General features: G+C 42.7%; 1 protein-coding gene and 1 pseudogene across 3 annotated transcripts; both read right to left on the reverse strand.

Moving 5' to 3' along the window:
* Nucleotides 1–1,939: 1,939 nt before the first annotated feature.
* Nucleotides 1,940–93,581, reverse strand: Scn10a (sodium voltage-gated channel alpha subunit 10). Of its 3 annotated transcripts, none has more exons than XM_026401589.2 (27): nt 93,312–93,581; nt 91,349–91,467; nt 88,344–88,424; nt 68,645–68,773; nt 68,006–68,097; nt 65,608–65,799; nt 65,071–65,137; nt 60,552–60,693; nt 60,221–60,418; nt 59,101–59,271; nt 55,435–55,713; nt 52,675–52,786; nt 44,305–44,543; nt 41,041–41,214; nt 32,764–33,123; nt 30,837–31,286; nt 29,340–29,477; nt 27,516–27,639; nt 26,219–26,373; nt 23,085–23,258; nt 19,032–19,154; nt 17,449–17,733; nt 16,132–16,185; nt 14,936–15,073; nt 12,920–13,024; nt 7,200–7,470; nt 1,940–3,156 (listed from the first exon to the last, which is right to left on the reverse strand). In XM_026401589.2, the coding sequence occupies exons 1-27, from the start codon at nt 93,579–93,581 to the stop codon at nt 1,940–1,942; spliced, it is 5,859 nt and encodes a 1,952-aa protein (XP_026257374.2). The 3 variants fall into 3 exon arrangements, with proteins under 3 accessions (XP_026257374.2, XP_026257372.2, XP_026257373.2); XM_026401587.2 differs by having other exon boundaries at nt 29,340–29,480; XM_026401588.2 differs by having other exon boundaries at nt 12,920–13,020; nt 14,932–15,073; nt 29,340–29,480.
* A 21,506-nt stretch (nt 93,582–115,087) lies between these two features.
* LOC113191778 (heme oxygenase 1 pseudogene) lies at nt 115,088–115,946 on the reverse strand (annotated as a pseudogene).
* Between the last annotated feature and the right edge of the window lie 28,233 nt (nt 115,947–144,179).

Raw genomic sequence — 144,179 nt, forward strand, 5'->3', positions numbered from 1 at the left:
CCTACACCAAAGGGCAAAAGATGTGATAAGTATGCCTTTGAGAATAGTATTATCTACTTAGTAAAACTAGTCTGATGGCTGAATACATTTAATGATTGCAGCTAACACTATAAAAATAAACCAGTCCCCAAGCTCTCTGTCTTCCCAGCTGTCTTACAAACACATGAGCTATTATCATTTCAGTTGATGTTTTAAGTGACCACATGGGATTGAGATGCTGAAGAAGCTGTAGGGTCAGTACCTGGGCATCCTGGTTCACTGACATTAGGGAGGAAGGGCCATTTGATTGAAATTGTCTTTCACATACAAACCTCATACCAGAGGATAGCTGTTTTGGGATGCTAATCCAGCACCATCTTGTTTTGTATATGTAGGTGTTGGCAACCTCCAACAAGCAACTTGATAGCCTTTAGCTTCTAATGGGTCAACTGTGAGGAAAAAGTAAACCCCAGAAAATTTGCTTTCAAGAGGCATATCCGATGGATCAACCTCTATGCTTTGTAATTGTACCAATGGAAAATTTCATAAAATGATCAAATATATGTCCAATTAATTGACCTGATCTTTGTGATTGTGGCTGTGAATATCCCAAGTGTTAATACAAGACAAGATCACAGCTGTTGTTAAGGTTCATTATGTCCTATGTACTCACATGAACTCTTTGTTGTCCTTCATCTGCCTGTCATAAATATATACCCTTACTAAATAACTCTTACTCCATTCACTGCATAATTCCAATTCATCTCTTGGGACTTAACTCCTATTTTATCTCATGTCTGCCATATAATAGGACTTTAATAACATTTGCAGATGAATAAAAAGAACTACTGGCCATATCTTTTATTTACCAGATCATCTTTCTCAAAATGTCCCTTTTCTTTTGGTTATACTAATTATGAAGTACTAGTTCCAAGGAAATATAAATACCTTCCTTCTTAAAATCTGATATGAGACATAAAAAGGCTCTGGAATGTATCCAAAAGCTGCCTTGGTAGCCTCATAGTAGAAAGATCTGACCATGGGAATAGAGAGTGTTTTCCCATCTCAAGGGGACAGAGCACCACTGAATTATACAACACAATATTCAAAGGCTGTGCAAAACTAAATGTTTCCCACTCCCACTGATTTTTATATACAGGAAAAAGGTTCATAGGGGAAAGAACATAGCTCTGGTCAGCCAGGCAATTGATGGAAGAGTTAAGAATAGAACCAGACCCTCTAGATTCCAGGACAGTGCTCCCTCCTGAGGCCCCCAGCCTCAAACTCATACTACAAAATATCGGGATCCCTGAAAGTGAGGGAAAAATGACTTATAATACATGTCAGTATCACATTAAGAAATCAATCAAGAAAAAGTGATGATTTAACATATGACATCAGTCTTGACATACTTTTAAAAATATTAGTTTTAATGGAGATCTCAAAGGTATTTCATGGCATAGACCACAGGTGTTAGTCTGGGTTGGAGAAGTTGTCCAGCAGCTCTCAACATGCAATCATGCAAAAATCCTAAATAACTGCACATCTCTATGTGGTATTTGCAGGAAGACAACCTTAGACCTTCAGCAGTGCCCTTGCCATATCTTTGAAAGTTCTGGTCCTGAGAAATTTGTCTAGGTAGATAAAATCCCTGGTCACAACTAAAATAAATAGACCAGTGACATTTTCCTGAAAGTAAGAGAACCCCATCATTGGATATTGAAATTCAGAAGTGATATTGAAATTCAGAAGTGAAGTCAAAGTAGAGATACTCTTGGCTTCTGACTATGGTTGTATGGAGACATTTTCAAAGGTAGGTACCAGCTACATTCCCTGCCCAGTTCTGACATTGTGACCAGTGACATGCATTGGTGAGGCTGTAGCTGGGGGCCATCTGTAGTGGGAAAGTTATGGCAGCCAAGGAACACATCAGAGCTGGACATGCCCAGCTGGAGTATCCTCACTCAGGGTCAGGTGCAGTCACCTCCTTACTGGTGGCTTCATCTTCATTTTGCATTGAGCTGGATGTGCTCATGTTGACTCTATCACTGAGGCCTCTAGTGACGCTGTCATAGGATGGCGGGAAAGATGTGGCAGATGCAGTTTCAAATTTGTCTGGAAGGACACAGTTCTCATTTGCCATAAATTCCACAAAGCCTTCATCTGGGTGTGACAAAGCCTCCTCTTCAGTCCTGGGCACTCCAGAGGGGTTGGAGAGTGTCAAGGAGCGATATAGCACATAACTCCGATAGGCTTTTTGTATGACAGTGGCTGAGATGTCTTCTTGTTTCCACCGGAGGGTGGTTGCTATTGGCTCATAGGATGCTTTTGAAAGATTAGTTGCCATAAACTTCTCCTCCATGTTTGCCTTTAGTGAATCCAACTCTCCAGATTCTCCCAGCACGTTCTTGGTGAAGGCAAAGAGGATGTCCAAACAGTGGATCTTATCTCCAGGGACCAAGGGCATGTCCATCTGGATTAATATTTTCTGATTGGGTTTTGGGATTCTCAAGGGGCCTGAGAGAGTGTCTGCAAAGTCTGAGAGGGCAGAAAAGGTAATGAACTGGGTGGCTTCTGGGTCGAATTTCTCCCAGGTCTCATAGAACATGTCGAAATCGTCCTCACTCAGGGGCTCTGTGCTCTCCTCTGTGGCTACATTGAAGTTCTCCAGAATCACTGCGATGTACATGTTGACCACGATGAGGAAGGAGATGATGATGTAGGTGGTGAAGAAGACGATGCCCACGGCCGGGTTCCCACAGTCTCCTCTCGTGCCATTGCCATTGGGCAGATTGGGGTCGCAGTAGGGGGGCTCTGTGTTGAGGATGGGGCTGAGGAGGCCATCCCAGCCAGCTGACGTGGTGATCTGGAAGAGGCACAGCATGCTGTTGGCGAAGGTCTGGAAGTTGAACATGTCATCGATCCCGGCCTCCCACTTGACGTAAGCAAAGCTGGACATGCCGAAGATGGAGTAGATGAACATGACGAGGAAGAGCAGCAGCCCGATGTTGAAGAGGGCAGGCAGGGACATCATGAGGGCAAAGAGCAGCGTGCGGATCCCCTTGGCCGCTCGGATCAGTCTGAGGATGCGACCGATTCGGGCCAGGCGGATGACTCGGAAGAGGGTTGGAGAGAAGTAATTTTCTAGTGATGTAAGAATCGCAGAAAACACTAGACCTTTGAAAGAGGGAGGAAATTATCTAATGAGTATCTCCACCACGAGCCCTGACCAAGTTGGATGTAAGCACATTCCCTCATCTCTTCTCAGTATGAACTTCCTCTCGGTTATCCACATTCGAGGACTCTGGGCCCCGTGAACCCGGCAGTAAATGTTCACTGCCTTAATCCTCCCTTCATCAAGTTGATCTAACCCTTCTCACCATGTTCTTATCTTTTTCTCTACTTAGAACAACCTCTTTAAAGTCAGCCTCCAAGGTCGACACCCCATCCTCTGCAGTATTGTGCACTATGCCCACAATACTGTATTTCCAATATGACACAGACCTGCTCTCCTCTGAGTTTTCAGCTTTGGCCATCCTCATTCCTCCTTCTCGGTCCTGTGCTGTGGGAAGGCTGGGACCCCCTGTGATTCATCTCCTTATATCCTGCTGTGAAAATTGACTCAGTTCCTGGCACATGGTCCCATAGATAATTGTATGGAGCCTGAGGTTAATTATAAGGGGGAGCAGGAGTTGGGCAACTTGCTGACAGCTAAAGCAGAATGGCTTTGAATGCCCAGCTGTCTGCATAATGGTTTTAATTTCTTTCTTTCACTTCCAGCTGTGCTTGAACTCTATGAGAACCTAAGGATGGGCTTTTTAGGGTCAGCTACTGCCCCCAACCCTAACTATGAGAAAGGTTGAAAGGATGATGAATATATATGTCCCCTTACATGATCTTGAACATGATCTTGAACATTTTTTAAGCTTGGGTAATTGGGACCAAAGACCTCCACTGGGAATCAAGCAAGGCCTTTAGGGTAAGAGGATTCAAAGGAGGTAGAATCAATTTCTCACTCCTCACAGGATTCCCTTGACCCTCTTCCCTGCTATCCTTTGTTGTATGCAGACGGGTGGCCATGATATTGTGTTGAAGGAAACTGGAGGGAACTTAGGAAATCATGATAATTCTGGATTAGAAAAACTTTGCAAAAACTCTTACAGTCCAGTTTAACTGGGGCATTTTTAAAATATAGGTATATTATGTGTCTATATAATCTATTAAAAATTTCTGCCAGACAACTGTCTACATCATAGTTTTAATTTTTCCAGTACCTTATTTCAGGGTAGAATGAGTCCTCATACTTACAACAGTTTGACACTCAGTATGTGTCTTTATGGTGGGAAGGAAGAAAGGGAGGCAGGAATGAGGACAGAAAAGTTAACAGGTAGATTCTTCACTTGTCTTTTAAGTTCTCGGAGAGATTTCTTCCTAAGGAGCTGCTGTGTTGGCCTCAGAAACTGGTAGCTTAAGGTGCCCTCTTCATAGAACTAAGTATGGTAGGTGTATTTTATTTCTAAATTACTGATATGGGAAGTTACATAAGCAAGCTCCTTTCTCTAATATAAAAGCAAAATGGACTTTCAAATATCTCACTTCAGAAGGCCAACAAAACAAAACAAAACAACAATAACAACAAAAACCCCAAACAACCACCAACAAAACTCCTGTTATTCTAAGTGAGATAAGCCTGAGATGTTATTTAAGAGTATTTAGCAATCAACTACTAACTAAGTAATGTGGGAGAAATTTTTGGAGGCAATGGATATGTTTATGGCATTGATTGTGGTAATGGTCTCATGGGTATATATTTACCTGCAGATGTTTTAGATTATATACATTAAGTATATGTGGCTTTTTTGTATGTCAACAGTACTCAATAAAATGCTTTTGAAGAAACAGCAGCAATAGAAAAACAAAACAAAACAAAAATGAATTTAAACCCTCCAAACAAATAAATGCAAACCAAGGCTATATTTCTGCACCAGGGTGGGAAGATTGATGAAATGCTGCCAAGCTGTGTTTAGATGCTATTAGCTCTTGAGGGTAAATCAATGGAAAATTAAGTCTACAGCTATGCCCTGACATGAAAAGCAAGCAGGTCAGAATATAACTGATTGGGATATACTTAAAATGACAAGGGAAGCTGGGGAACTGGGATTTGGCTTTTATAGCATCAAACTCTGGCTAAACCACAAGAAATCCAGGGATAGTCTCTTGGATGTGGGTGAGAAGCAGCTAGTTTATTAGAGGAACTTAGCCTTGATATTTATCCAAAAGAAATGAAGTCAGCATAGTATGAATATACATGCATGCCCATATTTATAGGAATGCCATTCACAATAATCAAGTTATAAAACCAGCATAGATGCCTGTCAATGAATGAATGGATACAGAAAACATGCAAAAGATGCACAATGGAGTTTTAGGCAGCCATAAAGAAGAAAGCAATTAAGTCATTTGCAGCAAAATCGATGGGACTGGAGAATATCATGTTAAGTGAGATAAGGCAAAATCAAAGTCAAAGGTCATATGTTTTTTCCCTCATATATGGAAGAGAGAAAAAAAAAGAGGAGAAAAGAGAGATTTTCATCTCAGAAGGGAATAGAGGTTGGGGATTGGCAGGAGGATACAGTGAAAGGAACCAGGGGGTAAACAGGAGGTAATGGGCAATAAAATTGACCAAATTATATGTTATGTGCATATACAAATATACCACAGTGAATCCTACTATTATGAATACTTGTAAAGCATCAATAAAAAATAAAAGAACTTAGCCCAGTCAAAATTCAGCTCCATTCCTTACAAGCTCTGTGAATTTGTGTAACTTTCTTAATCTCTGAAGCTCAATTTTAAATGTTTCAAATGAGGACAAAAATATCTTTTTTATAGGGTTGCTCTGAAGGTTCATGGAGCCCAGCCCAGTGCTGAAGACTCAGTAGGTAGCTGTTGTGGCTCTCTCCCCACATTAGCTTCTTACTCTACCAATTTTCTCTGGATACCGTTGGGTCCCAAAATACTGGGTCTTTCATTCAGTGGTCCCTAGACTGGACCTTTGCAGCATTGATCTCTTGAAATTGATCACTTGACTTTTCTGACACTCATATTCTCTAAGAGGATAATTACATATAGATTTGATTTCAGACCCTCAATTTAAGAATCTTCTTTGAGGACTTAAAATCAGCCTACTACAGTGACACAACCACATCAACGTTTATAGCAGCTCAATTCACAATAGCTAAACAATGGACCCAACCTAGATGCCCTTCAACAGATGGATGGATAAAGAAAATGTGATATATATACACAATGGAATATCAGCCTTAAAGAAGAATGAAATTATGGCATTTGCAGGTAAATGGATGGAACTAGAGAACATCATGCTAAGTGAATTAAGCCAATCCCCCCAAAACAAAGGCTGAATGTTTTCTCTGATAAGTGGATACTGATCCATAGTGGGGGGTGGGTAAGGGAAGAGTGAAAGAACTTTGGATTGTGCAGATGGGAGTAAGGGGAGGGGTGAGGCAGTGAGGATGGGAAGGACAGTAGAATGAGACAGGCATTATTACCCTATATACATGTATGATTACCCTACTGGTGTGACTGCATCATGCACAGCCAGAGGAATGAGAAGTTGTGCTCCATTTGTGTACAAGGTGTTAAAATGCATTCTACTGTCATGTGTAACTAATTTGAACAAATTTAAAAAAAAGAAAGAAAAAACAAACAAACAAACAAGCAACATCAACAACAAAAAGAATGTCCTTTGAAGGATCTCCTTCTAGTCTTTCCCCACTTTGCTGGCAACCCACTTCCTTTCCCGGAAAGTATTTTACAAATCACTTCACATAACACCCTCCACCCCAACTGCTTTGAAAACTATAATGGTAAGTCCCATTGGAAACTTCATCGTCTTAAGACTTAGGTGCTCAGGAGGAGTGATTATTTCCTTAAGGTTCTGGCAATGGGCTGTGCACATAGTAGGTGACTGCAAACATTTTACCATAGTATGGAGAATACCAATGGGGCCCTTCATTGTCCTGAGAAAGCATCCTAGGGGAATTTCAAATCTGCTGCTCTTGGAAGGCTGCATGAACCGGGCTTTTCTAACACACGACACCTATTTGAAAAATTAGTTGGTTGTCCTCTTGGTTTTAAAAGAGCAGCCAAAACATTCCCAAGCCGAGCTGGGCTTCCCTATCACGTGGCCGTACACTTACTCCCGATGGAGAGGATCACGACAATGAAGTCAAACACATTCCAACCGTTGGTGAAATAGTATTGCCTCAAGGCGAACATCTTCAAGACGCACTCGCCCGTGAAGACAGCCACGAAGAACTGATTGATTTTGCCGAGGATTTTGGTCTTTTCTTCGCTCTGCTCATCTGTCTCCACCATCATGGTGATCATGTTGAGGCAAATGAGGACCATTATGGCAATGTCAAAGGCTTGCCTGGTCACGACATCAAAGATGAATCCCTGGTACCTGTTCTGAGGAAACCAAAGGTGGTGGCATCAGGACCTTTGTCCCCACATAAATCAAACATCGGGACGGCCTGACTTTTCCAGACATGAGTTTTAAAAGTCTGTCACCTTTGTCCCATTCACATTCCACCTCCAAACAGAAGCCACCTCCTGTTCACAGTCTCACCTTTAGTTGATTCCACCTCACTGCCCTGTTCTAGTCCTCATCACCCTCCCAGATGTCCACCATCACCAGGTACCTCTTTTGTCCTCACCCACGATCTTCCCTCCCTTTGGAATGCTCTTCTAATGTCCCCTCTTGCTATCTCAAACCCAATACAGATTAAGCCATCTCTCCTAAGCCCCACTTCCTCCAGGGAGTTTTGCTTTCTCACGTTACACCTGTCTCTTTGGCTTCCAGAGCCTTTGCAATCAGTCTTGAGCTAGGATTTCACATAGGCCTCTCTTCTCTACCAGACAATGAGCTCTTGGAGGACAGGGGCCACGCTTACTCAAACCTATGCTCCTGTAGTACCCCGTGCATAGCAACAGTTCAAGAACTGCTTGTGAGATTGTTGATTGGAGCTGCTCTGCTAAGTACAAAGTCAACTGCAATGGTTTGACCCACTCCTTGAAATGTTCCCTGAAGAGAACATTCTTAGGGTTTGTCAGATGTCTAAGCAAATGCAAGTGCAGGGCATGGGGTCAGGTTTCAGTCGTTTGCATTCTTGGAGGAAGGCAGAGTGGCCGGGGTAACCAGTAGATGATTTATATCCAGTTATCTTTATGATGGTTTTTAGAAAGTTCCTAGTGTGGCCCTCTCTACTTCCTGTTGGTGTTAACATTAATGCTCTGGGAGTTCTTGGCCCTCTCTCATTCTCCACCCCTCCCCTTTACCCAAGTCCTTCTCCTGACCTCTGTGGTGCTCACAGTCCTCAATCCACAAACACCATCTCCCACTCAAAGGCAGTCATCCACCCCACCCCACGTGCCCCAGGGTAGGGCTCAGGCCTGGGGTCTTCCTTGTTCCCCACGGTTCCTTCTAGACCTTTGCTCTTCCTGTGTCTTGTAGAAGCCCTTCCTCCCTTGAAGCTCTGTCATCTAGCTGGTCCACCTTTACCTCTTCAAGACTACCACTTACCCACCTCCTGCTCCCCCTGCTCCATTCCTAATAAATCAAGCTCTTGGCCATCCTTGCCCACTCTGGGCTATTATCCTAGGCATCTTTAATGTCCATGTAAATGACTCTTACTCTTTCGGTTCCTTGGACAATCTCTAATGATTTGGTTTTTCTTAACCTAAAACAAAATCCTCCTGAGCTTCACACTCCAGGTCTCTCCTCACATGAACAACTGAAGTTTTTGAAACTGTCTCCCACTCACTCCAACAGAGCTTTGGCCCTCTGCCTGCCACCAAAATGGTTCTCACTAAGATCACCAATAACCTTCATAATGTTCAATGCAAGGACAGTTATTTGGCATTGCTCATGTCCCCTGCTCTGGGAAGCTCCCCTTTCTTAGTTTCCATCCATGCCTTACCCTCTTGGTTCTTGCCCTTCACATGGCTCTGTTTCAGTCTCCTTGACCAAATGAAGATATTAGCTCCATCAAGACTCAGTCCTAGACATCCTTTGCCTTTCACCCCATCCTCCCTGGGTTATCTCTTCAGCCTTGTGAATTATCTTATATGTGATTTTTCCTAATTATTCACCTTGGTCACAGACTCGTAATTTCCTGCGAGGGCAGGAAATTTGTCCATCTTTCTCACTGTTCTGCTCCTACTGTCTGCATAGTGCTTTGCATAAAATAAATTGGTGAATAAATGGAAGACAGAATGGACAGCTCCACCTCATGAGCTTTGATTAAATTTAATTCTATGCAGTGGGCGCTTACAGAATGGGTCCTATGTGCTGGGTTCTACGTAAGTGGCCAGGAGGCAGGAGGAGAAGACCATGTCATAGTCTTGCCAGGAAGCTTCAAGGAGCTTCTTTTTTTTTTTTTTTTTTTTTATTGGTCGTTCATAACATTACATAGTTCTTAATACATCATATTACACGGTTTGATTCAAGTGGATTATGAACTCCCGCTTTTACCCCGTATACAAATTGCTGTATCACATCAGTTACCCTTCCATTGATTGACATATTGCCTTTCTAGTGTCTGATGTATTCTGCTGTCTGTCCTATTGTCTACTATCCCCCCTCCCCTCCCCTCCCCAAGCAGGCTGGGGTGGGCAGTGCTATGATGAGGCTTCTGCCTCAAGGCAGGGTGGGTTGCTGTCCTGCTGTTTAGAGCAAAGAATCTGACCCAAGTGGGCCCAGCTCCATGAATAATGGCTGGCTGGCTCATATCTTTCCTGGGGTGGAAGGATAATTTCTGAGTCACTAACCCTTTATTTCATCACTGAAAATGGTTAAAAAAAAAAAAAGAAAGTAAGAAAAATAGAGGCCCATTCATGGTTTCATGATTTCTAATTAAACAAAGCAGGCAATAGTATCTATAAATGTCTAGGCATCAGGTTTGCCCTGGATATCCCAACTTTAGGGAATGCAGCAGCTTTTGGTTGACCCTGGTTTGGCCTGAGGGCAGAGATCACATCTTTGTGACTCAGTGCTCTCAGAGATGATAAAGTGGTGGGTGATTGATGATGTGATATTCTAGAAACTATTGTGTCCCAATGAAGTAGAGCACATGAAACCTGCTTTTAGTGAGTTGTGTAGCAGGGAATGTTATAGAATAAAATATACTGTTTGGTGGAACCCTTAGCTGTTGCTATGAGGAAACAGGGTTGAGACCCTGGGCTTTGCCAGAGGTGGGGAGTTGTGTGTGTGTGTGCATGTGCATGGTGGGGAGGTGCCTATTTGGTGTCAGTTTAACACTGCCATGAAACCTGGGGTGCAGAATTCCTCTGCCAAGGCTCTGCTTATCTAACCAGCTTTCCCTGTTGGGGCTCCCAAGAGAGAGAAGGGAATGAAAGCCGGGCCTGAGAAGGTGGATTCTCAGGAATGGGAATGCCTTGTTTTTCTTGGGTTTCTTTCTTGGTTCTAGACTTTAAGAAGCGTAGCTGATCAGGCTGGGTAGGGAGTGCCGTGATGCTGCCTGCCATCTGGATACCAGACAGGAGTTAGGACGGGCCAGCGCCTATGGGCTGTGGAGAGTTTTCATATACAGTTGCTGCTCGAACCCTGCTCTGCTGGTTTCCCTAAGATTTCAAAATTTAAATGTTCCAGCCTTGCCTCAGCCTTGATGGTCTATGGAACAAAGGAAACAGTGTTTTTACCTGCTTAGGCCATGTTATTAAGAAGAGAGCCATGTTCCTGCATTAAGGGTAGCATGGTGTTGGTGCCTCTCCCTGAAAATAGGTGGAGAATCTCAGGAACAGAGTTGGGCTCTGAGATTCCATCCCTCACCCCCATTTGCAGGGCCTCCCCTACTGGAGGAATTGGAGAGCTTTGGTTGTGGCTTAATTAAGGGAAAAGATGAGCAGCCTGCAGTCTCACTTGTGTGTTATATTGCTTGGAACTCCAGCATCAGGTTCAGACCTTTGTATTTAGATGTCCTATCTAGGGTTCCTTTTTTGAAATGCAGCATACCCTATCCCAGGGACAAGGACAGGAAGAGGCCAGGGGTAGCCTGTGGGGTTAATTGATAAGAGGAGAGAAGCTGGGATGTTGATTGGTTGATTGGTAGTGTGTAAGGGAAATGCTTCAAGCTTTCAAGATTTTGCCAAAGGTTTCCCTAGCACAGGACTCTGAGGTTTCAATGTGAATTCAGCCTGAATCTGGCCACAAAGAAAGGATAGCAGAGACTCAGCCGCTTGCTTCTCACTAAGTCTCAGGATCGTCTTCCTAGAGCCCTTGACTTGAGTCTCCTTGGCTGGGCTCAGTCTTTTCATTTACATCTTTTAATTTTGAGCCTCTTCTTGCCCATTGGACTTCTTGACAGAGGGACACTCAGTGAACCTTGCACACTTTTATTCAGGCTCCTTCAAGCCCAGTTATCTTGATTTTATGAAAGATCTGGGAGAAATTCTCTACCCCTACAGAGGTTCTGAATCTCCTACCGCGCCCTATTACAATATTTCTTAGCAGAATCTAAATAGTAATAATTTTATGACCACTATTTCCAAATAAAGTGTGTCAAAAGTCATAACTTGCCAGGCGTGGTGGTGCGAGCTGTAATCCCTGCAGTTTGGGAGGCTGAGGCAGAAGGATTGAAAGTTCAAAGCCAACCTCAGCAACTTAGTGAGGCCCTAAGCAACTCAGTGAGACACTGTCTCTAATAAGATATAAAAAGGGCTGGGGATGTGGCTCAGTGGTTAAGTGCCTTTAGGTTCAGTCTCCAGTATAAAAAAAAAATTCATAACTTTTTAAAAAAAATCTTGTAAATGTTTTTGAGACTTTGTGTTCACCAAATTTGGAGGCACTCATGTAAGTACCATTACTTGATTTAGAAATCCTAATGCCTTGGCCAACAAAATGAATGTCTTTTAACTTCCCAGTTCCTTTAGGGAAAGACCTGTTTCTTTATTGAAGGTCCTTTGGCTTTGCCCTTGCGTGGGGAAAGGGTTAATAATGAGATTGTGTCGTAGGAAGTACCTGTAGTTTTCTTCATAAATGCTGTATCTAAGCCACAGAAAGGTTACACAAAAGGACAAGAGCCAATTCCATTCACTGCAGTGGATGGCTCAGAAATTCTTTGAAGAGGTTTATCTGTAATTCCTGAAGTATCAACATCTTCATTCCCAAACCTGTTCATCCACTCCCAACAGGGCTGCCATCCTGGGGCCACCCAGAGTTTTGCTATTTCCATCTTCCGGAGAGGACTGAGAAGAATTTAGGTGATACCATGTATAGTTTGGGTGCCGCTTGTATGTAACAGAGGAATAAAAGGACACGTCTTTTGAGGTCTTTAGGAAAAAAGGAATCAAAGTAGAGTCTGGTTCTAATTTTTCACCAATCTTTAAATTTCAGAATGGGATATTTTTTTTTTAGTTCCTGTTGGGCCACTAGACTATGACCATGTCTGTATCCTGGGGGGTGGATTTTGGCTATTTCCTCTCCAGTTTACCTATAGGCATGAGGTGGAATGTAAGATGAGTCTGGAGATCCATTACAATCTAGATCATGATGTATAACCACCCAGATGTTTCAACTCTGGAGTCTAATCATCCTTGTTATCATTCAGCCTAATCTGTTTCCAAACCTGTGCTTGAATCCTAAAATTGCTGGGGAACTCAGTGCTTCCGCGAACAGGTCTGTTTGTAGCCTCTTTAGGAGTTATTTTCACTCCCAAAGAACAGAGTTTCTTCTTCTAAACTTGTCATTCTTGGGGCCTAGGTACCCTCATCACCCTCATCACCCTCATCTCTAAACACAGTCCAGATCTCCTCTACAGACAGTACTGTTCAGGCCTCTCCCAGCCCAGGCACAGCAGTACTCATAAACACACCACGAGAGGGAAGCTGTGTGGCTCACCAGGGGCCGTGGGATGGGCTTCTGGGGCTTCTTGGAGCCCAACTTCTTCATGGCATTGTAGTATTTCTTCTGTTCCTCTGTCATGAAGATGTCCTGGCCCCCTAAGTGAAGGAGGGAGACATACTATTGTTATTAAAGTAACAGGATCCCTCTAGGAAACCAAAGTCAGAGCATTCTATATGAGAACCTTCTCCACTTCACGGTAGAAAGACAGGCCCAGCCTAGAATCAAGGAGAGTCTTGTCTGGACGCCACAACCAAAGACAGAGTGGTAGGACGGAGCTCATCTTAGACTTCCTGCCTGGGTTTCTGAAGCCAAGCTTGTTTCTGTTCTCCAGAAACACAGAGATGCTGCGTGGACAGGGGGTGGGGAGAGCTTGGGAACAGGACCCAAGAAGAATTAAAATGCTGGTTTAATTCTGAGCCTTCATTTCGTTTCAGTCAAACTCAGAGGACTTCTAGAGTCAGTCTCTGCTGGGGGCAAGAATTTCTAAGTGCTTCTGGAGCAAAGATTGAGGACACAGGGCCTCAAGCCCTTTCTTGAGAGGAGTGGCTGAGGATAGTTCATACCTTGTCCTTGGGTTCCTGGTCTTTAAGGGACCTTGAATGGTTTTTTCCAGAGCCTCCGGAGTAGCACTGCCCCTGCTGTTAGAGTGTCACATATGGTATTGATTGACTCTGTCTCCCTCCGTGAAGACTGAGTGTTAATTTTCTTTAGGGATCCTCTGGACCACCGTCATTCAATTCCTCACCTTTCAATTCCTATTATAATCTGAAAGCCCACAGCATGCCTGTGTAAATGAGTCTGCAAATGCTGAGAAATTGGGCTGATATCTATGGGATAGGAGAGGAAATATCAAAAGGCTTCTTGGGAAGAACATCTTGGTGAGGCCGGGACAGGGGCTGGGGCAGTGAGTAGGTGAGCACTGGGTGGGGTCAGACTGAGACTTCTGGGCAAGGAGTCTGTGGTTGAAGTTCTTATCCCAATCTGATCATTGGCTTATCTCACTCTATCACATAACATGGCTAGTTCTGTTCTCTGGACCTCAGTTTCCTAGGACCCTGAGCGAGGATTTTCTGTAGGTGGGATGCCTGCCCCAGTGGATATACATTCTAAATTATAATAGTAACACTTAGTATCTAGTGCCCACTGGTTGTTCAGTTCTTAACTAGATGCTCTTTGTATATGGTTTTATTTTCTTCTCATCACACTCCTGATAAATATTATTAACTCCATTAAATAGGTAAGAAAACTGAGACCCAGGGAGGTATATGATATTTCCAATATCACCTATTCAGCTGGTGACTGAATCAGGAACACATATCTGGGCATATGTAATGCCAAAGGCTATTCTGTGCTATGTGACTCAACCATGTGACCTCTTTTCTCTTTGGATCTCAGTTTATACAAATCTAAAATGGTGCCACATCTAACTCAGGGGTATGGAGTGTCCTTAACGAAAGGATAGCATGAAAGCATTTTATGCCTTCAATACTCTTATATTTTACTATATTATAAATGCAACAGTTTCCTATTAATCTGAGTCAAGATCCTTCCTCCCCATCCCAAGGATGATTGGAATTCTGCCCAAATCTGGGTCTTGGCCCTTCCCAAGTTTTCCTGACTTAGTCCTCTGTGAGTCAGAGCCCCCAACAGAGCAGCAAATATTGGATCCTATTCCTTCCCTGTAGATGTTTCCCAAGGTGTCACCTGTGACAGTCTCAGCACACTTGGTTCCAGCTGGGAAGACTGAGGTCATTTTGAGAAGGAGAATGGGGACCTAGGGAGGGGCATTTTTGACATGGGGTGCATTCCTTGTAGCAGCAGCAGCCCCAGGCACTAGATAGGGGTGAGGCCCACAACCAGGGGGCAAAGGTCAACTTGATGTTAAGTGCCAAAATTAGGTTCTGGGTTAGGCATAGAGGCCTATGAGTAGCGTTGACTTCCGCCATGAGGTCAGGTCAGGCCAGGGGGCAGCAAGTATAAGATTCCCAGAAACAATGGAGCTCCACATATCTTTTTTTTCTGTTGATTGAAGTTGTCAATTATGACCCCAACAAAGAGATTCAGTGTGAAGAAGCCACCAAAAATGATGAAGATGACGAAGTACAAGTACATGTACACGTTGTCCTCCCACTTGGGCTGACTGTCGACCTGTGACCAGACAAGAGGGAATAGGAGAAAGAGGTTGGGTGTCTTAGCTTAGGTTGACCCTAAAAGTCAACCCTGGGACAAGAACCTGAGAGCAGGTAATTTTCCCAGGAAGCAGGACTGAGGGAATTGGGGAGAATAAGCAGAAAGTGAAGAAAAGTTAATGAAGCAGGTGTTGTTAGGCAGACCATCATTGTGGGTAACTGATGCTCAATCCTGTTGGGGCCCCCTGAAGACTGTGTAGAACATACCTCAGAATGGAACCACCAAAGGACAGGGAAGATGGAATATTTATTTATGACTCCCCAAGCTTATCAGTGAGGGTTGTGCCTAGGGATGTTAAATCCCCCGTCCTTGGGGGACAGGCTGCTGAGCACAGAACATGGGTCAGGGCATCACTGGGTCTGTATCTCCCAGGGCTGTACCTTTGGTATGCCTGGCATACCAAAGGTACTTGGTTATCATTTGTTGACTATTATGGATAAATGGTGGAATGAGTGAACTCGTGGGTAAATACATGACAAATGTATAAGCAATTGTATCAAAACTTGAGTGAAAAGGGGACTGAAACACTGAAGAAAGTCTTGAGACAGAGAATCAGAAAGGCAGAATGCAAGCGAACTCGGAAGTGGGCTGAGGGAACACGGGTCAGGGCATCACTGAGTCTGTCCACTAGCATCTCCCCCACCTCCCAATGCACTTGAGATTCTGTCTTATTCCTTCAATGTCCCTTTTTTCTAGCCATTGCCCTGGTTCCTATTCCTGTCTAGGAGTGGCCTCCCATATACCATCCTTCAGAGATTACCTGGTGCTCTCCTGGTGAGTACAAGAAGAGTATGAGAGACCTGGGAGTGTACATGGGAGGGGAATGGGCTTGGTGGGCTTAAACACAACCCAGAAGGCCAGCTGGACACTACTGCAGGGAGGGACAGTGTGAGGCTGATGGATGACCACACCTCTTCTGACACCAATGCCATTTTTGTTTCATTTCAAATACAGACCGACATGGACACGATGCTCAGAGGGGAAGGCTGTAGATACAATGAATTGATGAGACTCACCTCTCGGGAATCAACAGCCGCATACATGATGTCCATCCAGCCTTTAAAAGTTGCCTGGAAACAAGGAGCAGAGGCCACTCAGTGCCTGCCAATCTATCTGCACTGGACCCCCCTGCCAGGACATGGTGGCCCAGTGAAAGAGCAGGATGCTTAGGAGGCTTGAGGAAGAAAGGGTTTGGGCAGAAAGTGAGAAAGGAAAGAGTCCTTTGGGTGACTTGACCAATCTTATAAGATGATTTAAAGTAATCCACATGTGGCTATTTCAGAATAGAGTGGCATCAAAGACATGGAACCTTCTAGAGTTTGGCATAATTGGCTATCTGGATGCTGTAGTGCCATCTGCTAAGACTGCACTGTGCTCTGGATCAGGCTACCTGTCTTGGGGCTGCCATTTTCTCAATCACTTTCCCACCAATGCACATGACATAAGAATGGGATATAGCCACCTCTGGAATATCAGGAAGTTGGGAGTAGAAGACCTCCACATTTTTGTCTCCAGTTTTATTGTTCTTGAGATCTTGAAATTTGGCCTGCCTTTTAACATATGCTGGTCATGAAAGACATCTCAGGTCTTGCACTCCTAGGCCTTTCATAGCGTTAGATGGACTATTCCTATTCATGCATTTGTCTGTTTTTCTCATATAGCCTTGGTGCCTGAAACCAGTTCTGACTGTATCTCTCAGGGCTGTATCTTTGGTATGCCTGGCATACCAAAGCTACTTGGTTATCATTTGTTGACTATTATGAATAAATGGTGGAATGGGTGAACTCGTGGGTAAATACATGACAAATGTATAAGCAATTGTATCAAAACTTGAGTGAAAAGGGGACTGAATAAATAAGTGGATGAAAGCGAGGGATGAAGGAATAAATAGAAAGAAAGCATGAATGTGTTTGACTGTCATTATGACAATATCATATATCATAGTAAGAAACTTAATTAGACATGATTTATTACCATCTAGGAGACAATATAAAGTAGAAGACTGAGCACGTGGCTATACAATGGTCATTTTGTATAGGTAGTGTGTTCTAAGTAATCCCTTGACATAACCCCATGGGGGTCCCTTCCCTTTATTCTATGCTCTTAACCTAGACTTGTCTAACTGCACCACTGTAAGATGGCACTCATTGGTAATGTCTTCTAGCTTAACGGGTATCATTTGTGTAGTCTATAGGAATGAAGAATGACCTCAGCCCACACTTAGTGATATCCCTAGCAATATCTCTATATAGCATCTTCTGGAAGATTCCAGACTTTCCTCACTTGTTGGGCATCCAAAGAAAGAGAAATGGTTGATCTCATAGTTGACTCACCACCTGAAGAAGTGCGAGGTAACCCATTGCAACATTGTCAAAGTTGACTTTCACGTTGACCCAGAAAAAGTTGTCACTGTTGTTTTGATTCCGACAATCAGAAACATTATTCACAATTGACCAATGCACAAGAGAAAAGTCTTTGTTGGTATTGTTGATGCACCTCCAAAACTTCCCTGCGAAGAGGTTCACGCCCATGATGCTGAAGATGAGCCAGAAGATGAGGCAGACGAGGAGGACATTCATGATGGATGGGATGGCGCCCACCAAGGCATCGACCACCACCTGGTGGGAAATAGAAAAGGACCTGGGACACTGCAAATGCCCCTCCCTACTGGGTCCCATTTCCTTCTATACTCATTCAAGCTACTTCATGAGCCACTGGCCTTTGGAAACAGCAAGAGATGTGTGTTAATTAGTGCAATAATTCACACTCAGAAGATTAAGAGACATTGGGCAGCTGAAGATGGATTTAGATCTTGTTCCCCTAACCTCACTGGGGGAAGGTTTCAGTATCTTTCCTTAGGACTGAGAATATGGATCATTTTATAAGCATAAGCATACTCACTTAGAGGTACAAGTATATCTGTTGTATTCATACATGCAGGCTTTTCAAACCTTACTTTATTATCCTCAATTTCTGCATTTTAGAGAATTCGTACAAACATCAGTGAAACTAAATCTATATTCACCAACTCACTCATTTGAAAATCAGAAAACAAGAGACTGGGTACAAGCTGGGCACAGTGGTGCATGCCTGTCACCCCAATGGCTCGGGAGGCCGAGGTAGGAGGATTGTGAGTTCAAAGCCAGTCTCAGCAAAAACAAGGCCCTAAGCAACTCAGTGAGACCCTGTCTCTAAATAAAATACAAAATAGGGCTGGTGATGTGGCTCAGTGGTCAAGTGTCTCTGAGTTCAATCCCTGGTACAAAAAAAAAAAAAAAGGAATCTGGGTACAAATTAAAATAAAATTCTATTTCAATCTGTAGTTCCTAGTATTTGTAAAGATATAAATTACTTTTAAAAATCCAAGTTAATTTTTGAGCCAATGGTGGAGAAAGGGCAAGGTGGAGGCTGATAATAATAGATAGGGGAAGGGTGGATGGAAGGGAGTAATTCACAGGACGTGGAGACTGTGTTAGGTTGGAGAGAAGGTGCGTTCCAGTGCGTGGCGGCTGAGCGGCTGAATCGAAGAGGTCACTCTATTTAATTGGACCACCAGAGAAAAGACTCATTCGTCAGGGAAAGGTGGAGAGCTTGGGATGTTCTGGAGATGTTGTCAATAAGAACAAGAGGCAGAGTTGGGAGACTGAGATAATAGATGCTGTGGAGCCTTGAGACAAGATCACTGCACAATGGGAGTGAATCCTGGTGGGTGTGATATCTATGAATGAGAAGGAAAGAGGTTCTCACACAGGGTTTTGGGGAGGACCTGGAAAGTTGGGACATGCAGTATCACCAAAGTGGGAGCAGGAAGGGAAGATGCAGAACTGACCTTTGGAGGTGGGGGTCAGTGGTATGAAGGCATGGGTAAGGGTTACCAAGTAAAAGTTTATAAGAGAAGTTCTGAGATAGGTCTTACCCGCATGCCTTCGAAACGCGACAGAGCCCGCAGTGGTCGCAGGGCACGGAGAGTCCGAAGGGCTTTGATGGATTCCATATCAGAATATTCCAGGATCTTCGCTATGAGGCTCGTCAGTGAGATCTGAGTGCAGGCAGAGAGCAAAAGCATCACACTAGGGTTCCAAGAGGGCAACCTGGTGGAAGAAGACAGGAAATCTCTGCCCAGCCTCCCATTTCCTGCTCTGTCTAAGCCACTGTCCTGGCTCCGACCTTATTCTGTATAGCAGTGAGAGGTAGAGAAAGAGCCCAGTCCCTCCTCATTTAGAGAAAATTTTACTCCTTACTTACTTGGACCTGTGAATAACAAAAACACATTCTCCCACATTGCTACACAGGTGGTCAAACTTTCTCTCCTTTCTAGTGTCAGGTAGACCCCCAAACCTTGACATTTGGATTGACTTTCAGGGATTTGGAGAGATGATGCCCCTTCATGGTGGCAATGCTTATAGTTTATTTTGAGGGATATAAAATGAGTCTTAATTGTATTTGCTCAGAAAAAATGCACTGGAAAGAGTCCTGTTCTGGGTGGGATGCAGATCCCTCTTTTCCTTTTCTTTTCTTTAGTGGTGGTGTGGGTCTTGAACCCAGGGCCTTGTACATGCTAGGCAAGCACTTTACCGACCGAGCTATATCCCCAGCCCACCTCAAGGTCCCTCTTGATCCCCAATTTTTTGTGACCTGCTAGTCCAGGATACTTTTGCCCTTTGTAAAATGAGGACGACAGACTAAAAGAATCCTACAGTACTTACAGCTCTGCAGTTCTCAACAAGAACGAATGGCAGGGGGTCTAGCTTCAATAGATGTCTGGGATGTAATGACTGAGTTGTGAACCCCTGTTGGTCTGTCAGCTATAAGGTTTTTTTTTTTTTTAATGATAACCCAAGGACTTCAAAGGACACAAACTGACATGGAAAAAATGGTTACCCCTTCTAGGAATTTTGAAGGTGCTAGGGAGATACTCTGTGTACAGGCTCAAGCCTGCAGGGGGCTGTGACCTAATCCTGTGCTTATTCTGGTAGCCAGGTAGGGTTGTACACAATAATTCTAGAAAGCAAAGGGTTGACGCTTGGGTTCTTGAGCCTTAAATAATACCCATTCTATGAATAGGTGGCTCATTTCACTAGGACAAAGAACTGGAATGGAAAGGGGCCTCTTGTTTCATTACAGAAACATCCAGACACTACCAGGTAGCACCCAGCTGCCTGGCTGGTTGAGAGAGATGGGAGGTTTGGGGCCAGTTCCATGTTAGCCCTAGTGAGTCTTTTGCTCATCTTTCTGGGAAGCCTGGATCCTGTTGAACATTTACAGCTGGGGCACACAGGGGCTGCTACCTCTCCTGCAAATCCCACCCACTCATCCCAGCTCTCTTCCCACTGCTCAGGCCACCAGCCTCCCAACTGGTCTCTAAGCCCCAGTATTTTGTCCATCTCATTCATACTCTATTGCCAATCTGATTATGATCACATCTCTCCTATAGGCTCGACCTTTATTGGTCCTTTATCACCCTTAGGGAAAGTTTCTGTCTCCTTAGCCTATGTTACATGACTACAACCTACTCTTCTAGTCATATTTCACCGATATATCCTACCCAAATCAAATTGTTCCCCCAACCACCCTTGTGTCTGTGCCTTTGTTCAAAAGCATCCTTTAGCTAGGATGGGCCTTGTCCAGTAACTCTGCACCTCTCTGCTCCTGCTCATGTGCATGCCTCATATATAATGCCATCTCCTGTATGAAACCTTCACAGCCGCCCCACCTCCCGAGTGAAAGAAAGTTCATGTTCCTGTATCCTGAAGACACTAACTGTCCCCAACAGTGTCCACCACATCCCCATCTTAATACACTAATTTCCTTATGTGTGTCTTAATCTGTTGAAAGACTAAAGCGTAAACTCCTGGAGGTGGGGAGTATTTATCTCTTGCTTTTATTCCTCTATGAGCACTTTGTATAACAATCTTGTATTTGGTAGATTTGAATAAACACTTGATAAATAGATGAAAAGGTCGAATTGTGTTGGGATGGATGAAAGGAATAAAAGAAGAGAGGAAGAACATCTGAGTGGAAAGCCGAAAGGCAATTGGATAGAAAGATGGATTCAAGATTACAAAGACAGATTTGGTAGTCAGTCAATGGAAGGATGATTTGGTAGTCAATGGAAGGATGGAAGATAGAAATCAAAGGAGAAAGGAAAAAGTATGGAAGCAGGGAAGAGTAGAAGAATGGATGGCTGAAGAATGGATGTAAAATGACTGATGGATGAGTGGAAAGAGGCAGAGTTAGAGAGAATGGATGAATGGGAGAAATCAGTAGATGATATGAAGGTTGATTGCATGGATAGTATAAAGGAGATAAATGGACATGAGTGGATGAATATGGATGGATAGAAGGAAGGAAGGGGAAGAGATGAATGAACAGTGAAACACAGGAAGGACAGTTGGATGGGTTGAAGAATAGAAAGGTGGAAGAATGGGTGGAAGAATGAAAGGATGCTTGGGTGAAAGATGCATGAATAGGTGAATAGAAAGCTAGATGACTGGATATTTGGATAGAAGGGCGAATCAAAAGAGAGAAAGATATAAGGGTTGAGGATCGATGGATGAATGGATAGAAGAAAAGAAGAATGGGAATGGATGCTAGAAGGAAAAGACTGGTGGAGAAGGACACATGGAGGAAATAAAGACAAATGAATGTTTTGGAGGAGGGAATAAAAAAGGGTGAATATTTGATAGATGAAAGGAGGAATGTAAGGGAGGAAGGGCAGATGGTTAGAAGAAAGTTCTGTAGGAAGATGGATGGAATTAGGGGGTGACCATTTAAGGTGATTAGGAATGAAACTAGTGAGATCTACATAGGTAAGAGTTACTACACCCCTGAAAGGGTGGGATCAGAATAAACATTTTCCTTTCATGTATGAATAACTATTTTATATGCACAAATTAGCACCCATGACTCAGATTTTTAGACCTCGCAGCTAGTCCCTGTGGTGCAGGAGCCAGATGATGCTAGCACATTGGCATCAGGAAAGAAGAGAGAAGAGAGTCGTATGCGCTGGCCTGCTGTGGAGGACCTGCCAACATGGGAGGCTGGACAGAATGTTCTGTACTGAACTCCATCCAGTTTTAGGAGGCAAGCACCACATACAGACACATTTCCTGACACCTCCAATGTGTAGACCTTGATGCTGGTGTCTGCTGGTTGGGGGAGGCTGAGATAAACAGCACTATGCCTCACCCTGCTTACAGGAACCCTCAGCTATGTGGCAAAGCCAAGAGTGGAGAGAGGGTAGGGGGAAGGAGGGAGGGAGGGAGAGAGATAGGGAAAAATGTATTGGTTAAGATACAGGAGAGGTGACTCCAAGGAACCACAAGTCTAATGTATGTGTGGGAAGCACATGGTAAATTCCCTAATGCAGAGGTTAGTGGTCACAGGTTACTGGGAATCTGAACACATGAGCTCTGGATCATCACCTCTCCAAAGGGATCCTCTTTCCTTTCCAATGGGAGGAGCCAATGGGATCAACTCAGTGGTTTCCAATCATAGTGGCCCTTTGGAAATGCCCAGAAGATTTTAAATAATACTGATACCTGGACCCCACCCCAAATTAGAAAGATCAGAATCTCTGGAGTAGTAGTGTATGGCTACTGTATTTTTAAGAGTTCCCCAGGTGATTCAAAAGTAGCTAGGGATGGAGACCATGGAGCTAGCAGGCAGGCAGATTCTCTGTGCTCCCTAGGGTCCAGAGCCCTGGCAGTGGATGCAGGGTCTTAAGACCCTGGATAGCCCCTGAGTCATCTTGCTTTGGATATAAAAATGCAGTAGTCTTTCTGGTTGGAGGTCTAAGAACTGAGGGGCTCACTGGAGGGTCACCTTTGTGTTGGAGCTTACCACTCACAGGTATTCTCGGACTCTATTGGGTATTTAAAGATTTTCTTTGGGATTCCTCTGCCCTAGCTGTCGTCATTAGTCAGAGGTGAGAACCCCAAGCCCCACGTGTTCCCACTGAGCCACTCACATTCACAATGAGGAAGTCCAGCCAGCACCAGGCGTTGGTGAAGTACTTCTTGAAGCCATAGGCCACCCACTTGAGCAGCATCTCAAACACAAAGATAAAGGTGAACACCCTGTCAGAGTATTCCAGCAAAGCCTTCACCTTGGGCTTCTGGTCCAGGTAATAATCTTCAAAGGCCTGGAGGGAAAGGAAGAGAGGGACAGACTGCACAGGAGCCCAGGCAGACAGGAAAGGACCCTGCCAGCCCTGCTCACAGTCCCTGGGAGCAGTATCATTTTCTTGCCTCTGTTCCTGGGAGGGGAGGTGGATTCTGGAGGAGGCATTGTGAGATATAAACCAAGACTTCCTCAGCCAACAGGGACATGAAGCCCTGCTGATGCTTTGCAGGGTTGTTGAATGCAAGTGAGAAAGGAAACCTTCTCGAATAAGATTTTGGAAGCGAACCAAAGGGATGCTAACAGTAACTTGGTTTAAAAATAAAAGCATCAAAGGATGTTCGCAGGCAGTTCACACACAAAAAAAATGAGAGTAAGAAATGCCAACAAACTTCTGGAAAAAAAAAAGCGTTTTATCTCACTGGTAATCAAGGAAATGGAAATTAAAAGAAGATGCCATATTGTTCTTTTATCAGACTGGTGGAGATCAAAAAGAATGGAGGGGAGACCCCAGCACTGGTGTGTGACTGGTGGGAAGGAAAACAAAAATAGTTTTGGGGAAGCCAAATTGGAAACATGACTCCAAGGTTTTAGAAACCAAGTAATTCTTCCTTCAAGGACTTGTCCTAAGGGCACAAATGCCATTAGGACCCTCTTTATGAGCCAGCACCCCACTCACCAGCACTGGGAGTGACTTTGTTGGGCCCACCTTGGGGACTACTTTGCGGATTAGATATCTCTTCTCTACCCAGGGCAGCCAATGAGGATTGACATGTAGGTTTATCAGGTCATCCCCTTTGTTTCAAGGGCAGGGCTTCCTGTGGGAAATTCATGGCTGAATTTCAATTTCTCTTGGCTTCTTTCTTTGCTCATTTACTCCCCTCATGGACTTTATCTGAGAGTACCCCAATAAACTGCCAGCACAGGAAAATTGCTTGGGGTTCTGAATCTAGGACCCAACCTGACAGGCAATCATTGATATCTCCAAGGCGGTGCATATGGCTACGTGATGCTTATTAGAAGTAAACACAGGGGTTGGTTGAATAAATATGGCACATTTCTCTAATAGAATATGTTGTAGTCGTTAAGTGAGATAGTATGAGAACAATTCCTAAGAAAATTTCCTGGGAAATCACAGACTCACAGATGTGATTTTAATTTTATAATATGTATTATGTATTCTGTGCATAAGAGAGATGGGAAGGAGATATACCAAAATGTTTTCAAAGTAAGCTTCACTTTGAGTGATAGGAACATGGGTAATTTTTTCCTTTTGACTTTTGCTATAATTTCCAACTTGGTTTCTCTCTCTGTCTCTCTCTTTTTTTTTTGCATTTTACTTTGTCAGATGAAAACTCATGTTATATTTTAAAAAGTACTCCAAGTAAAAGCATAAAGACTAAATTTGGTGCAAGCCTGTTTGGCCCCATGGGGAAGGAGATGGGGAGTGAAGGGAAGCTGCTGGGGTGGGGTGGGCTGGGGCAGAGCAGCTGTTGCAGGATCTGAGTCCCTGCTGGAAATGGGGAGGGTGACAGCTGGGGTATGAGGAAGAGCAAGGGAGAATGGAAAAAAATGGAGAGAAATCAGCATTATCATTTTATCCAGGAGATCAGAAGGGAGAGAAGGGAAGGTGTGGAGAAAGCCCTGTCTCACCTCCTCCAGCTCCTGCAATGTGGCCTCAGCATGCTTGCAGCCCAAGTGGACAGTTGGCATCCTGTCCCATCAAGATGGCAATTTCAGAAACTGCCACCTTCTGCAATTGCCATGACAGCAGGCCAGTCCTCTTACCGAGACTCTCCCCCCTTGGCTTTGTGCCATCCCTGCTGGGTCCTCTTCCACCTCTTAGGGTGGAGCCTCGTCCCTGCGGCTGCTCTATCTCAACGTTGAAGCCACACTGAGCAGCTCAGATGCCCTACATGGGAAGTCTGGCATTGAAGTCCAGTGCTCAGATATTCAGTAGATTATTTTCAGGGCATCAATGATAGAGGAAGAACAAGACAAGTGAAAATGCTTCGAGCTGTGGAATCAAGAGAGTGGGTCTCTAGTCCCAGATCTTGAACTAGTTATCTGGGTCTCCATGCAGTTTCCTTCATGTCTTTGGGCTTCAACTTCCTCACCTATAAAATATGTACAATTGGGGATGACCAGTCCCTTCTGGTGTTTTTATCATCTATCTTGTTCTGTTGAGATGAGCACTAGAGATTGAACCCTGAGAGAGAAAGGATCCTCCTTCTTGTCTGACAAAGCCTGGCATTCAGTCCAGGGCTTCAGGAGTGTCTTGAACTCTGAGCTTTTATCCCTGAGGCCTTGCGGGTCAGTATGCAATGGTTCATGGATGATAGTATCAGCCTCATTTGAGAGCGTGTTGTAAATACAGGCTCTCAGGCCCTGCCACCAATCTTCCAAAGCAGAACCTGCATTCTAGCTAGCTTCCCGGGTGATTCAGTTTTGAGAAGCACTGCCATAGCAATTTCCTGTTTTGAGGGATGAATAGTAGCATTTGCAAGTGGTTTGATAAGATAAGAAGGATGGTCTCTGTAGGCCTTCAGGGAAAGCCAATATATTTGGGGAGGTCAGAGGGAGGGAAATCAGGGATATGGGACTCAGTTGAGGGCAAAATTAGGTTTTGTTACTGCCAAGTTGGGTGAGCTTGGAAAAGTCCCCCAAACCTTTGTTTCTCCATCCATAAAGTGTGTGTGTGTGTGTGTGTGTGTGTGTGTGTATGTGGTAGGGAGCATGCGCTCACTGTTTACAATGTAATTTTGTAGCAGCCAGGCTGAGCAGGCCATGTTGTGGACCATCTAGAACCTTCCATCCCCTGCTGTTGAGAGGAACATTGACCTGCAACTCTCCTTCTCCTGCTTCAGGCTGAGAACTTTAAGGCCAGGATTGAGAGGAGCCCACTGATGCAGCTCCAGGGCTGTTAGATTGCAAGGATCCCATATGGAGAGCTTAGGGGCAAGGACCCCTACTTCCCCTTACCAGAGACCCACTGCTAAGCAGGATCATGAAGATGATGAAGCTCTCAAACCAGCTGTGCTCCACGATGCGGTAGCAGGTCTTACGCAGCTGCCAGCCCATGTCCCACGGGAACTTGGTGGCATCCACTTTGCAGCAGGGACAGTGTCGCATGCAGCCTGTGGAGAGAGGTGCCTCATAGTGAGTGATATTCCACTGGGATCACTTCTGCTCCAGCTCTGTAGAGAAACCACTCTTCTGGGAAACCCACTCAATGCACCTTTGGAAAAGAATCCTCTTCCGGAATAAGAGAGAAGGGGTCCCTTCCAGGTGGTCCTTCAATTCAGCCCTTTAGGTGATTCTCTCGAATTTTGTGGTCTAGCCCACTCTGATGTCCTCCTCAACCATCTTCCTTCTTATAGATGATACCAGTGGTCCCTATCTTTATGCTCAATCATCCCTGATGAACCAATGAGCATGGATCTGGTGGTGTCTGATGGACTATGCTCCGAGCCCACACTAAACTAAGTGGCCACTGCCTGGCTAGGTTGTGACCTATCCTAGCCCAGGGTCAAGTGGTACAAGAAACTCAATGAACATGATTTTTGTCCTAGCCCTCAACTTCTACTTCTTTAAAGTTATTGAGGCCACAATAACTGTCATAGTGTGAACTATTTGTTTATTCATTCATTGCACAAATATTGAGAATGTCATATGACTCTGTTTTAAACATGAGGGAAAAGATGAATAAGTGACAGGCTGTGCCTTTAAGGGCCCTCAACCCCTCAGCTTGTGGGGTCTCACTCTCCCTACAGCCATCCAGGGATGCGGTTCTGGTGATGGTGTGTGAAAGTGGAAATTTACGGATTTGCCAGAGGTTGGCAGGGACTTAAAAATCCCCAGTATGAAAAATGAAGTGATACAAAAGACGGAGGGAAACAGATATGTTGTGGCCATCCTCTGGGTCTTTTATGTCCCCAATCAAGAGTTAAGGTAGTAACGGTTCTGGTAGTATCCACCTATTCTCTTTTCAATCTCAAGAAGGCTGGCTTATAACTCAGGGAGGTGTTCTCAAGGGAGAAGAGAGAGACTCAGCTCCTGTCCTGTGTCCATCTGATGTGGCATGAGGGGCAGTGAGTCATGTCATTTGTATCTGACACTGAAGCCCTTGAGCCTGGGATGAGGCTGTGGGGGGCCCAGTTTCTGTGGCCCCTGTGGACCCCAAGCCAAGGCCCTGGACGCAGAGGTGCCTAGTGAATATGCACCTGGGTTCTGGCCTTAATGAACGGCAGCATGAGGAGGCCCTGAGCTGTCCCTTTACCTTCTGTGAAGCAGTCCTCTGGTTCTTCCAGGTCATCTGCCAGCTCAGGGATCTTCTTCAGCATCTCCTCGGGGTCTGGGCAGTCCACCGTGCTGCCCTCTGAGGAGCTTGTATCGTCCACTTCCTGCAGGGAAGAGGGCCAGGGTCGTGAGCTCAGTTCTCTGAGGGACCCACACGCAGTGTGGCCCCCACAGGGCCAACTGGCCGAGATCCCCAGAGGTGCAGGGCGAGCCCCTCAGGGCCCAGGTCCTGCCGCCCTGGGCCTGACCGGCATCCTGCCTGCATTTGGTGCCTCAGCAGCTGAGGCCCGGAACTCTGCTGCTCCCTGTGGAGCCCCCAGGCTTAGCTCAGCGAAGCTGTAAACTTCCAGGCCCTGATGGAGTGCTGGCGATGGCCCGAGACACCATAATTACACCCATAAAGACTCTCAGCTTTCACTGGGCTTGAATATTTAATCGGGGAGCAAGGCTGAGGGGCCTGCTGCCCTCCTGGCAGCTCTGGCCCTATAATGTCTCCCATGAATTCAATTAGGAGCTGAAGCTGCTCTCCTATGAGTAAACCTGATAGCTTGGCTAATGGACCCAAATGGTGGGGTGGGTCCCCATCTGTCGCCTGTCAGGCCCCTCCCTGCCTGGCCAGGGTCCTAGACAAGAAAACAAAAACAAAACAAAACAAAACAAAATAAAACCAACACTCAGAGGTTGTGTACTGAAAACATCAAAGAGGGAAAACTCACAGAGTCCTTGGAATGCTTAGAAGGGAATGTGACAGCCAGGTGTAGAATGTGACAATCTTCCCCACTGGGGGTCCATCTGGCTTGTGTTCACCCACTGCCCCCAAATCCCATCTCAGCCCTCTCTCTTATCTTACCTGCTAGGGTCAGCCTTGCCCAAGGCATGCAGCCAGCAGCTGACAGGCCTCGTGCTGGAGGGCTTGATAACTTTGGGGTGATTTATGTCTGGCTTATCTTTGCCTAGCCCGGTGCCTGTCACACAGTCCACACTCAGGGGCTAGGTGTCACGTTAAATTCTCTAATTCGTTAACCCGGGTAGTGAAGATGCTAAACCTTGAGAGGCACCTCTTTCCCGGTGGATTGTTTTCTTCCAAGATTTGTAAGCCACATTGCAAAGTTTATTTTTAGCTCCTAGAGGACATTCCTAAACCTGAGTCTTCTTCCCCGCTCGCTCCGTCCCTGTAAGGCTGTCACTTCACCACTCACCGGCAGATAGCCTCTCTCCAGCACCGATCTGCTTTTGGCTAGGAGAAAAAAAATAATGTGGACAAAAGAAAGTGGGGGAGCCTCGCAGGGGAGAAAGACTTCCCCATCCACGAGCACCTCTAACTTTTATCTGCTGCCTCTGAAAGGTATTTGATTCTCTTTGTGCAATGTCTTTTGTTTCCCTTTCTCTTAGCTGTCATTTTCTGGGCACTTACTCCATTTCAGGCAGGAGCTAAACACTTGACAAGCAGCGTCTCATTTAAGCCTCAAAATAATCCTGCCAAGGAGGCATCACCCACTTCCCAATGAAGAAACAGGCTCAGAGAGGTTGAAGAGTGGCCCTAAACCCCCAGCTAGTGGGGGTCTCACTCTTTTCTCACTCTCCCTTCAGCCTCCAGGGGTGAGGTTCTGGTGATGGCGTGTGAAAGCTGAAATTTACGGATTTGCCAGAGGTTGGCAAGGGACTTAAAAAATTCCCAGTATGAAAAATAGAGTCACAAGGTGGAGTGTGGTCTGGAATACCCTCCCCCAGCCCCATCTTCCACTGGTCCACCCGTCAGTACAGAGCTGGCTATCTGGACTCTCCAGGAAGCTCACATACCTACCTCTGCAGGAACCTGAGGAGCAGCTGTGTCTTTCCACTGCTCACCCACATATGGAGTTAGGTCCTCAGAGGAGATACCAGAGCCTGGGCTCCTAGGTGCCAGGTGGTCCTCATACCTCCCGACTTGCTGCAGCTGCTCCTGCTAGTGAGAAAGAGTCCCAACTGGGTACTTGAGTCAGGTTCAGCTGAACACTTCCAAATTTGAAAAGATCTTGCACACCACAGGCTGACAGAACTAAGGACTTCGTACATGCAACTGACACACATCCATCCATATGTATGTACATTTGTGTGAAATGAGCTCAGACGCTATAGCCAGATAGATCTGCATTTCACGCCTAGTTCCATTGCTTAGAAGCTGTGTGAGGGTAGGCAAATTATTTAACCTCTCTCATCTTCTTTTTTCTCCCTTTGCAAAATTGAAAGGCAGGATCTACATCATTCCATTATTTTGACAACTAAATATGTTAATGCTTACAGAATACTCTGTAGGAAGTGCTTGGCTCGACAGATGTCAGCCATGACCATTAGTGCTTGTGCAGAAGTCAGACGGCTGGTGGACTTGGCCAAGTGGACCCCTCCAAAGAACCCCAACGTAACTGAACATGCCTCTTGGTGGCAGACAGAGTTCACGTCCTTTACTCTGGGGATGGTGACGCCCTGCCCCTCGGCTGTCACCCAGACAAAGGCATGTAAAAAATGGCAGCTGATAACAGCAGCTGCTGGAGCGCCAAAGAAGTGACAGCTGTAGGGTAAGAAGGCTATGGGAGAGCTGCAGACTCAAAGCACAGCTGTCTGAGGCCACTTAGTGTCCTGGCCAGCAGCCCTCTATGTCCCTAGGGCCCCCACAGGGATCCTGGCCCTCCCACACTGTGCCAGAGGACGTGTCCCGAGTCAGTGAGAAGAGGTTAATAGGGTTGATGCAGCAGCTTGAGGTAGTAAAGCACTGTGCAAAAAAAGTATAGACTCTCAAAGGTTTAAATGTGCCTTCAATTTTTTGATGCTGAAAGGAGTGTCATTTCCCGATGACATCACTTGTCAGGAAAATCTCCTCAAATGAGTCACCTAATAATCAGGACTTCTTAGGGTGCTGGTGAAGCTTAGATGAGCCTGCTCTTGGAAAACATCCTGTTATTGGAGGAATATCATTAGTGTCTCATGTACAAAGTCTGAGCCAGGCAGAGTGAAGTGGCAGCCGTGTGACAGAAAATGCCCAAGCACCTCAGAGTAGCCTGGGATTCATCTGTGGCCCTGCCCGGACATTCGGACCCTTTCCTCCAGGCCCTGCTGATGGGTCACCTCCTCTGGAGAACTTGGCGTGGTTTTAGCTTCTGTATGTCAAGGTCTCCTATGCCTGACTCGCCAGGGGCTCCCTCAAGGCTGGGCCAGCCCTGATGCTGGAAAGCCTAGGTACCTTCATTTCCCGTCTGTCCTTTGTCACTCTTACCCCGAGGCCCCTCCCTACCTTGTGAGGATGTCTCCCAGGGAGCACTCTTACCTGTACTTTGGGGAGCACTTCCTGGCAGGAGCTCTGAGCATCCTGTTCACCATCATCCTCCAAGTCATCGAGATCAGATTCACCCTCAGCAATGGGCACAGAGACCCACACGTTAGGATTGGTGATGAAGTCACCGTGGTCCTCCCTGGGGTCTCTGAGAGCTGGCAGCCCTCCAGGGCTCCTCATAGAAGTAGCATCGGCAACAATGTGGTTCTCGGCTTTGGAGATAGAGATGGAGGGTTTCATCCACAGCGGGGGCTCTGTCTTGGGCCAGCGGGGCAGGCAGGGCCTGCTGAAGAAGCCGTGAAGTGCCTGCTTGGTGCGACGGCCAAAAGCCTGGATCCGTGCCAGGGCCACCTGCAGGTTGTTCACTTCCCCGTCATCCTCTGGGGCAGTGAGGTTGTCGGCACTGAAAGAGTTCAGCAGCAGGGCGATGAACAGGTTGAGCACCTGGAGAAAAGGAATGGAAGGGAAGACGGCTCCATCAAGCCACCTGATGGGCAGCAGGATGGTAGGACCACCACAGCTTGACCTCTCTCTCCTTATGTACCCCAGGATGCCTTGTTTCTTGGGAGAATGAGCTGCTGAGGGGATGTCCCAGGGTAACCTGACACAGGAGGACAAAGCTTGGAAGGACATTCTCCACCACAGTGGAGGATCACCCTGCTGAGCAAAGGGACACTTAGAGACAATACAGAGAAGCAGGCAGGGGCTTGCCCTTGGTCACCCACATCTGTTGAAGCCCTGCTTTCTGTTCCCCACTCTGGAATCTCAGGCACATCTTGTTGTTTCTGACTTTATGTTCTTCTGTGAGCAGGGAGTTGGAGCTCCCTAATTTTCAGAGTAGATGTGAAGATAGGAGAGATGTCAAAGTGCTCAGAGAGACAAACTTTCTGCATGAGGGGTAGGTGTTCTCATAGCTCTGCAAGGATGGTGAGTGAGCTGAGCCTGGGAGAAAGGAGTTTCAGGCTGGCCCAATTCAGCGATGCAGGCAGAAAACATCTCTGGCTCGGGGACCAGGCTGGGAAAGATTTGGGGGGTCTGGATATGTTCTTTCATCTCTTTGTTGAGCTTTCTCCTGTCTGTAAAGCCTTACACAAAAGGAATCCAAAATGGCGGACTTCCATGGCAATAGGAACATGGCTCTTGGAAGACCATGTCCTCCCTTGCTCAGTCCTCCCCCCACAAAAAACCTAGGGCTAGTCAGTTGCTCACAACTAGAGTGGGTGGTGCCAACTGAGGGCAAGGAGCCAGGCTGGGATGGAGAAGGGGTGTTGTTACTAATTGGCAGGAAGGCCTGCAAGAGGGATTCCCCCAAAACCTGGGAATAGATTTGAAAAACTATGATCTGCTAGACATGGTCCAATTTTTACTCTCTCCTCTTGTGCCCTGGCTCTTTCCTCTTCTTTCTTGAAGAAATGTATCCTCTGAGCACCCCCAGATTGCGGGGGAGGGGATTTTTCCTTCAACAATGAATAGCTACCGTTTATTGAGTTCCCAGACACTGCACTCCATAATTTGCATATGTCATCTCCTGTCATTTAATTTTCCCAGCAAGCCCATGAGTAAGCACTGTTTTTTTTTTTTCCTCTTTTGATTTTTAAGGAAATCAGAGCTCAGGGAGAATTATTAGATCTCTTGCTCTGGGTGGCCCAGCTAGTAAACGGTGGTGGGAAATTTTCCCACAGGATTTTCCTTCCTTGTTCTATGTGCTTGTCCTTACATGTCAGTTGCTCCCTGAGGCATACTTCTTATTGCATGTCCCACATGGCTTTGAAAAGTTTTAAGACTTCTCAACCAGGGGGGACAATGTAGGCATAAAAATGCACAAGGTCAAGCAAGGTCAAACAAGTTTTTTTTTTTTTTTTTGGAATGACCCAGAAACCTCCTTCCTTGCCCATGATGTGGGACCCCAGTGGGGACTCACCACCAGGTTTCCCAGCACCATGACCGTCAAGAAGAGGATGAGGCATATGGATTTCTGGCTGACTTCCATGCAGGCCCACATGTTCTCGATCCACTCTCCACAGAGGATCCGGAAGACAATGAGGAAGGAATGGAAGAAGTCATGCATGTGCCAGCGAGGCCACTCGTCCCCTGGTACAGCGATAACAGAACGGTGATCCCCGTAGTCTTCCCCGAGCAGCTGCTTGCCAACCAGAGCGAAGATGAAGACAATGATGGCGAGGATGATGGTCAGGTTCCCCAGTGCCCCCACCGAGTTCCCGATGATCTTGATGAGCGTGTTCAAGGTGGGCCAGGACTTGGCCAGCTTGAAGACCCGCAGCTGGGGAGAAGCAGAGACTGTCAGGCCCTGGCAGCTCTTCGTCACCTCTCATCTAGTCTTGGCTGGAAACCAAAGTTCTGAGAAAAGCGCGAGGCAGCTCATCCCATAAGTTGGGGTGCTCCCTGAAAGTTGCTTTCAGAGACTTCTTTTTATAAATTACTCAAAAAATACCATCAGCCATCTATGGTCCCTAAGTATCAATGTGCTTCACTGACTGTCAATCAGGGTCTTATACTGTGGAGGGAGTCTCATGATCTTTGTTCTATTAGCCACAGGCCTGATCCCTCCCGAATGTCACTTGCAAATAATGGGAGTCATTGGGTTCTGATTGATAGAATGGAAATGGAGACAAAAGGAACACATGTTATGTTCAGGCATAGCTATAAATTTTCCTGCACTTTCTCTTCCCCTTTCATGGTCCACAGAGGCTACCTGTTTAAAGCCATGATATCATAAAATGGGATACTCCTGAATCCCTGAGTTACTTTCTTGGAGTAAACACGCTCAGGAAAGCTTCCCAGCCAGTATTGGATGTGCTGTGAGACATCGACTTCTGATGCTATCTCACAGACTTAGGGGTTGTCACTGGAGCTAGCTGTATTTATTTTGAGCAAGGTAGAAATTGGTATGATGAAAAGAGAGGTATTGCCATTTCAAAAACATCGACTGTGTGGCACTGGCCTATGATCATGTGGTGGACAATGAGGAAACAGATGTAGGAAGACTTGGAAAGTGTTGATCTGTGTGATTCACTGGCAAAAATATTCTTTGCAATATTTCTGGGGTAGATCATGTGCCTCATGATCCAGCAGCCCCAGGAGAAGGATTGGCAAAAACCTTAGTATTGTGCGTCGCTTGTAATTTGGTTTTACCAAATATTACAAGAAAGAGATGAGGAATCCAGGAAATATTTGGTTGATTTACAAGAAATGAAGGGAAATAGAGTCCAGAATTTTAGGTCCTTGAATATACAGTGCTTCTAGGTCCCAAACAATAAGGATTAAGTTTCAAAGTGTTGAAGACCTGTCAAAATTTCCGATGAAATGAAGAAACTCTCAGCAAAGATTGCATTAATGTGTAGCCATTAATGTTTTTTTTTTTCTTTTGAGAGAGAAAGACACGAGGACAAGAAAGCAAAGAAGTTAGGCAGAATTGGGGACTATGTCAAATAAGGTGCTTTGAGTGTGTAGCAATAAGAGGTCTGAAGCCATTTACATTTTTGAAGAAATTGTATTGCATAATGATCCCTGACTGAAAAGCTTTTGACTGTTTAAAAATTAAGGCAAACCTTGGCCTCCCATGTTTCCACAAGCAGGAAGAACTTTGCAGACTGTAAAGGCCATCTTGAGAGGCAGCAGAGTCAGTTCCTGAAGGAGTGCTAGCTATAGATACCTGATTTGCATCAGGCTATGAAATGACTAAGAGATAAACCTTTATGAGATTCAGCTACTGAGTTTTGGGGATTACTTATACAACAGTTAGCATTATTTGTCACTGATTAATGACAAAGTTTTTGGTCCTGGGTTTATTCCCATATTAGGCATGCACTCTACCACTGAGTTATATCTCCATCTCCCTAATTTTTTTTAAAGAAGATAAAGTTAAAAAACTTAGTGCAATAATAAGCTGAGAAAGGATAATTGGAATGAAAAATTTTCTGGAGGAAAGTGGAGAGACTTTAGCTAACTTTTGACTTTGACTAATTTAACTGCTTATGCTGTAGTTTCTAAGGTAACTACTCAAAGAATAAACACTGAGTATTTAGTTTTCAAGTCAGTAAAGGGGAAAATAAGGCAAGCAAAAATATAAAAATATACAATCTAAAATAAATCAAGAAGTGTGTGTGTGTGTGTGTGTGTGTGTGTGTGTGTGTGTGGTTGTAGGGGATGGGTGGGAGATTGATCCATCTAATGATAAACGTATAATCAAATATGTCAGTATTTACACTAAAACAGGTAGACTAAATGCTTTGGTTAAAAGACAAAGACTGGACTGTCAGAAATGAATAAGAACACAAATTCTGTCTCTATGCTATTGGCATATAAATACACGATTGTCATATAAAGACTATAAGTAGAAGTAGGATAAAAACATATTGGGCAGATTCTAAATTAAAAGAAAGAAGAGTTATGTAATTAATATTAGGCAAAGTCATTTTTAAAGGCAAAAACATATATAAAGATAAAGAAGGTCAATTTTAATAATATAAGTTTCACTTTACTGGGAAGACATAACAACTTAAAATATGTATGCACTTAATAGTGCAGACTCAAGGCAAAGCCAGATGAGAAACAGACCTGCTATAATCATAGTGGGAGATATTTTTATACACCACCTTCTCTGTAATTGCTAGAACAAGCAGTAGACAATAACAACCAGGGATATAGAATATACTGCACAATAAAATTTCTCTACCCAATGGATATATACAGGGCATTGTACCCTACAGCTAACAGGAAGACACATTTTATTCAAGTACATAAGGAACATTTTTAATATGCTGAGCCAAAGAGAAATTATCAATAAATTCCAAAGCATTAAAATCATACCACATATGTTTCTCCAACTATAATACAATTAAGCTGGAACTCAATAACATAAAGATAACTAGAAAAACCACATATGTTTTGAAATTGAGAATCATACTTCTAATTAACCTTTGAGTCAAAGAATAAATCAAAGTTGAAATTAGGAAATATTTAGAGCCAAACAAGAAGGAAAATTCTACATGTGAAAGCAGTTCTTAGAAGGAAAGTGAAGTCTTAAATATATTGGAAAGGAAAATGGACTGAAAATTGCATCTTAAGAAGTTGGAAAAGAACAAAATATGTAGCATTGAGGATGTAATTAAGATAAGATGCAGGATTAATTGAAATAGGAAAACATCAATGATGTAGAGAGAATCAACAAGATAAAAGCTGGTTCTTTGAGAAAACTAATTAAATTGATGATCTTTGGCAGGACTAATGAAAGGATGAGAGGAAACACGAGTCACTATTATTAAGAAAAAGGTGGCAGAGGTAGAGTTGACAGAGATCCTTGAAACACAGCAGGGGCTGTACAAGTCTAGGCCAATAAAACTAGAAAATTTCTATAGGAAGGAAAATTCTTAAATAAATAACAACCAATACCAATTTGAGAAATTAAAAAAAAACCTGACTAGTTTTCCAACCATTAAGAAACTTAAATCAACAGTGAAAAATCTTGACCTCCATAAGTCTTCACTAGTGAATCCTACCAAACCTACAAGGAAAAAAATTATACCACTCTTACATAAATATTGGCTAGAGAAAAAGAGAAATATTCTTCAACTCTTTTATGGAGATTAGTATAATCTGGATACCTTGATACTCAACCTACAAGGACAATGTAAGTAAGAAAAATTACAGGCTAACTATTATTCATCAATATGGATATAACAATAGTAAGCAAATTATCAACAAACTGAATCTTACAATGTATTAACAAGATCAAGATCATTTTGGGTGCATCCAGATCAAGTGAGGTGTATCCCAAGAAAGCAAAATTCTTTTAACATTAAAAAACATCAACTAATAAAATTTGCCACTCTATAGAGTAAAGGAGAAAATCTTCTGATTATCTTAACGTGATTATCTTTACAGGCAGAACAGTGATGTGATAAAATCAAGTGCCTGTTCATGATAAACAGTCTTAGCCAAATAGAACTTCCTAGACTGATAAAGGTTTTTTTTGTTGTTGTTGTTAAAAAAAAAAAACATTTTTTTAAAAAAAGCCTGCCACAAATGTCAGACTTAGTGAAATATTGAAAGCATTCTCTTTGCAATCAGGAAAATAGCAAGGATGCCTGCTATTAATGCGTATTTTCAACCGTGTACTGGATGTCCCAACCAGCACAGTAATATAGTGAAAAAAAAAATCAAATGGTAGAAGGATTAAAAGAGAAGAAACAAAACTCTTCATTTGCACATGTCATGCCTGTGTTCAAAAATTTAAAAACTATATAGATAAATCATCAGAATTAATAAAAGAGGTTTTTGGATTGCAAAATATTAAATGTCAAAATGCTAACAAAAGGCAAGAAAAGAACATTTAAAAAATGTAAGATCCTTATGGGGAAAATCATGAAGACTTTATAGAGACAGGCATAGTGGCGCATGCCTCTAATCCCAGTGGTTTGGGAGGCTGAGGCAGGAGGATTGTGAGTTCAAAGCCAGCCTCAACAACTGTAAGGCACTAAGCAACTCAGTGAGACCCTGTCTCTAAATAAAACACAAATAAGTGGGACTAGGGATGTGACTTGGTGGCCACTGAGTTCAATGCCTGGTACCCCCCAAAAAACTTTATATAAAAATTATAGAACTTTATTGAGAGATTAGAAATAAATTGATATATTATCTTCATGGATCAGAAGATTGCATCTTGTAATGGATACATTTCTTCTCAAATTGCCTTAGAGATTATTGAAGTCCCAATGTGAAAAAAAATACCCAAGAGTTTTGTGTATATGTCAGTATGTAACATGGCAAGCTGATTCTCATTGAATATGGAAGTGCAGGGCCAAGATACTCAAGAGTAAAATGAGGTGGAAGACTTACAATGCAGACATATTCAAAGCTGCAGTGTTGGTACAAAGACAGAATTAATGGAGCAATGCCTTGGACACTGTCATGAGAATTGATGCTCTTCTGGAAGGGAGGAAAAAGCAGAAAGACAGACTTGAAACTTTCATTTCTTCCTTCTTTCCTCCTCCCTTCTGACTTTTTTCCTTTGATCAATCAGCAGATGTTTATTGAGTTCTTACTTATGCACTGGGCCTTGGGCTAGGCCCTGGAGATAGAAAGGCAAACAAGAAGACTGTGGTTCTAGCGACATGGGGTATTTGAATGTAGTCATCATACAGCGTGAAGGACAGGTTGATTTGATGAGGGAATCCCTTGTTAGATAGATAGCTGGGGTGGGGAGGTTCTCTGTAAGAGGACCTGAGAGTTAAACCCAGAAGGTTGAGAATTACTAAACTCAGTGACTAGGGAAAAGCATACCAGGTAGAGGAAATAAGTATCAAAGGCCCAAATCTAGGAAAAGTCTTGTTTCTAGTGAGGTCTCTAGAGGAGGTTCTAGTGAGGTTCTAGAAGAGGTCTCTCTGGCTGTTGCAAAGAAGGCAAGAGGAAGTTTCTTGGTAAGACAGGCAGAAATTTTACACCATATTAAGGACTTCAGATTTTATTCTCAGAGCAACAGGAAACCATGAAAAGTTACTTGTAACCAATATACCTTACCAACCTAAGATTTTGGTAATAGGGGAAACCATGTGTATGTGTGTGAGGTTTTGTTTTTTGTCGGGGTCGGGGAAGAAGAGGTGATGGTATAAGGGAACTGTCTGTTCTATCTGCCCATTTTTTTTCTAAAATATTTAAAACTTAAATTTAAAAATGAAATCTAGTGATTAAAACTGACCAACTGGACTTTGTTATTCTCTAGTAATTCCCACAGTTCAGGTGCAGGCATGGCAGTGGGAATATTTAACTCCAGAATAGTGTCTTGTACAACACAAAGATGCTTGAAGAACCGAGGAGAAGGATGATTGAGTTTGTGGTCAAGGGCATGATAATCTTGATGGACATGAAATCTAAGCCAAGTCATGTAGGAAGTGGAACAGACCTCAGGTAAGTGTGGTGCAAGGGAAGGGGGAGTTGATCAATGGATTAAGATCAGAAAGTGGGCCAGGTGCTGTGGTGCACGCCTGTAATCCCAGCAGCTCAGGAGGCTGAGGCAGGAGGATCTCGAGTTCAAAGCCAGCCTCAGCAAAAGTGAGGCACGAAGCAACTCAGTGAGACCCTGTCTCTAAATAAAATACAAAAGAGGGCTGGGGATGTGGCTCAGTGGTGGAATGTCCCTGAGTTCAATCCCTGGCTTCCCCCATAAAAAAGAAAAAAAAAAAAGATCAGAAGGTGAGAAGGTGGAGGAGACATGTACTTAGAAAGGAGGGGAACATGCACATGGAAAATTCTGTTGGCCCAGGTTGTAAAGTAAATCTGCCTTTTTTTTTTTTTTGTCATTACTGACTTGAGACTTTGTGGGATCAGAGCAAAGTAGCACATAGACCTTAAAGCAGCAAGCTTCTGTTTCCCTAAACACCGTCCAAATATTCCCCATCTATTAGAAAGCCAGCTTTGGGTCCTCCTGGGACAGAGGAGTATGAAGTCCTGCTTCCATCTGACATTGGGCATTAGCATAGGGGCCTGTCACTTGTCATCATCGTCTACATACTTACAGCAACTTGTCCTTCTGAAACTGTGACTTAATTATAATCTAAAATCTCCAGGTCATGCAGAAAGAGTCCTGGAGGCCCACTCTGCCCTTCTCCTCCCTGGAATCCAGTGCAGGGTGGTGGGAGGGAGGCCCCACCTGCTTAGGCGGATTGCATCAACCAAGGGGTTTAGGACACAAATGTCTCAGGACATTGATCTTTAAGTGTGATTGTTTAAAAATTGAATTAGTAGTCCATATTGATAATATTCACATAGAAATAGAGATTTCTGGTTTCTCATGAAATATTGGAAACTCTGACAATATTGGGCAGGTCACTTCTTTGGTAAAACTTGCATTGATTTTTCTGTAAACACCCCTCCCTGGTGTTGTGAATTGTGCCGGGTCTGCCTAGGTGGGAGTGAGTTGTCCTTACCTGATTACCTGAGGCAAATATCCAGGGCTAGTGCCTCTTCCTTGGCCAGCTTTACTGCATGGTCTGCAGGCATTTGAGTTTGCCATCTCAATTCCAGAACAACTAGGCTCAGGGCTTAGCTCTTTCTAACCCCCATGATAAGGTCCTAAGCAGACTTTCTGTCTTAGGTCTCACTGTTCCCCTGAACCGAGTGACCTCTTCAGCCCGTGGATGTCCAAAAAACTTAGCAGAACTTTCTATTCTCCCTTCGAGAGATCATTGGTCACTCTCTTCTTCATTTTGTCACTTCTCTTCAAAACTAGACACAGGGTTCCTAGAGGGCACCGAGAGAACATGGAGAACAAGGGACTCCTGTGCTAACAAGTCATGTCAGTTCTTCAGGCCTCTTGTCTACTCTCAAGAGTCAGCAAGACATCAAGCTTCCTCCAGATGGTCTGGGGACTTGGGAGACTCCAGTGACCCCAGCCTGGCCTCCTGGGAATCTGACAGATTTGGCTGACAGATGCAGCTCTGCTCAGAGTGGGTGGCCTGCAGGCACTGGGTCAGGAGCGCCTTGGATAGGGGAAGTTCTCCTGCAGAGGGTGTCCTGGGGCTGAGTGGAGAGAAGAGCTGGTACAAGAGCCTAATAGGCAGTTCTTGGTCTGTGTGGTGTGCCAGACATTGGGATATGATTTGGGGAACCAGGGAGTGGGAGGATGCCTTTACTTTTTGAGGCAGGTACTAGGGAATGAACTCAGGGGTACTTGACCATGCCACACCCCCAGCCCCATGTTGTATTTTATTTAGAGACAGGGTCTCACTGAGTTGCTTAGCGCCTTGCTTTTGCTGAGGCTGGCTTTGAACTCGTGACCCTCTTGCCTCAGCCTCCTGAGACTCTAGGATTACAGGAGTGTGCCACCACTGTCTCAGGTTCGTCATGTCAAATAAGAGACATAAGGTCAAGAGTATAGCAAGATGCCCCACAAAGCATAAATGCTCAATAAATATTAGCTGCTTCAATTTATTGTCATTATTGCTATTTGATAGGAGAACAGGATGGTGCTTGGAAGGCTTCTGCTGGTGCAGATGACGGGACTGAGGACCAAAGAGGAGAAAATGTGTCCATACTTGGGACCAGAGAACCAAGTTCCAGAGCCATGCCCTTGAAGAAAGGGATGTTGGCTGGTAAAGTCCAAAGGACAGTGCATGTCCCCAGGGGTCAGCTTCCCTGCATCTGGGTGGCCAGTTCCCAAGGGTCCAAGAGAAAACATTACCAAGCGGAAGGTCCGCAGCACAGACAAGCTTCCCTTTTTGGCCACGCTCAGCTCCAGCAGGCTCACGGTGACGATGACGCAGTCGAAGATATTCCACCTCTTCTGGAAGTAATAGTAGGGGTCGAAGGCAATGATCTTGAAGACCATTTCAGCAGTAAAAAATATGGTAAAGACCTGCGGATGGAAACAAGTTGTCATCACAGTGGGGTCTCTGGGGTCAGGGGATAATGACAAAGGGACAACAGGGAAAACGTCTGGTTTACAGTCTAGTAAATCCTCTTATCTTTGTTTTATTCCGTTTCTGTTTTGTTTGCAGGCTCTTGAGGACGGGGGATGGCAACAATGTGGCAGAACGTGGGAATTTGGGGCTCATGCTCTGGTATGTGCATTAGAATTAGAAGGCAGGCCTCAGTTTTCATGTATGTACGGTGGCAGGGTGGAGCAAGTGGAGAATCGTAAGATAATATAACGATCTTATATAATTATGTCAATTCAGAGTCCAGCTTGGTTCAGTAGTTAAAAAGTGTGGGTGGGAAAAACGAAGAATGTCCACAGCAATGCAACCATGTGGTACAAAGGGCATTTACCAAGTGCCCTCTGCAGGCAGGTAGATAAAAATCCCAACTCAGCCGGGTATGGGGATGCATGCCTGTAATCCTAGTGGTCCCGGGAGGTTGAGGCAGGAGGATTGCAGGTTCAAAGCCAGCCTCAGAAAAAGCAAGGCACTAAGCGACTCAGTGAAACCCTGTCTCTAAATAAAATACAAAATAAGGCTGGGGATGTGGCTCAGTGATCGAGTGCCCCTGAGTTCAATCCCCAGTTACCAACCCCTCCAAAAAAAAAAAAAAAATCCCAATTCATCCATTTCTGGCTGGGTAAGCTTGGAGAGGTAATGCACTCTCTTTTTGTACCTCAATTTCTTCATCTGTGTAATGGGTGCAAAATGAGCTAATGCTTATGCAGTTGTTAGCAAAGGGCCTGGTGGGTTGGTAATTCCCTGATAAACAATAGTAATGAAGAACAATAATACGCAGCCTCTTAGATTCTTTTTGGCTCTGTGTTTTCTTAATTGCCTTAAATAGGACAGAATTCTGACATTGAGAGAGGTCAGTGTCAGGCTCAGGTGGTAGAAGCCAGAAGGGAAGCAGATAATCAAGGAAGAAGGCAACAAAGGGTGCAGTGGCTCCCCTGCACCCCTGCCTGTCTATTATCGGGGCCTTGTCTGGCCTGAGAAACCAGGGACCTGGGAAACCAGTGATCACATCCCTGTTCAAGAAGGGAAAAACTTAAGAATGTCCATTACTTGCCTAACGCCACAGCAGTGCAACCATGCAGTACAAAGGGCATTTACCAAGTGTCCTCTGCAGGCAGCACAGTGTGGGGAGTGGCCGTGGAGTGAGGTCCTGGGCCTTGGAGAGACCTGGCCAACTCTGCTTCCACTCTCACCAACTGTGCAACCTTGGGCAGGATACTTTCTCTCACTGAGTCCTAGAGTTTTCTTTTGTAAGAATGATGAAAACCTCATGGTGTTGTGATGTTGAGTAACATTCCTAAAGCCTGGACTCATCAAAGGCACACCTTCCTTCCTTTTTTCTTCCTTTCTCTCTGAAAAATGATCCCATATCCTGACACATGGGGAAAGGCCTTTTTTCTCTCTTGCCTCAACTTCTCCAATGTAAAATCAGGGTGTGAGTTCACATGTCGACTCCCTAAGGCTCTCTGTGGTCTAATATTGATGAAGGGGGAAAAAAGTGTTTCCTCCATTTCCATTTTCCCTTTTCATTGTCAACTTTAAATAGAATATAACCTCTTTTTATTCGTGGGGTGGGGGGCCGTACTGGGGATTGAATCCAGGGGCACTTAACCACTGAGCCATATCCCCAACACTTTTTTTGTATTTTATTTAGAGACAGGGTCTTGCCAAAGTTGCTTAGGGCCTTGCTAAGTTGCTGAGGCTGGCTTTGAACTTGTGATCCTCCTGCCTCAGCCTCCCGAGCTGCTGGGATTACAGGCGTGCACCACTAGGTTATATTCCAATGTAACCCTTAGCTTAGGTGCTGCTCAAAGAGAGGGCACATAGTCTGCTGAAACCTACTGCAGCCCCCTTTACATCTGGGCTAAGGGGAAGGGACAGATTTCCAAGGAAGTAGTCACACTCCTTCTGGAACCCCCTCTACCCTTTGGAGGGGTCAGAAGACACCTCAGGTCCTTGTAGACCTGGTAGGCCAACTCCAGGGGGCGGAGCCCAGCATAGACTGGAGGCAGGACCTGAATCCTTCCTACTGTCTGCTCAGCACACACAGTAGCAGGGCCTGCGGGGTGGGTTAGCCCATGGGTCGGGAAGTGTGGGCTTGGGAGCCAATCTGCTGTGTTCAGATCCTGGTGCTGCCACAAACTCACGCCTACATTTTAGGCAAATAATTTAATCTTCCGTGTCTCAGTTTTTTCCATCTGTGAAAGGGGATAATAATAGTACCTACCACAGAGGGTTCTAGTGAAAAAGAAGTTGGATTAGCCTTGAAAAAAAGCATCTGAGACCATGTCTTGCCCTGAATAAGTGTTCAAATAAAGTTAGCTATTAATATTCCTGTGAATCGAGCAAGGGGGCAGCTGTCTCCTTCTGAGTCAGCTACTTTATTCAGCATGCATTGAAACCCAGTACGGATTGTATCTTGTTAAAGCAAATCATGCTAAGGAGGTAATGGAGGAAAATTTACATTAGCATCATGTCTAAGCTCGCTGCAAGAGCAAAGTTCTGACTCCTTGATGCTTTGGCTACAACGGCACATGTTTTCTGTGTCCTCCCCCCCCCATCCCCACTATCTTTCCCTTCCCTCCTCCACTCTTTCTGTCCCTCATTGACAACACTGAAAATTATAACCATATAACCATGGTTCATAGGAGTCATACAAGTAATCAAAGAGGAAAGAAACTTACAAGTTCATAGATTGTCTTTCAATGAGACAGTGACATTTGTCCTCATTTGAAGGTAGATCACTGAGATCCAGAGTATTCTAGTGGCTGTTCTATGTGCTACAAAAAGGGAACCAGTTGTTTCTAGCTCAGGACTTTCTCCATCCACTTTCCTGTGTTTGCTCATCCCAAAGCAATTCCCCCTTGTTCACCCTCTCTTCTCCAGATGTGATCTCCGGAAGCCAGTGTCCACACATCTCCTGCACTGCCACTGTGCCCTCAGCTAATGAGATCACCAACTACTGAAGGCATGCTCCCCGACCCCAGCCATGGCAGCCGGCCGTCACTCACAATGTTGCCTACGTGGAGCATGGTTTCGAAGCCAGAGCTCATGCCGTGATGCTCCATGGCCATGAAGACTGTGTTCACCACGATGCAGAAAGTGATGGCGAGTTCTGCAAAGGGGTCTGTCACCAGCTCATAGAGCACTGTCTTGAGCTTCACCCATGTCGGGCAGCACTTCCAGATCAGATACTTCTGAGCCAAAGTGGTCAAGCAGGGTGGGCACCGCTGTTGAGAGTCCTCAAGTTCTGCATTATGGGTGGGATCAAGGATAGCTGTCAGCCATGGGTCACTTTAGAATCCCATCCTGTGGTCATGCCCTGACATTGCCATACTAATAACTACCACCTCCAAGACCTTGACTTCAGCCCTCGCTCTCCCTGATGATCATTTCCTGCTTATTGAGCTCCTACAGTCCTGTAACCACAACCCAATCACTGCCCTATGGAGTCCTTCAAACAACTGGCCTTACACATTTTTACCGCCTAGTTCCAATGTCATGTTCTTACTCCTTCACTTCTTTTTTTTTTTTTAGCTTACAATAAAAGCTTTCTTTCATTGATTGTTCTGCATATACGTATGTTAATAAAACAAAGTTAAAAAAAGACATTACAGTAGAAACATCAAAAATAATGAGTGATCTTTTTTAGTTCATTAATGTATTTTTAAAACGCTAGATGTACATATTGGTTTGGTGTATAAATGAATAATGTTGGTTTTTAGTTGTAGATGGGCATAATAACTTTATTTTATTTTTATTTAATTTTATGTGAGGCTGAGGATAGAACCCAATGCCTCACATATGCCAGGCAAGCGCTCTACCACTGAGCCCCAACCCCAGCCCCAGAAATGAATAATGTTACAATTAAATAACAAATAACAACAAGGACAGCAATTAAAGTGAATAAACTTTTAAAGCCAAGACTCAAATCTGTATATCTGAATATTGCAGGGACGAGTGAAAATTTGCCCTTAACAAACAAAAATATTATACCTCATAGTGTTACTATTTTTTATTTGTATTAATTAGTTATGCATGACAGTAGAATACATTTTGACACATCATACATAAATGGAGCATAACTTCTCACTCTTCCAGCTGTACATGGTGTAGAATTACACTGGTCGTGTAATCATATGAGTACATAGGATAATAATGTGTGATTCATTCTACTACCCTCTCTACCCCCAACCCCCTTGCCTCCCTCCACTCCCCTCTTTCTAATCCAAAGTAATTCTATTCGCCCCTAGAACCACCCTGCATTGTGAACCAGCATCTTACTTCTCATCTTACCCAGCTAATTCTATCTCTACCTACTCCCTTATAGACACCCTCAATTGTACCTGCCTGGCAAGCACCAACTCTAAATATAAACAAAATCTGCTGACTATTCTGCACTCACATCCAAACCAGCTGAACCTGGTCAGACAAAATATACAGCCTTGCTTCCTGGTCACAGTGGAGGTCCTTGACTCCCAGCCTGTCCCTGCCTGGGAGTCGTGCTGTGTCTCTGTGTTTCAGCCCACTCCTCCAACCTTCTAGGCCACTATTTCTTCCTCTCTCCTCTCTTTCAATCCCTAGCTCCTCACTTTCTGCTCCTGAGCTCCCTTTTATGTCACTCAAAATGCAAAACCGCTTACAGAGGGACTTCCTCTTCTTCCTACTACTAGGTCTCCAAGGTCTCAAGTCCACCCCAATTTCTTCCTTTCGCATCCCTCTGTGCCTCCTCCTCTCACCTGTGAGGGGCTCCTACCTCTCTTGCCTGCTGAAGCCCTGTGCTGTCCCCCTTCTCTCCCTTCTGGACCGGCCCCATCAGCACGTAAACATGCTTCAATTACATCTCAGCTTTGAAGAAGGTCTCCCAGGATCCCATGCTCTCCTTCATCCACTGAGTCCTTAGTAGCTTCTAAGAGTTTTCTCCACCTTCTCACTTGCTCTTCTCTTTACACACCCTGGAATCTGGCTTTTCCTCCCAAACGCAAACTGTTAATTTACAGCGCTCTTCTTATTTCACTACTCAGAGCATTTGACCGAATTTGCAATACTCTCCTTGAAACCTGGTGTCCATTTGGCTCCCAGAACATCATGATCTCTTGGTTTTTTTTCTCCCACGTCAGTGACCACTTCTTCTCAGTTTCTGATCCTGTCTCACTCTTCCTTTCCTGTCTTAAATGTGGGAGAACTCAAGAATTCTGTTGTTAGCCTGTTTTTTAATCCTCTCTCTAGGTAATTTCATTGAATCCTATGGCCTTAAAAATTGTCTATGCTGATCCTCCCAAATTATAATGTGTCTCCTGTGAACCCCAGGCTCATCTCTCTAGCTCCCTCTGTCAAATTTCTACTTGTGTATGAAGAAATCAAAGGTCCACCTTTAAGAAGGGCAATTTGGGTTAATCTGTAAATTCCACCTTCTGGCACACACCCTGTAGATATACCAGCCCATGTGGGCAAAGAAGATGATGTGTTTTATTTATAATAATCATAAAAAATGAAATAAACAGCAAGGTGCATTATGAAAGAGGATGAAGCAGATTTGTGATGATGTAAAAAAAAATCTTTATATGATTTTTATGATTCACTCTACTCTCTTCCCTACCATATATCCCCTTGCCTCCCTTCACTCCCCTCTGTCTAATCCAAAGTACCTCTGTGTGTGGTGTGTGATGTGTGTGTGCTTATATAAGCATAGAACATTGCCTGAAGGACTCAAGAGAGACTATAAAATGAGTTTATAGAAATAGTTGCATGCTCCCAAATTCTGCTAATGCCTCATTTGTAGTTAAAATTTTTGTGTGTAATTAGATTTAGCTGATAGTGCTTCCTTGGTAGTTAAAATTTTTGTGTGTAATTAGATTTATCATGTGTTTCCTCATGTGTTCTTCCTTTGCATATGAAGCCTTTCTCACTGTAAGGTTTAAAAAACACTATCTGTGCTTCCTTCTTTCCTTTGTAGTTTTACTTTTTTTTTTTCATTTAAATCTTTGATACATTTGTAGTTTATTTGGGGTAAGGACTAAGATATTGATTCAGTTCATTTTTCCCAATCTCTGCTTATTTGTATCAACAAAGATTCAAAATATCATTTGGTCACAAGTTTTTTTTAATATATACCCATATATTTTCATAAACGTGTCTATTTTTCTTCCATTGATCAAATTATTCATCTTCACTCTCATGCTGCTTTGATTACCTACTGTAGATTTTTGAAACTACAGATATCAAAACTAGCAGAGCAGAGTTCTGTAAAGAAGTTGGCACAACCTGGGAGCAAAATCAATAATCTCTATTTAGAACAGAAGTGGAGCTTCCCCAGACTATTTTGGCACTAAAAAAGAATCACAGGACATAGTACTGAGTGATGAAGCTTGCTGACATGCCATTTTGTCGGAAAGCAGCCTAACTGTGAGGCATCACAGGAAAAGAGACTCAGATTTGTGAGCAACATTTACATGGCTGATATTGATGCCTGGGAGATACAGAGACTAACAACCACATGCTTACTAGCTTGAAGCATGATTCCTTTCCTCTCCAGAAAAATCTTCAGAAAGAATTTCCCCCTGCTACAGTGAAAGAGGTGTCCTCTTCCTGATATTGGCCAATGTCTCCGCTTGTGCATACTCTCCTGGGACCTTAGGAATCTGTTGAACATTCCCTCTTCTCCCTTAATCTTCAGTCTCTCCCTTTCTCTCCGATCCTCCCCATCAGCGTGTAAATATGCTCAAAACAAACAAATCCCCCAAATGTCCTTTAACTTTGCCCTCTCTCTAGTGTTACCTTACTCTCTCCTCCCCTTCCCAGGTAAACTTCCTGGAAAAGTCGTCTGTAAACAATATCTCCATTTCTACCCCTCTCACTCATTCTTCAAGCCCCTTCAAGGTGCCCTCTGTGGACTCATTTTCTCTGCCATTTGCTTTGCTCAGGTTGCCAAAGCATCCATGCAACTGAAGACCCAAGATGCTTTTCAGGTTTCATTGTACCTAAATAGCAATGCCTCTGTTCATTTTTCTATTAATCCTGAAGGAATTTAGACTCTTGGCTCTGCATCGTGTTCTGAGTCCTCTCTTATACTGACCCTTCCCTTCTTAGTCTCCTCTGTTAGCTCCATCTCTCCTGCTTAACTATTAAACATTGTAATTTCTTAGAACTCTGTCCTGGGCTTATTTATCTTCTTACTTGATTCCCTTCTATGGCATCTTATCCTCTGTCATCTTTTCAAAATTACCATCTTGCTTCAAAGCTCTATCAAATATACATCTCTGGGCCACACTCTTCAAGGAATTTCTAGCACCATTTATCACAAAGCCAATTTCCTACTGGACATTTCTACCTGGATGTTCCCAAAACACCTGACAACCAACATGTCCCAGACTCAACTTCTAATCTCCCCAGCTTATCTTTTCCCAGTGAAGCCTCCTCCCTCACAAAGAGCTCCCTCCATGAGCATTTGCACCCGCCACCCTTCCATTGCTTACACCAGAACCATGTGCATTATCAGGACCATTCTGAATCTTATGCTCCTTAGGTTGGTAAGCCTTCCATTTTCCATTGTCTCTGCTGCCACCACCCAGAGTCTGAGAATTGCAGTCTCCCACTTGGTTCCTCTTAACTGATTTCCCTGCCAATACCCTTCCCCTCCTAATTCCATTTTCTCCAAGTATTCAGAGTAACCTTTATAAATGCAAATGTAGCTCCCCTGCCTCCAGTCCTTTAATGGCACCTCGCTGCTCTTGGGATGAAGTCCAATGTCTTTAATAAGGTCTAGGAGGTTCTGTAGACCGGGCGCCAGCCCATCTCTCTAGACTTATTTGAGCCCCTCTCCTCCCTGGTAGATGTGTTACAGCTACATTAGGCTTTTCGTTTCAGCTTTAGGGTATTTCTGCCTGGAATACTTCCCTGACTCCAGGCTGAACTTATCTCACTTCTCTTTGCATCCTGTGCTTCTCCTTCAAGACTCTCAGTACCCCACTAACAACTTGTTCCATGCCAATCTCTCCCGCCAAGCTTGAGGGCAGCTGTACTCACTGCTGTGATCCTACTTCTGGTCTTCTGCTTTGGACAATTGTCAAATCTCAGCTTGTATGCCAAGCCTAGATAACTCAAGTGCCTTGAGCTCAGTGAATTGACAAACTCTTGGCCCAAACTTTCTCAGGTACCATTACTCCCAGAGGGGTGGCTTCTGTAAATCCTATGCTGACTATAACAGCATCCTTCGTAAGTATAATGGAAGTAAAATCCAACCAAAGAAGGTCATGTGCCCAATGTTCTGGAATCTTTGACCTAACCTAGAAATGTCATTGCTTCTCCTGCTATTCCTAGCCTACTCTCACAGTCGGAGGTGATGTCTATCTTACTCCAAGATGTCTGACTATTCCTTATTTTGTTTTAGTTTTAGCAGTTCAGATAATTATAAATTGGCACCACTCTCCAAATATCACCTTTGAGTACTACCCTCATTCATTCATTCATTCAACAGTTTTTTGTTGAGTGTCTATGATGCACAATGCACTGCTTCTCAAGGTACTAGAGATTTCCTTTGAGCAAAATGGGCACATCTCTGCCCTGGAAGAGTTTGTGACCCAGTGAAGAGGAACCCACAGCTGAATATTACTGTGCACTTGACTTGACTCATTTAATCCTCCCAAAGTACTGCAAGATGAGTGTATTTGAACTTTTTTACTGGTGAGAAAACTGAAGTACAGAGAAGTTAATGGAGCTCAAAGGTCACGCCATTTTCCATAAATGGTAGGGCCACAATTCAAACCCAGGTGGTCGGGCTCCAAATCTGGGTTCTAAGCTCTGTTGCCTCTCCTTCACTCTGAGAACTTCTTTGGTCTTACTTAAATTGGGATGTGTTTGGGATGCATTTCACTCATGTCTCATTCCTGCAAATAGTATAGGCTGCTGATGACTGGAACTCTTTCCAGGTTCTCACATGGCTGATTCCCTTACTTCATTCCGATTTCTGGTCTCCTTAGGGAGAATGACCTTCCACAACCACTTATCAAAAACAACCCCTACTCTTCATCTCCTTCCTATTCTATTTTTTCTCCTATTTCTCATCACTACCCAAATATCTATTTGTTTTGCATCTGTGCCTCCCTTACCCCCAGTGTGAGGGCTCCATGAGAGCAGGCTTCTATCTTGTTCGCCACTGAATTCCAAGCACCTAGAACAATGCTGGACACATAACAGGTGCTCAACAAATGTGTGTCATGAGTGAGTAAATATTACAAAGAGAGAGAGGGGGGGCATGTTTAATAGTTCTGAGGAATAAATGAAAAAGAAAGATGTTTTGTACTTAACATTTGCTTTTTGATGACTAATGGGAAGATAAAGGAAAAAAATCCAAAGAATTGTAGGCAAAGTACATGGTAGAACTCTAAGCAGTCATGAAAAATGGTGGGAGTGCTCAGTATTACAGTAAAAAGTGATTATTAAATAATCATCAACAAGGAAAAATGATTTAAAGTTGGTATTCATTCTTAAAACCAAAGCTCAATTCCATCCATTTACCAGAAAATGCCATAATTTCATTCTTCTTTATATATAGTGTATATATACCATATTTTCATTATTCATTCATCTGTTGAAGGACACCTAGGTTGGTTCCATACCTTAGCTATTGTGAATTGAGCTGCTATAAACATTGATGGGGCCGCATCACTATAATATGCTGATTTCAAGTCCTGTTTTCTCTGATATGTGGATGCTAAACTATAAAAAGGGTGGGTAGGGAGGGGAAGAATGGAAATCCATTGGATTAGACAAAGGGGAATGAAGGAAAGGGAGGGGTAGGGGAATAGGAAGGACAGTAGAATTAATAAAACATAACTTTCCTATCCTTGAATTTGAAATACCTGACCAGGGTAACTCTGTATCATGTACAACCACAAGAATACGATCCTAATTAGAATAAATTACACTCCATGTATGTATAATACACCAAAATACACCCTATTGTTATGACTATTTTAAAAAACCAAATAATTAAAAAGATTTAAAAAAACCCCAAAGCTCAGGCCTTCAGGAAACATGACTTAAAGGTGTCTCCCATCCCAGTAACTGAATCCAACTTAGACTTCAAGCTCCTAACCTGGGAACTTTCTTTTGGCTAATTCAATGCCTGGTGCTATTTCATTATCTCAGGTTGTTCTTGGGCTTTGGGAGTTCAAGTTTGGTGGAACACTGAGCTGTTCCTCAGTCAATGCTAAATGTATTTTAAATGTACTTTACTTGAATTTGAGTTCCAATGTAATCTCTGAGGGGACAATCCCCGCAGGTGGTTCTTTGCTCTTTCCTCTCCACCTTCCCTGTCTGGCTTTCACTTGTCCCCTTCTGTAGCCTTCATGGGTGGTGAAGTGACTGTTCCACCACTCTGCTGCCATTCTGGAGACCTCTGAAGGCCTGAGGCCTTCTCCACCAGGTATGTTACTCTACAGTTTCCGTGTCATGATGAGCGTATGGATCTGTCTTTAGGCCCTGCCACCTCTGGCTTCACCCAGAAAGTAAAGTGCAGATGGGCTCTGGTTTCAAATCCTCCAAAGAGTTTCTGCTGCTCACTACACCCTACCTTGAAATGAAGCTCTAGCCGAGGGCTGCAAGGAAGTTACACTGGGTCCCTTCTCAGCAGCACATCAACATCAGAGTCCCTTGGCATCCACTAGACCTAAGCAACTTAGTGTTTCTAGGGCAGATACATAAGTGGATATAACTAGAACAATACTCTCCATACCTTGAAGTAAAACAAAGGTTGGATTAAAACAACCTCACACCCAGCATGAGGAAGATGTAGCCATAAATACGGAAACTTGTGTGAACTGGAGTCATGAGCCAATGCCACCCCCGTCTCCTCCTCCTCCCCTTGACTAGGTGTAACCAGCTAGAACTTAGACACATCCCTGAGGATACTGAGTGGATTCACAGTTGATTGGCAGAACCCAGAATTGACAGGGATTTAGAGAAGTGAACCGATTAATTTACTTAAATTATCTTTCAATATTCAGCATAATGGGGACTTGAGACAGAAATTAAGTTACCTACTGTGAAAGTTATAGCCATGAAAAGCATGAGGGTAATTTTGCCATGCTAGGAAATGAAAGGCTGCTAAATCTTTTGCACACCTGAGAGGTGACTTGAAATTCTCTGGTGCCTGCCCAGTTACTTCTCTGAAAATCTAGTTTTGTGAATACATATGAAGGAGAAGCTAATTTGAACAAGAGATGAACGAGGGCATTTCGTTTATTGGATTCTTTTGTTTTGAAAAATTATGCACATAAGAACTACATTAGCAAAGGAGGATGGTCTTGAGGCATAAGAGAGAGTACACAGGTGAGACTTATCATTGCACGGTGGACGTTCATCCAGAGAGCAACACTTACCCTCGATGACAGAGGTCATGATACTGACCACACTCATTGCTCTTTGGACTCGGAAAGGTTCATTCAAGTATTCTGCTGACAATAAAGTTTTCTTCTGTCCTGCATCAAATGCCTGCTGAGACACAAACAGATAGGATACCCCCCCCAGCCTGAAGTCTTCAACAGCAAAGAACATCACCCAAGCCTCCTCCTGCCCAGTCTCCCATGGCTGAGATGCTCTGGGAAACCATAATCCTTTGCAGACAGCCTTGGAGAAACAGGGCTGGCCCTTGAGTTTGGGGGAAGAACTCAGGCATGAACACCAGGGCATAGAGGTGGGATGGAACCAGAGTGCAGGTTGGAGGCCAGTGGGTTGACTTGGATTCACCTGAGACTCTGCAAACTCCTTTTCCTAGGATGGGACTTGGACATCCAAGTGGTGATGGGGTTGCCTCTGAGGTCTCTGAGATTACTATCAAAGGGAGCTAAAAGCTGCAGGGGCAGTGGGCCAGGAAGTGGCCCTCTGGGCAGTGCGTATGACATTTACATGGAACTCTTACTCCACAGTGAAATTTCCTGACCTCCCTTCTAATAGACCCATTTCCTTCCCCAGCACACAACCCACTTCCAATTCCACATAGTCTCTTTCTTTCTTCAGGGAGCATGTGTGTGTCTTGATTGCCTATCTGTTAGTTTTCTTTAATAGACGGAATGTTTGTGCTCTCCTACCCCAAGTTCATATTGAAATGGTGGAGGTGGAGGTGGAGGCTTCAGGAAGTGATTAAGTCCCAAAGGTGGAGCCCACATGAATGGGATTCATGACATTATAAAAGAGACTCCAGAGAGCTCTCTCACTTCTCCCACCCTGTCAGGACACAGCGAGAAAGTGCCATTTATGAGTCAGGAAGGTGGCCCTCACCAGACACGGAATCTGCAGGTGCTTTGACCTTGAACTTCCTGTCCTTCAGAACTGTGACAAATGAATTTTTGTCACTTATTTGCCACCCATCCTGTTCTAAGAGGCCGAACAGCCATTGTCTATCACAATCTTTTTGACCGTTTCCTCTTTAAACCTTCATTGGAAGTTTCGCCTGTGTTCTCCACCAGAGCCACGACTAGAGTCATACACAGACTCTGGACATGGAGAGTTCAAGGTCCACAACAGCTGACAGCTCTGCACAAACCTTTCAGAGTCCACAGTCAACAAGCATTTATGGAATGCTTATCACAGGTGAAGCCCATAGGTATGTAGTTAACAATAAATACGAACTTTAGACAGTTTCCAATCCCGAGGGCTTGGCAAATGATATTAGCAGCTATGCCTATTAGTCAGCCATGTATATAAATGTAGACACTTTATTATTTCACTGAACTCTCCAATTCATTAGGAAGCTTTTTACAAGGGGAGATGAGAAGGCAAGAAGAACAGAGGGACTTGCTAAAGGTGATTCAGCTGGTAAATGGCATAGCTGGGACTGCCACCCAGGTCCTTGCAACGTGGAAGGATTTAAAGAGTTAATCTGGCACTAGCTGAATAATTTAACTAGAATGAATCAAGGTTAGAACACTATTACTCTCCACCTCCCTGCCCTGCTCTGCGTCCAGGGAGGGCAACCTGTACAAAAATGCTTCACCCTTACCCTCTGGTTCTGTTCAGGCTCGGCCCATGGGAGGTACAAATAGGACATTAGAGAATGAAAAGAAAGAGAAGTCAGGTATTTGTCCCCTGACTTCTTCCTGCTGGGCAGCAGCTGTGATTCTCTCTCTAGGACGGCAGGTTCTATTCCACAGCCTCTGACACACAGCTGCAGCTCTTGATAGGTTCTGATTCTGCTCTTTTCCTTCTCTCTTTCAGCCCAGGTATGTAATAGCTCCCCACTGTTGCTCGTCTCCAGTACCTTCCTTATCAGTTCCCCGAACCCAGCCTACACCTTTCTACATACTTTTCTAAAATCTTTCTACGTTGCCACTGGAGTGACCGTCTTGCTTCTTGCTGGGACCCTGAATCACATGGCATCTAATCAGACTGAGTTAACACATCTCAGTTCTTAATACTCACTCAAGGCAGTAGAACCATATAATGACCTCTTGACAAGTCTGTTTGCAAATTGCTCTGTATCTCTAGCTAGCCACAGAGGGCACATGAAAAACACTAGAAGCATCTTTACTGAAACTGGATGGAGAGCACAAATTAAATCACAGCTCTAATCCAGTAAGTAGTCCCTGATTTACCATTAAATCTGTAATTATTCTATTAAAGAGTGCTAGACATTTAGTCACTGTTGTCTAATTTGTGCATTTTGTTTAGTTATTTCTTCTGTGAGTCAAGCAAGGGACACTTCATTTCTACTGAGGTCTGTCCTGAGAACCTCCCAGAATTTTTCTGGGTCTCATTTGCCAAGTCTTGGGTAATTTGCATATAACCAGAGACAAGTGCAGAAGGGCCCTGGGTTTTTCTCATACCTCATGCCCTTAGCAAGAAAATGGGATGGTCTCCAAAGCAGTGATGGGAAGTGCGGACAGAAACAATGGGAGGAAATAAGAAGACAAATGGAAAATAATTGGTATCACTTCTCTGCACAGTAAGCCAGGACATTTCTTTGACCTCAGGTAAAATCAGGTAAACTCAGTTGCGCTGAGTTTACCATGTCAAATGGGAGTCAGAGGGGAGGCAGAATGGTTCAAGGACCTCTTCACTGGTGGCACTCAGGGCTTCCTGGCCAAAGGCCTCTGGCTTGAGAAAGGCAGTTTTGAGAGAGTCTAGATCATGCACAAACTCACCGGGACTTCTGTAGCTCCAGGGACCAGCTCACTAGTGGTCAGCATTGGGTGTCCCTCTTCTCCATGCCCAGAGCCAAGGCTGGGAGTTTGAGACAGTGGGCCTGGCGGTCCAACAACCTTGCTCAGCAGCAGGGAACCCCGACGGCTCTCATGGTCTCCATGAAAGACTCCATCATCTGTGATCCCATCGTGGAATGAGACATCTTGGCCAGGGGCTCGGAAATGAAACACACTGCCATGGCTAGCCCGACGCCTTCCAGAAGCAAGGCCTAGGAAAGACTGGGCATTGCCCCAAAAGAGCAGGAAAGAAGGTGGGCTGGAGGCTGGTCCTCCGGCAAATCTAGAGCACACTTCCCTCCACCCACTTCCTCTTCCTGACCCTATTCTCATGACCTTTCAGTAGCTAAATAATGACACAGATCTGAAGGGTAGACATGTGGAGTGGACAGGGGAAAGGATATTCTAAACAGACTCAGGGAAAGGCCAGGAGAGAGGGGAGGTTATGAGTGCTGAAGATCAGCTAACAGGTCATTATGGCCAAGATCAGAGGACAACCTTGCATTGGATGGGTCAGCTGTTTGCCAAACTTTGACCATAGAGCTGGACAAAACTGCCTTAAGTTCCCTCCTCTACATGCAAAGCTGTGATCTAAGAAGACTCTATTATGCACACCAGGACGGGCACATGCTTGGAAAGTGGTTGTTGAATGGGCAAGTGCACTCTATTGTCTGGAAATTAGGTTGTACAATTCATTACATCTTGTCTGTATGAGAGTGAGAGTTTGTATTGCAAAGGAGGAGACAAGAGCTTTATAGCATAATGAGTTTCCAGGATCCCTCGAGGCAAGCTTTGAACAGTCAACAATGGGAGGATTGAAGGAAGAGTTGCAGCCTAATTTCCTGGAAGAATAATGCCATTCTTCCAAATCAATAAACATTTCCCATCAAAATCTCCCACTGAGAGAACTGTGTGGCTTACAGGTTCCAGAGGAAAAGAGCTAGTTCATAGGCCTAGAAACCCCAGAAAAGTTAGTGCGTGAGTTAGCCAGGTCTCATGACCACTGTGGGAACCTGACCACAATAAGCGCTGGGTCCTGTCCTTGGGTCATACATAGTATTTCTGAAATCTAAACATTGATTCCCTATTCTGATCATACTGCTCGGCTCCTCCCATCCTTAATTCCTTTTATTTATTTATTTTTATTTAAAATTTTTTTTTTAGTTGTGGATAAACACAACACCTTTTATTTTATTTATTTCTTTTTATGTGGTGCTGAAGATCAAAACCAGTGCCTCACACGTGCTAGGCAAGCGCTCTACCACTAAGCTACAACCCCAACCCTCCTTTTATTTATTAAACCACAAAAGTTGAATATCTTGCCAATTGGTTTTCCTCACATCTCTCCTTATTCCACAAAACTGAAGTTTTTCCTTTCTTGATGATTTGGAGCCTGATCTTATTCAACAACCATCATTGCAAGCACAGTATTAGAACTTGAACATTCTTTGCTTAGAACACATGGCCAAGGACCTTAGAACTCAAAAAAAATCCATGAATCTGTCCCACTTTGAAGGAAAGGCGAACAACTGACCAATTCATATTTAAAAATGGGAAAACTGACTTATTTGTACTCAGACAACAAGTACAAACCAATCAAGAAAGAGAAAACATTTAGATCTAGTATTTGACAGTCAGGGCCTGCTTGGTTACCATTTATTTCAGAATTAACCTATTTGGTAAATTGTGGGCAATGACCTTTGAGTCTAATCATTGGTATTGCCTTAAAGTGCATCAATCAAACAGGTCAACTAGTCTTCTGCATGTTCCTGAAAATCCCTATAATCTCTCCTGCCTTATCCCCAATCCCTATCTCATCACTCCTGGTCAGAAAAATGGCTTTATATAAAAGCTGTCTAAGGTCTATGTTCCAGATGTCCATGTCTGGGAAAAGAGGATGCATTCTTGTAATAGAGCCCAACCAACGAGTTTTCATGCAAGAAGGCCCCACATACGTTCTCCCTGTCTTTGTTCATATATGTTCTTTTTGTCTAGAGAATATCCTCCCAAGTCCTCCCACACCTTCAATTACTGAAAGAACCCTATACACTCTTTGCTGTTCACCTCACTTTTCCCTCCTCCAGGAGGCCTTTCCTGACACACATCCACCCCCATATGAGAGGAAGTCTCTTCATTTATGTCTAAAACACCACATATATGCCTCTACTAGAGTACTTAACACATAAGCTGTTTTTATATCTGCCTCCTCCACCCAATGGAAGTCCTTGGGAAAGAGGCCATGTTTTATTTCCGTCTACAGAACTAAATACACCAAGCACCCACTATTCTTGAATGAATAAGACAAAGTCTTTCTATTTTTTCCTTAAGCAGGTAAGTCTAAGTGGAGAGACAAGTGCATACATCAAACAATTCTTGGACATCCAGATGCTAATCTGTGTGGGGCTGAGTGAATGGGAGAAATTAAAGCCCAATTCAAAGTGTCATTGACATTTCCATGGAAGCTGTGATTCATCCTGCTCTGTGATTGTCAGAGCTCTCGTCAAATTTCCTTTGAAACATCATCTGAACTGTGCCCTGTGCATGGCAGGTGCTGCTCAAAAAAGGCAGAGCAAGGAATAAAGGGGCACAGATGCAGATAAATTCTTCAGTGTGGGTATGTCACTAGGGTCAGAGTTCATAAAAGTGTGTCTGTGTATGTACGTGTGCACACACATCTCGGGGTTGGAAATGGTGTTGCAGAAAAGTAGAACGTCCTTTAAATGAGAGAGATCAAGAAGAGAGATCGAGAGGACAGGATGCCTGAAGAATAGCCATGTTTATCGCCCTTTCCACACAATTAGTGTGGTGGCTACCCTTCCATCAAAGGAATATTATGGCTCAGGCCTATGGAAAGGGAATATTTTTTGTACACTGGATTTTCAAGGGACATGGAGGTAGTGGGAGGAAGCCTGGTGAGGACTTAGAGTGGGGGACCTTGGAGTGGGAGCTAAATATTCAAATGGGGGTAGAATTGCTAAAGGGAATAAGGTGAGATTCTGACATTATTCCTAGACTGGACAGTGTCACGGAAATGGGCTCTGGGATCTCCCATGCCAACAATAGGTGACAACTGTAGCTGCAGGCCCGGAAGTATGAGGTGGGAAAGACAGTTGTGAATGGTTTCAGCACCAAGGACAGAGACTGCCTGCCCCCCTCAGGAGCTGCAGATCAGAGCGTCCAGGGAAGCTGACCTTTGATGTTCCCAAACATTTCAAGGTCAGCAGGTCCAACATGGGCTCCCTGCCTTCCTTACAACCCTGGATCCTTCCTCCAGTGCCCCTGCCTTAGAACCACCGCTCAGTTAACTAAAGATGACTCCTGAAACCCCAGAGTGATCTTGGACTCCTCTTTTTCTACATTCCCCAATCCCAATCTTGTTGGTCCCTTCCTTTCAGAAAGATCCCTGTAATTTACCTCTTTCCCTATCTAACATGCCTCTGTCCTCATTTAGGCCACCATTGGGATGGAGCGTCCGGATTACTAAAACATCCTCCTGATCTCTGTGCCTCCGGCTTTCTCCCTGCTACAGACTTTTTCCCCGTGTCAACCCACTGTCCACAGCAGCTGGCAAGGTGGGGCATCTTGAAGGCACAAACCAGAGCCCCTTACCATCCTGCGCTGGTTGTAAGTCTCAGATTGGGGTGATCTGTTGTCATCTGTGGAGCAGTCCGACACTCTTGATTTCATTCTGTGCTTTCTCTCGCTGGCATTTTTGGAGGCTAAAGGTGATCCATTGTGGGAATGGAGAGAGGCTGTGTCAATCCCCAGTGCTGTCAGCACCTGAGGAGAAAGAACAGCAGCTGCACCCAGCAGGATCTGGTGGGCTTAGAACAAATGTGTCCCCCTGACATGGAGTGTCACAGGGATGGGGGATTTGAGACTGAGGAGGTTAAGGGTTAGGATCAAGGCGGTGGTGAGATTGAGACACAAAAGAAACATCCACCTCTGGGTCACCTCCCTCCCTCAGACCCTGCAGTCGACTCTTGGTGCCCCATTCAGTCCTTTTTACAAGGTTTGGATACCTGTCCCTAGCTGTTTGTGGCGGCTGTTAATGCACACACCTACATCATGGAGAAAAACTCCATAGGTTTCCTTCAATGGTGCAGATATGGGGGTACAAAAGGCCCAGCCACTTGCCTCAAGGAGGGGCTAACTTTGTGGTACAAATCATGCTCCAGAGCTCTCCATGGACTCAGACTGAAGCTAGTCTTGGGTTGAGACCACTTCATTGTTTAGTTCTGTTCCCACTCCACCCTGCTTCCTTCATTCCACTTCTCCTGAGAAGACTCCCTGAATAAATTACTTATATAAGAATCCTCATTCAGGTCCTCTTTTTGGAGAAAAACTTCACTAAACAATCCCTGAGGTAAGAGGCATCCTCTTGCAGTTACCTAGAATGGCAGCTTATTCTAAGTGAAACTTGGTAATTTGTAAGTGAATCTAATTCAGACTCTATCCAAGAATATACACTGTGCTGTTGTGTTCACAAAGCATTTTTGTGTGTGTGTGTGTGCCAGAGATTGAACTCAGGGGCACTCGACCACTGAGTCACATCCCCAGCCCTCTTCTGTATTTTATTTAGAGACAGGGTCTCACTGAGTTGCTTAGTGCCTTGCTTTCGCTGAGGCTGGCTTTGGAACTCGAAATCCTCCTGCCTCAGCCTCTCAAGTCATTGGAATGACAGGCATGTGCCCGGCACTCACAAAGTTTTTGACTCTTACAAACCAACCTCCTGCTCCTTCCGGAGCATCTCCAGGGCCTCCTGGAACTTCTTCTCCTTTGCTTCAATTTCAGCAATTGTTGCTTGGTTCTGTTCCTCGTACGCCATGGTGACCACAGCCAGGATCAAGTTGACTAGGTAGAAAGATCCCAGGAAGATGACCAGCACAAAAAAGACCATATAAATTTTCCCAGAAGCTCTGAGAGTCTGCAGATTCAAGGTAAAGAAGAGAAACCTGTAGGTCCCTGAGGTTAGGTGAGGATCCTCCAGGAGCAGAATAGCCATGCAGTGTACCCACCAGCCTCCAGCTTAGTCTGTGTGGAGACATGCAGATCAATACCTGCTGGTAGAGGCGTTCCCAGGAATCCTGTGTCATGAGGCGGAACAGTGAGAGGAAAGCCCAAGCAAAGGAATCAAAGCTGGTATAGTTAAAATCTGGGTTTTCAGAAGTTTTAAGGCAGATGGAACCAACAGGGCAGTGGCTGCAGCAAGAACAGAGAAGGTCATTGATTGTGCAGCCCTGCTTCTTGGGGCTGCAGGGAAATCACGGGGTTTGAAGTCAGAGATCAGAGTCAAAGGCCAGGCCTTCTTCTTATTAGCTGGTTGACTCTTTTTAAAATGTTATTGGTTCTTTTTAGTTACCCATGATAGCAGAGTCCATTCTGATATAATTATACAATTGTGGAATATACCTTATTCTAATCAGGATGCCAGTCCTATGGTGAGATTCACTGTAGTGCATTCATATATGAACCTAGGAAAGTATGCCAGATTCATTCCACTGTCTTTCCTATTCCTATCCCTCTTCCCTTCTTTCTTCATTCTCCCTTGTCTATTCCACTGAATTTCTTTTCTTTTTAATTCTTTTTTTTTGTTATATTTTTATTTTTTTAGGTGTAGATGGACACAACACAATGCATTTTATTTTTATGTGGTGCTGAGGATTGAACCTGGGTCCCGCTCGTGCTAGGCGAGCGCACTACCGCTGAGCCACAACCCCAGCCCCTCCACTGAATTTCTAATCTCCCCCTCCCTAATTGTGGGTTAACTGCCACATATCAGAGAAAACTAATCTATCTTTTCTTTTTGTGTGTGTGTGGTGGCAGGGGTGGGGGGGCGGATAATTAGCTTATTTCACTTAGCATGGTAGTAGTCTCCAGATCCAAGCTGAATGATTTTGGACACTTAGTACCTTTAGGGTTCAGTTTCTCTCATCCCTAAAATGGAGATGCTAGTTCTTTTACTCCAGAATTTTATGTCTAGGGGAGTATCCTGGGAAGGCCAGATGACTGCCCAGACCTGATTCCATAAGGTGTCAAGTTCTTTGCCAGTTCATACCAGGATAAGGAGATTCTGTAATAATAATGCAGAATGTAGTCATGAGCCTGTTGGCATTGTCTGCACGGCTGTCTATCAAAGGAAGACTGACCAATTATAGATAACAATAAAAACAGCACTTTCCATTTGCTTTGCTAACACTGCAATTTGTTCATCTCAATAATCCTTCTTTACAGATGAGGAAGGTGGGGCTCAGAGAAAAATCAGTTGGCTAAATCCACAAAGGTGCCAGCATATTCATTAGAGAGGAGAAATGTACCCATAAAGGAGCCCAATACTTAAGTCAGCTCAGTCTCCTCCTGAAGATGGAGAGGCTGATGGCTACTTGGTGAGGGCTGGGGTGGATGTGCTAGACTTTCATATATATATATATATATATATATATATATACACACACACACACACACACACACACACACACACACGTGGATAGATGAAAAGAAGTATCTCTCAGCTTAGTGCATGTGAATAGCTCCCGTCCACCCCAGTGGGGATGGCCTGATCAGGGACACAGTAGCAGAAACCTTGTGTGAACTACAAGATTCTTTTACTCCTGGGTGACATGCCCAGCACCAACCTCAGGGATTCTCCTTACTTCAGACATCCATTTGAACACATAGCTTCAAAACCCACTGAATTGATTAGAATGCTAGTAAATTAATTACCATCAATTCCAGTTCGATCTCCACTGTGAGATTTGCAAGTTCCCTGACTCTGCAGACCCACATTTAAAGGCAGTCTCTTGGGTTGTTCTCCCAAGGAGGCAGTTTTCTAATGAACTCTGAGGACGGGCTTATTTCTAGGTCTTCTGTAGGACCTCACCCTCGTCCCTCTACATTGACAGCTTATTGCTCAGTGTAGCAACAGTTAACTGATCTGAGGATTTAACGAGACCATGGGGCACAGTCTCTTGCACAGTGCCTTTCGCATATTAAATATTATATTTAAAATGCAAATTAAAATTCTGGCTATTGGGAGCTTCCAAAAGGAGGGACTGGAATAGCACAAGTGAAAGAATGCTGAAACTCCTCAGGTATTGCAGTACTCATTCTCCACCTGGAGACCCCAGATTTTCCTCCCATGGTACCCTTGATCCATGGAGGACTTTACTCAGGACCCTGGCTCTTCTGTGGCCCAGCATCAGACCCAGGTTTGGTGTTCACAGCAGGCTCCCTCGGGGCTCACTGTGCTACCGTTTGGAGCTGAACTGTCAACTAACTTCCAAGCTGGGTCCACTCCTCCACTGCCTGGTTTGGACCTGCCCAGGAGGAGGCCTGGCTTCTCTGTGAGCTGAGGAGGGAGGCATAGATGGACCCCTACAACTTTATAATGGGAAAGTACTTGGGTTGCTCTGGAGCTACTGCCTTGAGAAATGCCATCATCTAGACACGAAAGGGACATTGGAGGTGGGGGGTTTGGTTTACATCCAAAGGAAAATGGAGACTGACATCAAAACAACCACCCTCCCTGAGCCAGAGACCCAAATGCCAAGTGCATTTGTGAGGACAGAAACCAAGGAATCGGATGTGGACTAAACTCTCTCTCTTGTCCTCTCCCCTCAGCTCTAAATGAGATTATTTTCCTAGTGAGCTGATTAAGGTAGAGCCTTATAGGTCCTGTCCAGCTCCACTTGGGCAATGGGGAGCTGGCAGATGATCAGGGAGTGACGGCACTGTGAGTGTGGATCTTCCAGGCTCACAGATATGGAGGCGGGAGAGAGGGACCTGACCTTTCTGACCTGCTGCATGAATCTTTTCTGCTCATGTCTCACTCCAGAGGCCCAGAAGCCAAAGCATGAAGCAGAACCGAGGGATGCTCAGCCCTTAGCTTCATCTCACTTTCTGTTCTGCCACCTGGAATGGTCCCCATCCAAGCATCTCTTGGAAACCCCACCTGGAAGCATCCTACCTGCAACTTGACTATTCAACCACTACCTCCAGGAAGCCTTCTCTGAACTGCATCCCCCTCACACACACACACACCTCACTGTCTTTCCCCAGCCCATGGAGCCTGTAGCTCAGCACTTGTTCTCCACAGTGCAACATTTTTTTTTTTTGTGCGTGCATGAGAAATAAAACACCAACCTCCCCCCCACCCCGGCAGCTTACAAGCCGAATTTAGCATGTAGACATATTTTGTTTGGTCAACACAATATGTAGACATTTTGGGGAACGAGTAACCAAGTTTATAGTCGGGGAATTTCACTTAAAAAATCAAAATTTCCTGTCTTTCTTTAAAAGTGAAGAGAGCTAAAAGCAGTGGGCCCACATTTCCACATGGCAACCACAGGCTAGAGTGAGCAATGACTGTTCCCTTAGATGGGGAATGAACTCCCAGTTGCTATGGTTCCCTCCTGGCTTGCTCTACTCATTTGTTGTTATGTGTCTGACCTCTGAAGAAATTTGAAATTGCAAAGTGTTATGCATGTGTTTCTTCCTCTAGTATGCAAGAATAATGAAACCCATATAATGGAGTTAGCTGTGATAGTTAAATGCAGAGCATTTGATATAAATATACTTAATAAATATTAGTTTCTTCCTGGAGTAGGACATTTTCAAAATGACTATAATTCTCCCCCTTTCACTATCTTACCTCACCCCTTTGCAATATGACTTTGCAGCTCTTTCCTTGAGCCATGAAGTCTATTTCCTCACCCCTTGGATCTGTACTGGTTTGTGACTTGCTTTGGTCAATAGAATACAGAAAGTGTGACATCATACCAGTTTTAAGTCTAGACTTCTAGAGGACTTTCTCACTTCTACTATTTCTCTTGGAACTCTGGTCCTGCATGAGAACAGGCTCAGGCTAGACTGCTGGGGAATGAAAAAATCACACATAGAGGACAGGTATTCAAGATCAGCTGCCTTGCTATTGATCTGTCCACTGTCTGCAGATGCATGAATGAATCTATTCAATGCCACCTGATCTTAGCCCAAAATGCTGATGCATAGAATCATGAGCTAAATAAATGGTAACTGTTTTAAGTCATAAAATCTGGGGGTTGTTTGTTACATGGCAAAAGCTAACTTGTACACTTCTCTATTTTTTTCCTCCAAAAAGAAAAAAAAAAGTATTTCCTGCAATTTCAGAATCCTAAGCAATCACTCCACCTAATTCCTATTCATACTGATTAGGTAGAGTTGATTAGGTAGGTAGTTATTCAGTATAGTTGATCTAGTATAAGCAGTTGGATCTGATGATTTTTAAAATTTGTTCTAATTAGTTATACGTGATAATAGAATGCATTTTGACACATTGTACACAAATGGAGCAGAATTTCTCATTCCTCTGGCTGGACATGGTGCAGAGTCACACCAGTAGGGTAATCATACATGTATACAGGATAATGATGTCTGTTTCATTCTACCACCCTTCCTATCCCCACAATCCCCCGCTCCCCTCACTCCCCTCTACACTATTCCCATGAAGTCTAGGATGGCAAAGACCATGACTTATCCATCTTCCTCACAACCTGCAACCCAGACTGCTGGGCTTTGGGGCTGTCATGGGAGGGTACTCACCCTGCATCAGATCCATTGCCACACAGTAAAGGATCAGAAGTGCCTGGCTTAATAACATACGATACATCTGCCAAAGAAAGGAAGAAATAAAAGCCTTACATATACGATTCTGAATCCTCTGACACAGGCCTATATAGCAAACACAACACTTTCTAAATAATCTCTCTGAGTGGAGGTGAGCTCCCTCAGCTGCATATACTCAATGGGCACTCAGCTGACATCCTGACCCATGCAGAAGGTGTGAAGTCCCATCCAAGAAGGGTTGATCAGAGACTTCAGCTCTAAGTCCTCCCCAGCACAGTCAGAATGACTTGCTTCTGGATTTAAAGCTAATTTCCTTGCAAAAGGGATGCTGAGCAACAAGCAATGGTGACCCCAAAGTGAAACAACTCAGAGGAAACATTTCAGCAGCACTGAGGAATCAAACCATACATCTACACAGATCTGCAGGGGCCTCCCCCCTCTCCCTTGTCCCTATGTCCATGTGGTCCTGCTGTCCCAACCAGGTCTGATCTCCATGATAGAAAACCCACTCACGTGTTCTGTGAGATGAGTAATTAGAGGCATCATCTGGAGCTGTGTCATTCCTGACACACTTGTTCTTGAGGTTGCCCTTGAAGAGCTGCAAGCCCACCAGGGCGAAGACACTCAGGCAGAAGACGGTGAGGATGGTCACATCAGCCAGTTTCCTCACCGAGTGGATCAGGGCTCCTACAATGACCTTCAGCCCTGCAGGAGGATGAACGTGATACTCCCATGTGAATGAGGCACCCCACAGGACACAGGCAAGCATCTGAGCCATCCTCCCCACTCTCTCCTTATAGGTGTGAAGTGTTTATAAATTCCAGGGCAGATCCAAGCCCAGCTTCTCATCTGGACCTTGCAATAGCCGTGAGAGACAGGCGAGCAGGGGCTATTATTCTCATTATAAAGATAAGCAATCGAGTACTAGGCAATGCATTTCTTATCATCTCAGGGCTAATAAATTTCTGATACAAGCAATTCCATTTAAAAAATTGCTGAATAACCACTATGTTCTCATGTGAGGTTACTCACTTATCTCCAGTCATGTGGCATCTTTCAGTGCTCATCTTAGTATCTCTGTTCTGGAGGGAGGCAGTTCAAGGCATGGGACTCATGAATCTCAGTGTGTGTGTGTGTGTGTGTGTGTGTGAGAGAGAGAGAGAGAGAGAGAGAGAGAGAGAGGGCCGTGCTCATTGAAGAAGGGGTGACTGTTGCTCCGGCAAATGAAATTAACTTCTTTGGTAGGGAAGCCTCACAGGCAGCTGAAAGAGCTTTGTCTAGGGAAGCAGTCAGGGCTGTCTTTATGGTGAACCAGTAATCCATTGAGCACTCCACATGGCAGTCCCTAAGCTGAGAGCTGAGTGACAGCTGGGGCACTGGTGTGCAGTGGGGGGTTTGACAGCGGAAGGGAAAATTCATGGTGCTATCAAGAGGATGAGCACACAGAGGAGAGTTCTTAAACTGAAGTTCATGATGGGAATGTGGTGGCTGGAGTGTGGGGAGGTTGGAAAAGACCAGGGGGTGTCCTTACCACTATGTTACAAACACTCTGTCCTTGGCAGAGCCCTGAGAAATGAGTGTGAGCTGAGTAAGGAAAGGAGGAAGGACATTCCAGCCCCAGGCTGGGAGATGAGCATGGGTTTGGAGTATTTGTGGAATCACGGGTTGGATTCTGGAACATGGTGCAAGGTGGATAGAGGTGAGAGAGGAAGCCACAGAGGGAGATTGGACAGGCCAGGTCTGTGAACAAGTCTCAGGATCTTATGGCTACGAGTAGGTGAGAGAGACACCAGAAGACACAATTGTGGTTTCTTCATGGACTTTGTCTGGGGGAGTTGGAAAACGGGTTTCAAATCTCTCCCTGCAGAGCCAGACATGGACTGGTAGAAAAGGATTTTTGCTCTAGAATTGGTGTTTCTATTTCCCCAGTGAGGGAAGAGATTCTCAGTGGAGAGGGGACATCATCCTCCAGGCCACCAGTGGGTGAACAGAGGGCTGTTTCAGGGTGTTTACTTTATCTCTATCTTCACCATCCCCACCATCAAACTAGTGGGGGTTGAGTAGTCACAGAAAGGTGACAATAGAGATCTTGGAGACCCAATAAGATGAGCTTTGGTGGACGACACTTGTTTCTGAATTCTCTATCATCAAGACTTGCTTAGTTTGGAACTGGAGAACATCAGGCTTAGTGAAAAAAAGCCAGATTCAGAAAGTCCCGGGCCCCATGTTTTCTCTCAGACGTGGAAGCTACAGAGAAAAAAGGAATAAAAAGGAGGACCTTGCAAACATTGAAGGAGGATAAGGAGTAGAAGTGAGGGGCCAATGGGGAGGGAGGAGGGAAGGGAAAAGAAAAGATCTGGGGAATGAAGTTGACCAATTATGCCATACGCATGTTTGAAATTATCACAATGCATTCCAATTTTACATATAACTATAACACACCAACTAAAAAATAAGTAAATGGAAGGAAGATCCATAGAGTGAAGGAAGGGGATCAGGGAAGAGAGTTGGGAAGGGAAAGTGAAAGGTTGGGAATTGAGATGGAGAAAAACTGTTAGCCACATCCCCAGCCCTGTTTGGTATTTTATTTAGAGACAGGGTCTCACTGAATTGCTTAGCTCCTCACCATTGCTGAGTCTGGCTTTGAACTTGTGATTCTCCTGCCTTAGCCTCCAGAGCTGCTGGGATTACAGGCATGAGCCACTGCACCTGGACTCCAGCTCACACTTTGCTCTTACTAGTAGTGACAAGGCCTAGAGATTGTGTTTTCTATATTAAGAGCCTTGGTTTCTTTTTCTCTTAAATAAGGACAGTAGTCCTTACAGGATTTTTGTGAAAACCAAAGAAGGGCATTAGGCTGTGAAGACTAACATTTGCTCTGTGAATACATGTGCTGGTTAAAGCAGCTCACCTGGGATCACAGAAACTGTTTTTAAAGCTCTAAGAACTCTGAACGTCCTCAGGCCAGAGATTCCTCGGAGATCTATTGCTGCACCAACATATCTGTAAGATCAGAAGTCAGTCAGCATTTCTGCACAGAGAGGGCCCCAGGAATTCATGCAACATAAGTAAGGATAACGTCCAATAGCGTGAACTTAGGAAAACTCAGGACAGAGACGTAGAACCTGGTGGCACTACCATCTGTAGACACAGGCACTGATTTAATCATCACATTCTCTTTTGGAAAAGACCATTTTAGAAGATGCACCATGATCTAGAGGCTCTGTGCACCACACAGATGATGAATATTCAAGCATGCAGCCTCGGCCAATCTATCTGCTCAGACATAGTTCCTCTGGAGATGCCTCCATGTGGGCTAGTTACCCAATATGGGCAGGATGAACTTTGCCTCATCATTATCAGCTCAGAGCTGAGGTCTTTGACTTGTTCCTGTGGATATGGGACTAACCTGAGTGACTTCAAAAGCAACACTCTATGGCAAGAAAACCCCAAGCCAGATAAGGAAGCTGAAATGAGGCGAGGAAACATGTCCAGAGCCTGAGCCTGAACACACAGGGACAAACACAAATCAGTGTGGGCAAGTACTCACGCCAGGGTGATGACGCTAAAGTCCAGCCAGTTCCAAGGATCTCGCAGGTAAGTGAACTCATTTAGACAAAATCCCCTTGCCAGTATCTTGATCAAAGCTTCAAAGGTGTAAATGACCGTGAAGATGTACCTGGGGAGGAGGGTGGAAAGGGACATTAATGGGGCCGCGGAGAGAGCTCAGGTGGTTCCTTCTGCGTCCAGGAGGGGAGATGAGCTGCTGTGGTTGTTCCAGGGCAGCACATGCAGAGAACATCATCAAGATGAGGAAGGGGAAGAAATCCAGGGAAGGAGACAAGACACAGAGTGAGGAATATCAAGAGTTGCACAAATGGGTGGGGTGGGGTGCAGTGGTGAGGGGCTTGTGTGGCTGAGATGCCAGCAGCCTCCGAAGGTAGGCAAAGGGCAGTAAACAAGGATCCTCCTGTTCCAGGAGCCTTTTGGATCTAGAGGCTCCTTTTCCAACCTGTTGGTAGTGGAAGAAGTAAAAGAGGGATGAGGCTCTGCTACATCCCTCCTCCCCAGACTTCTCTACTTCCGACTCTCATTCCTTCTCCCACCTTGTCTAGTCTGCCTGGGTTCCTGGTCTAAGTGCTGTGAAAGAAAAAGGCATCTAAATCCACAAGTGTTTTCTCAGGAGGATAGATCCAGGCAGAGGAAGTTATCTCTAAATAGCCTCTTTATTTGGCTGGGTGTCCTGTTGGGTTTGGATTTGAAGAGATGACTGTGGAGTTCATGTTGGGATTTAGGTTTCTCAAGCGTTTGGAGTCCCTCCATCACCTGTGGCAGGTTGTCACATTCTAGCAAGCATCGGAGTCACCTGAAAGTCTTGCTCATTTCTAGACTCTGTCTTGAGGGTGTCTGAATCTGATCCGGTAGGTCTGGGGTGGGACCCAAGAATGTAAATTTCCCAACACATTCCCAGCTGAGGTTAATGCACTGGCTCAGAGAACCACTCTTTGATAACCACTAACTCGAAGAATTTAGTTGCACGTAAAAATTGCACATAATTCTGGATATATTGAAAAAAAATTTAAACTATACACATTTTCCTCTTAAAAATAGGAAAGGTTTTGATTAGATATGGCAGATAGAACACATGTGTTTACCTTCATCCTTCCTGACCCTTCTCAGATGACAGATAAAGGATTGTTTAAAAAGGCATGAACCTACTAGGACAAACACAATGGAGAGTACAACCTAGCCTTCTCAAAACTAGAGAATAAACTGATGAGTTTATTCTGGCAGAGCAGACCTCAGAAAACTGATAACTAGCTACAAGTAGGATGCACCCGAGCAAGCCAAGCTCTCTGCAGAACCTCCAACAGCCCAGGCCTTAGAGATGCTCAATGGCTCCAAGGGTGGACTTTGGGACAAGAGGCAGGGGGAGCTGAGAGGACTGTTTGAAAGTCTCTACAAGAAGCAGTAGGACTGTCTAGACTTCACTGGACCCTCCACTTGGTGATGAACGCTCTCCTCTGTTCCAGAGGCGGAGTGGATGTTCATTCTCAAGGGCTGAACAAGAGGAAGAGAGCCGCATGCTGAAACATGGTTATAAAGAAGAGTTTGTGTACTAAAAGGCAGACATCCCTCTTCTGCCCCTCATTAAGTTCCAGAAGGCAGCCAGGTTTATGACTCATGAAGATGATGCACTTTACCATTCTGGAAAGCAACATGGAGATTTCTCAGAAAACTTGGAATGGAACCACTCATTTGACCCAGTTATCCCACTCCTTGGCATATACCCAAAGGACTTAAAATCAGCATACTGTAGTGATATGGCCACATCAATGTTTATAGCAGCTCAATTCACAATAGCTAAGCTATGGAACCAATCTAGGTGCTCTTTAACAGATGAGTGGGTGAAGAAAATTCGGTAAATATGTATACACAATGGAGTATTGCCCAGCCATAAAGAAGAATAGAATTATAGCATTTGCTGGTAAATGGATGGAACTAGAGACTACCATGCTAAGTGAAATAAGCCAATCCAAAACAAAACAAAACAAAAAAACCAAAGGCTGAATGTTCTCTTTGATATGCAGATTCTGACACACAATAGTGGGGGGGATAGAATTTCATTGGATTAAAGGAGTCTGAAGGGAAGGGAGTGGGGTGGGAGTAGAAAAGACAGTAGAATGAATTGGACATAATTTTCCTATGTTCATATACGAATACATGACCAGTGTAACTCCCCATCGTGTACAACCACACAGTTATACCCTGTGTATGTATGATATGTCAAAAAATTCTATTGTCATTCATAACAAATAAAAAAAATCAGAAAAGTTAAAAAAAAAACAAACAAAAAACAAGACAACAAAAAAGAAAGATGCTGAACTCTGAGTAAGAACAGCCAGGCAAGGAGAGTCGAGAATTTCCTGTTGAAAACATTTATATTCAGTGTACAAAAATTCAAATACATCTTACATCTTATAATCCAAACGTTTTACCGGAAATGAAATAAAAGAAAACCTACACAAGCAAACCTATATATGTTTACTTGCTAGTTCACTGTACCTGAAATATCGAATAAAAAGAAGAGAAAACCCAGAGTCCCCCAAATGGCTCTCAGAATGCTTTTCTACATCTTGTCTGTGGGTGACACCTTCTCTGTGACTTGATTAGGCAGGGACTGATCAGGGTGGTGTTTTGTAGCTCCAAATAACTCTTGAATCCCAGTTCTATTCAGCCTCCACTTGTTCTTTTGACTTCTGATATGTTTTCTCAGGGGGAAAATACAAGATATTTTCACAAATTGCTGATAGCTAAAAAAAAAAAAAAAAAGTACTAGAGTCTGAGAAGGGCTGTCTTTGCACAGTCGACATGTCTGCTGCTCTCTAGAAGGGGTTTGCAGGAGGGCAATCTGATGGGCTAGGCAATCGGGGACTAGTGAAGACCTGGCCCTCCAAATCCTCTTCAAGGGGCATCAGGAATCTGAGGGACACTTCTAACTCTCAAACCCAAAGCAACCAAAGTGGGGGAGAGGGAAGACAGTAGAAGAAAATTTAGAGAGAATGAAAGTTTTTAGAGAATTAAGAGGTGAAATTAACACTTAGTAAACCAAGATTAGAAGGCTATTTAAAAAAAAAAACTCTCAAGAATAAAATAAAAAATTGAAAACAAAAATATAACAGCAAAAGTAAAACATTAATAGAAGGACTGGAAATAAAGTTTAATAATCTCATCGAAAGCAGAACAAAAAGCAGAAATGGAGGAGGTGATAAAAAAAAAAGTAGGAAAATTAGAGAATCAGACTGGAAGGTGCAATGTCTCCCTCATAAGAGGTTGAGAAAGAAATAGAGAAAGAATAGATTGGAGAAAGGTATCAAAAAATAATTCAAGAAACAACTTCCAAACTGACGGATCTAACCCACCAACGTTCAGGAAAATCAGTGGGAAAAAAAAAGCCATATCTAGGCATAACATCACGAAGTTTCAGAGTTTTGTGTACAAACAGAAAAGCTCAAAACTTTTTTGAGAGAAGAAACAAAACAGGCCATAGAAAGAGTTAAGAATTAAACTCTCATCGGATTTCTCAGAAGTAGCCTTGGATGTTAGAAGACCATGAACAATGATTTCAAAATTTTGAAGAAAATAACTTCTACTACAGAATATCATCCCCATCCAAACTGTCAAAGATGAGGGTAGAAGAAACACAAATACAGACAGGCAAAGTCTCTGAAAATTGACTTCCCAGATACCTACCTTTGAAAATTGCTAGAAGATGTGCTCCAGCACCAACACCAAGAAAGTAAAGAGGAGGAGTGTGCAATGCAGGAGAGAGACAAAGGGAATCGAAAAGGATGGAAAAATCTCCAGGAAAGAATTTGGCATCAGATTCAGAGAACACGTAGGTCAGGATGAGGCAGGAGATGAAGCACCGCAGAAATGATTTCCCCAAGAACAACTGAAACTGATGGATCACCGGATGGGTTCACATGGATTGAAGAAAGGATTAAAGCTCCGGAAAAGAGTTTTGAAACAAATGAGGGATAAAGATAACGAAAACCGAGCCAAGGAGGAAATGAAATCCTTTTGAGGTCCAGAGACAGCGAAAACACTGTACAAGAAGGAAAGGTAGTCAAAGGACACTGCATTACACAGCAGTCCCGTTGTGTAATCATATGGATGGTCGGCCAATGTGCGTGTTATGTGATGACTTAATAAAAAAAAATTATGATATAATGGGAAGATGTGGATAAAGGAAATGAGTGTGTGCCTATGGTCCTGATTCCTATTTTTTCAATTGTAGGACGCTCAGAGGAAGTCACCTGAATGGAAAAAAAAATAGTACTGTGAGCATATTATTGGAAATAGGGGAGACACCAGAAAAAAAGAAGTGAAAAAGAAGGTGATTTCTTCTGGAAAGGTGGGATTAAGGGTAAGGAGCTGAAGAACATGAAATTGCTTGCTGTTTTTTTGTTAGAATCCTCATAGAACTACGCGATCTTTAAAACCATGAACGTGCTTATCTTAAAGAAAAGTGGAAATCAAATTAAAAAGTGAATAATAGAAATGTATGTGTTTTATTGTTTTTTTTGTTTTGGCATCTCTAAGAGGAGAAAGTGTTCGAAACTGTTTATGAAGGAATCTATATCTGGCTACAAAGCCTCTTGAGCTGTCGGCATCAACCACAACGTTGGTCCCCCCTCCCCTCCCCCCGCCCCCACTTTTTATGTTTTCTAAATTAGAAAATCTTAACTCAGAATTATAGGTTGTTGGGAAGCATTGACAGATATTTCCGGCTTTTCAGATCAAACATAGACCCAGAAATTACCAAGAGGGTTCTGTTGAAAGACTATTTTCAGTGTTTCTCCAGAGGATGAGGGCCCCAGCTCAGTGCAGCTGAGAGCTGCCAGGTTGACTGTCTCTGGACACAGGGGCTAATGGGGGCGTGTACCTCTTTGGTGGCATTTGGCTCTGGATGCTCTTTCTTGATGTCCAGTTGCAGCATTTGGATGTAATTTTTAAGATGCCCAATATGTGTTTCCCTAAGTGTGTGTGTGTGTGTGTGTGTGTGTGTGTGTGTGTGGTGTGTGTGTTTTCCTAGTGAATGAAAAATATCACTGTGGTATTGGGAAAAAAGTCAAACTGCAATTTACACTGCTTTTCTGTTTTAAGAAATCATGATGTTTAATTATTAGATATCCTGACATTTAGGCCCTGCAGTTAAAGATCCATACTATTCAAAATCCTGAATGGATCACTGAACTATACTGCTTGTATTCATTAAAAAAAAGACCACTTAAAAATTTCCTTCTGCAATTCTGAAACATGATGGAAGATGTATTTTGTTTGCCAGACAGAGTTGTTGTTGTTGTGGTGGTGGTGGTGGGGGGGGGAAAGCACAGCTTCTTGACCTCACTTTTTGTCTCTATCTAGTAGGTGGAGGTGACGTGCACTAAGTGGCCACAAGCAGTTTGTATTCACAATTTCCACCATGTCCCTCAACAGTAAATCAGGGTCTGGAGGCTGTTGGGAGTCATCCGGGCTCCAAAGACTAATTTCCCCATCCCCCAAGAAGAGCCATCCAATGGTGAGCCCTTCTGGCTCACATGATCCTTACCCACCAATCAGAACCCTGCTGGCTCACTTGATCCTTACCCACCAATCAGACTAGCCCTGCTGACTCACCTGATCCTTACCCACCAATCAGACTAGCCCTGCTGGCTCACCTGATCCTTACCCTCCAATCAAAAATCACCCCATGCCAACTGTCAAACCACCCCGGCTCTATAAATATGCAGAGCCATTCCTCAATAAACCGGCTCCACGACAAGCCTTGTTCATTCTTTCATTGGTGCCGAAACCTGGGAGGGGGAATGCCTCGCTGCTGCAGGGCCCCCTCTCTCAAGCCTTGTTCGTTCTTTCAGAGGCAGTCTATGGACCCCAGCTGTTTTCCAGGAATAAGGTGTGTGCTGGCATCTGGAAGCAGCCTCTTGCCTTTGGATAGCATAAAATTTGCCTCTTTAACCATTTTTAAGTATACAATTCGGTGGTATTAAATGCAATTACAATGCTGTAGACTCTTCACTTTTTCATCTTCTCAAACAGTAATGTACCTATGAAACAACAACTCCTCATTCCCCACTCCTTGGGAACCTCTACACTCTGTCCTTATAATTTTTCCTACTCTAAGTCCTTTATATAAACAGAATTGTGCATTTGTTCTCTTAGTTTGGCTTAGTTTACTTGGCATAATTTTTTTTTCAAGGGTTCATCCATGTTGGGACATATTGGCATTCATTTTAAGGCTGAATAATAGTCCATCCTTTCTGTATAAACTACATGTTGTTTGTCCATTCATCTATTAATGAAAATTTGAGTTATTTCCACCTTTTGGCTCTTATGAATAATACTGCTACAAATACTGGTGTATAAGCCAACTTGCCTTCTTTTGTTTTTTGGTACCACGGACTGAATGCAGGGTCACTTAACCACTGAGCCATGTCCCCAGCCTTTTTTATTTTTTATTTTGGGACAGGGTCTTGCTAAGTTGCTTAGGGCCTTGCTAAGTTGCTGAGGTTGGCCTCAAACTTTTGATCCTCCTACTTTGGCTCCAGAGTCGCTGGGATTACAGGGATGTGCTACCCTACTCAGTAAAACCAAATTACTTTTTAAAGTGTGTTTCATAGTTTAAAACTAATCTTTAATTAAAAAAAAGAAAATCTCTTCTTTTAAAATCAGCTTCACAGTAAGTAGAACAAAGCATCATTAAGCACTTCTCTCACATATAGATCGAACATATGCTGACAACTGATTAAGTCAGTTTTGTTCAATGATAAAGTAAAATGACTTTGTTCACATACATAACAGTCATTGATTTTAAATGCCAGTCACATTATAAGTAATACAGTGGTTCTGCTGAAAGAATTCTACCAATTGTTTTTCTTGCTTCCTTTCCAACCACAATATCTATCATTGATTTTGAAGCTAGTTTCCTGTCTTAGCAAGAGTGTGCTTGTTTTTGATATGAAGATGAACAGGTCACTCTATAGTTATGGTGTCTTTTCAACCTTTAACATTGAATCTGACAATTTTGTATAGGAAAAGCCTTATTTTGTGCTTGTAGAGATAGCCAATTGTTTTAAAAGTGGGGAAAATAATATAGAAGTTTTGGTAGTTTAATATCACTATTTGATAAAAGTGATAAGAGATAATAAACTGGGTTCCAGGGCAAAACGATCCAATAAAATTCAGTGATGATTATACATTGTCATGATTTATATTTTCTTGCATATTTTGTGAAGTTATTGACATCCATTCTCCATTTGTCTTGTGGTGGATTGATGCTTTATATTTATATATAACATAATTATAGACCCACCTCATTTACCAAAATAGATCAAATATACTGGCAAACTGCATCTGGCAGAAATATCAGCTGCATGAAAAACAGGTTAGCAGATCCATTAAAGTAGACTTCCATATTAACAAATGAAAGACTTTCTGTGGATCTTAATTAATATAAAGATCTTGATAAAAATCCAACACATATTTATAATAAAAATCTTAACAAACTATAAATGGAACGAACTGTCCACAACTTGTAATTATGAGAATTCATGGACATCATGACAATCATGAAACCTTAGAAGCACACTCTTTGAAAACCAGGAAGAAAAGAATCTGCTCATGATTACAACTTAGACTCAGCATTGCGCTGAAGGTCCTGGCCAATTTAATATGACAAGAAAAATAAACAAGAGACATAAAGACCATAGAGGAAAGAAACAAGTTCAACACTGCTTGCAGATGATATTGTTGACCATGTAATAAGTCTGAAAGCATCTATAGAGAAACATAACTTGTCAAGGATCTCAGCAAATTTGCTGGATGCAAAACCTGGACATATTTAATAATAAAAATAAATATTCAAAAGAGCAATCAAAATTGTAATGTATGTAGGGACAAGACATTATAAAAATCTCCTGGAGGAATATAAAAGAAGTCCTGTAAAAATTAAGAGATATGACAGGCTGATGTGTGGGCTGGCTGTATATTGTAAATATGGTGATTCTTCTTGTGATGATAGATAAATTTTCAACAGCATTATCAGAATACAGCTTGAAAATATGACCCTTAAATTGATATGTGCTATAGAAATGAGAAAAAAGAAACAAGATCATTTTCAATAAGACAAATAAGCAGGTGCACAAGCATCAACCCTCCATGTCTTATTATAAAGCATTAAATCTGTGTGATGCTGATGCAGGAAATGAATGACAGATTCCTGGGAGAAACAGATTCAAGTGGGAGTGGGAATCTGGTATGTGACAGACTCAACTGTAGGAATCACTTGGGAATTGATGGTCCATTAAAAATGAGGTTGGGATGATTTATATGAAGAATTATTGGAAACCTGTCTCATACAACACACATGCAAAAGTAAATTCTAGAAGGATGAAATATCTAAATGTGGAAAGAAAAATTATGACCTTTAGAAGAAAATACAGAATATCTTTATGGAATATTATATAACAGTGAAAATTAATCAATGAGGTCTACCGTTGTCCATTTAGATAAATAACCAAAGCACAATATTGATTTTTTAAAAAGCATCAGATAAAACATGCATACGATATGATAGCTTTCTCATAAATTTGAAAAGAAAAAAAACTATATGTATGCAGTGCCAGGGACCTAATTCCATTTGCCATTAGGCTCAGCTTCACTTCACATGTTTGTTTGGTTTTCCCCCAGATGATAAAACACTTCTCTTTTCACTATGGTTTTCTCTGCAACCAAACTGCTGCAATTTGTCAGTTGTCTTTCCAGAGTCTCAGTATGGTTAGTGATGAGTGTCCTAAAATTATTAAAGTACTCTTTCCATGATTCTGTGTGAGTCTTAGGCATGAGAATAGTGGGAAAGTCCTCCTCTAGTCGCTGCTAACAACCATTTGCTACTTGCACCTTTCGCCTCCTCCTGAATGTCAATCTGTCATATTCTTCTCTATTTTAGCCCTACTGGATCTCTTGTTACTTTGTGAGCACAAGAAGTGATTTAAAAATGGAATACGTATCTCTATCTTCCTTCAGGCAAACAGATAGTCAGGGAGGTAGGGAGCTATGATTATCAGCAGGTAATAGTGCAAAGTTAGTGTTTCAGGGAGGGTTAATGAAAGAGAGGGAAGATAAATGCAGGGAACCACTTGGGTCCACAAGATTGTATCAAGAACACAGAGATAGGATTTGCTTCTGATTCTTCACTGGCTACAATTTATTTTTCCCTTAAAAATACACAGCATGATCCTTGGAGCTCCAGTCTATCCCGAGGATATTTATTTTCTTCTTCTGGACTCCCAGCAATGTAGCAAACAACTAATGGTTGTTATCAGTTTGCATTTCAAAAGTAAAATTCACAAGGCCAAGGACGCTCAGCATCACCAGATACTGTCACAGGAGTTTCCAGGACTAGCATCAGAAAGGAAGATTTTTTTGTATTTTATGTTTTTTCAAAGTGTGTTTATAAAGGAAATTCTGTCAATAATTCAGTTAATGCAAAATCTGATAAAGAATGGGTTTAATAATCACTAGGAATGGATATTGATATAACTGTGGAAGACAATTGGACAATATCTCAAAAATTAAAATGGTACATGCCTCGGTCCAGGTAATTCCACTTCTAGAAATTTATTCCTTAAATTGACCCACATTATGTGTATGAAGATATGTGCATAAAGCTATTCATCAGAGAATTAACTATAATGGCAAAATAGGAGGATTACATTGATTAGAATCAACATGAATGCCTATCAACAGGGTAATCATTAAGTAAATTTTCCTTCATCCATGCAAGTAAAAGCTATTTATCCAATTTCTGCAAAACTATCGCTACTGAGAGTTTAATTGACATTTCACTGAATCTATAGATTAATTTGGATACTATTAACATTTTAATAGTAGTGAGGCTTCTAATCCATTAACCTGAGATATCCCGAGTTTATTTAAGTGGTTCAAAATTTTTCTCAATAATATTTTATAATTTTTCAGTATAAAGGTTTTGGGCATTTAAAAAAAACAGCAGCTTTTGTATGTATTAATTCTCTTGTTTGGCTTTCCAATTTTTTCTCCTTTTGTAATTATTTTTTCTTTCTGTTTTCTTCTCATTTATTTTATCATTTTTTGTCTAGTTTTATGTTAGGTACTTAAATATTTTTTTTCAACTTTTACTAATATAAATATGATATGATGAATGCTGTAAATTATCCTGAACATATTTTTACATTTTAAGGTTCCAATTAAATTGGTTTTTAAAACATTTTGCTTTCCTAGAAATTCTGTAGTTTAAATTTATAAATATTTTATGTAAGAGTTTCTTAAGAGAAGATTTTAAAATTATCAAGTGAAAAGACTTCCCATTTTTTTTTATTTTACTACTATTTTCTAATTGTATTGCATTGAAATCAGATAATTTTTTATTATGTTAATTTATGTTATTTCTGGAACTTATTGAGGTTTTTGGGTGATTTACTATTTGGTAAATTTGTATGGTCTTTTGAAAAGGAGACATAATCTCTATTTTCAGGGAATATAGTTTGTAATATAATAATCAGATATATCATATTTATATAGCTTAAGTCATCTTTTTTTTTATTTTTTTAATTCACTTGATCTGGTATAGGCTGAAAGAAATAAATTAATCTTTCCTAGTCCTCAATGTTTGTGTCTATTAACACACTTTTTTGATTTATAAATAGTGTTGCCATGCTATTTGTTAAAAAGATATGAATTGTCAGGTGTGATGTCACATGCCTGTAATCCCAGCAGCTGGGGAGGCTGAGGCAGGAGGATTGCAAGTTCAAAGTCAGCCTCTGCAATGTTGAGGCACTGAGCAACTCAGTGAGACTCTGTCTCTAAATACAATTCAAAATAGGGCTGGGGATGTGGCTCAGTGATCGAGTTCCCTGATTTCAATGTCCAGTACCAAAAAAAAAAAAAAAAAGGTGAATTACCATTATGAATAAACTTTAAAACATGTCATTTTTGTTATGTTCAATGCTTTTTAGCCTAACTTCCGCTTTCTCTGATACAGATCATGACTTGCTTTCTTTGCCTTTGGGGGCATCTTTGTCAATTCTTTAATTTTAGTCTTTTGTGTCACTCTGAAGAACATCTTTCTTAGGTAATACTATATGAATTTTTTGATTAAGTGAGTCAAATCCATTTATACTTGCTGACATGACAGATTTGCTTATATTATGTATTTTATGGCCTTTAAAATACTTGATTACCTGTCATGTTTTATTTCCTTTTATTTTTTGTGTACAATTCTTCTGATGGTTAGAAGAGTTTGTAATTTTGCTGTAGTGTTTAGCTTTGTAAGTACAAACATCACAGTAAATATATCATCATAATTAAAAATATGTAATACATTACCCTTAAAAATGCTATTTCCTGAAACAGAATCTCTTATTTACATTTGACAATTCTGTTTCCTCTTTGGTTTATCCATCCATTGCATTAAATAACAACTTTCTTAGGCTTACCCTTGTGCTATTGAACATGACTTTCCCCCCACCTTCCTTGATTTATCAACCCTAAAGAAGATTTTTTTAACTTCACTATTATAGAAACAACAATAAGTGAACATATTCTCTGCTCCCACGTTCTTTTTTTCTTTCTGCTCCCATTTTTTTTTTTTTTTTTTTTTTTTGCTATTTGTATCCTGTCACTGTTTCCAGTACCTCTGGAGCTTGCAGGGGGTAAAATGCCTGATCCTCATTTTTATTCCCCTCTGCAGGCGCCGTGGCTTACCAAGCCCTGATCAGCTAAGTGATTTACCACTCTCCCACCCACTCTTGGTCTCCCAAGATTGTTTTGACAGCCTTTGTCCTCTGTGATTTCCGTTCTCTTCTCTTTGTTCTTGTGTATTTATACTGCTCTTATTTCCATGCTGTCATTTTATTGGCATTTTGAGAGAGTGGGCTAAAATATATGCATGTTACCATCCATATTTAACCAGAATCCCCGGATAACTCCCAAATAACTCGTCTTGAGAAGAAGTGCTTTGTATGAAAAGTTCAAAAGAAGGATAAAAGTTTTACATGCTATGTGATTTTAGTGATATACAATAGGATTTTCTAATTTTGCAATTTCTCTCCTGTCTTCTGATTTGTATTTTACATATTCAATGCAATTATTTTTAAAAATTTGTTTTTAAAACATTTTGTTAGAATATGTAATATTAATAAAAATGCACATGAGATGTAAACTTCTATGTTTTTATGTGGTTTTCAAATGAATGCTTGTGTATTAGTCAGCTCTGGATGCCATAACAAAACAATATAGAACAGAAAAATTGAACAAAAGAAATTCTCTCACAGTTCAGGGACTGGAATTGTGAGATCAGAGTGCCAGGAGGATCCAGGGCTAACAAAAGTCCCCTTCCTGGCTTGTAGATGGCTGTCTTCTCCCAGGTATTCACAGGGCTCTTACAGAAACACCAGTTCTATAAGATAAGAGTTTCACCCTGGTGACCTCATTTGACCTCACTCATCACCTTAAATGCTGTATGTCCAACACAGTAATGTGGGAGGTTAGAGTTTCAATGTATGAATTTTCAGTTCATAGCAGCTTGTGTGACAACTACCTGCTTCACAAAATGGAACATTACAAGCACTCTGCAGCCTCTTCCCAATCTCTCTCTTCTGTCTTGGGGGTTTTTATTCTCCTAATTTGTAGCAATTTCTCTTGCCTTTATAATAATAATAATAATAATAATAATAATAATAATAAATACTCCCCATAGCCTTCCCCATGCAGTAGCCTCTACCCTTGGTATAACAGACAGGGCCTAGAAGCAGCTACATCTTCCAGTAGGCATCCCAAAGCCAGTATAAGGCCCACCCTTTCAGCCCCATCTATGAAAGAAGTTGCCTCCCTCTTGGGCACCTCCACTGCTATCTCAATTACCTCCTGCTATTGCCACCACCACCTATAGTTGCAGTAGCATCCATCCTGGGACACGGCAGGGTCTGGAAGCCCAACACCAAGGTGAGATACAGATAATCTGCACAGATTATGGGTAGAAACTGTAATACCTCAGATTGACACTCCAAGTAAAGAAATCACATAGACAACATGAAAAAACAAAGGAGGAAAGTGCCCCAAACAAACCAGGATATGATAAAAACAGAACCGATGGTAGCACAGTTGATGAAATGTCAGAGAAGGGGTTCAGAATGTTCATAATTAAAATGATCTGTTAATTAAAGAATGACCTAAATGAGAAAATACAGGCAAAAATTAATCATTCTAACAAAGAGATAGGAGAGCAAATATAGGCAACCATTGATCACACCAACAAAGAGATAAGGGAGAAAAGATAGGTAGCAAAAGATTACTTCAAGAAAGCAATAGAGAGTCTGAAAAAAGAACAATCAGAAATCCTTGAAATTAAGGATACAATAAGCCAAATAAAAAAACTCAATATAAAGCATCATCAACAGACAGAACATAAGATAATGAAGACAAGGTATACAATCTGGAAAATAAAGTTGACCACACAGTGAAGATGGTAAGCAACCATGATCAGAACATCCAATAATTATGGAATAACATCAAAAGACCAAATCTAAGAGTTATTGGGATAGAGGAAGGCACAGAGTTTCAAACCAAAGGAAGGGAACAATCTCTTCAATGAGGTAATATCAGAGAATTTCCTAAACCTGAAGAATGAATTGGAAAATCAAATACAAGAAGCTTACAGGACACCAAATGTACAAAATTACAACAGATCTACACCAAGGCACATTATAATGAAAATGCCTAGCATACAGAATAAGTATAGAATCTTAAAGGCTGCAAGAGAGAGGAATCAGATCACAAAAAGGGGGAGACCAATTTGGATCTCAGCAGATTTTTCAACCCACACCTCCAAACCAGGAGATCCTGGAATAGCATATACCAAGCTCTAAAAGAAAATGGATGCCAGCCAAGAATTTTATATCCAGAAAAATTAAGCTATAGATTTGATGATGAAATAAAAACCTTCCATGATAAACAAAAGTTTTAAAGAATTTACAAATAGAAAGCCTGCACTACAGAACATCCTTGGCAAAATATTCCATGAAGAGGAATTCAAAAACAACAATAAAAATCAACAAAGGGAGGAATTACACTAAAGGAAAAACAAACCAAAGGAGAAACAAAGTCAAGTTAAATACCAAAAATAAACAAAGTGGCTGGGAATACAAATAATGTCTCAATAATAACCCTGAATGTTAATGGCCTAAACTCACCAATGAAAAGACATAGACTGGCAAGATTGTCTTTTAAAAATTATGTAACAATATGCTGTCTCCAAGAGACTCATCTCATAGGAAAAGACATCCACAGACTGAAGGTGAAAGGTTGGGAAAAATCATACCATTCTTAAGGACTGTGGAAACAAGCAGGAATTTCTAGCCTCATATCAAATAAAGTAGATTTCAAGCCAAAATTAATCAAAAGGGATAAAGAAGGATATTTCATACTGCTTAAGGGAACCATTCATCAACAAGACATAACAATAATAAATTGTATGCCCGAGTGTCTATATTCATCAAACTTAGGTTCAAGAGTCAAATAGACCACAACACAATAATTCTGGGTGACTTTAACACACCTCTTTCACCCCTGGATGGATCTTCCAAATAAAAGCTGAACAAAGACACTATAGAACTCAATGATATACTCAATAACTTAGACTTAGCTGACATATATAGAATATTTCATTCTTCAATAAGCAAATACACTTTCTTCTCAGCAGCACATGGATCCTTTTCTAAAATAGATCATACATTATGGCCCAAAGCAACTCTTAGCAAATATAAAAAAGTAGAGAGACTACCCTGCATTCTACCAGATCATGATGGAATGAAATTAGAAATCAATGATAAAATTTAAAAAGAAAAGCTACTCCAACACCTGGAGACTAAATAATATGCTACTGAATGAACAATGGGTTGCAAAAGACATTAAGGAGGAGATTAAAAAATTCTTAGAGGTGAATAAGAACACAGATAAATGTATCAAAATGTATCAAAATCTCTGGGACATTGTGAAGGCAGTACTAAGAGGACAGTTCATTGCATGCAGTTCATTCCTTAAAAGAAGGAAAAAAATCAACAAATAAATGACTTAACATTACATCTCAAAACCCTAGAAAAAGAAAAACAAAATCAACACCAAAAGTAGTAGAAGACCTACAGAAGGCTAAAGAAAGAAATTACAAAAGACCTTAGAAGATGGAAAGATCTACCTTGTTCTTGGATAGGCAGAATTAATATTGTCAACATGACCATACTACAAAAAGTACTATACAGATTTAATGCAATTCCAGTCAAAATATCAATGACATTCCTCATAGAAATAGAAAAAGCAGACATGAAATTCATCTGGAAAAACAAGAGACCCAGAGTAGCTAAAGCAATCCTCAGCAAAAAGAGTGAAGGAGGCGGCATCACTATACCAGATTATACTATAGAGCAATAGTAACAAAAGCAGTATGGTATTGGTACCAAAATAGACTTGTATAGACCAATGGTACAGAATAGAGGACACAGAGACTAACCCACATAAATACAGTTAACTTATACTAGACAAAGGCACTAAAAATGTACATTGGAGAAAAGATAGCCTCTTCAACAAATGGTGCTGGGAAAACCGGAAATTCATATGCAACACAATGAAATTAAATCCCTATCTCTCACCATGCACAAAACTCAACTCAAAGTGGATCAAGGACCTAGGAATTAAACCAGAGACACTGCATCTATTAGATGAAAAAGGAGGCCCAAATCTCCATTATGTCAGATAGGCCCCGACTTCCTTAATAAGACTCCTATAGTGCAAGAATAGGAGTCAAGAATCAGTAAATGGGATGGATTCAAATTAAAAGGCTTCTTCTCAGCAAAAGAAACAATCAGTGAGTTGAATAGACAGCCTACATTTTTGGAGCAAATTTTTACCATATACACATTGGATGGCGCACTAACCTCTAGGATATATAAAGAACTCAAAAATCTTCACATCAAAAAAGCAAATAACCCAGTCAATAAGTGGGCCAAGGAGCTGAACAGACACTTCTCAGAAGAAGATATACAATCAGTCAACAAATATATGAAAAAATGTTCAATATCTGTAGCAATTAGAGAAATGCAAATCAAAACTACTCTAAGATATCATCTCACTCCAGTCAGAATGGCAGCTATCAAGAATATAAACAACAATAAGTGTTGGTGAGGATGTGGGGAAAAAAGTACACTCATACATTGCTGGAGGGACTGCAAATTGGTGCAGCCAATATGGAAAGCTGTATGGAGATTCCTTGGAAAACTTGGACTGGAACCACCATTTGACTCAGCTATCCCACTCCTTGGTCTATACCCAAAGGAGTACTTTAGTAACACAGCCACATCAATGTTTATAGGAGCATACTTCACAATAGCTAAACTGTGGAAGCAACCTAGATGCCCTTCAGTAGATGAATGGATAAAGAAAATGTGGTATATATACACAACGAAATATTATTCAGCATTAAAAGAGAATAAAATCATGGCATTTTCAGGTAAATGGATGAAGTTGGAGAATATAATGGTAAGTGAAGTTAGCCAATCCCCAAAACCAAATGCTGAATATTTTCTCTGCTTTAAGGATGCTGATTCATAATGTGCTGGTGGGAGCAGGGGAGGATTAGATGAACTCTAGATAGGGCAAAGAGGAAAGGGGGATGGAGCGGAAGGGAGGGGGTATGGGGGTAAGAAAGACTGTGGAATGTGATGGACATCATTACCCTAAGTACATGTATGAAGACATGAATGGTATGATTCTCCTTTGTGTACAACCAGAGATATGAAAAATTGTGCTCTATATGTGTAATATCATTTGTAATGCTTTCTGTTGTCATATATAACCAATTAAACTTTAAAAAATTAAGAAAAGAAAAAGAATATACCAGAAAAACCAGTTGTCCTCTGATGAACAGAAAGGCTTAATTTTAGTATATTGAAATGTACTGGTCTTTTCCTTCTATGGTTAGTGTTCTGCATGATATGTGATAAGACTTACCCTTCTTATGTGTATACATGACCAGTGTAACTCCACATCATGTACAACCACACGAATGGGAATTTATACTCCAAGTATATAGAATATGTCAAAATACACTCTACTCTCATGTATATCTAAAAAGATTAAAAAAAAAATCTTTCCCTATCCTGAGATCATATTCTTTAATTTTTTCCTTCCAAAAGCTTTACATCTTGGTGTTATGCAAAGAAAGTTAGGTATCAATTCCCCTAGAGTTAACTCTTATGTGTGCTGTGAAGTTGGATGTTCAATGTCATTATTCTTCTGGGATTCCTGATTATCCTGCATCATTTACTGAAGATTATCCTTTTCCTGCTGTTCTGTGGTGTCACCTTGATCACAAATCAGATGCCTATTCATTGGTCTGTTTATGGTCTGACTGATCTTACACCAGTGATGTACTAACTACTCCATTATTACAGCTTTAGGATATCTTCACACCCAGTAGAGTGAGTTCTCCTGCCTTGATTTTCTTCCTCAAAAGTGTCTCGGTTATGATTTGCTCTGTGCATTTTCATACAAATTTAGTCACTTTGTCAAGTAATGCAATAAAAGCCTGATGGAATTTCTCTTGGGAATCATATTCAGCTGACTAGTCATTTGGGGAGTTTTTCCAATATTGAGAGACTTTGAGTCCAACAACATAATATCATCTCCCCCATTTATTGGATTTTGTTTAATTTTACTTAATAGATTTTATAATTTTATGTGTAGAAATCTTACTCATACTTTGATAATCCTATTCCTAGGTACTTGATATTTTTAAATACCAATGTAAGTGGTATTTTAAAATTTTCTAGTCTGTTGTTAGATGTGTAATTGATTTATGTATATTAATTCAGATTCAGCTATTACATTATGCTGTCTTACTAATTTTAATAGTTTGTAGATCATGTTGGATATGTTGTATACATAATATGATACTAAATCACTACACTTTGGTACTTTTCTTATTCTTGAACCCTTTATTTCTTTTTCCTGCCTTTGTATACTCCTTTACAAAGTTGGAGAGGTGAAAATAGACATCTTTTTGTTGTTGTTGTTGATCTGAAAGGGAAAGACTCTCTGTTCATAATTATGTATGATGGTGGCTACCTTTTGAAGAAGGAGCACCCTCTCTCAGACCAAGGTGATTCCATTCTATTCCAACTTTTTCTAAGAGTTTTTAAAACATAACTGGAAATGGAACTTTATCAAATGGTTTTTCAGCATCAATCAAGGTGACCACAAGATTTTTTCTCTGTTAATCTATAAATAGAAATAGATCACATTCTCTATTGTGGGGTGCATTACTGCTATGGTTGGCAAAAAAAAAAAGAAAAAGAAAAAAACAAAGGAAAGAAAGAAAGAAAGAGAAAAAACCAAAAAAAAAAAAAAAAAAAACACAAACAAACCGGGGGAAAAAAGAAAGTTTTGCAGTTCAATTCATAATAGCTAAGCTATGGAACCAACCTAGGTGCCCTTCAACAGATGAACGGATAAAGAAAATGTGGTACATATATATAATAGACTATTACTCAGCCATAAAGAAGAATGAAATTATGGCACTTGCCAGTAAATGGATGGAACTGGAGACTATCATGCTATCCAGCCAATCCCCCCAAAACCAAAGGCTGAATGTTCTCTCTGATGTGTGGATGCTACCACACAATAGGGGGGAGAGAATAAAAGTTCATTGGATTAGACAAAGGGAAATGAAGGGAAGGGAGGGAGGATGGGAATAGAAAAGACCGTGGAATGAATTGGACATAACTTTCCTGTGTTCCTATATGAATACAAGACCAGTGAAACTCCACTTCATGTACAACTGCAAGAATGGGATCCTAATTAGGAGAAGTTATATTCCATGTATGTAGAATATGTCCAAATACACTCTACTACTATCATGTATGTCTAAAGAGAACAAATAAAAAATATTTTAAAAAAAATCTTTGCAGAGATCCTGTTGTTATACCTGAAGGAACATAAGGTACAAACTGAGGTAGGGGCTTCTGTACCAGATGTGGTGGTGCAGGTGTTTGGGGAAAGGACTCCTTTTGAAACTACAGAGGCTTTGCCTGCTAACCCACGGAGACAGAATAAGCTCAGGGATATTAAGGTCAATTTGAAGGATGTGAGTCATGACAACTTAAATATCTACATTCATGAGTTATTTTGTGAATATCTTCCCCCCTCCCTTTGTTTTTAACTTTGTTATAACTTTACTCCTGCCTCTCTTTCAGAGTAGGTCCTCCCTCAACTTCATTCACGCGCACACCTAGCAATGAGTGTGTGTTGGCAGGGTGTGGAGAGGACTCTTCTGCTCAGGGCACCCTGTCCAATGAATTCAGACCCTCTGGGCAACAGGATTTTAAAATCTCTTTCTGGGAAATTTCAATGTGCAACTAAGGTTGAGAGCCACGAATCTATACCTTTTTGAAATTGAAGATTATATGTGAAACACAGTCTGTTTCACAAAGGAGAAGTCTAATCATTACAAAGTCAAATAGATAACAGAAGTTAGCATTACCCAACGGAGACATGACAGGACAAATGAAAGGAAAAAGCCACCAAGAAAAAAAAAATTTTTTAAAAAGCAAGAGGACAAAGAACGAAAACAGCACAATGATTATAGTCAATCTACTCACTCGATTTTCTCTGGAAGATCGGTTCGGGTCATGCACACACAATTGACCACAATGGTGACAGTAATAAATACAGTGAACCACCTGAGAGGCCAATGTTAAGGAAGAGCTGAGCGTCACCTTGTCTCCTTGATGTCATCTAGGATCATCTTGATGCTGAATGATCAAGTTCATAACTCTTAGCTAATATTAGCATCATGGTCTTGTCATATAATAACCACTCGTATTTACTGAATCCCTCACCTGGGCTGAAAACCCTGCCCACTAACTTCTAACAGCACACAACAATCTATGGCTGGATATTATTATTGATATTTTTGATGGGAGCAAACTGATCTCAAAGCTTAAATAAATTTTCTGAGATCTTGCAGCCAGTTAACCATGGTGTGGAGATGTGGGCTCAGCTCTGTCTATAACAGACCCTTTGGAAAAAGAAAAGAAAATAGAGTCCCTTTTCCAAAATGTCCTTCTGTCCTGAGACTTTCATTTCACCAGACAAGGTGACCTGAAATTCCAACCAGCAAAAGTCTCTTTTATTCTTTTTTTTTTTTTTTGGTGGTGGGGGGGGTGGTGTTAGGGGATTACCAGGGACTCAGGGGTACTCAACCACTGAGACACATCCCCAGCCTTATTTTGTATTTTTTTTTAATTTAGAGATAAGATCTCACTGAGTTGCTTAGCACCTCACTTTTGCTGAGGCTGGCTTTGAATTTACAATCCTCCTATCTCAGCCTCCCAAGCTACTGGGATTACAGGTGTGTGCTACCTCACCCACCTAAAAGTCTCTTTTATTCTAAAAGCCAAAGAGAAGTTAGGAAGTTGGAGATAAGTGGAAGGGTACCAGCCTTTATGGGATTGTTTTAGTCAGATCATTTTCCTAATGCAGCTGAGATCAGTCTTATCGAGGAAACAGACTTCTGGGTAGGGATGGAGGAGTCCGGCACCAGGAAGGGACTTACTCACTTGGGAAGAAAATCCTAAATAGAATTAGCTATGCATTGTCACCGAGGAAAATGCCAGGAGCAGGGAATAGGCAAAGGTATTCTGGAAGTGGAAGGAGACTTTGAAAGGAAGGTGAGTGGAAGAGGGTAAATGTGGAAGAAAGGGTGGCTGGGAGGATCCAAAGACAACTTTCTCCCATTTGGACATTTCCTCAGAGCTAGATGGCCTCCTAACAAGATTTCCTACAGGAAAGCAAAGACAGGAAAGCAGAGAGAGAGAGAGAGAGAGAGAGAGAGAGAGAGAGAGAGAGAGAGAGAGCGCACTACTCATCTTTCATCATTTCAATTTGAGCAGAAATATTTAAATTGGCTTTAGTTTTCTGTAAGTGCCTTTAGTGACCCTTGTTTTATGGTTACTTAGGAACACATCTATTTTGAACAGGGAAATTCTATTAATTAAACCACATTTTCTTGCTGATTTACAATTAAATTAAGAAATATGTCCACAGAGGGGGAAACGTTAACCCGGGTTTAAATTAAAATCATATCTCTACTTCTACAAAACCTTTAAAATGTTATATATCTTGTGCATAAGATTACAAATGAAAATATTCACAGAACGTGTATTTGGAATTGTAATTTTGAGTGAAATATTAATTATAGACCCTGAGGATTCCACACCTTGAAGAATATCTTTTGGGGCTGCAGTCACCAAATTAATGAGATTCAAATATATAACTGCTCTATAACATAAGACTTTTGTGAGGAAGAGACCCCTCAACAGGTGTCCTATGTAGCTTGTGACTCCACTGAGGAATTATTTACTTCTCAAATCTCAAGATGAAAAGAATATTTACCGGTCATTTGGTTTTTTAAAGGAATCTTATTTCTTATTTACCTAGACGTAATTCAACCAAAATCCACGAAGAGGAGTTTATGTATGTGTTATTTCTCTTTGTAATTTCTGTGTAGATATATATGTAGATATACATGTTTTTAAAGCAACAACTGCCCAAGTAGAGACGACACACTGAGAGAATAATTACTCTAATTTATATCCATTAACTACCTACTTCCTCACTGTAGGTACTATGCTAAGAAGAATGGAGGCTGGGCCTCATAACTATCTGTGAGACCTTGAGCAATTTACTAAATACCTCTGTTTCATTATCTGTAACATGGGGATGCTAATCTCAGCTTCCAAGACTTCTGTACCTAGGACAGCATTGACATTTAGAAAGTATTTAGGAAAAGAGAACTTTGCTTTTGAAGAATCTGGAAATCCAATATTCAATTCTGAAAATATAACTTCCACAGGTTAACCATAAAGATAAAACATGAAAACAGAAAATGGAATGCACCTTCATCAAGCAGTGGAGTTTCTTGTTGAGTGTGCAGATGATTCTATGGGATGCTTACTCAGTGAGAACTGTGCAGAGATCCCACAAGCTGTTCCCCCCATGGCAGAGGGTGGGGTGAGGTGGGAGCTCCTTTGTACTGGAGTTTCCTAAGAAGCAGCTGGCCACCATCTGCCAGGCAAGGCCGCTCTTGCATATCAACTTTCTGGAAGTCAGGGCTGAATTGGTCATTGGGAATTTCCAATTTGGACTGTCACCAGGGAAGATCTTTGGAAGCCAAGCCAAAGTCTCTTTTGTCTACTAGCTTGGCTTGCCTTGAAAACAAAATAAAACAAAACAAAAAACAAAACTAAAGACGGCTTCTGCTGCTACCTAAAGCAACTCATGTGATATAGACGTTTGAACAATGAATCCCTAGTCATCATTTTACCCCATGGCAGGAAACTCAGACTACAGATATTGTAACCTGCTAGTAGTCTTGGAGTGACCTGTAATATTGGCAGTGCCTCATGTCCAATGAGGTCCCATTGAGGCAATCTTGGAACTGTTTTGGGATATTGGGCATATTAAAGCCACAAATAACTTTATTAATTTAATCTCCTCATTGTCTCAGGATTCCGTTGTAAGAAGCTCTACTTTTAACCTCTAAAGAAGTTACTGGACAGAACCAGATTCTAACAAACAGAAGAAGCAACCGTGCAAAGGATACGAGTGGACAGACATTTTGATGGCCGTTCTTCTGATCAGGTTGAAGGGACTGAATATCCAAAGGGCTCGAGTGGCACTAAACCGGGAAATGGTCCTGCCTTTGTTCAGCACCATAAATGTCTAAAACAAAACAGAGCAGAGGTGGATCTCCAGTGAGAAGCAGAAATCCTAACACAGCCATGTTTTTTGAGCATGAGTTGTGTAGGGCCAGGCATGTGAGCAAGAAGGGGCCTGGGAGCCACAAGTCACTGAGAGCCAGAGGGAGGGGCAGAGAGTTAGGAGGATCATGGACTCAAAGCCACATCCTCACTCTCCCAGAGAAAGTCCTGTTTTGTGGCTCACGGAGAGTGCCTGATGGACAGACAGCTGTCTGGGGGCTGGTAAGACGCGCCTTGCCCAGGGGAAGATTCTGGCAACATCATTGTGGAGTTCTGGTTGCATTTAATTCTGCTTCTGATTTGAGGACCGTTCCTGGTCCTGTGATGCTCCTTCTGTTGTCTACTTCCTCCTAAACTCTCTCCTGATTCCTTCCTTTAAGCATTTAGGAGAGTGTAGGCTCTTGGCAAGAGAGAGGAGAGAGAAAGATATTCCAGTGTCTTTTTATTTTCTCTACAGACCGTATCGAGGTAACTGATTCCCGACCTTTGTGACTACCAAACACGTACTCACCATTTCCTTGACTGGGTAGAGCACCTACAGTATGATACAGGTGATGTAACTGACTCAGAGCACCTCTTGTTTAGACTAGTAGTTCTCAAACTTCTTGATTTTAAAAAAATCATTATTTCCCCAAAGTGTTGAGAACTCTAGAGTTTTTGTTTATGTTTATAATTTTTGATTACACCCAAATGTGCATGTGTATATGTGTGTGTCATTATGGTTTGGACTTTAGATGTCCCTCGGAGGACACATGTTGAAGTCTTGGTCATCAGCCTGTAGCACTATTGGGAAGTGGTTGGATCTTTAAGAGGGAGAACCAAGTGAGAGGAAGTTAGGTCACCAGGGATACACCCTTGAAGGGGATATTGGGATCCCAGCCCCTTCCTCTCTCTCTTGGTTTTGCTTCTTGGCTACCATGAGGTGAGCACTTTTCTTCTACCATGAATTTCTTCTATGATGGTCTACCTCACCATAGGCCCAAAGTGATGGGCCAAGTAGCCAAGGACTGAAACCTCTGAGACCATGAGCCAAAATAAACCTTTCCTCCTTTTTAAGTTGATTTCCTTGGATATTTTGTTGAAGCAAAGAAAATATGACTAATATGTAAGTATATACATACAATATGTATGTACATATGTTTACATATGTGTGTATATATATATATATATATCATATTAAAAATAAAGAACTTAGGAAATTTTCAAACACAGGAATGTACAGACACACATACATTCCAGTAGCTGTTCGAGTGATGATGTTCTTCCCCAATAACAGCTTCCATGTTTACCACTGTATGCTCGAAAGAACATGCACAAAAAGGACAAATGATATCAAAGTATTACTACAAAAGAGTTTCGACTTCACATATCCACTGAATGAGTTTGGAAGACTCCAGGGTTTCCAAGATTATACTTGGAGGATCCCAGGCTCAAATCATTCTGTTTTTTTGTGCTCTTTTCCCAAGTCCCCTCCCCTAACATCAAGTTCTCTGTCCTCCACCTGCAAAGAAAGCCAACACCTCTGGGGGCCTACGCCAGAGCTCACCCCAGAAGCTGCCAACTTTTCCTGCAAGTTCTGCCACAGTTGTGTGCTTTTTGAGGATTGGGGTTTAATTAGCTCTTATCATAAATTTCATAAAGATTCAAAGAAACCATCAAGGTAGTGAGTTAGCTATATCTCCCATGGACTGAGTCTTTTAGCAGACTGTCATATCACCCAGGGTTCAGGAAGACTCCCTGGGCCGGGTGGAACTGAGACTTCCTCTCCAAGAGCTGAGGGCAGACATTCCTACTGGTAGCTCTTACCCGGTGTGTGCTGTAGAAGGGGTCTAGATCCTCCAGGGGCTCCCCGACCAGTTCTGCTGAGAGCTCACCATAGAACTTGGGCAGCTGGTTGCAGGCTTTCAAGTCCAGCTGGGGCCGTGGCTTCTCTTCTTGGTCCTTCTTCTCTCTAGGCTTATCTTGGACTTTCTTTTCTGCCTGATGGGCAGCAATTCGCTTCTCAATCTCCGCCAGTGACTCTGGAGTGAACCGCCGGAAGTTGGTCGTTTCCAGGGACCCCAAGGGGAATTCCATTTTTTCATTCTTCTTCAGGAAGAATGTAAACTCTTATGAGAGTAAAAATAAGCACAGAAAGGTGACAGCTTGCTCACTCACCCTTTCCCTCCCATCCATCATGCCCTGATGGCTAGAACATCTTCCCCACCCTCTTCTTCACCTGCTCCCTTAACTCACAGTAGGCTCCTCTCAGGAACCCATCCCCCTGCAGTGCTCATATGTTTATGGGAGACTGTTTATTCCAGGTACCTCAGGTCTTGTCTCCCCAAGCACTAAGTCATTTCTTCTTCACCAGCCTGAAACGCATACCCCTGCCCCAGCTTTAGTCATTTTGCCCTCTTTGCTCATTTCTAGGACTGGAGAATTCCAGGCACTCTCCTACATTCATCAAACACTTGGGTTCATGATCGACTTTATCTTAAGTCTCATCCTTCTCTCTGAACACAATATTTGATTTATTGACATTTTCAGTATTCCTTCCTTTGAACTTCATTAGGATCTCTTGGTTTCCTGCTCTTTGTTCATGGCTGAACAATTTTCTTCATAATCATAGGAGATCTGAGGTGTGCCGTGTTAGCTATGCCCTCCTTCTTATCCTAAATCCTAATCCCAGGTCCATCTAGGGCAGTCTAATTCAGGTTTCTTTGAACCTTGGATAGCTGAGGGATGCTGGGGAACAGCACTGTAATCTAGGAATCATATTTTCCCTAGTCGGCAGTTTCTTCTAGACTGAGATTGCAAGTATACTCCATCTTGCCTGACTTTCTCTCTCTCTCTCTCTCTCTCTCTCTCTCTCTCTCTCTCTCTCTCTCTCTCCTTCTCTCTCTCGTAGTGCTGGGGATGGAACCCAGGGCCTTATGAATGCTAGGCAAGTGAACTACCACTGAGCCACAAACCCGCCCCACTCTGCTTCTCTTATCGCTATAAGCCAATGACCATGTTTCCTAGTTAATGGAGAAAAAGAGACTCCTTCCACTTTATGCCACCAAACCTCAGCTTACCTTATACACCCTGTCATCTGTGGTTCAGATCAATTCTTTCCTTTGACTTAGAATCTTATTCCTTTAACATTTCATTTGTGTTTCCTTCTTGTCTCCCAGCTCCTTCCTATCAGCATTTTGAGATACTTAACTCTTTTACAATTTTAAGAATATCTTTTAGATATACATGACTGTAAAATGTGTTTTGACATATTATACATACATAGAGTATAACTTCCCATTCTTGTGTTTGTACGTGATGTGGAATTACCCTGGTTGTGTATTCATAGATGAACATAGGAAAGTTATGTCTGATTCGTTCTACTGTCTTTCCTATTCCCATCCCCCTCCCTTCCCTTCATTCCCTTTTCTCTAATCCAATGAAATTCTATTCTTCCCTCTCACCAGTCTGCAACTTGGCTCTGCCCCCACCACACTAAAATATTTCCTTGCAAGGACATCAGAGAACTCTGGGGAGCTCAATTCAGGGGATTCTTATCTTGGTGATAAGAATATACCCACTGGCTATTTTAAACCACTACCTTCTTGAAATATTCTCTCGCCTTGGCTGCTAGAAAACCAACATTCTCTTGGTTTTCTTACTTTCTGTCTGCACCTTCGCAATTTCCTCTTCCTCATCTTCTCCTGCTGTGCTTCTTTGGGTTCTATGTTAGGCTCTTATTGTGTTTCAATAATAGCAACAGGATCAACATCAACAGCTTAGCATTTACTGAGATTCCATTATGTTCCAGACCCTGGATGAAGTAATTTACACTCTTCATCACGTTAAACATCACTGTACCCTAGGAGATATTATTTTCAATATATAAATGATAAACCAGAGTGGCAATGTTAAATTTTCCAAGGATGCATTACTAAGTGGTAGATAGAACCAGTACTTAAACTCTGACACAATCTCCTGAGAGACATCTCCTCCATTCTCATTCATATACAGATGAGTCCTGAGTCTTTATCTTGGCCTCTCATGGGTCCTTGGGGACCACGCCCTCATTTGGCATCTCCACTTAAGTGTCTCAGGGGCACCTCAAAATTCAGCCTGCCTCAAACTCATTGTCATCTCCACACCCCTTTCTAGTACCTTCCTCTCCTCTATGGCTCTCTCTCTTTGTGAATGGCCCCACATAACCTAGTCTTTGCCTGCCCACAGACCGGGTATCACCATTATGTCCTTTTCATTTAATTTCCATCTACAATAAGATACCAGTGCTGTTAATTATTGCTCCTCAGGATCTGCTCTCCACACACTGGCCCCACCCCTGACATTCTCATGGCTTCCTGTTTGTCCTCTTGCTTCCTCTTTAGCTCTTTCTGACCCACTCTTTAACTGTAAGCAAATATTTCTGAAGTGCAAACCTCATTCTTTGTCATCTTGAGGCCTTTCCAGGTTCCGTTGCTCCTTCCTGAAATTATTCTACCAATTCGCTTTTCAGGGAAAAGCAATTTTTCCTGAAAAATTATCTACCAATTTGCTTTTCATTCTTTAACTTTTGGGTGTGCAACAACTTTCTACACCCTACACGAAGTCTGTGTTAGGATTCCCATTTCATGCTTCCATAGCTTTCTTCCCTTTCTCAGGAAATCTCAGATTTGTCATTTCTGATTGCTTTTTGATTTCTCCTACTAAATTGTAAGCTCAGTGAGAGCTGGGAACACATCTATTCTGTTTAGCATTGATTCTCTAGAGCATAGCCCAGTGCTCAGCATTTAGAATCTGTTGGCATCAATAGATATTTCTTGAATGAGAAGCAGTAATTCTAAAACTCATAAGTTGAAAATAAAAACTAAAGAATATTTCCTTTGGAAAAGTGCAGCAAAATCACAGATGCAATCATAAGAATGTACAGAATAAAAGAAATGATTTTTTAAAATCCATTTTCTTAAAAATATTATATAGCATCCCTCAAAGTCAAGTAGAGGGTGGCAGAGGTAGCATTTGAATCTAACACCTCTATAATGAAGACTCTGTTTGCTTCCACCAGATCTAGAGACAGCTCTCGATCAGTCCCCTATGATGAAGATTCTACCAGCTGAGCCAGTCCTAGAAGAAGTTCTTGTATCCAGTATCCACACTTGGAAACCCTGTTTGCTGTTGCTGATCCTTCCATGTTCTGTGGTCCTGCGACAAGACCCCATTCCTCTGATACTTTTTCTCTTCCTTAATGCCTTTCAAGATTTTAGCCTGGAAATTTTTCCTCTCTCTCTCCCTCTCTTCCTGCCCACTTGTACCTGGTTTTCCACTTGGGGAATTCTTCAAAATCAACCTACATTATAGGACTGAGCATCTGTCTTGCAATTCTGTCTCTCCTAAAGGTCTATGTGCTGTATGCCCATGTCTTGATGAACAAGGTGTATTTATGCAGTGGTCATTCAAACATTGTAGACTTGATTGGATCTCATGAGTGTCTTTAATTCTTTCCTTTTGAGTGACAAGAACTACTTTATCTTCCTTGTCTTAGGCAAGAAGAACTACTTGTGGGACAAAATTTGAGTCTCAGGCCTTAGTTACAGAGGAACAATGTAGGACCTTTCTCAGTGATACAGAAATGCAGTGCTAAGGATTAAAAACAGGATCAAACCAGAAGTTCAGGTGCTAGAGCAGGGACTTCATTGAAGTTAAAGTGGTCTCAACACTGAGGCTGACTTGATGCCAAGTGTCCATAACTCTACTGGGCCACCATAAATCTCTCTGGTCAAGGTCAAGGCTATTCTGAGAGTAGTGGTGAGACTGTGCTCACAAGTGAGATGTTATAGAGATGTGTTATAGGTACAAGGGCCCAGTACTTTCCTCAAGACTTTACAATTAGGAAAGATCAACCAACAGGACTATTCTATTTCTTTTGCCTTCTCAATATCAAGTGGGAGAAGGAATTTAAGAAAAAAGATTGACTTCCTCTAAAGACCTGGGGAAGGTTAAGACTCATTAAAAATAACCTGAATCCTGGGTAGGGCAGATTAGCTACAGGGCCAGTTCTTTCTTTGAAAAAGGGGACTCTCTCTGCTCCAGCTCTCAGGGGCTAGACCCAGACCTGTAGAAATTCCTCAGCCCTCCTTATTCATGCTAAGTGATCACTCATAAGGATTGTGGCTCATAGCTCTTAGAGTAGTTCTATCCCTGCATTTCCTCCAATTTGCTTTCCAGAAATGTAGTGTGCTATGAACAAGTGTTCTGTGGGAAAAAAACAAAGTTGATGAAAATTCTTCCCATTAAAATGCACTTGCTAAAATCTATGAAAGATGTTAACACTTTTGATTGTCCTTTTTATCATGTAATGGTATGCTTTTAAGAAGTTACATCTATTCTTTTTTAAAAAAATTTTACTTTCTGAGTTTGATTTATTTTACTTTATTTCATTATTTCATAATGTTCTCAAGTTCCATCCATGTTCCTGCAAATGACATATTTCATTCTTCTTTATGACTGAATAAAACTTTGTTGTCTATATAGATCACATTTTATTTACCCACTCAACCATTGATGGTAGGCTGGTTTACAGATTGGCTGTAGTAAATTGTGCTGCTATCAACAGGGGTATGTACGTGTCACTATAGTATGCTGACTTTAATTTTTTAGGATAAATTCTGAGGAGTAGTATAGCTAGGTCATATGGGGGTTCTGTTCCTAGTCTGTTAAGTACTCTCCACACTGATTTCTACAGTGGTTGTACTAATTTACAATCCTACATTGTAAAAGTGTTTCTTTTTCTCCATATCCTCTCCAGTATTTATTATTGCTTGTATTCTTGATGACTGCCATTCTGACTGGGGTTAAGATGAAATCTCAGTATAGTTTTGATTTTCATGTCCCTAATTGCTAATTATGTTGAACATTTTTTTTCATAAATTTATTGATCATTTGGGTTTCTTCTTTTGAGAAATGTCTGTTTAACTCATGCTCATTTATTAATTGGATTATTTGATTTTTTATGTAAAGTTTTTTGAGTTATTTATATGTTCTGGATATTAATCCTCTATCAGAGGAAAAGCTAGAAAAGATTTCTCTCCCATTCTGTAGGTTCTTTCTTCACATTGCTAATTGTTTCCTTTGCTGTGCAGAAGCTTTTTAATTTGATGCCATCCCATTTACTAACTCTTGGCATTATTTCCTGAGCTTAGGGGCCCTACTGAGAGAGTCATTTCTAGCACCTATATGTTAGAGTGTTGACACTACATTTTCTTCTAGGAGTTGCACAGTTTCTGATCTAATTCTTAGGTTCTTGGTCCATTTTGAGTAGACTTTTGTCCAAGGTAAGGGATAAGGATCTAGTCTAATTTTTCTACATATGGATTACCAGTTCTCCCAGCCCTATTTGTTTAAAAGTCTGTATTTTGCTCAATGTGTTTTTAAAAATTTTTTAAAATTTGTTCTTATTAGTTGTACATGACAATAGATGACAATAGAATGTATTTTGACATATTATAAATACATAGAATATAATAAGTTATAGCTATTCTTGAAGAAGGTAGCAGGAAGGTGGGGAAAGAGGTCAAGTCCTTGAGAACATAGCTGTACTTGAAACTTGAGTGTTATAATATATAATTTTATTTTAAAAAATTGGTCCTGGGGATCGAGCCCAGGACCTTGAACATGCTAGGCAAGCACTCTACCATTGAGCTACACCATTAACCCTCTATATAAATCATTTTCTATTATTTCTTCAGGCAATTAAATTATAAGTCAATTTGGGGTATATATTTTAACCCATGTCTACCTTACAGCTCCTGAGAGACCATTGATGACTTAGCAGTACATGATTATTTTCAAGTTGTTATGATCTCATAAGTTTACCCAATCCTGGTCTAACCCATGTTCTCTAGTGTTGCCAGGAAGGGTCTCTGGGACCTGGTTCACCATGGCCAATGAAAACCCTGGAAGGCACTTTAATGACTGTTTTCCATAGGCCTCAATGCTCTCAGGAGGCCTGTTACCTGTAGGGTTAGCCTGGAGGTAAACAGAATGACTCGTGGGTATCTATGTGGTATTTTCCCTGCTTGCTCTAGAGAAGCTAGATTGAAGCTCTTACAATAGCCTCCATTCTCCTAGTTCACTAATACAATACCTTAGGACATATCACCTTAATGGGCTCCATAGACACCTCAAAATTATTGCCTCCCATGATCTCATCATCATCTCCCCTCAAAACCCAGCTGCTTCTCCTCTTGTGTTTCCTGTCTTAATAAATTGTGCATTTTTCTAACAGAAACGGAGAGGTCCTCCTTCATGCCTCTTCCTCTCTCAAAGCTTCTTCCCTTTTATCAGATGCTATTTTAGACTCTGGAGTATAACAGTAAATAAGCTTGAGTTTTATAACTTTCGGGAACTTAAATGTAGCTGTGGGCCTCAGCCAACTTATCTGGACAGCTTCCTGGGACCCTTAATTCCCAAAGGAGAAGACTGCAGCTCTGGTGGTAGTATGAGTAGTCTGGAGCCACATCCAAAACACAGATCTAGCTCTCATCTTTTTTTTTTTTTTTTTTTTTTTTTGCACCAGGGATTGAATCCAGAGGCACTTTACCACTGAGTCATATCCCTAGTCTTTTTTATACTTTGAGACAGGGTCTCACTAAGTTGGCCAGAGTGGCTTTGAACTTACAATCTTCCTGCCTCAGCCTCCTGAACCTCTGGGATTATAGGTGTGCACCACTGCACCTGGCTAAATTGGCATCTTTAACCCAGGTCTATCATCTGCATTCCAGATTTCTTGTATCCAACCATCCACTCACCAACCCCCCGCACCCCCCCCATCCCTGACAATGTATAAAATCCAACTATCATCTTCATTTTAAGCACACTCTTCCCTTAGTCTCCCTGCTCCTTTTAATACATCAAAAGTTCACCCTTCCAGTAGCTGAGGGTCCAAACCTTGAAACTGTAGTTATCCATTACTTTTCTCTCTCAACTCTTACGTTCAGTGTCTCAGAAAGCCCCCTCCGGAAGAATGGCTGTCTACTTCTCACCACAGCCACTGCCAGCGGTCAAATCCTCGGCCACCCACCTCTGCTGCTACTGCCAGTCCAGTCCACCATCGTCTCTTGCCTGGACTACTGATGTATCTTCTCAATTTATCTCACCACTAGCATTTCTTCAATCCCCGAGGTCTGTATTCTTTGCAGCAATCAGAATAATTCTTTAAAAAATACCCTGTAGTGTGCTCCCATAAATATCACCTCTGGAATTTATGTCATTTCTCCCTTGCTCACTGGACCCCAGTCCCACAGACTGCTTTGCTCTTTCTTGAATGTACCAATAACATTTTGCCTTAGTATCTTTGAACTTGCTATTCCTCTGCCTAATATTTGCTTTTCATTTATAACCACATGGTTCATTTCAAATATCACCTTGCTAGGGATGGTTCCACTAATTATTCTTCCCCAAACAAGAGTACCTGACCACCACTATATATCCCTTTACCTTTCTTGATTTTTATACCATTTTTCTATTTTTATTTGCTTATAACTTATCTCCTTCAACTATATTTTTTTCTCCATGAAAATATGAACTGTTTGCTTAATTGTTTGAACCCTTAACATTGATAATGGTGCTTGACATTGTAAGCAATCAACAAATATCTGTTGTTAGTAGGAGTGAAGGAACCACTCCTGGCTCTTTTTAGTGAAGTAGGGTAATTACCAGGCAAGACAACTAGAATATACTTCAGAACGACTAGAAGAGAAGAGTATAAAATTCTTGGCATATATAAAGATCAATGGTTGAAGAGATAGAAATGCTTATTACCCTGATATGTATATAATATACATATTATATACATATATTGAATTGTCATGATATACCCCATAAAGATATACAAATTGAAAATAAATATTTATTGAATAAATGAATAAATATTTAAGGGATATGAATGATGTGAATCAAATATTTATGAAACAGAGCTTCTTATCTGACCTCAGAATGAAATTTGGGGAAAATTGGGAAGAAAAAATATAAGTATTTAACTCTCACTCCAGGGCAGATAGAAACTGACCATATCTTATGTTCTTGAAAAGCAGTGGCTTGTGTTCCATAAAAGTTGCTGAAATCCATCCTGATATGGATTAAAGCAGCTCTCTGAGGAGGGAAGAGAAAATGACTGCTAGAACTAGGAGGGTCATGCGGGGTGGAGAGGCACTGAACATTCCCTGTATGAGGTAGCCTAAAATAAGGGTGTCCATTTCATATAAAGAGCAGGCAAAGAGCTTTTAAGAACAGAAGAGTTTTGTTCATGAGACAGTAATTTTAGTCTTGGAGGGACTTGGGGAAAGTGTGATCAAGTATACTGGAGTAGAAAGGATATGACTAGATAGCTTGAGCTGCAGAAAAAGGAATAGTTGGAATGTTGGTGCAGCTGCACACATGGCCAGGCTGGTTATAAGAGGCACCAAAAAAAAAAAAGTCAGTTTCAATTTCCACTGGTATGACTTAGATGTCTGGTGAAACAGCAAGAATATTGTCAGGGTGTTACTAGGACTGTGGCTGAACCTACCATGGCACTGAGTGAAGAGTGTGACTGAGCTGGTACTGAGAAATAGTAACTGAACTATTTGTATATTTGCATGAAACTCTTGTGCATGGTGCCGAGAATGGGGCTCAGTTCTCTAATTCATGGAACAAATAACCAAGCTGGCTCCCGCACTGGGAATATTGCTGTGATCTCCATGGCAACGGGAGAATGGGATTAAATGTCCTTGGTTTGGGGATGTGGTCAGAGTGGTCAAGCTTAGAGAAGATTTTTTTTTTCCTGAGATTTCAACATTTTATGTAGTCAGTGATACCATTACGTATCTAGCTAAGCTGTCCACTATTCTTAAAATTTTTATCTTTAGATGTTTTATTGGAGTAATAGGGTTTTGGAACATGTGAGTAAGCTGTCCAGAATTGAAGTAGGCATGTGAAAAGGAAAACACAATGAGCTGTTTGGGGTGATAAAAGGGAGACCACAACTAGCCATGATCCTGCCGAGTGGTTAGAGATGAAGCCTCAGTTCTCTGTGGCACCAGAAAAATAGCATCGGGCCATCTTCAAAATTGAATAGTCCCGAGTTATCCCAGAGGCTATGGGAATGGGGCTGGGGGAATCCTTGCTGATCATGACAACTCTGAGTGATGCAGAAATGACATCTGTCACAGTGCTGGGGAAAATGCATGTGCTCTCCATGGTGCTGCAAGAACAAGGAAGCCCCTAGGCTGTGCTTGAGCTGTCCATGGTACTGAAAGATCGAGGCAAGGCTGGGGGAGAGCTGCGTGGAGATGGGTTTCTGTGAGGCTTGGAGAGTAACCGTTTATTGTGCTGAATGAGTGTGCCAAGCTGAAGTGATGAGAAAAGCTGCTCCTACAGAAGTAGGAGCAAAAAGGGAACGAGAAAATAATTGAGAGAAGAAAGGTGGGTGTTTGGGGGGAGAAAGTGCCTAATCAGGTATTTCATCAAAATACCTCCAGAATGGAGGTCCAAATGAAGTTGAAGAGGAGGAATATTTCTTTCTCAAGAGTCCTTGAATTACCAACCAAAAAATGAATAGGAGGGAGACCAGTGGATGAGAGGAAGGAGACACTGTGAAGGGAGGAAGGGAAGAAATATGGAAGTATTAGAGAATGAAATAGAGCAGATCACATTATGTGCACATACAGATATGTCACAATGGCCCCTACTATTATGTATAATTATAATGCACTAATAAAAAATTTTAAAGGGTCTCTGCCTCCCTGCTATCTCACCTAGTACATTGAAAATCAGGTCAGAAGGAGAGAAAAGTTTGTTTCCCCAAGGAAGAATTTAAGTTCCATATCACATGATCTGGAAATATTGTTACCCCATAAACTCAGGTGACAGAGAGCCAGAGACTCTGAGTTGCCATTACTCAAACTACCCAGAAGAAGTAGTGTAATTTTATTGAAGTAGGCAGTAGGCCTGGTGACAGAAAGCAAGGATTCTGATACTGAGTTTTCTGAATTCTATAACCCTCACTTCTGTGATTCATAAACTAGACATGATTACCTCTGCCCTACTCATCTGATGTTGTTGGGAGAATCAAATAATGTATGTGAAAGCACTTTGTAAGCTAAGTGCTGGACAAATGCACAACACAGACATTAATATTCCCATTACACACGTGATTTAATAGCCAATAGCCACTTAGTCTGTTTCAATCCCACACCACTAGCTTTCAGCATATAAACTAAACAAACACGTGAGATCATTTGCAATTAAATTCAATATAAAGAACTTACAATGTTCCACTTTACTTCTCTATACACCATCTTTAGTGTGTGAATACTTTTGAATATGATTCAGCTGCCCAAAATAAAAGCATTCATTTAATGAGGTAATTTAAATTACAATAGGCCCAAGAAACTGAAGGAGATTCATGCTGTGGATAAGAGTTTTTATTTTTTTAAAATACAGAATCTACTTCTTTTCTCTTATTCCTAATCCCCCCTCCCATAATTCCTATTCTATTCAATAGGAATGTAATAGAATATATCACTAAGAGACTTTTGGAATTCTTAGAGGAGGGGACCTGGCAAGAATAGTGAATTCTTATTATTTTAAAAGTGATGGATTAACATTGCCAGGTATATTTAAGTAAGCCAAAGAGTTTGTAAGGATGAAATGGAAGCTTGATTTCAGTTTCATGTCAAAATCACCAACGCAGACAGTTCTTCACCATTTGTTAAGTTCAGGTGAGTTGTCAATTTCATAAGTGATGTAGGCTTTCGAGGGATGCTAACATCCAGGTTCAAGTAGGAGGCGCACACTTCAGAGAACATACAGGAGAAACACATCAGTACTTGTCATCCAATCCACTCTACTATGCTCTCTCAGCCCTTTTCACTAAAGCTTTCACTAAGTTGCAAATGACCTCCAGGGCACCAATTTCAGACAAACTTTCAAACCTCTGCTTTTACTTGACTTAGCAGGATTTGATGCAATTGATGACCCTATTTTTTTTCTTGAAATCCTCTCTCTTTGTCCATTCCATCTGCAACTTCCTTGAAAGCTTCTTTTCTATCAAGTCATTAACTATTGGAGTTTCTTGGGATTCTGTCCTACCCGTCATTTTATCTGCCTTTTATAGAAACCAAATCTTTTCTCCCAACTTCCCCTCAAACTTCTCTTCTTGGCCAGACCTGACTACATACTATTCTTTTTTAACACATCCCCCTCTAAATTGGCCTCTTCTTTATCTTCTCTTTTTTAAATGGCACCATCAGAAACTCAGTTGATCTCATAATAAATCTACAGACATTCTTCTCTACTCCAATCACAAAGTCACAACTGTCTCTTATCTGACTATGTTCATAGCAACCAGCATGATCTTTTAAAATGCAAACCTGATCATATCACTCCTCTGGTAATACCTTTCCAAGACTTCCCAACTCCTTCAGATCGTGCCTAAATTCATTCACATGTTACAAAAGGCCTGGTACAATCTGTTCCCTGTCCCTCCTTCCATATCACTCTTTCCCTGTTTCTGTACCGTTATACTCGCCTCTCCTCTTTCAGTTACAAGGATTCACCAACTGCCTTTCTTCTTCGGTCTTGGTAGTGGTTTTTCCATCTTTCCCCAGGCTGATTTCTGTTGCTCTTTCAGTTTAGTTTAAATGTCACTTCTTTAGAACAACCCTTCCTGACCCTCCAGACTAAACTAGGTTCTTTAGTTATTCTTTTGCATAGCAGCCTGCACTGTCACGGTAGTTACTTCAGTAATTACCTGTTCACATGTCTACTCCTATCTGAGAAAATAAGGTCCTTGGTGCCATGGGTCATATCCCTCTTTCCCCTGCCCCAGATCTGAAATAATCTATGTTCAGTCTTCGGGCATCTTCTCTCTCTGGATCCTAATCTTCTCATCTGTGTAAGAGGATTGGTCTATATGTCTATGTGTCTATATGTCTATGTGTCTATATGTCTACAAAGGCCTTTCTATATTGACAAGAAGCCATTTCATTTGAATTCCCTCAGAGGCCTTTGAATCTGCTCAGGGAGAAAAGAAGCCCTCTCAACCATAACATAATTAGAAAAATATATAGGGTTTAGAAATATATGTGGCTCTGAACATGGAAGTAAGAGGGTTTTGTTTGTTTGGTTGGTTTTGGTAATGGGGACTGATATTGGGGTATTTTTCCCCAGCCCTTTTTATTTGAGACAGGGTCTTGGCTAAGTTGCTGAGGCTGACCTTGAACTTGCAGTTCTCCTGCCTCACTCTCCCAAGTTGCTGAGATTATAGGCAGTGACACTCAGCCAAACATGGAGTTTTAAGCAGCAAAGGTAAGTGCCTCAAGGTGTTGAGAAGGGACAGAGCAACATGGATGAGAGAAGCTGGCAAACGGATACTGCAGGGGGCTTTTGGCAGAGTGTTTTTATGACTGGATATGTCACAAAATGAATACCACGTCCAGTGCTCTCTGATCTCTGGGACCCTGAAAAACATGCAAACTCCCACCCAGTCTGCCCCCCCCCGCCCCCCACACTGGGGACTTTTTATGTGTTTGGTTTGATTGGTCACATCCTGAAAGCATTGGCTTCTAAATGGGACCCCTATCCATGAGGCAATTCTCTGATGGTTAATCTTCTTAAACACTAATTATTTTAGAAGCAAATACATTTCTCATGAACAATAATTCCTTTTTTTTTCTTTGCTAAGTTTCTAAAGAAGAAAATATGCAAATTCTAATAAAAATTGATGGGTAGAAATTGGTTTTGGACAAGGTTCTGAGGCAAGAGCACTGTGAACATTATGTAAATGCCAACCAACATAATGCAACTCATCGATTTATCCCAGGGAGGCACAGGGACTCAGAAAAATCCCGTGTTGCTGCACAGCTCCTGACGTGACATTGAAGGAATCCGTCTTTTGTTCACAAATCACATTCTGATTCGGTCCTTCAGTTCTGCTTCCCAGTGGCAAATTCTGACAAAAATTGTGCATCTCCTTTTTTGACTGAAGCTTCCAATGTGGCTTCTTGAGAGAGACCTTTCTTGATCTCGCCTGTCTAAATTCAGTGTCCCCTAGATGACCTCCCAAAGTATTCTGTTTTTTTATCTTTCCTAGCACTTATCACAGTTGATAATTATATTTATTTATTTGTGTGTTTGTTTAGTGTTGATATGCTCCGTTAGACTGTAAATTCTAGGAGAGCAGAAATGACATTTGTTCTGTTCATGGCTCTGTGTCCTCAGTGCTTGGCACAGCGAACAGCGTGTAGCAGATGCTGCATGTGGGTTTGTTGAATATTTGCATGAAATATTGTCATTAAGTAAAAATGGGGTCTCGGTGAGATCGTCACATTCTAAAAAACTTTGTAGCATATGCTTAGTGTTTCAGATTTTTCAAAATGCATTAGATTGAATCAAATGTTTGCATCCTCTATTTTTTTTAAACACATTTTAAAAGATTTATCACATTTCTCCCCCAATGCAGAAAAATCTTTTCATTGGTTAAGAATGCCATTGGTTTAGAGAAGCATCATGGTGCAATGGTTAGGTTCTTGGATTCTGGATCTAGACTATCTGGGTTTAAATACCTACTCTATAAATTACTAGCTCTAGGATTATGGAACAGTTAGTTAACTTCTTTGGGCCTCAGTTTTCTCACTTGTGAAATAGTCATAATAATAGTAGTATGAGGGAGTCATGAAAATTAAATGAGTGCATGTAAATATACGGCTTAGAACATAGAAATCATTTATGTTTATTGTGTTATTAATATTATTATTCTCCAAGGTAATATCATTAAGAAGAGGATCTTAAAGTGCTAACTCAATCTATTTGATTTCACATCAAACCATGCAATCTCCATGGAATATAATTATCCCCAATGAACAGGGGAAGAATGTGAGACACAGAGAGATAAAGAATCTTCCTCAAGGGTTCCAGTCAGAGCTGCACCATCAATCCAGATGTTCCAGTGTTTATTATACCCCAGCACCAGCATAATCCATTTCCTTAGGATTCCCTTTCTCTTACCCACATACTGGTTTCCCACACAAGCAGGACTGGAATAGATTGGAACAGGAGATCCAGTGGAATGCCCTCAGTCAGCCACTGAGCCAGTAGTCCGATGGAGATGTTCTAAGTCCTTTGAGGGGACATTTTGTTCCTCACTTGGCTCACAGAGGGGCAATGAGTCAAGAATCAGCTGATACCTTTTGCATGCTGCTGACCTATGATTGGCCTATGATCAGACAGGGATCCAGCTAGCACTTTTTTGGGATGGGTGGGTGGGTACTGGGGATTGAATTCAGGGGCACTCGACCACAGAGCCACATCCTGCAGCCCTATTTTGTACTTTATTTAGAGACAGGGTCTCACAGAGTTGCTTAGCTCCTCGATTTTGCTGAGGCTGGCTTTGAACTAGCCATCCTCCTGCCTCAGCCTACTGAGCCACTGGGATTTACAGGTGTGCACTACTGCTCCCAGCACCTAGCACTTTTTTAAAAAAAATTAAATCTTAGCTTTATTAATCTAGAAATCAAACAAAAATAATGGTTGCTTTACATCTTTGTTAGTACACTGGGTACAGCACTGGAATCTCATGCACATTGGCTCATTGAATCCTCATATGATCATATGAAACAGCCCCCCCCCCCCCCCGTCAATCCTTTTCCACAGGTAAGGTACTTAAGTCATGAGGCTGTCTTAGCTAAGGTTGAAGTTAGCTAAGCTAAGTTAGCTACTGGAGATCTAAGTTATTATTCTTTTTTTTTTTTTAACTTCTGCCAGTCAGTAATGAAAAAAAAAATAATACTAATACTGCTTACTCTTGGGGTGTAGTAATAAAGTTTACTAATCCTAAATTTACAAGTTCATGCTTTTTTGAACATATGCAAACATCTGTGTTTCCACCTTCATGACCAAGACAGAGAACATTTCCTGCGCCTGAGAAGATGTCCCTGTGTCCCTTCCCAGTGGCTACCCTTCTCCCTCTGGAGGTAACTATTATTCTGACCTGTCATCAGTCAGCACTGTATCTATGTTTCTGGTTCTTTGCTTGTCATTGAACCCTGAGCACAGTAACCTCCCCCACTATTTTCTATCTATCTAAATTTGGCCTACTATTCAAGGCCCCTCACTTCCCCTTTCCCAAAAGCATAATCTGATTTGTGCTGCTGGTCAACCCTGTGAGTCCCATGAAATAACAACAACAACAACAACAACAACAGTAATAATAATATACAGCTTATTCCACTCTCTCTCTCTGAGGACTGTGTCTGACGCAAGGTCAAGCTCATACCTGCTGATGCACTTATGCTGGGCTTCCAAAGCCTTGGTTCCTCCCTACAGAGTGTGAACAAAGGATCGGAGCCAGGCAGTGCCAAACCATTTCAGGGGCATGCTGTGGGCAGGAAACTGGGTTCCTGTGACCTGGAATAAGTCACTGGAACTGAAACTTCAGGTTTCAACTTCTGTATCTATAAAATGAGGGCATCAGACTAAATATAATAGGAATAGGAGCTAATAGGAGGCCAAGAGCTCTTAACATACATCAACCTGTTTAATCTTTAGAGTAGTCTTGTGACACAGATATTATTATGCCCATTTCACAACTGAAGAAACAAAAAGAAGCAGAGTACCATGCCTAAGGTGCTAATAATAGCTAAGCTAGGACCCTAACCCAGCCTTGGCTCAGTGCACAAGGCCCGTGCTCTTAATCCTTGTGTTGAATACCAGGCCATGGTCACTCTGACCCCTTTCTGCTCTTACAGTCAGGTTCACAAAACATGGCCCTGGTTATCTTTGGAGAACCAGAGAGAAGCACAAGTGAATCGCAAGGTAAGAAGAGCGACCATGAGATCTAATGAGCAAGATGGACCAGAATGACATCCTCCCAGGGGACAAATAGTTCTCCTAAGCCTCTCAGAATTGATGCTGGCGTGCAAGGGAGAGAACATATTTGCTTGAGTGGGGAGGGTGAGAGAAGGTGCTGTCATATTTGAATCTTATTCCCATATGGTCCAAGACACCAAACCGTGATTTTTATTCAGTAAGTACTCACTGGGCTGCTAATGTGTACAAGGCTTTGATGTTGGTATAAAAACCAGAGAGACTGATATCCTGCCCCTGATAACCTCACTCTGGTGGAAGAGAAAAATATATATATATACACACAGCTTCCCAGTTTGAGACAAATAAACATAAATGAAGAGGGGAGGTGGAATCAGAGAAAGGGAGGGAGTGCACTATGCCTTGTGGGAGAATGAGGCCCACCTGGGACTTGGAAGACAGGTAAGATGGGGTGAGAAAGGGCGAACTCCGTGAATGCAGAATGAGAGAGAAAGGACCCAGCAATCAGAGCAATCTCTCCTGACCTCAGTTATGGACTTCAGGGTCAAATTAATGCTTCCTATCTGAGGATCCTCAGGTCAGTCTGTGTTCTGAGAGAGGAGGAGACACAAGGAAGCTTGAGGCCTAAAGCTGAGCCCTGCTGACTTGACTGGGCTCTGACACAAGGGAATCCGTGACCGCATGGGCTCAGAGTCAGAGATTACCATTTTTCTCCTCCGGGAATAGCACTGCCTTGGTATTATTTGTTTGTGGAAAACTCTTTGTCACCATTTACCATTACAGACCATTCTCAGGTTTCTTTTCCATTTCCTTCTCATGATCTCAAAAAATCATCCTTGTAGATATAGGCTCTTTCCTAAGCCTGGGGGAAAATATGCTGTTTCCGTTTATATGCTTGTTTATCATTATTATTATTACCATTATTGGACGGCTAAGTGAATGGACAGAGGACTGGGAAATTACTTTTTAAGACCACTCTAAAATCTTCCTAACATTTTAAACCAACTTCATGCCATTTCAAAACAAATTTTTCCATCAGTCTAAAAGCAATTCATTTCTCTGTGTCATTTCAACCTTCCTCCCACACCATGTGGCTAGAAAGCCCAACCTTTGGCTTCTGTTACTCAAAATATGTATGGGTGGTTCTTTCTACCTGCTTCATTCTGCAAGTCCAGTAAAGCTTACCCAAACTACATTTTAAAAATCATAGCGGACGTTTCTCTTTCTCGGCCGCCAATCCAATCAGGTAATCTCAAAAAAGCAAAGTCATGAGCAAGAATCAAATTTACATTAAGTGCACTAGAGCTATGGAAAAAAAAAAAAAAAAAAAGCCAAATAAAGCCAGATCCACAGAAATGCCTGAATGAGCCATTCTTCTTCTAGATTGAAGATGTAGGGCTAAGAACAAAGTATAAGTGTCTTTGTTCCTAGCTGTTGTCACTTCTCTGAATGTGCATAAATGCGTCACAGCAGGTTGGAAAACCCCCTGGGCCACCTGGTCTGTCTTTTTCATTACAATATCTTAAAAACAGGAATTCCTCTAGTGTTGTCTATCAGACTTCTCTGCAGAGCATTGAAAAATACATGTTCTTGGCTTTCAGAAGAAAGCCTAGGCATTCAGATTCAGTAGGCCTAGAGCAATGTCCAGGTGTTTCTAAAAAGTTCTCCGGCTTATTTCTATCAAGAGTAGAAATCACTCGTTGGACCCTTACCCAGACCTTTCCATCAACAATATTTTTTTCCTTCACTTCAAGGCAAAAAGCATGTAGCAAAGACCAGGACTCTCTGTTTTCTATGCCTATGTCTATTTTTATTTAGTTTTAACAACCTCATCAATACACCCAGGATATTTGGCCTCTGTTATCACAGTTTTAGTAAAAATTTCTGAAACCACACCTATTAATAAAAGAGCTTTCTCTATTGATGTGGCTCTATGAAAAGCCTACACTTGACATAGAGGGGGCAGGTAGAAATGAAAAGTTTTGAGATTTAACTTTAATTTTTCCCCTTATCCTTCAGAGGAAAAGAAGCAATTGTGGGAATCTTCTGTACAAATAGATTAATCTTTACATATTCTTTAAACAGCCATGGATGTTTTGTGAAGGCCATTAATCTAAAAAGCCCACAAAACATGTTTTATTTTTGGTTAATGAACATAATCTACAATTCTCCCAATACCCCAAGCATATATCTTGACACTGTCAGCCCTGGTCTGGCCCCTGAGCTCCACAACCAAACCTTTGCTTCTCAGTCTTGCTTTCTTCTAGATAAGTGTTCCTCTCTTCTATCCCAGACTGCCTCCTCTGGAAACCATGAGCTCGTGGAACATACGCTCAGCTTAACATTCAAACCTGACAAGAGGAAACTCCATCTGATGTCTGCTCTCCAGTCCAAAGGCCAGGGGGATGTCTCTAGTAGGGCAAGCAAGTCTGAGACCCTCCCCACGCCAGATTTGCAAAGACTTACACTTGTTCGTCCTCCTCAAGGAAGGTAGTTTGCCTTGTTTGATGGAACCTCGCTGTCACTCAGGAATCTACAAGGAAGCATGCCTTCTTGGGTGCCATTCCCATTTCCCGTCACGAGTTCCACCCTGGTTGCTGGTGCTCCAGAAAGTGCACTCTTTGGATGGAAGCAGGGCGGGGGAGTGTGGGGAGAGGCTTATGTGTGATTAGATGGTAAAGTAGCAAATGTGATTTTAAATGATCTCATGGGACATGCTGAAACCTAAGGAAGCAAAGAAGCTGCACTTAGATAACGATGCTCCCAGCATCCAGGATGGACTCCCAGCCTGGATGAGGCTGTCTTGGTAACAGGGCAGGCTGTCTCCTACCATTGACCCCCAGAGAGCAGAGCTGCCCTCAATCACTGGTGCCTTCCTTGTCTCTAGGCCCCTGTTCCAGAATTAACAGTTACCTTTACTGAAATGTTTTTGTTTCTCTTATTCAATTGAAACCTAACATTTTATTTTTTGTGTGTCTTGGAAGAATTTAATTGAAAAAGAAATTGGGAGTAATTTTCATATTCTTTTTGCCTATATCAGTAATAAAACAGGTCTTATAAAGCAGTAGCTTGAAATGAAATTACAAAATTAAAAAAAAAAGAAGACTCAAACACCATATGAGATTTCTTTAAAGAGCAAAAGAAAATAACTTGTCCACAGTGCCATGGGACCAAAAGGAGGTGGGGAGGTGATTCCAACCCAAACCGACTCCGGTGCTGCTGCTTGATTCACTTTCTGATTGGACTAAGGGTTGTCGCTCCATGTCACTTGATAGTGCCAGAAACTGGCTCTGTGCTTTATGACATTACAACTCTATTTATTCAGACTCTCCAAATCAACCCAAAGCAGCTTCTTTGGATCAGAGTTCTTCTCTGATAAAGCCTGGGCTTCTCCCTACAGAGGCCAACATTTGTGAAGGGACAGCCAAAGAGAACCTACACCCCCACTCCAAGGTACCACTCAACAGAAAGCATGGAGGTCTGAGGTCCTAGGCACCAGAACAGCTCTGGAAGCTTCTTTAGGGTGCTTCTGTTGGTGGCCCACCCAGGAAATGGCATCTGGGGTGCCTGACAAGAGGATGGTTCTGAAATATTTATGAGTGGAAAGTGTGATATCTGGGATTTGTTGCAAAATAATCTCTAGGGGAGTGGAGTGGAAATGAAACAAGATTGGTTCTGAGTAGAAAATTGTGAGATTGGAGCAGGTGAAGATTTATTAGACCATTTTTTTCCCTACCTTTGGAATATACTTGAAATGTTCTCTAATAAAATGTTTCCTGGGAGAAAAGGCTCCCAAAATTTGAGTGTTTGTATGTATCTGGTAGAATTATAGGTAATCCAAATTTCCTTTCCTTTTAAACTTTTCTCCATATGAATTTTTTTCTCTGACAAATGTTGTAATTGAAGACAGTGTTTACAGAGCATGGTGAGGGCTCCATCTCTTAAATCTCCGCCTTCCAAGTCTTGGTCTGGTCAGAGGGAGAGATTGTAGGGAGCGAGTGTTACTGGGAGAAGGGAATCCTTTCACTGTGGGATGTTTTTGGCGATTCTGTCATCATCACCCGAATGAATCTGCACAGCTAGAGAAGGGCTGCTCTCTGCTTTTAGAAGCCCCTCTTTTTTGCCTGCTCCCCCTTTCCATGCCTAGACCCAGGGCTTTGGTGCCCTCAGAGGAAGCCTAGTTAGGGGGAAATAGCCCTGGATATGATGTCAGTGAGAGTCTGCTCTGGCACCGTCCGTTTTGTGTTTTGGACAAATTGGAAATCGCCACCTCATTTCTCTGGGTATCATTTTCCTTTACCTGTGACCTGAACAAGTCAGGTTGAGGGGAGCTCTTCACGGCCTTCTGGTTCTCTAGTTCTGTATGAACTTAGAAATGTCATAAGAATCATGGACCACCTCTTTCCTTGCAGATGCTCCAAGGCTCACCACATGATTGGGATGGTGTGACCTTTCCCCTCCTGTCACTCATTACCACATCCAGGGTTCATTTCAATAGACTCGCAGATTGATGTTTTGGGAGAAGCTGCCAGTTTTTTAATCTGGCTGTTTTTTTACGGTGGTTCCATTAGGTTGGAAGCACTTTTGCTCTTTGGTGTGCCAGATCTCTGCCAAATGCCTTCACCCTTTGAGGTAAAGTGGAGGCTGAGGGCACCGAGAGTGAAGGCATGTGGGGGAGACACAAATGGCACATGTTGTACCATTCAATTTATATGGAGTGTTCAGAATTAGGTAGATTCCTAAGGACAGAGAACGGATTGGTGGTTGCCAGGGAAGGGGAGGTTGAGGAGTGACTGCTAATGGACATGAGCTTTCTTTTTAGAGTGAGACCATCTAGAGGTAGACAGTGACAATGGTTAGACTACTTAGTGACTATACTTATAAAACATCAAAGTGTACACCTAAAAGGGGTGAATTCTATGGAATTTGAACTATATCTTCATTTTAAAAACACAAAAGCTTAGTGGTGCTAACATGTTATGCAACTTCACACCAAAAGAAGAAGATGGAGAAGATGAGGAGGAGGAGGAGGAGGAGGAGGAGGAGGAGGAAGATGCATGTAAAAGCTAGTGTACTCCAGATAAGGTTTTCGCCTAAGTTAGTAGTATTGTACCAAAATCAGTTTCCTGGTTTTGACAATTGACTATGATTGTGGAAGATAATATCGTTAATGGATACAAGGAAGCTTTTTTGCAACCATTTTGTGTGTGCATGTGTGTTTTTAATCTGATGTCATTTATTATTATACACACAGTTAGACACCCCACACACACACACTTCAAAAGACACCCCAACCATGTTATAAAAACCATGGAACAAAACAAAATACCACAGCTCAAGCTGAACCGTGAACAAAGAGCGGCTCTAATAACGATAAGACAAACACAAGGCACAACATCTCTGCATATCGATATAAAAATTGTCACGGCCCATAGGAAAGTCGTTGTAGCCATGTCAATAAGGACCCTGCAAACCCAGGGCACTGGGAGGGCCAAGGCAGCTGTCACTTCCAGCCATAACTCCTGAGCTTTGCTGCAGGAACTGGGGATGCCAAGTCTGGAAGTTCAAGCCACTGGCTGGGTGTGCTTTCTGTTGGGGAAAAGGCTTTCAGGGTAAGAGAGACTCAGAGAGAGCTTTCGGGGTAAGAACCCCAAAAGCCTCTAGGGGCCCAAGAAAGGGAAGCCAATCAAGAGATTGCCCCTCTCCATAGAGAAGGTCCCAGTGGACGGAGTTCACTGCCCTGCGGGTCAGCATGATTGCATTCTCATGGCATGAAACCCCATGGCAACCGTGACCACCAGAGAGCTGAACAGTAAGGACCCTTCTGATTAGCAGAGCCTGGAAGAGGCTATTGATCTGGGGCTTCCCTCCAGGAATCTCTGCAGGGGTGGAGCTTTGCACCCAGCTGCTGGCACCGTTGGTGGTGAAACTTTGGTCCCTGCAAGGGGCTTTGGTCCTTGGTCAGCAGCTCCTCAAACAGCAGAATGTTGAGCAGGAATGCAGTCTTGGCCTCTTCGATGACCCTCTGCCTGACCTCAGGGGTCATCATCTAAGGGTTCATGCAGGAGCCGTAGAGCTGCTTGAACTTGGTGGTGAGGGCGATGTTGGGGAAGGTGAAGAAAGCCAGGCCCTTACGGGAGCTGGGAAGGCCCTGTGCCTTCTGAGCAATCTTCTTTAGGATCTGGTCCTTGGACAGGTTTCCCAGGTAACATACTTAGGCATGGATCACCAGCTGGTCAGGGTCTGTGTGCCCCCGACCTCCTGGCGTCGCCCCACATAGCACTGTTGCTGGCATGCAGGGAGTGGCCTCCTGTCAGTGCGGTCTGTACTAGAAGGCCATGTCCTTCTCTAGGCCCTGCAGTGCAGTTCCTCTGGGAAGTAGGTGGGCATAGACAGAGTCCCTATTTCACTTGATCTCCTCTTCAAGGCCACATAGAGGTCATACCAGGAAGCCATCACCAGATTAAAGCCATTTCGGGTCACTCGGTCCTTCTGGAAGTTCCTCGTGAACTTGGCATTCTCTACCTGGGTGTACACCTCCTTGGTGGCCTCCTTCAAGGCCTTGGACCGATCCTGGGGCATGCTGTAGTGCTGGGGGAGGTCCATGGCCAGGACTACTCAGGCTGGTTCTCAGATGAGGCAGAGGAGCAGGAGGCGGTGGTGGTCCTTTTGTGAATTTTAAATTATTTCAAAAATGTAAAAAAGCATGCATTTAAAAAATAGTAGGGGGTTGGGATGGTGGCTCAGCTATAGAGCGCTTGCCTAACATGCATAGGGCCCTGGGTTCGATCCTTAGCACCACATAAAAATAAATGATGGAATAAAGGTATTGTGTCCAAACTACAACTAAAAAAACCCCAAAATAGTAGGGACAAGAGTGGTGGTGCATGGCTTTAATTTCAGCAGCAAAAGAAGCTGAGGTAGGAGGATTGTGAGTTCAAAGCCAGCTTCTGCAATTTAAGGAGGCCCTAAGCAATTTAGAGAGACCCAGACTCAAAATAAAATAGAAAAAAAAAAGGATAGGAAATGTGGCTCAGTGGTTAAGCACCCCTGGATTCAATCCCTGGTACAAAAAAAAGAAAAGAAATAAAAAGTATTAAGGCAAACTGATAACGGAAGGAAGGGTAGTGGAACAGAGAGAAAGTGGGTAAGTCCTGGATTCATGGAACAAATGACTGAATTGCTTTCAGTACCAGTTATTCATGTTGACATTTAGGGTTCTGTCTTAGGTTCTAAGGCTCTGTTGTTTGTACACTGTCACTGGTAGCCCTGATTAGACCTTCATTCTTAGGGATCCTCTCCCTGCTGGCTGAGAGGCCAAACCTTTTTTTTTTTTTTTTTTTTTTTGGTACCAGGGATTAAACCTAAGGACACTTAACCACTGAACTACATCTCCAGCCCTTTTTAATATTTTATTTAGAGACAGGGTCTCACTGAGTTGCTTAGGGCCTCGCTGAATTGCTGAGGCTGGCTTTGAACTCACCGTCCTCCTGCCTCAGCCTCCTGAGCTGCTGGGATTACAGGCATTTGCCATCGTGCCCGGCTGAGAGGCCAAATCTTAAATGGTCAATCTTGTTAAGCTATCCAGAAGAGCCATTCATTTAAGGGAGAAAAGAGCAAAGGAAGTTAAGCATTCAGTGCACTCATGATATCTGGGCTGGGAGGTATTTGGGGGGTATCAGCGAGCCTGTTGGAGGCTGGAAGAGGCCCAATTTTGGAGAGTCTAGGCTGCCACTGTTGAGATTGTAATGATGATGACTAAACATGTGATGAAGATTATTCCAGAGGATTTTTCAATGTGTCACTAGCTGCTTGTTCCTCTCACCAGCCTCCAAACTCTAGCTAAAGAGAAAAATGAACTGGATCTTGAATCCCATCCAGAGAGAGCAAACTGGAGGAGGTGGGAATGGATATATCCAAGTAAGGAAGAGGCTTTGATAGTGGACTCAGCCCGGAGGACACCAGAATCACCAGAATCTATTTTATTCCCCTGTGGACACAAGAATTTCTTCTCTTCTCCCATCATGTATTCAACATGACTGGCCACATTCTCTTTGCAGAAGCACTATCCTCCCTGGGCTTCGAATGCCAGAGGAGCCCCCTTTGCTGGCTCCCCATTCTCTACCTGACTAGTCATCATGGTATTACTTAAGATTCTGTCCTAGGCCTCTTTCTGGTGATTTCCTTCTTTCTGATGACTTCAATCATCTCCTACTTGAGAAGGCACCTGAACCTTTATCTCCAACATAAATCTTTTCCCTGCAGTCCAGATTCAAATATCCACTAATAGGAGAGTCTCTGTTCATGGATACCTCACAAGCATGCCAGAAGAAATCATGTTTAAAAATCAAGCTAATTTTAAAATGGTCCCTGTGTCCCACTCAAAATGATCCTTGTCCAGAATTTCCTATCCCATCGTGTCACCATTCACTAGGACGCTCAAACCAGAAATCCAGAGATTAATCAGGAGTCTCTCCTCTCCCACATCCTTCATTTTCCAAGTTCTTTAACTCCTAGAAGTCCCCTGATTCCTTCAGCTTCTCTTCATCTCTGGCCACCATCATGATGAGATCACCATCTTCTCTCTCCCAGATGACTTCAGTGACCTCCTAGCTGTTTTCCTTATTGTCACAGCAAATACAAATACTCCAATGCATTCCCCCACAAAGCACCTGGAATGTTCTTTGTGAAAATAGTTATCTGGTCAGAAAACACTTCAACTGAGAAGCCCTAAACGTCTGCTCATGGTTGCTACCATGAAGTTCCAAACCCTAGGAGTGGTTCATGAGCTCTTTGTAATCTCTCAGCTTCATTTCCATGGTCGCCCTCCCCACCCCCACGACATGATACGGGGCTATTTCTGGATCTTTGAACCCACCACGCTCTTCCAATTCAGAGTCTTTGCTTAGGTTGTTCTTCCTTGTTTCCTCATATTTCATTTGTTCTTCTCCACTTCACTTACTAATTTCTGGACATGCTTCACTCCTTAGATTCCATATCACTCATCCTCTTGAGAATACATTCCCTTCCCTTGAAAACAAAGTGGATATTTATGTTATACCCTCATATGAATTCATTTATACACTCACTACATATTCATTGAGCATCATCTATGTGCCAGAAGCTTACAGCCCAGGGGGGGAGACATATTGAACAAATAATTCTGAAGATGATCACCATTAATGTCTTGTGATGACATTTCTTATAATAAAGCAAACTTAGACAGACATCAATCAGTGACTGGCCCTCATCCGTAGAAGCTGTCTCACTCTGGTCACTTTGTAAGCCTTGTGGTAATGCAGCACAGTCTCCATAACTGAACTTTTTGGGCACTACTTAAGGCATCAAGGCAGAACTTTACTACCAATTGAGGTAAGAGTTTTGGAAGAAAATAAAGAAAATGAAGTGCTTCTCTCACTGTGGCTATAGAGCACTTGAAGCCACTGGTTAAGTACCTAGCTTTTCTGATTTACTTGTTTAGTGCTTAATGAAAACCTGCTATGTATCTATGCTGAATACTTAGGATACAGAAATAAAAACATAAAGTTTTACTCTTGAGGAGTTTTTGTGCTAGGGAGGGAGTTAGAAAATAAGCAGTGAAAGGAATCATCAAATGCATATTAAAGGACAAGAATTGTTTTCTAGAAAGCAACATATTTTGCAAAGATTTCTTTACAACAGCAGAGAATGTTATGATGCAAACCAGTGGTTAGCTTCCTTGATGAATCTTTTTCATGCTGCATCAGGAAGTCTCTTGTGCCTAATAAAGGTACACATTAATGTCTTCTCCAAGTTATGCCCTTCCTTCTGTGTTTTGTAGGTGCATCTCTTATGTTCAACAAAAGTTTTATTTGTGCTCCTTGAGAATAGTGTGACTGTGTTTATTTAGGAATGCTTCCCAGTGCTAAGCACACAGTAGGTCAATTCAGAACACTCGCAGGAGGCTGAGAGTTCCTCCAGAGCAGGGGCTATGACTTCTTTCTAGATTGTTGTAGCACCCTGCCTGGCCAGGTAGATACTGACTTATTGAAGGAATAAAGAAATTTGCTGATTTTAGTGATCCCTTCGTATTTGGGGTTTATGTACTTACCTAATTCTTTTGAACACAGATAATATTTGGAACCTGCTATAATAACAATACCTCATACATACAATGGCTTTATAGCTGATGCTTTGCCTGTGACTAATGATATCTGGTGAGTATCTGGGGAATACTCAGTACTTTATATGTAAGGAAACTGGGCTTAGAGAAGGTGAGAGGCTTCACTAGCGACACCCAGCTGTTAAGCATCAGAACAAGAACAAGAACTCAAGATTTCCTGCTCCAAGTCTTCTGGCACCAAAAATGTCCCAGATTTGACTCTTGCCTTCTCTGGTTATTGCTCCCTGGGTAAGTCCATTCTTTTCAGGGGGCACCTGGTCCTGGGAACTGTGGCAGAGATCAGATGAGGTGGAAGGGAGAGAATCATGGCCAGTTTCTTGGTCTTCTCTGATCCCTTGAGCTCCTGCATCCAGCTTTTTGTTCACGATGCAACCTGGACACAGGCTGAGAGCGTGGGGGACAAGCTCAGGGATGGGGATGTGCTGGTGGAGTCTGGTATCCCTGTCACAACTCTGAACACCAGGGAAAGGCGAGCCGTTTGGTTTCCATGGCAACCTGCCCACCCGGTTCCTGCAGCTGCAGCCCCTCACAGGCTCCTATGGTGGGGGCTGTGGGTGCCCCCAAGCCAACCCTGTGCCCCCACATCAGCCCCCGCTGGGTTCTAGGGCCACAGCAGGCGGGAGGAAGTTCAGGCCAGAGGCAGCTTGCTCACTCTGAGTTGGAGCTTTGCCTGACACAGTTCCCATGGGGACGGCTGTGGGCACACATTGCCTGTGGTCAGACGCCCCAATCAAGACTGCCCTGTAATTCAGGCAGCAACTCCTGGTCTCAGAGTCTTTGGAAGACAGACTGAGTTTCAGGTGCCCAGCCCCGCAGCCTCCCCCTCCCCAACCAAAGGAAGACTTAAAAACTTGGGGCTGTGCAGCTGTTTCATGCACAGGGCGTTCTCTCTATGCCAGGCCCCAGAGACGCCAAGATGACTGAAGCGGTCACCACCCTTTAGAAGGGGTGAAGAAGACAAGCCACAGGGCTCATCATTGCAAAGCAACATGGCTCAGCAGTGGTGGGGCTCAAAGCAGGAAGCAGGAGGGATTCATAAACTCTGGGAAAGTTCCAGAGGTGGAGGGGGATATTTCTGGCAGAGGGAGGGGCTCCTGCAGAAATGTAGGGTGGAAGAACACACTCTATGAAATCACAGGGAGGAAAGGGGATGCATCTGGGGAATGGGTAGGACCTGAGAACTGAACTGCTCTGTGCAAAATCTGCAGAGTTGGGGTTGTATCCTATAAGAAAAGAGAGGTCACCCTGTGTGGGAAGGAAGCAGGGTGACTTAGAGAAGGTTCATGATTCAAGGAGTTCTCTGTGGATGCTGTGAGAGGACCCATTTAAGAAGAGGAAATGAAATGGGGAGGACCGTGAGGGGCCTGCAGAAATCCTGTCAAGAATGCTGAGGCTGGTAACTCATCTCTCTTAGCATCAGGGTTCTCTGTCCATGTGGGTTGTGGCCGTGGCGTTGATGCTGTACCTTTGCTGGAAACAGCAGGAAGTGGAACTGAGAGAGAACTGGCTGTCTGCTGGCAGATGCCTCATTCACCTACTAAGGTAAGTTCTTGGGAAGATGCTCAGAGATGAAGATCAAGCTATAGAAGGCTTATGAGGGAGTCCCCTCAGGCCAACGACTGTAGAAAGGAGGGACAATGGCAGTGCAGGGTGACAGGCCTCGCCAACCTCAGGCAGCTGTGGAGCTGAATCTGCCTGTCAGAGTTGGCCAATGTTAGGCGAGATGGCTGGGAATGGTCACTGGATGTGGGCCGTCCCTAGAAGGACATGACCTCAGGGACACAGCTGTCTGTAGCTGAGAGTCATGAAAGATTGGCAGCTGGAGTCTACCTCCAGGGCCCCCAGAACTGGCCAGAGAAGGATCGGCTCACAGTTCACACCACGAACTCTGCATCTACCAACTTTGCCCTGCTTGCTGTGGGACCCTTGGCAGCTCTCACAGCTGGAAAATGGGTGGATTTGGACTTGAGTGGTTTGGAAAGTCCTCTCATGTTCGCCTTTCATGTTATATGGTCCTAGAGTTGGAAAGATGGTAATAATAGCAAAAATGGCAATGTATTGAGTACCTACATCACGTACATGGATGGACTCTGCACCTTACCTACGTCATCTTGTTTCATCCCACAAGACTGATTCACCTAGTACCCCATTTTATAGATGAGGATACTAGAGTCAGTGACATGGATTTCCCTACACAGGCCAATGGCATGTGATGGTAGGAGAGGATCTGAGTCCAGCCCCTGGGCCACATTCCTCAGTGCAGGTCCCACAGCTGTGCTGGAGACTGGCTGCAGATGTGACCCCAGACTTGTAGAAAGATTTGAGGGATGAATATGCGACCTATCGTGTGAGTACAGGGGGATCAGAAAGCCTGGTAGGAGCCCCGTGTCCCAGCAACAAGGAATTCAGGAAAGCCTCATCCTGCTGCCACTTCAGGGTCTATTGTTTGGGCTCGTCTCCCTCCAGAATCTGCATCCCTTTCCCTTGTAAATACCATCTGAGAGGTGAGCTCTCTTTCTCCCTTTCCACCTCCTGATTGCTGGTTCCTTAGCAACATGGTCTCCTGCAATGTCCCTTGTGTTCCCTCACCCTAGCCCTGGGAGGCAGGTGCTGTCACCTCCATTTCAAAGAAGAGAAAGTTGAGTTCAAAATGCAGGCAGAGACTTGCCTGCGTCACACGGCCATTATGAGGCAGGGATGAATCTAGACCAATCCATTTGCACAACCCTGGCATGGCTGAGGGCATTGAGAGAGGGTCTGGATCAGAGGGGCCAGGATTACAGAAAGACAGAAGCACAGAAGGATACAGTCTTGTCAGCTGCAGTGAAAGGAAGAAGAGTCATGCAGAGCTAGAGGGGTGTTGGGGCTGGTTAGTCTGGAAGCCATAGCAAGGAGATCTCTTGAACTGACTCTGGAGAGAAATCTGGTATGTGGGGGAAAGCTGTAAGCTGGTGAATGTCACAGGGCATCTTATAGGGGTTTTAAAAGGACAGATTAAATGACACTGAACTAGAGACTCAGGACACCTGTTCTCTCCTGTCTGGGTCTCAGAGTTCTTTGATGAAAAATGGGGGTGGGGTGGGGGTGGGATGAGATGAAGTGAACTAGATTGTGGATCTCAAAGAGAGCTTGTTAAAGTAAAATCCTGGACCCCAACCAGGGATTCTGAGGCAGGAGGAGGTCTGGGTTGGGGTGAGTTCTCCCTTCCTAAGAAAGCAATAGGTCACACTGACATTCATGCTGCAGTTCCCAACCCACCATGCTGCGGCGAGCACCAATGGGATGGCCTCTCCTGCCCTGGCCTCCCAGCTTTCTAAGGCTCTGGGATCAACTTCCCAAGCAGGGCCCCTCTCCCTAAGGAGGGTCTCTGCTCACTCAGTGAGTGGGGTCCTTCTTCTCCAGGAGCCATGATTGAAAGTGGGTGCCACTAAGAATATTATTATTATTATTATTATTATTATTTTGTTTTTAGTGAAAGTTTACAGATAACAAACCTGGAGCTCACAAAGGTTATTCCAGATTGAATCCTGGAGTTTATCTGAGGCCCAAGGAGTTGAAGCACCATTGTAATGGGGGACTCATGTGAGACTCTTCAGGACCTGGAATGGCCACTGTTCTGTAAGAAGGTATAATGGATATTTGGAGGAGAGGCTTGGGGTTCTGTAGGCATGAAATTAATTGACCCACTTCCCATTCCAAACTGCTAGGACAGGGAAGTTGCTGGGATAAAAGGGGGACATTCTGCAGAGGGGTCATCTGAGATGAATTGGATTGTGTTTTTCCCCTCGGGTCTAAATTACCAGGACGTGGATGGACAGAGTTCAATGAATCATTGGGATTCTTGGCCTTTTCATGAGCAGGTGGCACTTGGGAAGAAAGAATCCTTCTTGGTGAACAAAACTGAGCACTCGGAGTCTTGTTCATTTGAATACTAAAAGAGATGTGTTTTGTTTTGTATCTCAAGTTCCTCATTACAATAGGCCTGGGTGGGGGTGGGGAGAGAGATGTACTACTGCTCACATTATCCTTGAAATAGATTCATATTCATTTAAATGACAATTGTTTTCGAGTCATAATTGATCCCTGTTTTTATAATTGCAAAGTCAGAGAAAAAGATAGGTAGGAAAAAAAAAAAAGACACCCAAATCAGCAACAGCGATGTAAACCAAAGGCACCATCCTCAGACAATAGCATTTCATTGTACAAAGGCCTGTTCAAAGAAAAATGCCTCACAGGCTGCGAATTAGGAGCAAGCTGGATGAAGAGGTTTTCATAAGAAGAGAAAACATTTGGGATCTCGACCCTCTTAGCCCTGGGCAGGAAGAAAACTCAGAGACGGGCAGAAGGAGGCAGGGTGTGCTCTAAGAGCTGCGCCAGGCCCGGGAGAGTCAGGAGTCGGAATACAGCTTCATCTAAATGGACAAAGGAAATACAGAATGGATGTTAATGGATATTTCAATCCAAGATGAAATATGAGTCCAAGGAGCATTTCAATATAATATATATTTAATTGAAATGAACTACATATCTTAAATCAAGAATGATGTTAGCAATTCTATGCCAAGGGAGAATTGCTTTGTGAAATTTATTTTTACCCTAACACTTTATCTGGGGAGAGAACTGTTAGCTCAAATATTCATCGAATGAATGATTGAATGAATGAATGGATGGAATGGAAATCGGCAGAGAAGGGTAGCAAAAATGGACTTTTCATAAAGCAAAGAATCCTCTGTGCTTTCTAGGTTTTCTGCAGTGAAAAGATATTGTTTGGTTGTTGGAATAAGATTGAAAACAGGTTGGGGGAGCCGGTCAGGGGTCTGTTCTCTTGGGGGACAGTTTTCTAAGGTATCCACTCTCCCAGGCCAGGAATGGTGCCCTGCCCACCTATAAACCAACCACAGGATGATGTGTACAGCCAGCTGCTGGTCCCAGGGCTGGGGCAGTGATCAACCAGGACCGGGCTTCTCTGTATCAGAAGTTGTGGTGGAGCTGGATTCCAGGGGAGGGCGTGCAGATAGCCTCTCCCTCAAAGAGCTTATGGTTTGGCTTTGAAGGCTCATGCACTTAGCCCATGTACCTCCAGAACAACCTGTCTGTGCTTGTGGCCATAAAGACAGCAGGCTTGGGAGCTGAAAGATAGCTGGCAGATGGAGGGAAATGTGTCTATTGAGAAACCACTGTGGTTGCAAAGGAGAAGTGTGCACCTAACCCCGACCCTCTTGCCAGTCAGAAATGACTAGTGGGACACAGCAAAACCATTTTGTATCTCTCTAGCTGTTCTTCCTGGCAATCGGAGCAGAAAAATGCATGTAAGGATTTCACTGGGGTTCTGGGATTAAGGTGGGACTGCAGCTTTCCTGTAAGGGGCGGGGCTGTATCTGGGCTCCCTGGGATAGGAAGTCTGGAGAAGTGGGATAGGGAGACCCAGCAACGGGAGTGGCAGAGGGATAGCCATGTCATTGGCAGCTGTGCCTGTCAATCTTCAGGAAACACCCAAGGGGTTCCTAAAATGCAAAGCCCCCATTCTAGAGCCCCATTCCTGGAGATTTTTCTTTTCTCCTGTTTTTTGGGTAGATATGGAGTTGGTGCCAAGAATTTCCATTTTTCACAAATGCCCTCAGTGAGCCTGATGCAGAGGATCAAGCATTATATTTTTTTTATACTGTATTAGACAGCTCGGACAGCCCTAACCAAATAGGATAGGCTACATGGAAGAGATCTCTCACTGGTCCTTTTCTTATAAGGTTACCAATGCTATTTAATTAAGGTCCAGCCCTTATGGACTCATTTAACCTTAGTTATCTCCTGAAGGTTCCATCCTCAAATGTAGTCAGATTAGAGGAGGTTAAAGCTTCCACCTATGGATTTTGGATTCAGTCTTCAGCCTGTCTCTCTGTGGGAGATGGGGCCGGCCAAGGATGGTGGAGGATATCCAGAGAGAGGAATGAAGACTCTAGTGAAAGAGTCGGTGCCAGAAGGTGACTGGACATCAATGCTGCCTCCCCATTCAGATGCTCTGAAAACCTGTGTGTAGCAAGCGGGGATTTTACTCCCTTATAATTTTGTGGGGCAAGTAATGCTACATGACTTTTTTTTTTTTTTAACTAAATTGAATGGCTCTCTGTGCCCCTGTGGCTCCAGGGGACAAGAACTTCATCTTGTCATCCCTGAGGACTCTTCATCTTTCTACATACTCCTGGGGGCCAATGAGTCTATCCAGTTCTTCCTTACAAAATCTAGAACACTGGAGAAAGGAGCTCTGGCCTTGTACCCACACTGGTCATGGTGACGATGCTCATGATCTAAACCTGCATGATCTCTTGGAGGTGGTGGGCTACTGCTTGGTGTCCTTATGGGAAGACTTCTCCTTCTAGGACTGGGACATCTAGGGGTAGGATTCCACCATCCATGAGGCTATTTTGTTTTGATGCCCTCATCTCCCCCAGCACGTCTACTATTCCTATCTCAAAATGTCTTCCCTGCCAATTTTTTTGGGGGGTGGAGAGTGTACCCGGGATTGAATTCAAGGGCATTCAAACTGGCCATATCCTCAGCCCTTTTTGTATTTTATTTAGAGACAGGGTCTCCCTGAGTTGCTTCGTGCCTTGCCTTGGCTGCGGCTGGCTTTTAACTTGCAATCCTCCTGCCTCAGCCTCCCAAGCCGCTGTGATTTACAGGCATGCACCACCATGCCCAGCTCCCCTGCCAATTTAAGAGAACACATAAAGTATTGAGGTCTCTGTTACTCAGGGAAGTTCCTTTGTTAGTTCAAGAGAATATCCATTTCATCCTTTGGACCTGGATGGTTGATCCAGCCCTGCTCCATGCTCTCCTGCTCTGGAAGGGTCCCACATCATCTGTGTCCAGTAGGCCTGTGACGAGATAGTGCTGTCCCTCCGTGGAGATGCGGTTTGGGAAAGAACAGGATGAAGGTGGGTAATCTGCTGAAGTTTGAGTATTGCTGCCCTGCAAAGATTAGTGATCTACCTCTCAATCACTAATCAGTGATCAATGTTCAGGTCTCTGGGACTCGGTGCAGTATGTGACATCACTTGGTCTTGTAAGGCAGAAAAGAAACAGGCACATGTTTTATCACTGAGACCATAACAGCCAAAAGGGATGCAGATTAGCTCTTCTAGAGTGAGTGCATCACCGAATGTCAATGCAGGGAGAGAACCTAAAGCTCATCTCATCAGCCTCCTAGTTTCAGATAGCAATCAGAGACCTAGAGAGGGAAGGGGACTTGCCCAAGGTTACATAGCCATTCAGCATCCAGGGCAGGAATGGAGAGTAAGACCCCTGATTTCAAACTCTGACTCTGTTCCTCTCATTCTCATTTGGTGTGAGCTAGCTTCCTCTGCTCTAACTGAATCCTGTAATTTACTTGGTTTTGCAAAGCTTAACATTTGGTTTTGCAAAACCGAAATTCACTATGTGATTCATCTGAGAATTCTTAGGGAAACACTGTTAGCCCATGGGGCATATTCTTCCAAGATATGAAGAAAAACACCTGTCTTGGAGCTCTGGGATGCAGCTGGGGTAGCAGGATTCACACTTCTATTTCTGAGCATCCTCTCCACCTGAGCAGAGTGGACGGCTGCATCCCACTCTCACTGCTAGGCTTGGAACAGGAATGTGAGCATAGAGGCAGTGCTGCTGGCCTGGAGCAAAGAAAGAAGGACCAGATATTCCATTTCTAACAGCAATAGACCCGCTGAACTGGAGAATCCACCGGGCCATTAGGCAAGTGCGGAAAGGTGCAGTGCATTTCTTTAGGACATGGAAGCCACACATCTTGATCTAGGAATGCTGCAGTCCAAGCAAAGAAGGCAGGGGTTCCTTAGCCAGCAATGACCTTCTGTAGGAAACTGTTCTGGCCTATGGAGAGAGGGTGAGGCCACAAGGGATGGTGAGAGCAAGGGATAATAGCACTAAGGCTACCCTAGCCGACACTTGCTGATATATTGTGTGCAAAGAGACTGATAAGGATTATCTCATTTAATTCTCAGAATGAAGTGTGGACAAGGGTGGTGGAGCTGGAGGTAAGGAGAAGGGACTCCATGTGTGACATTTGGGAGCTGCAGCTGACAGGGCACGCTGGTGGGTCTGCATATAGCACAGGAGAGGGAGGAACAAGAACAGCTCCCTGGTTCCTCTGATAGAATATTCTAAGGAAGTGCTACCCCTGAACTTGCCTATGAACTCTTCTGCTGTCAGCTGGGACCCACCCTGGTTTATCAAAGCAAGTGTGTGTTTGTGTGTGTGTGTGTGTGTGTATGTGTCCTGCTGGCCACAACTCCAAAGAGAGGGTGATCAAAGGAGGCTACTCTCAGGATTCCTTCCTGATCTGAGTCTGGCCCCCAAACCACATTTCCCTCTCCCCACATTTTTACCCCAGGCTGCTGCCAGGAGAGACAGCCACATGCAATAGGGGCATAAGAAGTTAGCTGCTGGTAAAGAGAGAGGAAAGCAGGCTCACCCGGGCCAGTTTCTTGTATGGAAAGTCAGTCCTGGGCTGAGCCCAGACAAGGCCTCAGACAGGCAGCCCTGGGGGCGGCTGCCAGGCTCACTGCCTGCCGAGCACTGACTCATTTATTTGGAAAAGTGGTGGTTTACCATAATTATTCACGGGGCTCCCCCTCCTTCCACAACTCCAGGCCCAGCACCAGGAGGGATGCTCCAGTTCTGTTGTGAGCAGTCTTCTGGCAAGCAGCCAGCTGGGCTGGCAGGTGGGCCTCGGCACACAGTTCTACAGGACACCCAAAGGGGCTGGTGAACTGAGGTCAGGGACAGGCAGATGCCCGGCCCCTTCACCCACAAGCCAACCCTGAGCCCGGCACAAGCATCTCTGGACATGACAGGCTTTATCTTTCTCATCTTGATGCCAAAGAAAACAAGTCAGTAATATACCTTTCCCAGAGAAAGTTCCAGAAAGCTGCTGAAGCGGCCAGTTCCTTGGAGACCTCAAGCTATCAAGTGCCTGGAGAAAGTCAGTTAGAATTCATCCGTATCACCCCTAGGGGCCCTTGGGTTCCAGCTCCTGGTAGAACATCCTGGGTCCCGAGCTCTAAACTCACCTGTGAGCTCGACTCTTCGGCAGCATCTGAATCATGTACTTAAAAGGGCATCAAACACCTCCCAGGAATGGGACTGGGAGTTCCTTGAGGGAACAGGACTGCTCCTTCGTCATCTTTGTACTTCCATCCAGATCTTTCAAATTCTAGCAAAAATACACCAAGTATAACATTTAATACATAGTGTTAGTAGTCGATGCTAATTGAGCTATCTTATTTAAGGATCTCAACTCTCTAATGAAGTATGGTCATTATTGTCTCTGCTTTTTAGATGATTAGAGTCTCAGAAGATGGAGGAGTGGGGCCAAGTTCACCCCACTGCTATTTGGGAGAGCAGATGTGATACCCAAGCAGCCTCCCTGTCTGGTCTGTTTTTCCCTCTAGAGATTTTAAAATATTTTTTAATATTTATTTTTTAGTTTTAGGTGGACACAATATCTTTATTTTAAATTTATATGGTGCTGAGGATTAAACCTAGTGCCTCACTACTGCTAGGCGAGTGCTCTACCACTGAGCCACAACCCCCGCCCCTCTCTCCAGAGATTTTAAGAGTCCTTGCACTGAGGTTAGTTGGGGTCTTGGAGCAGCCTGTCCACATCTACTCACAGACCCAGCGGCACCCTCTCTAACTCTTCCCACCCAAATTTGTGCATTTATGGACATTTTAAATCCAATTTCATTTCCATTATTTCATTCTGGGAATGAAATCATACATAAGGACACATTATATTGCCCTTCAGGGTTGATGATAGAATCACTGTATCAGTTAGAAGGTCCCCACAGCTGCTTGAAACAGAGACTCACAAAATAGTGGCTTCAAGGCTGCTTTTCTCTAACGTAAGGAGATATGCAGACGTAGGTCCAGAGTCATGCAGCAAATCCATGATTCCAACAGGTCTCATCCTTTCCATCTTTTGATTCTGCCATCCTTAGGATATACCTTTCATTTTTTTAGAGTATCTCATGGACACAAGGTAGCTACTGGAGCCTTACTTTCACATCTGAATTCCAACCAGCAAGAGGGAAGGATGATGAAGGATCAAAGGGCATATACCAATGGATTTATCCTCTTCTTTCAAGGATGTTTTCTGGAAGTCTCATCCAACAATGTCCACTTATAATATTGGCCAGGATGCAGTCCATAAAAATCTAGCCTCAAGAAAGGATGAAAATTTGCTGGGCATGGTGTCACATGCCTGTAATCCTAGCAGCTTGGGAGGCTGAGGCAGGAGGATCATAAGTGCAAACCAGTCTCAGCAAAAGCAAGGAGTTAAGCAACTCAGTGAGACCCTGTCTCTAAATAAAATACAAAATAGGGCTGGGGATGTGGCTCAGTGGTTGAGGGCCCCTGAGTTCAATCCCTGGCACCCCTGCCCCACTCCTCCCACCCCCAGAAAAAGACAGGATGAAAATTGGACTTTTTTTGTGGCTGGGAAAATAATCCTTTATTTTTTAAAAAAAACCACTATCTAATGGTTCAATTTAATCATATTTGTGAATATATATATATTATTTTTTAAAACATGGAGTCAAGCACAAAACTCTATTCTCAACCAAAATTTTTTAGATGTTTCCAGATAAGATGAAAATTGACTTTAAATTTTCTCATCAGTTCAGGAGTACTGATCCCTGAACAAAATAAAATTAAAAAAAAAAAAAGGTTCTTCTGGTCTGAGGAGAACATAGGGTTAAATAAAGTTTGTTTGGTTGCTTTTTCTTTCCAATGTGTAAATTAGAGCAAGAAGTTAGAGACTGGCAGAATTTTTCTGAGCATGGTGAAGGGCATCATAGAGTCCCCTGCAACCTGGAAAACAGACCAATAGCTAAATGAAGCAAAGTTGGTAGCAACCATGGCCAGAGAGATGATTACATGGAGTTTGGAGAACATGCAAGTGTGGTTGTAATTATACCTGTTATACAGCACAGCCAGTCAGGGAAGTGGTAGGTACAGCAGGTTCTTTTCATATCGGTCCACAAAATGTCCTAAAGCAGGTTTTCAGAGGTGGCTCCTGGATCACCAGCAGCCACATCACCAGGATTGTAAATTCTCAGGCCCATGCCAGACCCACGGAAATGGTATTTTTTTTTTTAACTGGTCACTGTGATGGCCTCCAATAAAATCAGATTTCCTTCCCTAAGAAAAGGAAGGGGATAGATCCTGTATCAGGTGTCCACCACCTTTGGCCTGGCTTTGTTCTCTGTAGTCAAGGATAACTCTGGAGAGCATTTTCATAGAAATGGAACTGCTAGTGACTTCTACCCTCCAGAGCTTTGAAGGGCACTAAGCTCATCAGTCCCTGCACTAAACTCATTTCTACAACAGCCTCACCAGCACAGTCCCTCTCTGGGCTGACCTCAGACAGGAAAACACCTAAGGATGGAGAAAACAGGCAGCTTTAGCCTGGCTGTCCCCGCAACAGCAGTGAGCCTGGGAAGAGCCAATGCGCGTGACAGCCCATCTTGCACTCTGGGGCCTCTTCCCGGTGTCATCCAGGTTACTGCTGCCCATCTTAGTTCATTTTGTGCTGCTCTAACAGAATACCTAAGGCTGGGTGATTTGTAAGGAGTCGAAATGTGTTTCCATGGTCTGGAGGCTATGAAGTCTACGATTAGATGCTGGCCTCTGATAATGGCCTTCTTGCTCCATCATCCTGTGGCAGCAGGATGGAAGGGGGCAAAGGGGGCTAACGCACACTTTTATAAGGGCATTAATCCCACCCATGAAGGCAGAACCCTCAGCTCGGTCACCTTCCAAAGGTCCCACCTCTTATCACTCTTAAAATGTCAGTTAAGTTGCACCATGAATTTTGGAGGAGACCAACAATCAAGCCACAGCAGTGACATTGTCCAGGACCTCAGGACTCAAAGGGTCTCATGACTCACAGCACTGGCATCTCCTGGAGCTGAGCTGTTAGAAATGAAGAGTCTCAATCCACTGCAGAGCTATGGGATCGGAATATGCATTTTTAACAGAACCTGGGAAATCCGTGTGCATGTGATAGTTTGAAAAGCACTTCTCTAAGGTCTGTGAGTGCCTCCTGATGCTCCCCTTCTCCCCATCCAGGGTAGGTAAGCACACCTGAGGAGCACTGGGGAGCCATGATCCCACTGCTGAGTCAGTGAGGTCTGGTGACAGGAGGAAGGTGAGCCTGCCTGAGACACTTCTCCAGACTGATTGAGATATCAGGAAAATCATCTGCCCTGGCTTCAGTCTTCCCTGTTCAGTATGAGGGTGTGCACAGCACTCCTGCTCCATGAAGTGTGGCCTTGAACCTGCAGCATCAGCATCACCTTGTCAGAAATGCAGAAACTCAGGCCCATCCTGAAGGGACTGGATAGGAGTCTGCCTATGAGCAGGCTCCCTGGTGATGCACCTGTGCATTAAAGCTTGAGAAACCCTGAACATAGGCAGCTGGTTCCAGGCTCCTGAGCAGGTGTGGATGATGGAGATGACTGATTCCCATAGCCCCATGAGTCATGTTGGGTGGAGAACAATGCCCTTTGAAGGCACAATGACTAGCAGACCCCAGGTCAGGGAGCAGTGAGTGTAGTGAGTCTCATGGAAGGTGCTACAGAAGCCTGGGCCAGGGAGTAGCATAATTGGGTCAAATGGTGGTTCCATATCAAGTTTTCTGAGGAATCTCCATACTGCTTTCCCGAATGGTTGCACTGATTTGCAGTCCCACTCGAGCAATGTATCCCCCATATCCTCGCCAACATTTATTGTTACTTGTTTTCTTGATGATTGCCATTCTGACTGGAGTGAGATGGAATCTCAGTATAATTTTTTTAGTTGTAGATGGACATATCTGATTCCTGTAGCACCATTAGTCATGTTGGGTTATTTGATTGATTGATTGATTGATTTTTATGTGGTGTTGAGGATTGAACCCAGGGCCTCACACATGCTAGGCAAGAGCTCTACCACTGAGCCACAGTACCAGACTTCAGTGTAGTTTTAATTTGCATTTCTCTAATTACTAGGGATGTTGAACATTTTTTTTCATATATTTGTTGACCATTCACATTTCTTCTTCTAGAAGCACATGTTCAGTTTCTTTGCCCAATTATTGATTGGTTACTTGTTTTTTTTGTGTGTGTGTGTATGTTAAGTTTTTTGAATTCCTTACATATCCTGGAGATTAATGCTTTATCTGAGGTAAGATGGCAAAGATTTTCCCCCATTCTGTAGGCTTTCTCTTCATGTCCTTGATTATTTTTCCTTTGCTGTAAAGAAGCTTTTACTTTGATACCATCCCATTCATTGATTCTTGATCTTACTTCTTGCATTTTAGGAGTCTTGTTGAGGGAGTCACTTCCTAAGCCAACATGATGGAGAACTGGGCCTACATTTTTCCCTGGTATATACCCAAAGGACTTAAAATCAGCACGCTACAGTGGTGCCACATCAATATTTATAGCATCTCAATTCACTATTGCAAAGCTATGGAACCAACCTAGGGGTCCTTCAACAGATGAATGGATAAAGAAAATGTGGTCTATATACATAATGGAATATCGCTCAGCCAAAAAGAAGAATTTGCCAGTAACTGGATGGAACTGGAGAATCCCATGCTAAGTGAAATAAGCCAGTCCCAAAAAAACAAAGGCCGAATGTTCTCTCTGATGCATCGATGCTAACACATAATAAGGGGACGGGGCAAGGGAATAGAAGTCCATTGGATTAGACAAAGGGAAATGAAGGAAAGGGAGGAGGGATGGGAATAAGAAAGACAGTAGAATGATTAGAACATAACATAAGGATATATTCATATATATGTGTGTATGCGTGTGTGTGTGTGTGTGTGTGTATATGTGACTAGTGTAACTCCACATCATGTACAACCACAAGAATGGGATCCAAATTAGCATAAGTTATACTCCATGTATGTATAAAATGTCAAAATGCATTCTACTGTCATGAATATCTAAAATGAACAAATTAAAAAAAAAAAAAAAACAACAACAACCCTGGACCAGGTCTGGAGCAGGGATCAGGTTTTGGGGGAGGAGGTTCTGACACTTCTCCGTAGCTGGATGGGTACCTGGAGACAGAAGCAGGAGCTGCAGGCAGTGCCCTTGGGACAATCTTGGGCTACATCTCCCTCCTCTCCTTCTCTCTCAGGGCAGGAGGGCACTCGTGAGGGGTGCACGGTGGAGTGGATGCCATCTGCTCTCTCCGTAGCAGAAGGAAGCAGAGCCCCCCTTGCCAGTCTTCCTGCCACTGAACACTTGGTTGTTAAAAAGAATCCTTTAAAACAGTTTGATGTTTGGGACTAAATAAAGCTACGCTCCCACTCCAATTGAGCTTATAATGGAGTCTAATTTTATAAAGAAGCCAATTAATGGCTTTGTAAATATAAAAGAAAGGATCCCTGCTTTTTTTTTTTTTTCCTTGACCAAAAGGCCCCAGAAGTTAGTCCTGCAAAAATGTCAAATTTTGCTCTAAAGAATGGCAGGACTTCTTGGAGGAGAATAACAGGAAATGACTCACAGAGGGCACCCTGAGGCCGCTCCTCCATACAAAGGGGCCCCCTGTGCAGTAATGCCTGGCTGCTGGCCCCTGCCAATTGCAAGGAGGAAAGTGCCCCGCCCACGAGGGGGGCCCTTGCCCATCTTCTCTAGGCAGGGGCTGCTCTGTGGGGCCCTGGGGACTGCTGGCACGCTGATTGGTAGAGCTGGAGCAACGCTTGAGGCTGGGAGCCAGACAGAGTCTGGGTTGGATGCTCAAGGAAAATACATCCAGAAGTAATGCTAAATTAACAGCAAAGAACGGTCAGCCACTAGGCTCTTTCCTGTACTGGATTCGCTCTGACTCTCACCTCTATCCCATAATTGAGTTGGGTGGGGCTCCTTGCAGAGCAGATGGTGTCCTCAAAGATGTCTCTCCTGATTTCAAGCTTGAGACTTTCATTTTTCCATCTGCTCCCCACCTGCCCACCCTGTACTTCCCTTCTCCCATTTCCCTTCTCTGCCTTCTTGTTCTAGTCCTTCCTCAATAGAACTCCATCCCATCCAGACTTCCCAGATCTCCAAGCCATGAGTGACAGGATATTCAGACAGGACATACTGGTATAACCAGAGTATTGTTAAGTCAGCAAACCTTTCCCATTCCTGGATGCTGCCCTGAGCCCCTCTATTAGTCAAAAAGAAGAACCCGCCTCAGATGGTGCAGGAAACTAATGAAATGACTATCTGCACAGGTATGGATGGAGTTGTATCCGTTATCTCCTGCTGTGTAACAAATCATTCCCATTCTTTCAGTTTCAAAACAATAAATATTATCCCAATATTTCTGAGGCATGAGAATACAGAAGTGGTTTTGCTGGGTGATTCTGGCTCAGGGTCTCCCTGAAGGCCAAATAGACAAGCTGACTGTAGAGAGGTGACAGCCATCCAAGTCACCTAGAAACTTGCCTGAGGCTGCAGAATCTTTTTCCAAGCTCATTCAGGGAATCTTTGGCAAGCTGCTAAAGATTAGCAGCTATTAGTTAGGAGACTTGAGTGTTCTGTGTGAGCCTCCCCCAGGAGCTACTCACAATGTGGTGGCCAACTTCCCTCCTGGTGAAGAAAGCAAGCCAGAAGGTAATCAAGACAGAAGTTGCAATCTTTTGTAACTTAATCTCAGAAGTTGACATACTATCACTTCTGCTGTAGGCTATTGGTCACACAAAATGAACCAGGTCCAGTGTGGAAGGGGACCACTCACAGGCATGAATATCAGAAGGCAAAGACCTGGGGGTCATCTTTGAGGCTGCTAACCCCAGGAACTAAAGATGTCGAGGCACTCAGAGTCAGGAAACCATTTCTGCCCTTGGACGGAAGGGGCACAGGGAACACAGTGTTACTGGAGCCCAGGGAGAGCTGGAACAATGGAAAACAAGTGCACAACAGGAGCTGGAGCAGCCACAGAGTAACACAGCCAGGGCTACAACCATGGCCCTGAGAAAGGAGGAAACAGGGAAGAAATACCCCAACAAATGGGTCTCTTGCTGGTCTCTCCCACCCACTGAACCCCACTGGAAGTCCAGCCACAAGAGAGCCCAGTTGATGCAGCCCGAAAGGATCTGTCTCCCTGGACATAGATCGAGGAAGAGAAAGGCAGAGAATGCATCTGAGATGGGCATACAGTGAATGGTTTCTAACCAGCACCCCTAAAGGTTCCCTGGGCCCCCCCCCCGGCTGCCCTGGCTCCTCTTCTGATACCTCAACCCCCAACATGTCCTGGGATCCAACAACTCAAGGGTCATAACCAAACACACCTCTCACTCACTGCTCACTACCCTGATTTTAGCCAATGTCAGGGACCTACTCCAACACTCAGGGGCATCCATTCTGTTGGGCCAGCATCTAAGCCTTTACCAGAGGTTAAATACTTTGAATATTGCCTCTGGGCAGAACAGACAACAAGGAAAATAATTGGAGCCAAAGCAGAGCATGACAGCTGAAGGAGAGGTGGATGGGGAGTTTGGTTTAGAAAGGGGAGAACCCACATTGATCCAAGGGTCTCCATTACCAAAGCAGGCTCAACCCAGAGCAGAAACAATCTCTTATGTCCCATGGCGGAGGACTCCCCTAGTTCAGAAGAGCTGCCATTTTGGATGGGTATGAGTCTTTTGGGATTGCCAACATTTTGCCTGTGGCCTGGCATACTTTACAGGATCCCAGCGGCAGGATGAGGGGCAGGGTAGAGGAAAGCCCACATTCTCTGATGGAACCTCCTCCAAACTTATTTCCACCATGTTCCCTGCACTGCACTAGAGGGATAACAGGCATCTTCTTGGTTAGCTTGGAAGGAAGTGAAGCAGAGAAGCTACCAAAGACTGAGTTCAGGGCTGCCTTGGGGAGGAAGTGAGAAGGGAAGGGCACTCCAGTGAGGGAATTGGTGTGAGAAGGGTAGGAATCACCAGGCTTATGCAAGTACCAGCTGGGGCTGTTGGAGCCCGAACGAGAAGTAAGGAATGGGTGGTTCGGAGGTGAAATGACCCTTGAGTCCTGCACAAGAAGGCCCTGGTGCCCTTATTCCCTCTCTTCCTGGGGCCTTCTAGAGCTATTTAGCCCATGTTCAAGGCCTGACCTTGCACCTCTGGGCCTGCTGATGAAAGGATGCCCATGATGGATGCCATACAGGAAAGGTGGCCAGGTCACTGTGACCTGAACTGTGCTTTTGCATAACTCTTTGCATCTCGATTATAGTGTGTTTACTCTCTAACTGAGCAGCAACCCATCCAGAATTTCTCCCTGTTTTCAAGAACTTCTGGTTATTGGCATTTCTGCCCTTGACTGTTCCCTTAGAGACATTCAACCAGGTGTGTGTGCCCTTGCTCTTGTTCTGCTACCCAAAGATAAGGGCCAGTGAGGAAGAACAGATGGAGCGACACCTCCAGGGGCAGCACAAACAGCCCTTGACATTTCCTTAATGTCAAAATTAGGCTCAGAGAGGGCATAGGCTTTGCTCAAGGTTACACAGACGATCGGTGGGAAAGCAGGGCTCTCAGCTTCCCTCCACCACCACACTCTAAGGAAGGGCAGGGAGGTTTTCTCGGCGTGGCGTGGTGGGAGTATAGGATAGTAGCTGCAGCCCCAGTGGCTCTAAGCAAAAGCTGCTGTTGGACTCATCAGAGCATTCTTAAATGTAATTGACTTTTAGGCATTAAACTTTTACCATAATGAGCTCACATGGTCTGCAGGGAGAGGGAAAGTGCCTGGTGTTTCCTGCCTCCTGGGGCAGCGTCTGGGGTGCAGAAAGCCCATCTTCCCGACTGATAGAGCTCTCTCCTGGGAGGGAGAAGAGGGGCAAGGCCCCAGGAGAGGGTAAAGGCCCAGATGCAGTGGCCAACTGGTCCTCACCAACTCTGGTTGGGCTGGGAACAGGGCGAAGATCACCCACCCAATGGCCTTCAAGCAGTTGTGTTCTGCAGTGAGTGACTACAGCGGGGCCAGGAGGAAAGACAGCCCATTCCCTGCCCATAGGGCACACCCCTTCCCTTCCCCAACCCCATTTGCTTCAGTCATCCTCAAATCTGTGCTACCATCGATCAGCACCCTGTTTAAACTTCTAGCAGTCTCCGGGCATCGGTTTTTGTTTGGTTTGGTTTGGTTTTATCTGTGCAGTGAGGATCTGGACCAGATGGAGTCAGGTTTTCTGAGCACTGTCAGTCCCTACTGTGGGACGTAGAGTTCTTACACTCAGGGCTTCTTCCATGTGTGTGGGGGCAGCCACGTCCCTCCTCTGGAGGAATCACTTTGGTTTGCTGTCCCAAAGGCAGGTGGGCAGATGGCCAGTCTTAGCCGTCATCCCTGGAACAGCAATGACTTCTCCTTCAGAAGTTCTAAAATGAGGGATCCATTGGCTTAGGAGCCCCCCACTGAGTCCCCAGACCTCAAGGGCTGAGTGTTTTTAGTTATATAGAACATTAGGACACATTTTGACATAGTCACAAAAGCATGGTACGTAATTTACTGTAATTCAGTTTCTAGCGCTTTCCCCTCCCCCATCCGTCCTTCCTTTGCTCTCCATTTCTGATCTTCCTACCATTCATCTGTAGTGTGTTTAAAATTAGTGTCTTGGAGATATTCTTGACGTTGAGATTCACTGTGGTATATTCATGTATGTGCAAAGTTCAATCACATTCATCCCATTTTTTCTTTTTTTAATTTATTCTAATTTGTTATATATGACAGAAGAATGCATTTCAATTCATATTACACAGACAGAGCATGGTTTTTCATGTCTCTGGTTGCACACAAAGTAGAGTCACACCATTCGTGTCTTCATACATGGACTTAGGGTAATGGTGTCCATTTCATTCCACCGTCTTTCCCATACCTCCACCCCTCCCTTCCCTTCCTTCCCCTTTGCTCTGTCTAAAGTTCATCTATTCCTCTCATGCTTCCCCCCAATCCCCATTATGAATCAGCATCCTTATATCAGAGAAAACATGCAGCATTTGGTTTTTTGGGATTGGCTGACTTCACTTAGCATTATATTCTCCAACTCCATCCATTGACCTGCAAATGCCATGATTTTATTCTCTTTTAATGCTGAGTGATATTTCATTGTGTATATATATATAACACAGTTTCTTTATCCATTCATCTACTGAAGGGCATCTAGGTTGGTCCCACAATTTAGCTATTGTGAATTGTGCTGCTATAAACATTGAAGTGGCTGTATCATTGTGGTATGCTGATGTTAAATCTTTTGGATATATACCTAGGAGTGGATTAGTGGGTCATATGGTGGTTCCATTTCTAGATTTTTGGGGAATCTCCATAATGCTTTCCATATTGGCTGCACCAATTTGCAGTCCCACCAGCAATGTATGAGTGTGCCTTTCCCCCCACATCCTCACAACATTTATTATTATTTATATTCTTGATTATTGCCATTCTAACTAAAAATGAAACGTCAATGAAGTTTTGATTTGCATTTCCCTAATTGCTAGAGATATTGAACTTTTTTTCATATTTTGTTGACCAGTTGTATTTCTTCTTTTGAGAATTGTCTAGGTTTATTGCATGAACTGCATATATTTAAAGAGCACAATCTGAAAAATATTGGCAAATATTATTTAATTGTGAAAATAGCACCATAATCAAGATAGTGAACATACTCTTTATACTTAAAAGTTTTCTTAAAGGTGTATTTTATTCTTCCTTCTTATCAACCCTACCTCATCTTCTGATTACCACTGATTTACTTTCCATCACTCTAGTTGACGTTTTCTAAAATTTTATGTAAATAGAGTAATCACTTATACTTTTCATTTTTCTCAGTAGCTTTCACTTAGTGAAGTTATATTGGGGATCATTCATGTCGTATGACATTGTGTATCAATAGTTCATTCCTTTGTGTTTGCAGAACAGAATACAGAAATAGACGTACACAGTAGGACAGTATTGAATGGATATATCACAATTTATTTATAAATGTACCTGTTGATGGACATTTGGTTTATTTTGCAGGTTTTTGCTATTAAAAATAAAGTTGCGGGCTGGGGATATGGCTCAAGTGGTAGCGTGCTTGCCTGGCATGCGTGCAGCCCGGGTTCGATCCTCAGCACCACATACAAAGATGTTGTGTCCTACGAAAACTAAAAAATAAAAGATTAAAATTTTCTCTCTCTCTCTCTCTCTCTCTCTTAAAAAATAAAAATAAAAAAATAAAGTTGCTATTAGCTTCATGTACAAGTTTTTGTGTGAGCATATATTTTCATTTCTATTGGGTAAATACCCAGGAGCAGAATGACTGAGTTTTGTGATTGGTAAGTATACATTTAACTTCACAAGAATGAGAAAAATATTTCCCAAAGTGGCTACATCATTTTACCCACCAGCAGTGTATGGCAGTTTCGATTGCTCAACATCCTCACTAAAATTTGGTGGAGTCAATTATTTTTTTCTTTTCTTTTCCTTCAGTTATTTGGAGGAAGTTCAATTTATTGATTTTTTTCCTTTAAAAATTAGGGCTTATGTGTCGTATTTAAGAAATCTTTGCCATCTTAAGATCATTAAGATTTTTTCCTATATTTTTACAGAAATTTTATAGATCAGCTCATACTTGGGCTTATGATCTATTAGAGTTTATTTTGTATATAGTGTGAGGCAAGGATCAGTGGCTTTCTATTTATTTTACTTTTTGCAATTCAATATCCAGTTATTCCAGAGCATTTTTTCCTCCTATTGAATTGCCTTGACAGTCTTGTTATAAGCCCATCCATTGGTAGGCTTCTAATTGAATGGACTAGAGGGAGGTGGTGGAAACTTATGGGGCCTAGTTGAAAAAGTAGGTAACTGGAGCCAAGCCCTAGAAGGATATATTTTGTCCTTTGCCTCTTCCTCTCGCTCTCTTTTTTTCCTCTCTGCTCTTGGACACCATGAGGTGAGGAGCTTCGCTCTCTGCCAAGCACTTCAATGATATCAACTGACAATGGAATGAAACCTCTGAAACTGTAAGCCCCAATAAACATTTCCTCCTCTAAGTCATTTTTCTTGGGTATTTTGTCACAGCAACAGAAAGCTGGCTAACACAATATCAAATGAACACGTATGCGTGGCTCTATTTCTGTATTCTATTCTACTTCATCAAGGTATTTGTTTTTATTTATGCCAGTAACATTGTCTTGACTATAGTAGCTGTCTAATAATTCTTGAAATCAGGTAATGTTGGCTTTTCCAGCTTTCTTCTTTTGCAAATTTGTTTTCACCATTCTAAGCTCTTTAGAATCAGTTTGTTAATTTCTATTTTAAAAAAAAGAAATTTGATTGGGATTGCTGTTGGGAAAAATTAATAACAATATTGAGAATTCTGATCCATAATCTTTAATTATTTAGATCTTCTTCTCTCAGCAATGCTTTGTACTTTTCGGTACCCAGGGCTTTTGCACCTGGGTAGTCATATCTATCTCTAAGTATTTCACAGTTTGTTTTGGTTTTTGAATTGTTTATCAGTGGATTTATAATTATACATAATAGTGGGATCCATTGTGATATATTCATACAAGTTCATAACATAAATTGATCTGTTTCATTCCCCTGGGTCTCCCCTTTTCCTCCTGTCCTCCCTCCTCTATCTTCTTTTTCTCCTCTACTGGTCCACTTCTATTTTCATAAGGTCCTTTTTTCTCCTTTCTTCTCTCTAGCTTCTGCATAAAAAAAAAAAATTAACCCTTGACTTTCTGAGTCAGACTTCTTTTACTAAACATGATGTTCTCCAGTTCCATCCACTTTTTTCCAAATGACATGATTTAATTCTTCTTTCTGGCTGAGTAAAATTCCATTGTGTACATACACCACATTTTCTTTACCCATTAGTCTGTTGATGGACACCTAGGTGAGTTCCATAATTTGGCTTTAAAAACTATTTTGAATCTTAACTTACAATTGTTCATTGCTCATGTATAGAAATGCAATTGATTTTAAAATTATGATCTTGTATCCTGCTGCCTTGCTAACCTCACTGTTTTGATTTTTTTTTTGTTTGTGTTTTATTGTTTTTTGTTTTTGGTAGAACCATAGGATTTGCTATGTAGTAGGTCACATAATTCCTAAACAATGATAGCATAACTTTTTTCCCAATCTTTCTGGATGCCTTTACTTTTTCTTGCCTTATTGCTCTGATTGGAATCTCCTGTACAAGAAGTGATATGAGCAGACTTCCTTGCTTGACCTTGAGAGGAAAATACATCTTCACATAATTAACTCTCATTTATTTTATGCCTTTCATCCAGTTGAAGAAGCTCCTTTTTATGCCTAATTTGATGACAGCTGAGAGCTTTTTTATTTTAATCAGAATGGATGTTAGGATTTTGATAAATGACTCTTTTTTTTTTGTCTTTTGGGATAACCATTGGTTTTTCTTTTGTATTTTATCAATATGATGCAGTACACTGATTGATTTTTCAGAATAATGCCAATCATGTATTTCTGGACTAAATTTCAATTGGTTATGATGTGGTTTTTTAAATGTATTTCTGGATTTGGTTTGCTAAATTTTGTAAAAAAAAAAAGAAAAAAGAACTGAAACTTGTTCATGAAGGATATTGGTTTGTTGTTTTCTTTTCTTGAAATGTCTTTGTCTGTTTTTTTTTTTTTTGGTATCAAGGTAATATTGACCTCATAGAATGAACTGGAAATATTTCCATCTCTTCAATTTTCTGGAAGGTTGTGTAAAACTGGAATTATTTTTTCCTTCAATGTGTGATATAATGCACCATGTGAAGCCATCTGCTCCTGGTGTTTTCTTTGTGGAAAGTGTTTTAACTGCACATTCAGTTTTTTAAATAGACACATCACTATTTAAGATCTTTATTTCTTCTCAAGTGAGGTTAGTGTCTTTTAAGAAATTTGTTTACTTTCTTTAAGTTGATGAGTTAATCAGAACAAAACTGTAATAACCTCATAATTATCCTGCTATTACCTGTGGAATCAGTGATTATATCTACCTCTCTTGTTCCTGATATTTATCATGTATGTCCTCTTTTTTCTTATTAGTTTATCTAAAGGTTTATTGATTTTTATTGATCTTTCCAAAGAAAGTTTCACTGACTTTCTTTATTATTTTTGTGCTATCCATTTCATTAATTTCTCTATTATTTCATTTCTTCTGGTTTCAGTTACTCTTTTTTCCCATTTATTATGGGAGTGACGTTGTTGTTTGGGAATTTTCTTCTCTTTTCTTTTATTTCCTTTTCTCCTAACTTAACAATTAGTGCTCTACATTTTCCTCTTGCTACTGATTTAGCCGTATCCCACACATTTTCAAAGGTTGTGGTTTTGACTTCATTTTTATTTAGTTCAAAGTATTTTTAATTTCCCTTTTGATTTCTTCTTAGACCCATGAGTTACTTAAGAGTAAATTATTTGTTGTTTCCACATTTTAAGAGATTTTTTTCCAGACATCTTCTTGTTGTTGATTTCTAATGCAGTTTCACTGTGATTATAAAAACATGTATTTATGATTTTGAGTATTTTAAAATGTATTAACACACTTCATGGACTTATCTCGGGAAATATTCTATATATACCTGAAAATAATGTATATTTTGTTCTTATCAAATTCTCTAAAAAGCAAGTTGATTGAGTTGGTTGACAGTTCTGTTCAAGTTTTTCACACTCATCTATATTTTTACCCCCATCCTGGTAGTGGTCACTCCCAACTTCAGGCTAGGTCTTGCCTTGGCTGGACAAGTCCCCCTAGATGGGTGGGCCATCACCTGGGGGCTCAGCTGCTTTCCCAAGGAAGAGCAAAACCTCCCCTTTCAAACTTTGTTGCTAAAATGGGTGATCCAGAACCTTCTTGAGACCTCCATTTACACTCATAAAAATGTTTTTCAAGTGTTTCTCTTTAAACTACTAATTTTTGAGAAAAAACTACCTGGAATTCTGAGTAGAGCTCATGAATAAGTAGAATATGAGCTACCAATGTGAGTTGGCTTCATAAATGATTTTAAAGTATTGGAAAAGTTTAGAGGGTGGAAAGAGAGTAACGGGACTTTGTTGCTACATCAGCACAGAAGTCACAATATTTTTAGATAGACTGTATGTTAATTCAGGGTGTCTGGAGTTGGGGGATTGATAGAGATTAAGGGAAAGTTAAATTAGTATCCCCAGGGCAACTCTTGATACGACCACTGTCTAACCAGCACCTTTGAGTCTATATTAATAGAAGTATACTGTCCAAGGAGAGGGGATGATTTCACTGCTCCCTGGGCACCTGATTTGAGAGGAGGTAGATTAACCAGAGTTTGCCTGGAGAAGGGGAGGGAGAATGATAAAAGGATAGAAACTCTGCCAAAATATTAGGAAACCAAATACATCAACTGAGATGAGTATGTCAAATTGGAAGAGGAAGCAGAACATCTCCTCAATGCAGGTTTCCACACTGTGAGAACTTTGAAAGCATGCATCATATCTAGAGGAGAGGGAATCACAGAAGGCACCAGAAAATTGCACCCTCCCTTCAACTTCCACTATGAGATCCCTTGTTGTCTGTGGGGCAGAGCAATGTAGTGGTTGATAGCTTGAGATCTAGGGCCAGATGCTGGGGTTTGAATCCTGACAGGGATTCATGTATTGGCTGTGTGACCTTGAATAAACCTC

Source organism: Urocitellus parryii, chromosome 3 (assembly GCF_045843805.1).
Source record: "Urocitellus parryii isolate mUroPar1 chromosome 3, mUroPar1.hap1, whole genome shotgun sequence".
Taxonomy (NCBI): Eukaryota; Metazoa; Chordata; class Mammalia; order Rodentia; family Sciuridae; genus Urocitellus; species Urocitellus parryii.

Bases quoted from the DNA above. Each gene is read 5' to 3' on its own strand.
- Scn10a (XM_026401587.2), bottom strand. From the start codon at position 93,581: ATGGAATTCCCCTTGGGGTCCCTGGAAACGACCAACTTCCGGCGGTTC. The intron at 60,694-65,070 runs GTGAGTACCCTC...TTCTTGCTGCAG, and splicing joins GGCAATGGATCTGATGCAGG to CCACTGCCCTGTTGGTTCCA. The intron at 31,287-32,763 runs GTGAGTCCCCAC...CCTTTTCTCCAG, and splicing joins TGGTGCTGGGAAACCTGGTG to GTGCTCAACCTGTTCATCGC.